The sequence below is a fragment of the Pelodiscus sinensis genome, chromosome 2, assembly GCF_052426305.1.
Source record: "Pelodiscus sinensis isolate ZL-2025 chromosome 2, ASM5242630v1, whole genome shotgun sequence".
NCBI lineage: Eukaryota > Metazoa > Chordata > Testudines > Trionychidae > Pelodiscus > Pelodiscus sinensis.
In genome coordinates this window covers 30,562,182-30,706,360 of record NC_143053.1, presented here as the reverse complement: position 1 = coordinate 30,706,360, position 144,179 = coordinate 30,562,182, and positions in this window count along the sequence as shown.

The window sequence follows — 144,179 nt, the reverse complement described above, 5'->3', positions numbered from 1 at the left end:
GAAAAAGAGCTCTCAGTAGTTAAAAAGTTTGTCTCTCAAGTATTGTGTTTGTGATATAGTTAAACATGATTGTATACTGAGGTGCTTTTAGCTAATTGCCTACCATCAGGGTTGAGGTAACAGGTCTCACAAAAATTATAGAAGTATCTTAATTACCAGGCAGGGCAGAGCTATTTATCAGAATGTGGTCAGATTGCTTTTCAAGGACAGAAAATAAAATACTTCCTGATGAAAACAAAGAAAGAAAAATTGCATATCATTGTTAGAGGAAAATAGCCTGGCACAAATAGTATTACAATATATGATAGTGTACGGCTGGATACAATTATTTGCCTTATAATAGCACTTAGAAGATTACCTGAACTTAAGAGCAGCCATACTGGGTCAGACCAAAAGTCCATCCAGCCCAGTACTCTGTCTACTGACAGTGGCCAATGCCAGGTGTCCCAGAGGGAGTGAACTGAACAGGTACTGATCAAACGATCTCTCTTCTGCCATCCATCTCCACCCTCTGACAAACAGAAGCTAGGGACACCATTCCTTACCCCTACTGGCTAATAGCCATTAATGGACTTAACCTCCATGAATTTATCTAGTTCTCTTTTAAACCCTCTTATAGTCCTAGCCTTCACAACCTCCTCAGGCGGAGATCCACAGACCAAGTATGCACTGTGTGAAGAACTTCCTTTTATTTGTTTTAAACCTGCTGCCCGTTAGTTTCACTTGGTGGCCCCTACTTCTTGTATTATGGAACAAGTAAATAACTTTTCCTTATTCGCTTTCTCCACACCACTCATGATTTTATATACCTCTATCATATCCCCCCTTAGTCTCCTCTTTTCCAAGCTGAAAAGTCCTAGTCTCTTTAATCTCGCCTCCTGGTTGGGACCAGTTCCAAACCCCTAATCATTTTAGTTGCCCTTCTCTGAACCTTTTCTAATGCCAGTATATCTTTTTTGAGATGAGGAGACCACATCTGTAATCAGGAGACCACATCTGTAATCAGTTGGCCTCTGAAATCAGAGGCCAACTTTGCTGGTCATTTTGTAATACAAATATTATGAAAAGTCCTGCCCCAAAATGCTTACAGCCTGAAAAGAGAAGACAGATAGGAATGGGTGTGTGAGAGAAAGCATTGATATCCTTGTTTGACAGACCAGGAACTGAAGTACTGAGAGAGAAATTACCTTGTTGTAATAACTGCATCAACACCTGTGTAACCTCTCAGTAGAGGTGCTGACACTGAAATTGCAGAAGTATCTCAGACAGCTGCTCCTCCATTTTAAAAACTTCATTCACAGATACAATTTAGAGCTAAACTAAAACTAAACATGATACTTTATTTTAGGTTAGTATTATAACCTCTCCCATAATATATTAAGAGTATAATTTTTTTTTATGCTCGCACTAACTCAAGAGGGCTTTTTTTTTTAATGTTAGCGATGTGCAGAAAGGTTACTCTGGCACAATTTTTTCACTAGCTTTTACTGGGTTCTGGGTTATATTGGAATTGTATAAATAGATGACTTTACCATCACTTTTTAAATAATCACTTTTTATGAAAAATCACTCTATTCATAAAAATAATTGCTTTTTCTGATGAGAATGGAGCCATACTAACTCCCCAGAGGTAATAGGCCAAATATAGATGTGATATATAAAGAATTTTAAATTATACTTCCTTACAATAATGAAGATTGCCTTACATTCATTTAAACTCCCTTCAGCAGAAGGCTAAATGATACAGAGTAATAGCAATACAATGTGGAGAGCAACCTACAAGATTAAAGCAACACCAAGTGCATAGGTGCAGAAGGGGTATGGAATGTGAAGTGCTTTGTATCTGCTCCCAAGCATGCCAGGGTAATTGAGTAGGTGAAACAAGAGATAGAACTAGCACAGGGTTAGTCATCTCTGCAACTGGAGGGAGGTAACTAGGAAACATATTGTCAGGTATCAGAGGGGTAGCCGTGTTAGTCTGAATCTGAAAAAGTGACAAGGAGTCCTGTGGCACCCTATAGATTTATTGGAGCATAAGCTTTCATGGGAAAAGACCCACTTGCATGCATGCATCTGACAAAGTGGGTCTTTTCCCACAAAAGCTTATGCTCCAATAAATCTGTTAGTCTATAAGGTGCCACAGGACTCCTCGTCGCTTTAGAAAACATATTGTAACTCTCTAGATAACAGTCTGCTTCCTGGTCTGCTCTCAAAGAAGCACAGCTATGGGTGCTTCATGCACATCATCATTTTTACAAACTTGTCCTTTATGGCTGCCTTTCCTAAAAGTTATGACATGTTTCAGAGGCGTAGCCATGTTAGTCTGTAAGGGTGTGTCCTCACAGCACAGTTATTTCAAAATCACTGATGTTATTTTGAAATAATTTGGAAATAACAGACAGCTTATTCTGACTTCTGTAAACCTCATTCCATGAGGAATAACGCCTTTTCTGAAACTGCTATTTTGAAATAGCTGTAGTGTGAACACTCCACTGCTGCTATTTCAAAATAGCTCCTCCCCCGGGGCCATTGAAAGTAATTACTCCCTAGTGCTTCCTGGGGCTCTAGATCAAGGTAGTGTGTCCAAATTAGGGGAGCCCGCCACGGACTAATTTCCAGGCAGTGTAGATGCACTATTTTGAAATAAGCTATTTCAGAGTATTTCTTCCAGAATAGCTTATTCCAAAATAAGTGTGCAGTTTAGACATACCCTAACTGAAAAAAGAAACGAATAGTTCTGCAGCACCTTGGAGACCAACAAAAATGTAGATGGTATCATGAGCTTTTGTGGGGTTCATCTGAAGGAGTGGGTTGTGCCCACAAAAGCTCATGACACTATTATTACAGCATTCCTTATATAGCCTCTCAGTATTATATATTTTGCTGAATCTCTGATACTCTTTACACTGAATAGCACACATAATCATACATAATTGTAAAGGGAAAACTGTAAAATACTCAATGGCTACCATCATATTTAACCAGATATTTTAAAATGATTTACTGGAATTTTTAAAAACTAAACAGTATGCCTAGTGAAATATTTCTCAACTACAAGCAAATACTGTATCGGAAATAAATTATATTGGAATTTAATTTTTAATAAAATAATTACTTTATATAAATTGTCATTTATCTTTGCTGCCATGTTTATAGGCAGCAAAAATTTTAGCTCAGTACTGGATTTCCAATGACTCCAACAGATAGTTTGCAGGGCTTCGGCTTCCTTGACCACGGGGTGCTCTTCCAGGAAGGACTGCTTGGCAGAGATGGAGTTCACCTTTCCAGGAGCGGGAAGGCCTTGTTTGGACACAGACTGGCTAACCTTGTGAGGAGGGCTTTAAACTAGGTTCGACGGGGACAGGTGAGCAAAGCCTACAGGTAAGTGCTGAATGTGCGGGACTGGGAGATGGGTTGGAAGTGGGGGGGACTACAGCCTATAATGGCAAGGAGAAAGGAGGGTCAGGGCACAACAGGGAGGCAAGATCAAATCAATATCTTAGATGCCTATATACAAATGCGAGAAGTATGGGTAATAAGCAGAAAGAACTGGAATTGCTAACAAATAAATACAACTATGATATCATTGGTATTACAGAAACCTGGTGGGATGGGACGCACGATTGGAATGTTGGTATGGAAGGGTACAGCTTGCTCAGGAAGGACAGACAGGGAAAATAGGGAGGAGGGGTTGCCTTGTATATTAAGAATGTACACACTTGGACTGAAGTGGAGATGAACGTAGGAGATAGCTGCGTAGAGAGTCTTTGGGTCAAGCTAAAAGGGGTAAAAAATGAGGGTGATGTCATGCTAGGAGTCTACTACAGGCCACCTAGCCAGGTGGAAGAGGTGGATGAGGCCTTTTTTAAACAATTAACAAAACTATCCAAAGCCCAAGTTTGGTGGTGATGGGGGACTTCAACTATCCAGACATATGTTGGGAAACTAACACAGCGGGGCACAGGCTATCCAATAAGTTTCTGGACTGCATTGGAGACAATTTTTTGTTTCAGAAGGTTGAAAAAGCTACCAGAGGAGAAGCTGTTCTGGATTTGATTTTAACAAATAGGGAGGAACTAGTTGAGAACTTGAAAGTGGAAGACACTATCGGGGACAGTGATCATGAAATAATAGAGTTCATGATCTTAAGGAAAGGTAGAAGGGAGACCAGCACAATTGAGGTAATGGATTTCAGGAAGGCAGATTTTGATAAGCTCAGAGAACTTGTAGGTAAGGTCCCATGGGAAGCAAGACTGAAGGGAAAAACAACTGAGGAGAGTTGGAAGTATTTCAAAGGGACGTTGTTAAGGGCCCAAAAGCAAACAATTCCGCTGTGTAGGAAAAATAGAAAATACGGCAAAAGACCAGCTTGGCTTAACAAGGAGATCTTGCATGATCTCAAAATAAAAAAGGAGTCCTATAAAAAATGGAAACTAGTACAAATAACAAAGGAGGAATATAGGCAAGCAACACGGGACTGCAGGGGCAAGATTAGAAAGGCAAAGGCACAAAATGAGATCAAACTAGCTACAGGCATAAAGGAAAACAAGAAGACCTTTTATAAATACATTAGAAGCAAGAGGAAGACCAAGGACAGGGTAGGCCCACTGCTCAGTGAGGAGGGAGAAGCAGTAACAGGAAACTTGGAAATGGCGGAGATGCTCAATGACTTCTTTGTTTCGGTCTTCACTGAGAAGTCTGGAGGTGTGCCTAACGTAGTGAATACAAGCAGAGAGAGGGTAAGTTTAGAAGATAGGATACACAAAGAACAAGTTAAAAATCACTTAGGAAAGTTAGATGTCAGCAAGTCACCAGGTCCTGATGAAATGCATCCCAGGATACTCAAGGAGCTGATAGAGGAGGTATCTGAGCCTTTAGCTATGATCTTTGAAAAATCATGGAAGACAGGGGAGATTCCAGAAGACTGGAAAAGGGCAAATATTGTGCCCATCTATAAAAAGGGGAATAAGAACAACCCAGGAAACTACAGACCGGTCAGTTTAACCTCTGTCCCAGGGAAGATAATGGAGCAGGTAATTAAGGAAATCATATGCAAACACTTGAAAGGTAATAAAGTGATAGGGAATAGCCAGCATGGGTTTGTGAAGAACAAGTCATGCCAAACTAATCTGATAGCTTTCTTTGATAGGATAATGAGCCTTGTGGATAAGGGAGAACTGGTGGATGTCATATACCTAGACTTTAGTAAGGCATTTGATACGGTCTCGCATGATATTCTTATTGATAAACTAGGCAAATATAACTTAGATAGGGCCACGATAAGGTGGGTGCATAATTGTCTGGATAACCGTAGTCAGAGAGTTGTTGTTAACGGTGCTAAATCCTGCTGGAAAGGGATAACAAGTAGAGTTCCGCAAGGGTCTGTTTTGGGACCTGTACTGTTCAATATCTTCATCAATGATGTAGATATTGGGATAGAGAGTACGCTTATTAAGTTTGCAGATGATACCAAACTGGGTGGGGTTGCAACTTCTTTGGAGGATAGGGACATAATTCAAAATGACCTTAGCAAGTTAGAGAAATGGTCAGAGGTAAACAGGATAAGTTTAATAAAGAGAAAGGCAAAGTGCTCCACTTAGGAAGGAACAATCAGTTCCATACATACAAGATGGGAAGCGACTGTCTAGGAAGGAGCATGGCGGAAAGGGATCTAGGGGTCATAGAGGACCACAAGTTGAATATGAGTCAACATTGTGATGCTGCTGCAAAAAAAGCAAATATGATTCTAGGTTGTATCAACAGGTGTGTTGTAAGCAAAACTCGTGAAGTCATTCTGCCGCTCTACTCTGCACTAGTTAGGCCTCAGCTGGAGTACTGTGTCCAGTTCTGGGTGCCACATTTCAAGAAAGATGTGGAGAAATTAGAAAGGGTACAGGGAAGAGTGACAAGAATGATTAAAGGTCTAGAGAACATGACCTATGAAGCCAGGCTTCATGAACTGGGCTTGTTTAGTTTGGAAAAAAGAAGATTAAGGGGGGACATGATAGCGGTTTTCAAATATCTAAAAGGGTGTCACAAGGAGGAAGGCGAAAATTTGTTCCTCTTGGTTTCTGAGGACAGGACAAGGAGTAATGGGCTTAAAGTGCAGCAAGGGAGGTTTAGATTGGACATTAGGAAAAAATTCCTAACTGTCAGGGTGGTCAAATATTGGAATAAATTGCCAAAGGAGGTGGTGGAATCTCCCTCTCTGGAGATATTTAAGAACAGGTTAGATAGACATCTGTCAGGGATGGTGTAGACAGAGCTTGGTCCTGTCTTGAGGGTGGGGGGCTGGACTCGATGACCTCTCGAGGTGCCTTTCAGTCCTATGATTCTATGATTCTATGATCAGCAATCTTCTGAAAACACCATCCTGGCCAGCATGGATGTAGAAGCTCTTTACACCAACATTCCACATGATGATGGACTACAAGCTATCAGGAACACTGTCCCCAATGATACCACAGCACACCTTGGTGGCTGAGCTCTGTGACTTTGTCCTCATCCACAACTATTTCCAATTTGGGGTCAATTTATGCCTTTAAGTCAGCAGCACTGTTATGGGAACCTGAATGGATATCACAGTGTTTCCTCGGGTCTCATCCTTCCTCTTCTTATGCTGCATTGATGACATTTTCATCATATGGACCTACAGGAAGGAGACCCAACCATCAACCTTAGCCTAGACCAGTCCACACAACAGATCCACAAGAGATCCACTTCCTTGCTATAATTAAATGATGGCCATGTTTAAACCACCCTATACAGGATATCTACTGACTTCTGTTCTTACCTTCATACCTCTAGATTCCATCCAGGACACATCAATTGTTTACACACGATGGTTTACACAAACGATTGCTTACATATAATTGATTGTTTATAGCCAGGCCATAAGATCCAACTGGATTTGCTCCAATTGAACAGACAGAGATAAACACCTACAAGATCTTTATCAGGCATTTAAAAAACTTAAATACCCACCTGGGGAAGTGAAGAAACAGATTGACAGAGCCAGACAAGTACTCAGGAATCAGGTTCTTCAAGATAGGTCTAACAAGGAAAAAAAATAGAACACTTCTAGTCTGCATCTATGGCCCTCAGTTTAAACTCCTTCAGCACATCATTGACAATCTATAACCTATCCTGGAAAATGATCCCTCACTCTCATAGCCTGGGGAAACAAGCCAAACCTTGCCTATAGAAAACCCCGTAGCCTGAAGCAAATTCTTTCCAGCAGCCACACATCACATCTCAGACATATTTACCTAGGAACCAACCCCTGCTATAAACCTCTTTGCCTACTCTGTCCACACATCTATATAAGTGATATCATCACAGGACCTAAGCACATAAGCCAAAACATCAGGGACCCATACAACTGCTCATCCTCTAATATGACATATGCCATCAAGTGCCAGCAATGCCCCCCTGCCATGTACATTGGCCAAACTGGACAATCTCTATGACAAAGGATAAATGGATACAAATCAGATATCAGAAATGGTAATACATGTAAACCTGTAGGGGAACGTTTTATCTTTCCTGGTCACTCAATCATGGATTTAAAATAGCCATTCTTCTACTAAGGAATTTCACAAGCCAACTACAGAAAGAGTGCAGAAGTGACCTTCATATGCAAATTTGACACTGTTTCCCTGGGCTTGAACAAAGACATTAACTGAATGTCCCATTATAAAACTAGTCTTCCATTCATTTAACACCTTATTCACATCAAAAGTTAAGTATGGCACACTTCCATCCCACTCAGTTAGCCTTATTAGCACCAACATTACAACTGACAGGTTTTTTTCCTCTATCCCTTCTTTTTCGGTTATAAATTCTGGGTATCAGAGGATCACAGCTCTCGTTGGCCATGAATCGCCATTCATGGCTAATGTGAGCAGTGGGAAGTGGCCCACAATGGTTCCCACCACTTGCATTGGCTGCGAACGGTGATTCTCAGCTAGCCAGAGGTGCAATCCTCGGATACCTGCAAAGGTCCAGATAAAAATAGCAGCGGCAGCAGGGTCTAACCCTGCTGGTTGCCATTTTTTATTGCCCACCTCCGCCTATTCAGGCTAACAGTCTAGTTCTTTTCTGAATCCTGTTATAGCCGTGATCTTAGCAACATGCACATAGAAAGAGGTTTTACTGATTATTTATTGAGTAACTAGTTGCCTGAAATTGTCAGTTGTAGAGTAATTTGGAATGTATATTTAGAGTTAATGATAATATTTTAAAACTTGTAAATTCACTACATATAATTTACTCAGCATAATTTTACTTAAAGAATTTTTCTCCACTGAAGTCAATGGCAATACTTCTATTGTCTTCTGTAGGGCCTGCATTTCAGTCCTCATTCATAGCACGAACCTGAAAATGAAAAGGTTGGATTAGAAATGCTGTTCCTTACAAACTTCCAAATTAAAAGTAAGTATGTTTTTAATGTCTGGAACTGATGATGTGTTGGGGCCAAAAATACACAAGCAGAAGAGAAAACAGGCATCTAACTAATAAAATATTGGCAATGTTTTATTGTTCATATGAGATAGTTCTCCCTGGGTAGTCCCTGGCAGTTGCCATCAGCTATTGTTCCCTTTTAAAATACTTTATCTCAGTGGGATCCATGAGAAGATAAATTTAAATTGGTAGATAACAGTTTGCTTTTTCAGATAAAAGCTTGGTGAACAAAAGGTAGAGTGGCCAAGTAGATCAAGATTGGCATTCTGAGTGTATGTGTGGGTTCTCTAAGGTAAATGAGGCATTATGATGAAATTCAATAGCACAGAGGTAGGCCGGTGACCCACCATCTCATACTGTGCAAATTGGAGAAAATAGATATTTCTAATGAAATTATTTGATTAGTGAAGCCATGTCCTGAAAGAGAATAGAGTTCAAGGAGAGCTTTCTGAGGCTATTCAATTTATGAATATTCTTCATCACAGAAGATTCCATTTTATACACTAATGCAAACTAAACTAAAAGTATTCTTTTTATTTCTATACTACTCTTTTAAAAAATGTTGTGAAGGAATGTAATGCTCAGGAAAGTGTAGAACTAGTTGCAATTCTTAATTACTATTAAGTGGGAACAGGAGTTTGATCCAAGAGGTGAATATGACTGATCTTCCCAGTAACGGTGTCCATATTGGAACTGAATTTAATATTGTGAAGGGGGAAGGAAAATATCAAGGAAAACGACCACACTATCATTTAAACTCAAAAGGGGAATTACACAAAAATGCAGAGATTAATTAAAAGGAAATTAAAAGAAATAATCACAACAGTGAAATTCCTACACGCTGCACGAAAACTTTTTCAGGACACTTTATTAGAAGCTCACACAACATAAACGAACAAACAGTAAGAAGACTAAAAAGTTCTACTATGACTAAACAATATATAGAAAGAGGTGATTAGAAACAAAAAAAAATCTCTGAACAATTGGAAGTCAAACCTTCTGAGTAAAATAGAAAGAAGCTTTCTAAATAGAAAGAACTAGGGGTTGTCAAATGAAATGAATAAGCACCAGGTTAAAACAAACAAAAGGGAGTATTTTTTTACACAACGTACAGTCAATCTGTGGAACTCTTTGCCAGAGGATGTTTTGAAGGTAAAGATTATTACAGGGTTAAAAAAAAAATAGCTAGATAAATTCATAGAGGATAGGTCCAAAATGGCACTTAGCCAGGAAGGGCAGGAATGGTGTCCCTAGCCTCCGTGTGCCAGAAACTGGGAATGAATCATAGGGAATGGATCACTTGATGATTGATTATCTGTTCTGTTCATTCCCTCTGCAGCATGAAGATTTGGCCTCTGTCAGAATAGAGGATACTGAGCTAGATGGCCCTTTGGTCTGACCCAGTATGGCTGTTCTTATATTCTTATCTTCTGGAAAGTGAAGAGGAAAAATATGATTAAGCAGACCAAAAAATAATTTAAACAGCACCGGCAAAAGACAAAAACCAAGAGCAATTAAAAAAAAAGTAAATCAAAAGCCTGACAAGCAATTAGTGGAGCCTCTAGGTGATAAAGGTGCTCAAGACAGTTACATCCAAAACAAACTGAGAAAAATTACAAAAGTGTCTCACTACACTGGGTGACTAATAGGGCAGATGAAATTTAATGTTGATAAATGCAAAGTAATGCACATTGGAAAACACACAATCCCATCTATATAAACAAAAAAATTGAGTGTAAATTAGCTCTTCTCACTCAAGAAGGAGCTCTTGAAGTCATAGTGGATAGTTCTGTAAAAACATATGATTAATGTGCAGTGGCAGTGAAAAAAGCTAAAAAAATATTAAGAACAATTAAGAAAGGGATCTATAATAAGTCAGAAAATATAATACCACTATTTAAATCCATGAGATGCCCACTCCTTTCAATACTGCATGCAGTTCTGGTTGCCCTATCTAACAAAAAAATCTGAAAAAAAGGAAAAGTCACAGAAATGCTCAGGGAAACAGACTAGCTTCCATATGAGGAGAGGATAAAAAAACAGGGACTGGTCAGCTCAAGAAAGAGGCGGTGTGAGTGCATGCATATGTGTGTGTGTAATATGATAGAGGTCTATCAAATCATGTATGGTGTAAAAAAAGTGAAAAAGGAAGTGTTGTTTCACCCTTAACATAACCTATGAACAAGTGCTTACCCACTGAAATTAACAGGCAATAGATTTAAAACCAACATAATGAAAATACTTTCTCATACAATGCATTATCAACCTGCAGATCTCATTGTTAGGTGGTGTTGTGAAGGCCTGAAAGTATAACTGGGTTCAAAAATGAGTGAGATGGGTCAGGAGTGTAACTCCATGCTCCAGGTCTGTGTCTACATTGGCACCCTTTTCCGGAAAAGGGATGCTAATGAGACCAGTCGGAATTGCAAATGCCGCGGGGGATTTAAATATCCCCGCGACATTTGCATGAACATGGCTGCTGCTTTTTTCCGGCTTGGGGTTTTGCCGGAGAAAAGCGCCAGTCTAGACGGGATCTTGCGGAAAATAAACCCTTTTCCGGAAGTTCCCTTATTCCTACTTTCACCCGGAAAAGGGTGCCAATGTAGACACAGCCCAGGTGTCCATAAACATCTGACTACTAAAAGCTAGGACTGGAGGCCAAGGGCCAGATCACTTGATAAGTTGACCTATTATATTCACTCTCTCAAGCATCTGGCACTAGCTACTGTCAGAAGACAGTGACTAAATTGGACCATTGGTTTGACCCAGCATGGCTATTTTTATGTTCCTATGTACAAGATCCAAACCATCTACCCTACGTATCTGACAATACATCTCAAACCTGAACTGCAGTGGTATCTCCATTTCAACTATTATTCACACTCATAATATGCTTTCAATCCTATTATCCATTCTAAGCCATTGAGTCGGCAAACAGATGCACTCACATGTACTCTTACATGTAACTAGGACTTTGCATATCAGTGGATCTCTATGACAATGTGGGATATACACTGATGCTAATGTGAATTGGGCAGTGCTTAATTTGTGTCAGAGCTTTCCAGGGCTGAGCTCTAGCACCTCTAGGCTTGGCAGTTCATAGCTCAGGCATCTCTAGGCTTCCTGCATCAGCTATGAATATAAAAAAATTATTTGAGATCAGACACCTAATTGCTTGAGCTTCAACTCCTCTTTCATTCCAAATTAAGCACTGTGAATGGGGCATACATGTGTTGTATTAGGCAAAAATCCAAGTGGCTCTGAGTGGTTACTCAGTCCTAAGAATATAGTTCATTTCAGTACTAGTTGTATGATTATTTCTAAATGGGCAGTGATTTTAATTGTACATGGGAAAAATGAGGATGATGGAAGACCATTTCACTGTTTCACTTCACTGATAAAATGAAATCTGAACTGTTGTTTGTAAAGGTGAAAAGCTAATGTATAGCTGACCCTTCCCATATCTTTGGCCATTATCTTAATCTAGGACTAATATCTAGAGCTGGGTACATAAAAAAGCTCAGCATTTATTATTTATATTTAATGGAGGACAGAGTTTGCCTAGGCTAACCCCGACCTCCAGCCTTGCAACTATACTTCTCTCAGGACACATTGCACTGATTCACCTCCTCGTCCCTCCTGAAGATCAAATTGATCCAAAGCTCATTGAAGTCAATGAAAAGCTCATGCTTACTTCAAGGGGTTTTGGATCAGGCCCTATGCTTATTATTAGTCCCTTCATTTTAAAATAGGCACCAGAACTGGGTCCAAGATTTTCTGTGTACTGTGCATGTTGTGCATTGGCGGGCACTCAAACTAAAAATTAAAAAATTGACTACTGCTGTGTCCTTACACCTTCACTTCACATGTCTGGTTTGGGTCTCCCACAAGAAAAAGAATCTACTCTGAAAACATTTTCTGTGCCATTAAAAGGAAGGTAGGAAGAGAACAGGTCAACTACATAGATGCAATATTAATAAAATTATGATATATATTGCATCCTCTTAGACAGCTCTGACAGATTTGATGAGAGGATGAAATAAATCACTCAAGGAGAGCCATCAAGTGCCAGCAGTTTTAGGATGCTCCCTGTGAGATGTGATCAATTATTTCATCTTCTGGGTGTTATACTATTTTAAAAAAAAGTGAAGTAGTACTAAGAAGGGACAAATCAGCAGCATTTTATAAAAGTTAATTTAATAGGAATTTAGTAGACAACAGTAAACCTTCCAGAAATATTTTGGTTGATTTTGTTAGAGGGATATTTCCAATTACATTGTATAGGAGGTTTTCAAAATGGTGGCTATATTCCTTCTCCCCCAAATGGCTTTATCTACTGTCCTGACTGATGCCAGTACAGTAGTTGCAAACTTCTTTCATTCCAACTCAGGGGACTTTTGGTCCTATGCAATGTGGAACTGAATCAAGCTGGGTATCCGCAGAAAGTCATATGGGAAGATGGCTAGCTCTTTAAAAAGACAGCTGAAAGAATATATAGTAGATCTCATTGCGGCTATACTTGTTTCTTCCTTTACTATTTATTCATTTCCAGACTGGTCAAAGGACAGGAAGCTAGCCTGATTACCTTATCTTTGAGCTAAAATTGTCACTTTGGGCTGTGATAACACATAAATTAATACCATCCCACATTCCCATCAACATGGAGATTAATTTCAGAGTAATACTAATGCTCATTTTCTAACTTGACTTGGGTCTAGCACTAGTAGAACAATACTATTTTTTTTCTTGAGAATGTTTTAAAAATAATGTTTTACCAAAATTTGCTGGAAAACTGTTCATGTTTTTTCATAAAAAATGAATCTTCAAACTTTTGAATAATATTTTTGGTAAACAAAATCAGTTTTCTGTACAAAATATCAGTTTTGGTTTTCCAGTCAAAAGACTTATTAATATAGAGCAAAATGAAAGATGTCCACAAAAATCATTTTTACATCAGGGGAAATACTTTGATGAAAAAAAAATTCACAGCCAGGGCTAGCCACTATTCATTAGGTGCAGTGGAGTTGTGGGGAATGACGTAGAACCCCCACTGACTTAGAGGAGCAGTTTGCCTCTTTCTGTTCTGCTGGTAATTCACTTTTGTGCCACACTAATGTGAAGCTGGGGTTGAGGAGCAACTCCATCTTCTTCCCCTTCTCCTAGGCGCACCACAATCCCTTCTCTGCATGCCAGGATAGAGAGAGCCTGCAGTCCCTGCACTCCTTGAGAACATACTGAAATTCTGCCTGCTCCTTTGCATAGGCAGCAGAAGTATCTAGGAGGAAATGCTTTGTGCCCTTCCCAGTTGGCTGATCCCCATGCTTCACTATAAACCAAAAGTAGGGAGCAGCAGTGGACATAGTGAGAAAGGCTGAGGTTTGGCTTGATATAGGAGTTCCTATAGGATTATGTTTTAGACATAGGTAAGGGCTAGAAGGAAACTGGCATATGTGACGGAATCTGATATCCAAAATATTTGCTTCCATTATATATGGATTCATAATTGTTACATTGGGGTTAAAATGTCTCTTACTGTTTCCCATTAAATATAAAACAAAACTGTAGTTCATTAAGATTTTCAGAAACCTTTCCCCGTGTTTAATAAACCTTTTCAGGTGGAGTACTTACTCTTCATGTTTTTATTAAGTAGAAAGGTGCTATCAGAATTAATAGGATTTTTGCAACACTGATTTCAATGTCACTTTGGGTAGTAAGAGCATTACTGCATCATATTTTTCAGGAAGAGAACAACTAAATGTCTACGGCTATGTTTTATGTGGTGCAAACATCATTCTTTGTGCAGTTTTCAAAGCTGTGCAATAAAACTAATATCCAAATTATGGAAAAGATACTACATTCCATTGAAATGAACAGGATTACCACTAAGGTTGATGATGACACTTTGCTGAATAGCAGTCTTATGCTGAAATAGTGTGTAAATATGTCATGCCATAGCAAAGAAAGATAATACAAGGTAAGACTAATGTCTTTGCTGGTGTGACTTAGGTGATGATAGTTGCTTTCTGAAAGCAATTACACTGAAGCCTTAAAGGGTATTAGTAGATCAAATTCAGTCCCAAAATGTAGGGATTGTTGTTATAAGTATTGATAAAATCTAGGACCAATAGAATATTTAAAAAAATAATTTAATAAGCATTATCGCAGGGTGCTTGAATCACACATATAATGCTAATACATGGGAAACTGAATGAGAAGCCATTTAGGAATTGACTGAAGAATGAAAAAAAGACCATGCTTCTAGGACCCTACCTGCAGGGTCTATAAGGCTGCATATTTCTGTTTTCTTCATCCTGTCTCCCAAACTCCTTCTCTCTTGTTTCATTTTTCCCCCTTCTTTTAATTTAAATTGTTAGCTTTCAGAGGAAGGATGAACAGGAATGGTGTCCCTAACCTCTGTTTGTCAGAGACTGGAAATGGATGACAGGAGAGGGATCACTTGATGATTACCTCTTATGTTCACTCCCTCTGGGGCATCTGGCATTGGCCACTGTCAGAAGATAGGATACTGGGCTAGATGGTCCTTGGGTCTGACCCATATGGCCATTCTTATGTTCTCTCACAGTATGTTGAACAGAAGCCAGTGAAATGGGTTTGGGGTGATTCGGATCTCTGTATACTGTTATAATAGTAATAATAATCAGGAACAAGGTTTATAATGAGAAAGCAATAACAGCAAATAGTACATACACACAGGCTGTGTCTACATTGGCACCCCTTTCCGGAAAAGGGATGCTAATGTAGACTTCGGAATTGCAAATTCTGCGGGGGATTTAAATATCCCCCGCGGCATTTGCATTTACATGGCTGCCGCTTTTTTCCGGCTTGGGGAAAAGCCGGAGAAAAGCGCCAGTCTAGACGTGATTCTTCGGAAAATAAAGCCTTTTCTGGAGGATCTCTTATTCCTACTTGAAAGGAATAAGAGATCCTCCAGAAAAGGCTTTATTTTCCGGAGAATCACGTCTAGACTGGCGCTTTTCTCAGGCTTTTCCCCAAGCCGGAAAAAAGCGGCAGCCATGTAAATGCAAATGCCGCGGGGGATATTTAAATCCCCCGCAGAATTTGCAATTCTGAAGTCTACATTAGCATCCCTTTTCCGGAAAGGGGTGCCAATGTAGACACAGCCACAGTAAAAAAAATGTTCAAGAACATCTAGACTGAGACTAGGGGAAAACGTCAACCTACTCCAGCTATGAGAATAGTGTAGCTGGGTAGCTGGAGCTGATAAACCTTAGGTTGAATTTCTGTGGTGTCTCCACTGCAGGAGGTTAATGGGAGAAACTTTCTCGTTGACTTCCCTTAGTCCTCATGACCTGGTGGGGTGCTGGGTTTGATGGGGGTGCCATCAGTGGGCTAAGTTACTGAGTCCTTACTAGCCCTTATTTATGTCATCATGAATCATTTGGCAAACATCAAGTAATGAATAAATTCAGGAACACTGCAATATATTCATGGACAGTTCATGGACAGAAATAGAGGTGAAATGTGAATATTCATTAGGAATTATTCCAACAGCTTTAATTCTAATGTTTTTATTTAAAACCCTAGTTTGGACCAGTTCCTCATTTATTATTCAAAAGCTTAGTGCAGATGAGTAGAATAATAATTATAAAAAATGCTGTTTGCTTTCCCATATGATACTGGTTTGCTGGATCTGTCCCCAGTGCGAATTAGGGCAATATGAGGGCTGCTGTAAGTTGTGCCAGCTGTCAATGGATCACAGAACCTATTCTAGTAGCTAGAGATGACTGGGGAGTATAGGACCAGTGGCCAAGGTATTAGCAGAGGTACCACTATGGCAATTCTGAACAGCATGAGAATTTTTCTGTTCAAGGAAATCATCCAGTGGCCAGCTAAACTAGCTTTAGGGCTACTTTGTTCCACCAAAGCAACCTCACTGCAGGGCAGAATCTGGCCTTATATTGCAATTTTCTCAATAGACATGATCAGGAATTTCTTGCAGCACAGCTTGTAATGATAATAATGGTTCTGTATTTGGGTTCAGCAGAGAGAACTGTGTTCCTGGGCAGCTACTTCCACTCTAATCTGACTAAGCACTTCTAGGTGTAGTTAGTCATCCATGGTATTACATTGTTTTGGCATTCAAATCCTTATAGAAGTCTCAGTGGCTAAATCTTACTGTTTAATTCATCAATTAATGTATGCCCATAGCCAAGGCTCACACATCATGATGAATGCTTTTATTTGCACTTCTTCTTCCCTCAAACTGAATTCAAACATTTATAATGGTTTCTGTGAGAGGCTGCTAAGAACAAAATGCCAATTCACAAAATCACTAATGTTTCATATCACAAGCTGTTTGTAGATTTAGGAAGTGTGGATTAATTTATTTCTCTTTGTAAAACATAATGCAGCCTTTCCCAATAAATACAGTGGTTTTTGAAGATCAATTTCTGTTTATATAGGGAATTGTTCTTTTTACTACATGTACATGTTTAATTTCTAGTGTAAACATGAGATCTAAGGTAAAATTTTCAAAACAATCTAAATGATTTAAAGGCACAAACCCCCTTTTAAAAAATGACATAGGAGTCACTGAAATACACTATCAGAAGGAAATCTTTTTGATTTTTCCCTACCCATCAAGCAATAGTTCTGTGTCATCTGGATTGTATTTTGACATAGTATCAAACAGGAATAGATCCCAAAATACTTAACACCTTGCTCTGTATTCCTCCAAAGGCATATGTCTTTTAGAGTAGCTAGAACTGAGGCATAACATTAATATATTCCTGCAATTGAGTGATTTTCCCCCCTGTTCTATATGGAAATGCTATTCATACCAGTAACTAGAACTAGAGCTCATCTTTTAAAGAGACATCCCATCTTGTTTTAATGGTGGATTTGTCACATCCTTTGATAATCTGTAAATTACCTTATCTCTTAAAAAATAGCATCTTGCACTCATTGATTTTATCTGATTTACTTCTGGACCCAAAATATGTATTTTTCCCTGCTACCAAATATGGCCTGCCTACTTCAGCTGAAACAAAATAAGTTTTGGCACTGTTCTCTTGTTAAATTAGCACTGTTAAAGATTTAATAAATCATCTGTAAGAACTCCAGAATAAGAAGAAAATATACACAAACAATATTTATCAATGATTAGTTCATTTGTTATTTAGTAACATAATTTTAACAGGGCTATTTAGTTGGAAAAATCAAACACGGGTACCAAGAAAGAATTATTTATTTGTTTCGATTTAATAAAAAAGGCTCTACAGGTGATCCTGGCACTTATAGGCTGGTAATTCTAATTTCAGGACAAAACTGGGCAAAGTGTTTGAAACTATTGTAAAGAACAGAATTGTCAGACACATAGATGAACATAATTAGTTGGAGAAAAGTCAGCATGGTTTCTGCAAAGGGAAATCACGCCTCAGTAATCTACTAGATTTCTTTGAGGGAGTCAATAGGGATCCAGTGGATATAGTATATTTAGATATCCAGAAAGCCTTTTGACAAGGTCCGTCACCAAAGACTCCTAACCAAAGTAAGCTGTCATGTGATAACAGGGACGGTGTCCCTAGCCTCTGTTTCTCTGGAGGTGCGTGTCAGGGGAGGGATCATGTGAGGATTACCTGTTGTGTTCCCTCTCTCTGCGGCATCTGGTATTGGCCTCTGTCAGCAGAGAGAATACTGGGCTGGATGGACCGTTGGTCTGACCCAGTATGACCATTCTTATGTTCTTATGCTTTTATGGCTTGATATCTGGTTAAAAGATAGGAAACAGAGGTTAAGAATAAATGTTCAGTTTTCAGAGTTGAGAGAAGTAAATAGAAATGTCGCCCAGGGGTCTGTACTGGGACATATTCTATCCAACATATTCATAAATGACCTGGAGAAAGGGATAAACTGTGAGGTGGCAAAATTTGCAGATGATATGAAAAAACCCTGCTTTCTATGACCTTTCTGATATAGGATATGAGAGTTAAGTACAAAGCAGACTGTGAAGAGCTTCAAAAGGATCTCTAAAACTAGGTGAGTGGGCAACAAAATGGCAACTAAATTCGAAAGTTGATAAATGCAAAATAAAGTACATCAGAAAACATAATTCCAACTATATGTATAAAATGATGGGGACTAAATTAGCTACCAATCAAGAGAGAGATATTGGAGTGTACAGCAGCAGTCAAAAAAGCAAACAGAATGTTAGGAATAATTAAGAAAGAGATAGAGAATAAAATATCTTATTGCCTCTATATAAATCCATGGCATGCTTACATGTTGAATACTGCATGAAGTTGTGGTCTCCTCATCTCAAAAAAGATATCTTGGTACTGGAAAAAGTTCAGAAAATGGCAACAAAAATATTACGGGTATGGAACAGTTGCCATATGATAAGAGATTAATAATTCTGGGACTTTTCAGTTTGGAAGAGATATGATTAAGTGGGGAATATGACAGAGGTGTATAAAATCATGATGGGGTATGGAAAAAGTGAATAAAGAAGAGTATTTACTTGTTACAATAAAACAAGAACTGGGAGTCACCAAATGAAACTAATAGATAGAAAGTTCAAAATAAATAAAAGGAAGTATTTCTTCACACAACACATACCTATGGAACTCCTTGCCAGAGGATGTTGTAAAGTCCAAGACTATAAGGCTACGTCTACACTGGCACCCTTTTCTGGAAATGCTTAAAACGGAACAGTTTTCCGTTATAAGTATTTCCGGAAAAAGTGTGTTTACATTGGCAGGATGCTTTTCCGGAAAAGCACTTTTTCCGGAAAAGCATCCATGGCCAATGTAGACGCACTTTTCCGGAAAAAAGTCCTGATCGTCATTTTCGCGATCGGGGCTTTTTTGTGAAAAAGACTACTGTGCTGTCTACACTGGCCCTTTTCCGGAACAGTTTTTCCAGAAAAGGACTTTTGCCCGAACGGGAGCAGCATAGTTTTTCCGGAAAAACACTGACAATTTTACAGTAGATCGTCATTGCTTTTCCGGAAAAGCAAGCGGCCAGTGTAGACAGCTGGCAAGTTATTCCGGAAAAGCGGCTGCTTTTCCGGAATAAATGGCCCAATGTAGACACAGCCTAACAGAATTCAAAAAGAGCTAGATAATTCATGGAGGATATGTCCATCAATGGCTATTAACTAAGATGGGCAGGATTGATATCACTAGCCTCTGTTTGTCAGTATTTGGGAATAGGCAATGATGGATCACTTGAACCTGTTCTGTTCACTCCTTCTGAGGCACCTGGCATTGCTCACTGTCAAAAGACAGGATCCTGGGCTAGATGGACCTAAGTCCAACCTAGTGAGACTGTTTTTATGTTCTTATTTCTTCCCATTTTTTCTTCATTAAACTGTCCAAAAGGCTCATTGAATTTTGGTGAGGTATATTTATAATTATTTGACAGTGTACATATTCTGAAATTCTAACCAGAATATTTCTTCCATCCCATTGACTTAAAGCTAAATTTTCACAACAGCATTTATTTCCAGCGTGAAAGAATTTTCAAAATCCTTGGGTTTTATAGCTTAATAAAGGTCCGCCTTATTTTCAGTAATGGAAAAAGAAATGAAAAAAATATATTCTCAGTTGGATCATTTGATTTCAGTTGGATCATTTGATTTCAAATAGTGTAACTTTGAGATTCCTTTGGCTCAGGTTCACTTTTAAAGATTTCCAGTGCTAGCCATAATAATTGTCAGAGGTGGTTGTAGCCAGACAGGCCTCCCCTCTGTCACATCCATCTTGTTTGCCCCTCTGAGGTGCCTGCATACTGGGCAGAGAAGGAGCAATAAAAACCAGCATAGTCTTTGAAGCCTTGACAAGAGGCCTGGATATGCTGGCTCATCTGACCCTGGGTAAGCTGAAAACATAGATATGAGAGAGAGCCATCAAGTCAATAAGCTGACCTCGAGGCTGCGAGAACTGCCCTGGCTGGAACTTATATGGATACGATCACACACAGTTGTCCCTGGGAGAGGAATCTCCCACTGAGAAAAGAATGCCCAGTACTTCCAATTTAGTTATCTCTCTTACAAGTGTAAATTAAGTTCACAACTCCCTTGTAAGAACTGGCTTCACAAAGATGGACCAGTACCATTTGGCATCACAGATAAGAGAGAGAAACAAGTGACCCCATGGGTATAAAGAAGGGTCCAGCAGCACACTCACTTTGAGTGCCAATCCACCCTTTTCCTGCTGGTCGTGTTAGGTGCATTGCCTCTCGAGGTTCCACGGGGACGCCCACCTCGTATTTCGTCTTTCTGAGGAATTGAGGGACCGATCCTGGCCTGACACACTGGGACCGAGCTACGCAGAAGGGGGTAAAAATTGTACCCGTATGTGTCCTTTTGTTTTAGTGCATGCATAGAATAGAGCTCTTTAAAGATTAAGCTGTCACTTGGTACCATTATTTTCTATCTTCCTTCTTCCTTTGTAACCATTTTAAGGTCTGTATTTGCTAGTAGTTAAGAAATAGAGCAATAGCCATTGTAACCATATGATTTATAAGCCTCTTTAATAAACCTATAACTGTTTAAGCCTTCAACCTGACTCCTTCAGTTGCTGTAACAGAAGCAAGCACAATTTTAAAAGAACTCCAGCTGGTCATAAGGGACAGATATAGGAAGAGCTGGGCATTTGGATTGTGTCACTTCCAGAGGACAGATCCGTAGGGGCATCCCTAGGCTGCCCGCTGCGAAGGGATCATGTATCCTAGCAGTCAAAGTCTGAGGTGTAATAAGCTCTCCCTGTAAACTCTGGGGTGTCTGTCAGCCTGTTGGCTGCCCGCTGTAAAGAGACCCCAGTCCTAGTGGTCAAAAACATGGACGTTAAACTTTTCGGGGCACCCGTCAGCCTTCCCTAGGCTGCCCGCTGCGACGGGATCTTGTGTCCCAGCAGTTGAAGACTCGGGTGTAACACATACACACACACACACACACTGCCCTGACCATCGGCTGACAGTGGTCCAGTTTGACTTAAGGATGCCTTTGCCTTTTCTAACAAATGTGGAGACTGGAGATAATTTGTGGATAGGTAACAGATATATGAACTATAGTGAGAGAGACTGTAGATTAGAATTATGACAATTCTCTTACTTGAACTCTTAAGCTAATGGCATTTTGCAGAGAAAAAATGCTGCACCTTTGATTATGAGGAAAGAAAGTGTTAGTTACAGTTTAAGGATTGGCCAATATGAGTTGATAGAAGAACCATTTCAAAATAGATTAATATTTATTTGCATTACGATCACCTCATCCCATTTCAGCTGTTTTCATTTATATTAATTAATGAACAAATTGTCATTGTAGATTTCAAGGGGATCCACTTAATTGTCTGATTGGCCTTGTTCTGGATAAGGCTTAATGAAAAACAACTACATGCAGCCATTCCTGGAAGAGGAGCACAACAGTTAAAGTAAATAAGAAAAGTAACTATGGGCAGAACTTGGTAGCAATCTATTCATTGCAGAGAAAAAAGGCATTTCACTGTGTCTTGGAAGTGGTATAATAATAAAGAACTTTTATCTGGTAACATTAGGTGTTAGAAACATTACATTATGTTATCTGCATTTCCTTCAGGTTTTCATTCCTAAATGCTGCCACAAATGATATAGTGGTTTACAACATGATCTACTTGGATGAAACATAATAGGCTCTTTCATCTACTGCCTTCTTCATCCTAGTCAACAAAAGTGTAGCCAATAATTTTCCCATGATTCATAGCAGTACAATGCCTCTCCCATTCATACACTGAACAAGATCACTTTTTTTGAAATACCACAATGCTTCCATTTTTTCCCAGCCTACTTGCATTTTCTCTCACCCAGACAATGTTAGAGTATTTTTATATTCTCTTTTAGAATTTCCCCTCCTGCCTTTATTACCTCTGATTGAATTCTGTCAACTTCAGGAACTTTCCTCTATTTGAAACATAATTTCATTGGTGTTATTGGCCTTCATTCCATTTCTATTTTATCGCTGACATTTTTCTCAAATCTGTGCATGACAATTGGCTCTGGACAGTTTAATAAGGAACTGAAATACTCTTTGTATCATCTGCTTGTTCTTCATGTGTTTTCAACATCTCTGTCCATAAGAGTCCCTGAGAAACATCATTTGTGGATGGTATGGTCTTCTTGAGAGGTCTTTCACCATTCTAAAAATCTGCATAACATCTTCCTTCTCTTTTTCTCCTGCCTCATCAACCTTCTTCTGAACATAGGCTACTATCTCTTGCCTTCATCTCTATGGGTATGTCTACACGACAGCACTAATTTGAACTAACTTAGTTCGAATTAGTTAATTCAAACTAAGCTAATTCGAATTAGTGCATCTAGACCTAAAAACTAATTTGAATTAGCGTTTTGCTAATTTGAAAGAGCATGTCCACACTGAGTGGACCCTGAACCGAAGTTAAGACTGGCCGGAACCAGTGCTGGCAGGGCATCTGGTTAGGACTTAGAGTGTGGAGATGCTGCCTCAGGCTAGCCAAGGGCTGTGCTTAAAGGGACCCGACCCCCACCCCAGACAGACAGTTCTCAGGGGTCACCACTCACTTGTCTACCTCGATGAGGGACAGCAAAGCAGTCCTGTCTTGGAATGCCCTGAGTGCCCACACTCGGCACATCACAGCACTCTGCCATCAGCCCAGCTGCACTTGCCGCAGGCTGCCATCCGGCAGGGGGGAGGGTCAATCAGGGGCTGTCAGGATCCAGGAGGCCCTGCAGGAGAGCTTCCACCCCGAGGAGCCCGCAGAGCCACCCCAGTCCTCCCCATCGGGGGCTCGTGCCCCATTCCTCCCTCACCTCCTTCCACTTACCCCTCCCTAGCCCCCCTTCCTGATGTAAAAAATAAAGGACACATGTGTTCAAAAATAGAAACTCTCTTTATTTAACAAAACTGGGGAGGCGGGGGGATTAACCTCTGGGGAGACTGGGAAAAGGAAGTGGGAGAGGGGAAGAGGGAGGGTGGGAGAGGGGAGGAGGAAACCTGGGAGGAGGGAGCTGGAAGGGGGAAGCCAGGGGAAGAAGGAGGAGGGGACGTATAAAACGATGGTAAGCCATATCTTCAGTACTGTGGTCTCCTCACCTCTAAAAAGATATTTTGGCCTTGGAAAGGGTTCAGAAAAGGGCAACTCCAATGATTAGGGGTTTGGAACAGGTCCCTATGAAGGGAGGCTAAAGAGACTGGGACTTTTCAGCTTAGAAAAGAAGAGACTGAGGGGAAATATGATAGAGGTATATAAAAACATGAGTGGTGTGGAGAGAGTGAATACAGAAAAAGTTCTTCATTAGTTACCATAATAGAAGGACTAGAGGACACCAAATGAAATTAATGGGCAGCAGGTTTAAAACTAATAAGCGAAAGTTCTTCTTCACATAGCACATAGTCAACCTGTGGAACTCCTTGCCAGAGGAGGCTGTGAAGGCTAGAACTATAACAGAGTTTAAAGAGAAGTGAGATAAAGTCATGGAGGTTGGGTCCATGGAGTGCTATTAGCCAGGGGGTAGGAACTGTGTCCCTGGCCTCTGTTTGTGGAAGGCTGGAGATGGATGGCACGAGACAAATCACTTGGTCATTGTCTTCGGTCCATCCCCTTTAGGGTACCTGGTGTTGGCCACTGTTGGCAGACAGGCTACTGGGCTAGATGGACCTTTGGTCTGACCCAGTATGGCCATTCTTATGTTCTAAGCTCAGGGCTTAGGGTCGGGGGCCTCATTGGACCAACTTGATTTTCATGCAAACCTGTTCCTGGGTTTGCATTTGGCCTCTCGTGGCCAGGATGGCAGCCATGTGGCTGTAGACAGCCATGTTCCTGTGGCTAGTGTGGAGATTGTGGACTTTGGAGGCTTCCCCCCAAACCTCGATGAGGTCCATGATCTCCGCACTAGACCAGGAGGGCGCTTGCCTCTTGCGGCCCCGGGCAGGCTCCTGGGAGCCCCCGCCTGGTCCTGGGAAGATGGGGAGGGCTGGGTTGCAGCGGGTGGCTGGCTCATCCCGTGCCAGGTGCTGGGTCTGCTGGCTTGGTGCTGGCAGGCTTGCAACTGGCACAAGCACTGTAGCCAGACTGTAGCACTTTAAGGGCTCCGGGGCTGGGAGGGGGGCAGAAAAGTTTTCCTGGTTTGGCCCAGAGTGGCCACCAGGGCAACCTGGGAAGGGCTAGCCTCCAACTAGTTCGAATTAAGTGGCTACACAGCCCTTGATTCAAACTACTTAATTTGAACTGGGCATTAGTCCTTGTAGAATGAGGTTTACCTAGTTTGAATTAAGCACTCCGCCAGTTTGAATTAAGTTCGAACTAGCAGTTTGCATGTATAGATGCTATGAAAGTTAATTTGAACTAACGGCTGTTAGTTCGAATTAACTTTGTAGTGTAGACATACCCTTACTTACTTTGAATGGGTACGTCTACACTACAACGTTAATTCGAACTAACTTAGTTCGAATTAGTTAATTCGAACTAAGCTAATTCGAACTAACGGATCTAGACTAAAAAACTAGTTCGAATTAGCGTTTTGCTAATTCGAACTAGCGCGTCCACACTGATTGGACGCAGGGGGGCATTTAAGGGCAGCTGAAACCGGTTCTGGCAGGGCATCAGGTCAGTAGTTGCTTTGTGTGGCTGCTGTCTGAGGCTATCTGAGGCTCGTGCTTAAAGGGACCCCACTGGACAGCCGGTTCTCAGCTTTTCCTGCTTGCTTGCCAACCTCGCCGAGGGACAGCAAAGCGTCGGTCTCTGTGCCCGTCTGTGTTGGTGCTTCCCTTCGGGGGGGACCGCCGCAGGTGGCAACATGGAGCCACGGCTCGCCCTGCACCTTCTGGTGCACTTTCTGGACTTGCTGCTGCAAGCCTGCCACCAATGGCTCGAGGCTACCTGGCACCACCTGGGGAACGTCAGCCCCCTGCCTCTCGGCCTGGCCACCCTGGGGGCCATGGAGGAGCCGCGGCGGCACCCCGGCACCGGCGTGCCCCGCCGCGTCTGGCGTCTGGACACCAGCAGCGACTGGTGGGACCGCATCGTCCTGGAGCGCTGGGACGACCGACAGTGGACCCAGAACTTCAGGATGAGGAGGGACACCTTCCTGGAGCTCTGCGAGTGGCTCGCCCCTGCCCTGCAAAGAAGGGACACTCGCATGAGACCCGCCATCCCCCTCCAGAAGCGGGTGGCCGTCGCCCTCTGGAAGCTCTCCACGCCGGACAGCTACCGATCCGTTGGGAACCAGTTCGGCGTGGGGAGATCCACCGTCGGAGCGGTGCTCATGTAGGTACGGCGCTCGTCGGCCACCGAGCCGGGGGGGAGGGAGGCTGCGAGGATGGGATGGGCCGCCCCAGGGACAAAGGTGGGGGCGGGAGGAGGCGAAAGCGCCCCGCACCGGAGGGGTCGGGCTGTCCCGGCTGTACTACACGCCGCCAGGGGGGTTGCTTCTGGGAGTGGGGCGCGGAGCACTGCCAGGGCACGCACGCTCCCAGCCACCCGGGCGCCCCACTGATTGGCGCTTTGCTGTGTCTCTCTCCGCAGGTGGTCAAGGCCATCAACCGGGTGCTGCTCCGCAGGGTGGTCCGCCTCGCCGACCCGGACGCCATCATCCGGGGATTCGGCGCCCTCGGCTTCCCGAACTGCGGGGGGGCCATCGACGGGACGCACATCCCCATCTGTGCCTCGGAACACCAGGCGCCCCGGTACGTCAACAGAAAGGGGTACTTCTCTGTTATCCTGCAGGCCATGTGTGACCACCGGGGACAGTTCACGGACATTAATGTGGGCTGGTCCGGCAAAGCACACGACGCACGGGTGTACCGCAACTCCTCCGTGTGCCAGCGGCTGCAGGACGGGACCTTCTTCCCCGACCGCCACATCAGGGTCGGGGACGTGGACATGCCCGTGTGCCTGGTGGGGGATGCTGCCTACCCACTGCAGCCCTGGCTCATGAAGCCCTACACGGGGCACCTCAATCCCTCCCGCCAGGCCTTCAATGCCAGGCTGACCAGGGCCCGCATCGTGGTGGACGGGGTCTTCGGGCGACTGAAAGCCCGCTTTCGATGCCTCCTCACCCATCTGGACCTGGCTGATCACAACATCCCTCCCGTGGTGGCGACATGTTGTGTGCTCCACAATTTGTGTGAGCGGAAGGGGGAGGCTTTCCTGCCAGCCTGGATAGCTGAGGCTGACCGCATGGCTGGACACTACGGTCAGCCCCGCACCGCCACCGTACAGGAAGCCCAGCGAGGGGCCATCCGGATCCGGGAAGCCCTGCGGGAGAGCTTCCAGGTGGAGGAGGAGGAGGACTGACCTTTCCCTTGCATGCCCCACCGGGGCCTTCTTCCACCCTACCCCCCCCTTCCCCTTTCCCCTCCCTACCTACTGTCAAATAAAGACACCTGTTTTTCAAACAAAAACGTCTGTTTATTTCACAGAACTGGGGTGGGGGGATGGAGGTGGGAGAAGGGAGGGGGAAACCTGGGATGAGGGAGCTGGAAGGGGAGGGGAGGGAAGGGAGGAAGGGAAAGGAAAGCTCAGGGGTGGGAGTCCGGCTGCCTCTCCCGTCTCGCCACACTGCGGGTCCGGGGGCGTCGGTGGGGAATGGTTGTGGAGGGGGGGGGGCAGAGTGGACAGGGGGTGTGGAGGAAGCAGGAGCGGAAGCAGGAGTGGGAGCAGGGGGAGCAAGAGGGGGAGCAAAAGGGGGAGCAAGAGGGGGAGGAGGAAATGGAAAGCGGTCCAGCAGGCTCTGGAGGTGGCCTCGCAGTGCACGGCCCTGCTCCTCCAGGGCCTCCAGACTCCTCTGGCGCAGCCTGAGGTCCTCCTGGACCCAGTGGTCCTGGAGACGGAGCTGTCGGTCCAGGAACCGGAGGTGCCGCCTCTGGTAGTCCTCCTGGTTCCTGGCTGTCCTGCTTGCCCGGGCGTGGGCGGCTGCTGCAGGCGGTGTGGTGCGCCCTGCAGGCCCAGGTGCTGCAGCTGTGGGGCAAGAAGACCAGCGGTCAATTTCCCCAGGGGCCCAGGTGTGTGAAACCCAGCTCCCCTCTGCAAGGCCAGGGCCCCTGCAGGATCCCCAGCTGCTGCTCCGTGGTGGGCAAGGCCCAGGCGCACGGTCCCGGGGCTCCCTCTCGCCCCAGCCCCCCGTACACATAAGGGGAACACGAGGGTACTCACAGGTGGACGCCTCCCCGGCCTCTGACGATGCAGGCGAGCGGGTCTGTGGCGTGCCTCGGGGGGTCCCGGGTCCTGGGCAGGCTGGCGGCAGGCTCCTGGCTCTCAGAGCCCTCTTCCTCCTCCTCCGTGTCCAGGAGCGGTCCCTCTGCCCCGGGGTCAATCACGTCCCAGGGGGCAGGGACGGCATGAGGCCCCAGGATGCGGTCCAGGGCATGGAAGTGGGGGCAGGCCTCCGGGTCGGCCCCTGGCAGGCAAGCCCGGGAGTAGGACTGCCGCAAGTCCTTAATTTTGCAGTGCACCTGCTTCCGGCTGCGCTGGTGGCCCCTGGCGGCCAGGCTGGCAGCCATGCGTCCGTAGACGGCCACATTCTGGTGGCTAGTGCGGAGATCGTGGACATTGGAGGCTTCCCCCCAAACCTCGATGAGGTCCACGATCTCCGCACTTGACCAGGCGGGCGCCCGCCTTTTGCGCCCCCAGGCAGGCTCCTGGGAGCCGCCAGGCTGGTCCTGGGGAGCAGTGGAGGGTTGGGAGCCCTCGGATGGCTGGCTCATGGTGTGGCAGGTGCAGGCTGTGCAGGCACGGGTGCTTGCAGCCTTGCAACTGGCACAAAGTGAGTAGCCAGCCCATGGCCCTTTAAGGGCTCCGGGGCCGGGAGGGGGGCAATAGAGTTTCCCTGGTGTTGGCCAGAGTGGCCACCAGGGATACCTGGGAAGCCTTAGCCTCCCACTAGTTCGAATTAAGGGTCTACACAGCCCTGAATTCGAACTAGCTAGTTCGAACTAGGCGTTAGTCCTCGTAAAATGAGGTTTACCTAGTTCGAACTAAGCGCTCCGTTAGTTCGAATTAAGTTCGAACTAACGGAGCGCTAGTGTAGTGCCTATGAAAGTTAGTTCGAACTAACGTCCGTTAGTTCGAACTAACTTTGTAGTGTAGACATACCCAATCTTAGGCTTGAATCAGGACAAAAAGTAATGAGAAGTCTTGTGGCACCTTATAGATTTATTGGTACATAAGCTTTTGTGGGCAAAGACCCACTTCGTCAGATGCATGTAATGGAAATTCCAGAGAGAGGTATAAATATATAAGCATAAGAAAATAGTTCCAGTCAAGAGTAAGGTTAGAGATAAGGTCAATTCAGTCAGGGAGGATGAGACCCACTTCTAGCAGCTGATGTAGAGGTGTGAACACCAAAAGAAGAGAAACTGCTTTTGTAGTTGGCTAGCCATTCACAGTCATTGTTTAATCCTAAATTGATAGTGTCAAATTTGCAGATGAATTGTAGCTCTGCAGTTTCTCTTTGAAGTCTGTTTTTAAAGGTTTTTAAATCTGCTACCATGTGTCCAGGAAGATTTAAGTGTTCTCTACAGATTTTTTGCATATTACCATTCCTGATATCTGATTTGTGTCCGTTTATTCTTTTATGTAGGGACTGTCCTGTTTGACCGATGCATATGGCAGAGGGGTATTGTTGTCACATGATGGCATATATTACATTGGTAGATGTGCAGGTGAATGAGCCAGTGATGGTGTGGCTGATGTGGTTAGGTCCTGTGATGATGTCACTGGTGTAAATATGTGGGCAGAATTGGCACTGAGGTTTGTTGCAGGGATTGGTTCCTAAGTTACAGTTACTGTGGTGTGGTGTATAGTTGATGGTGAAAATTTGCTTCAGGTTGGCAGGTTGTGGGCAAGGACTGGCCTGACTCCCAAAGTCTGTGAGAGTGAGAGATCATTGTCCAGGATAGGTTGTAGATCACTGATGATGTGTTGGAGAGGTTTTAGCTGGGGACTGTAGGTAATGACCAGTGGTATTCTGTTATTTTCTTGGTTGGGTCTGTCTTGTAGCAGGAGGCTTCTGGGTACACGTCTGGCTCTGTGATTCTGTTTCCTCACTTTCTCAGGTGGGTATTGTAGTTTCAAGAATGCTTGGTGAAGATCTTGTAGGTGTTTGTCTCTGTCTGAGGGGTTGGAGCAAATGCGGTTGCACCTTAGTTCTTGGCTGTAGACAATAGATCACGTGGTGTGACCAGGATGGAAGCTGGAGGCATGTAGGTAGGCATAGTGGTCAGTAGATTTTTGGTATAGGGTGGTGTTTATGTGACCATCACTTATTTGCACTGTAGTGTCCAGGAAGTGGATCTCTTGTGTAGACTGATCCAGGCTGAGGTTGATGGTGGGATGGAAACTGTTGAAATCAGTGAAATTCTTCCAGAGCCTCCTTCCCATGGGTCCAGATGATGAATATGTCATCAATGTAGTATAAATAGAGGAGGGGTACTAGTGGACGAGAGCTGAGGAAGTGTTGTTCCAGGTCAGTCATAAAAATGTTAACATATCATAGGGCCATGCAGGTGCCCATAGCGGTACCACTGGTTTAGTGGCATGAATTGTCCCCAAATCTGAAATAGTTGTGTGTGAAGTTAAAGTCACAGAGCTCGGCCACCAGTTTTGCTGTGGCACCATCAGGGATATGGTTCCTGGCAGCTTGTATTCCATCTACGTGTGGGATATTAGTGAAGAGAGCCTCTACATCCATGGTGGATAGGATGGTGTTTTCTGGAAGATCACCAATGCATTATAGAACAAAAAGTGAAATTCTTGGAATGTTTTGCAAAAATGAAACATTGGAATGTGTTGTTTCAACTTTAGCAAAACATTCTGTTTCAAACTTAATAAAATATATAATTTGTAACACAAAATAACATACATGTTCAAGAAATAAAGAAGGCGCAAAACATGTTTGACCTTATTAAAATAACATAATTTCCAATAGAAAATTTTGATGAAATATTTTGGTTTCATGAAGCACACATTTCCCACAGAAAGGCTACGTCTACACTGGCACCCTTTTCCGGAAATGCTTAAAACGGAACAGTTTTCCGTTATAAGTATTTCCGGAAAAAGCATGTCTACATTGGCAGGATGCTTTTCCGGAAAAGCACTTTTTCCGGAAAAGCGTCTGTGGCCAATGTAGACGCGCTTTTCCGCAAAAAAGCCCTGATCGTCATTTTCGCGATCGGGGTTTTTTTGTGGAAAAGACTACTGTGCTGTCTACACTGGCCCTTTTCCGGAACAGTTTTTCTGGAAAAGGACTTTTGCCCGAACGGGAGCAGCATAGTTTTTCCGGAAAAACAATGACGATTTTACATTAGATCGTCATTGCTTTTCCGGAAAAGCAAGCGGCCAGTGTAGACAGCTGGCAAGTTATTCTGGAAAAGCAGCCGCTTTTCCGGAATAAGTGGCCAGTGTAGACACAGCCAAAAATGTTCTAACAGAAAATTCTTGACCAGCTTTATTTTGCATGTTAATCATATTTTCTTGAGAAACCTTGCAACCTGGTAAGTGTATTAAACCCAAGAAAAATTCATTTTTCTTAGGAACAAAACTTATTTCCATAATATGCAATTCCCCAAGAGTGTGCATGCTTAATATCTTAATTGTCACATTGCATTGTGCTAGGTTACATCAACACACACTGCATGATTTTGTACTGTCTCACATTATGTTACATGTCTGAGTTAATTATGATTAAAATGGTCAAATAGGATGAGCTGGAATTATTTAACCAAAGATCATCAATCAGGAATAAGTACAGCATTATACAGAATCCGAAAAGAATAAGAATGGCCGTACTGAGTCAGAGCAAAGGTCCATCTTGTCCAGTATCCTGCATTCCAACAGTGGCCAATGCCAGGTGCTCCAAAAGTACTGACCAGAACAGGTAATCATCAAATAATCCGTCCCTTGTTGCCTATTCTTCCCAGCTTCTGACAATCAAATATATTGAAAGGATTAAAAGGGTTAATATTTACTAACAGATAATAACAGTGTTTGCTTTCAATTTGTCCACTTTTAATAGTATAATGTAGAGTAGTAGGTGGACAAGAAATACGGTAAGGTGTTTTCTTTGTAGCTTTCTCTGATTTTTTTGTCACTTTCTTTGATACTGACTTTCAATGGGACACAATTAGGCAGCTCAATAGCAGGAGAGTCAATGCTAAGCAGTGAACTATGAACAGGACTAAGGAGAAACACAGTATGCTACTGCATTATCTGAAGGAACCTTTAATCTATTTATTCTCTACAAGAGCTTTTTTTCTATAGAATATTTGAAGGTGTAAGAGGAAAACGGTGGAGTTCTGCCTTGTTCAATGCACAATTTTCATAACTGCTTCACTGAGGCCATTTTTCCACTTGTTGGAGGATTGACTGTCTGGCAATCAGTTCTCCAATGTTCAATTTAGCAGGTCTAGTAACAACCTGCTAAACTGAATGGTAAGAGTGCCCCCATTGGTGCCGATATTCTTTGCTGATGCAGGGAGTAAGCAAAGTTGATGGGAACATTTCTCCCATTGATCTCCCATTGTGAAATCACCCCAGAAAACCAGTGCAAGGCATGTATGTCAATTCCATCTATGCAATTAATGTAACTGGTGTTAAGTATCTTGCATTGATTTTCTCTGCCAGTGTAGATCTGGCCTGAACCAGGCACGTGCTTAATGATTATGATTCCCTGGTGGCACTTATTTCAGAGAACATGAATCTTTGGCCCTGGAGAGGGACAGAACTTTCTGGTGCTTTCTAGTAAATAATTTCAGGGTCTAGCATTTTTTGTTTGTCATTTAAATATTATATATTTAAATAAATAATATTAATTAAATATTGACTTTAAAATGTTAGCATCATTCAGATTGAGACAAACCTCTAGTGATCATGCCACTGAAATGGTGGCCACAACTGGTGGTGGCACCAGCAGATCATGTTTATGTGTCTCTTTGTGCTCCATCCAGGGCTTCTATGGATCTGGAGCAGTGTGGCGGGGTCTTCCCCGCCCCATTCCCTTCTCCCCGAGATTAAAGCAGTGGCAACAGACCCGGAGGCCTAGTCCGGCCTCCGCAACAGGCCCAGAGGCCTAGTCCACAGTCACAGCAGGCCCTAAGGCCTAGTCCATGCCCTGAGGGGTTGGGGTAGGGGGGTCCGGGCCCTCCCTCTCCACCGGACCCCAACCCAGGGCCCTAATGGTGGTGGGAGGTTCCCACCACTGGCTCAGCGGAGGGGGGGGGGGGGTCCTCCCTAAAACGCGCTGAGCCCACTGGGGTTTTCCCTGCCCCTTGCCCTGGGTTGCTTCCTACCTGAGCCTTGTGGCCGACGGAGGTCCCACCTAGCGATGCTGGGCTGGCGGCGGCAATGTCAGCTGGTCCCATCTCTGGGGCAGCAGCGCAGGGGATGTCCACTGTAGTGGGGCGGGTGGGCCCCCGGAGTCGGCGTTGAGGGCCTGCTCACCCCGGGGATGGTAGCAGCAATAGCGGCGGTCTCTCCAGCTCTGAATCTGGTGGCAGGTCCGGCGGCGGGCCTGCAGCTTGAGCCGGAGCTCCTTTCTCCCTGGCAGTCTGCCCCAACTGAGCAGCCTGGCAGCCTTTTATAGTGAGGCTGCACTTCGAGCATGCCCAGTAGGGCTGTGGGGGAGGGGCATGCTCTACCCAATAAAAGGGCTCCTCTCCCTCCTGCTCAGTGTGGGGGCAGGTTAGCCCTGTCACAAGCAACCAGATCAATGTACAACATCCCATCCAGTCTGGCCTGGTTTGCAGAGGTAATGCTGCATTAGGAACAGTTTCAAATGGGAATCTACCTTATGCCCATGGCTGTGTTTCTTATCATCATGGATTGGCATATAGTGGTATCAATGGAACAAGCATCCAGAAGGAAGAAGGAGGCGTGGTTACTAGTAATGACAGAATGCTATTTCGGTGGTTCCAATGATCCCTGATCTGAGTGCATAGCCCCTTTTCCATTAGGAACTTATGGAGATAAAGTTTGGGGAGTGAATGATCAGCATATGGTTCGGTGGGCAATGACATGGGCTTCATTGAGGCTGTGCAGGCATTATTGGCACTCATTACTCATAGAAAAGGAGCCTGGGCATGAAGCATAGTTTTTGAAGTCAATTTGCTGGGGCAAGACGGGAGGTCTCCTTAAAGGGGGAAGTCCAAAAGCAAACCTAACAAACAACAACACTAATGCACAACAACAACAACAACAAAAACAGAAAAAATACAATCTACAACTGTATTTAAGAAGGAAAAATGGAGAACTAACTCTTAGCTGTGAATGCAGATGAACAGGGTTTCCAACTCCGGCCATGTGTTTGTCAGAGGAAACTGGAGTGAGGTCAACCTGGAAGACCTCCTATAGCCTCATTTGCATAGCCTCAATCCAATCCACATGAGGATTATACACGTGCAGGTCAATGGACACTGCTACAAAATTGTTCTGGCTCCTACATATGGTATGTGTAACCAAACTGGAATCCATATAGAGACCATCATCTAAAGAAGAAACAAAGTTTCTCATAGATTTTCAGGTGGGTCTGCAAATGAAGATTCACACAGTCATCTTCTAATATGTGACTTTCCTCTTTTTATAAAATTTCAAGTCCGATAATGAAAACAATGCCATGAGATCCTGATTATTAGTCTCACAGCATGAATAAACACAGCTGAAACCATAAACAAAGAATTTGCAAGCAACCTACAGTTGTTCACAAAAAAGTTTCTGCAAACTCTATTAATTGTAGAAGCAAGCATGTGTGAAAATAGCTTAAAAGTGTTGGACTACAGGTTGGACCTCCTTGGTCGGGCATCATCAGAACCTGACCAGTCCGGAAAAGAGAATTTGCCAGATCAGGGGAAGTCTTCCACCAGTCCCCACACCCATACTACCAGCAGGCTGCCCCAACAGACTCCCTGCCTTGCCCTCCCTGCCCCAAAATGGTTGGACTGCTTGCCCAGCTTCTGCCAGCACCCTGAGCAGCATGGGCTCTGCCACTCCTAGGGGCTGCCACAGAGCTCCAGTCCTAGCCCCCTGCTTCAGGAGGCTGCTGCGGGGGCTCTGGCCTCACATTTCTGGAGGCCGTTAGGGGACTCTGGCCTTGCGCTTCCGCAGAGCTGCCAGTGGACTCCAGCCACGGCTCCAGGGTGCTGTGGGCTGCCGTGGGGCTCCAGTCCCAGCTCCATGCTCCCAGGAACTCTGGCCTCATGCTCCTGAGGATTGTCAGGAGACTCTGGCCTCATGCTTCTGCAGGGCTACCAGGGGATTTCAGCCCAGTTCCATGCTACTGCAGTCTCCACGGGCTCCAGCCCCATTCCTGCACTGCCTGCAGCTGAATGCCAATCCTGTTTTCCCCAGCCCCTGCTGTCCCTCCTGCCCTTAGGCTCCTGGGCTCTCTGATCCAGGAGCAGGGTCAACACCAGCACCAGAGAGTGCCGATTTTAAGAAGTGTCGGGGACTCGAACCCGGACGGCCTCTGTTCGTTGTCTGACCGCAAAGAGACAGGCAACACCAGCAAGATCCAATCACAAGCTCTTTATTGAATGGTGCACACAACAATAGAGAGCGGCCCGTCTCCAAAGAGAACCAGCCCCGATTTCATTTACAGGTAAGCTTATATAGACAGTTCCGTCGCGTCATAGACTATTCACCCAAGCAACCAACCCCCCTTTATCAGTTAGAAACCTCTAATACCCATGCATACCTGGCCAACTATACATCATGGCCTTAAGCAATTCATAATGCATCAGCAATTTCTTATCAGCCCAAAAGACAGGTACTGGGCAATAAGGAGACAGTTCGTTATGGCCAAAGGAGAACAGAAACAGGGAGTTTGGAACAAATGGGGAGAGCAGAAACAGGGAGGCTCCTTATCAGTTCTCAAAACAAACTGTTCCTCATCACAGCAGGTACAAAAATGCAGCTTCTTGCTTATCTCATTTTGCCAACTTGAGCAAGCGTGTAGGGTGCATCCCTGCTTGAACTTATCTCCAGTTCTGTCCAGGGACTACCCAGAAACCTTTGTTACATTTGCTTTAGCATAACTGCACTAGGCCTATTTTTTCTAGGGCCTAACAGTAGTACAACACTTATTCATGGGATTGGTCAAGTGGCTGAGGGCCTCATTTCTGTCATCAAGAGCATGTAACAAACATTTCATATTATGAATTTTAAATGATATAAATATGAAAATGATTTCTTCAGCACTGCTTATGATGACAGAATACTGTAAACTGTTTCACTTGAATAATTTCTGTATGTTACAGATGAGTAACCTCTACTGAAACCAATGTTTGTAATATTTTTATCTGACTAGCTGAATGACTGGGGTGGCAGAAATGTAGTCTCTAGATATAATTTTACCTGACATTTGTGCTTTGTTTTAACATCACCCTTGTGGAGACCAGCTCTCGGTCTGCCAGGCAGATATTTTTAAAATTAAACTGAAGTGACTGACTTCCTCACAGATGGCTGCAGGCTGCATTTTCACCCTAATACTTCAGGAGTGAGAAGCAGAGCACTTACAGAACAAGGTGGGGGATTGATTACAATGGAAAATCAGTTGCCAGGCCTTCATTTTCACATGGACCTTTTTTAATAGTGGAAACGGCTTATGTGAGATTCAAGATTTAACACTTCTATAGTCTATCTAACACAAATCCCCAGAGTGGATGAAACTTTTAAATCTTTTTAACATCTACTAGTAAGGCCACTCTGTTCTTCCACTGTATTTTGTAACAGGAGCTGAACTGCTGCTTGCTATCAGCCAGCTAAAAGGAGGGGTGGGTGTGCCCACTACAATTGTTTAGCTTTGCAAGGTAATTAACTGTTAACTGTTGATATCTAAATACAGCTCAGGAGAGAATACGAGGTGTGGCTATGTAAATCCCATTCAGTCAGGGCTGATGGAGGATCAGTGTTGGAATGGAATGTGAAGAATTGTAAATAATTTGGGACTGTTGTGGGGGTCACTAATGGGAACTGTAAAACATGCCACCAGTGCTTGCAGGAAAGACACCACCATCATGATAAGAGGTCTGGGAGGAACAACCCTCCCAGCTTTCAGAGTTGAGTGAACTGAGCTGGGAGGAAGTGTTAAAGGGCTTGAGTCAGCTTGCTTCACACCTGTCAGGTGTGAGCTGTAAGACTGGCCCAACCTGCCCCTTTCCCCCCTTTGTTTTAAGGACAAACCTAAAGCAGACTCCCTGGGGAGTCTTTTCTTTTGCTAGTCTAGTGGAAGCTGGATTCATTTGCCAGTCCAGCCGATGGCTAAAGAGTTGAAATCACTGAGAGCTGAAATCAGTGGTTTGGCTGAGAGCCAGACCAATTACAGCCAGTGAATTGGCGGCGACCAGCAGAGTAGTTGGTGGCGTAATGTGGCCGGTAGGAGCAGCGGCAGGTGAGGAGTGGTGAGGAGCAGCGACCAGCAGTGTGGCATGGAGCGGTGGCAGGCGAGGAGCAGCATGGCATGGAGCGGTGGCAGGCGAGGAGTGGCAACCAGCGACGGCAGCAGGCGAGGAGCTGAGGCAGGCGACCAGCGAAACGTCCTGTCACGTAGGACGAGACAGCTGGTGGAGTGTGGCGGAGTGTCGTAAGTTTCTTCCTATTTATTCCCCCAGCCCCATTTCTACCCAGGTTGGGAGGTGAAACTTTGGGTGAACTTTGGGACTCTGGGAGGCATGGACCAGGGACAGAGACTTTTTGGGTGTCGGACTCTTTGGACTTCAGGTGATTCTTGGCTAGCGGGGTGGGGCTTAGCTCATGTTTGGGTTATGAACTCCGTTTGTAGTATTTTCCCAAGTTAATGCCATATGACTTCTCTCTCTGTTTCATTAAATGTTTCTTTCCTACACTAAGACTCAGTGCTTGCAAGTGGGGAAGCATTGCCTCTCAGAGGCACCCAGGGGTGTGTGAATTTCCCAGATTACTGGGTGGGAGCTCAAGCCAGTTCTGAGTGAGATGGATCCCAAGATATTGAACCCAACCCTGGTTACTTCCAGGCCTACCCGGCAGAAGGGTTACATGTTTGTGAGGTGGAAACCAAATAGCTATCAGTTCAACTAGTAATAGCTAATGAACAACACTTGCATTATTTGTATGATTTAAATGAAGGAAGGTAGGAGATAGATTGGTTGAATGTCAATTCATTTATGATCAGATACATAGTCTAGATTTCTTCCTCTTTCACTCGTATAACTTTATGATGAGTTTAGAATTTCGATGAATTTATGATCCTCCTTTATGATGAGTTTAGAATTAACCCCAAACCTAAAGAACTCCTAAGGCAATGTTTTTATTGGAGCACATCTTCAGCTAGGCTGTGTCTACATTTGCACCCCTTTCCGGAAAAGGGATGCTAATGAGACCAGTCGGAATTGCAAATGCCGTGGGGAATTTAAATATCCCCTGTGGCATTTGCATGAACATGGCTGCCACTTTTTTCCGGCTCGGGGTTTTGCTGGAGAAAAGCGCCAGTCTAGACGGGATCTTGCAGAAAATAAGCCCTTTTCTGGAAGATCCCTTATTCCTACTTGAAAGAGATTGAAAGTAGGAATAAGGGATCTTCCAGAAAATGGCTTATTTTCCGCAAAATCCCGTCTAGACTAGTGCTTTTCTCTGGCAAAACCCCGAGCCGGAAAAAAGCAGCAGCCATGTTCATGCAAATGCCGTGGGGGATATTTAAATCCCCCGCGGCATTTGCAATTCTGAGTGGTCTCATTAGCATCCCTTTTCCGGAAAGGGGTGCCAATGTAGACACAGCCCTAGTGTATATTGGCATAGCTCCGTTGACATCAATGAAGCCATGACAACTTTCATCAGCTGAAAATCTGATCCATTGACTTTCATGGTTTTGCTTCAGAGCTTGATTCTATAGTCAGTAGTTCACAGGTATAATCCACAGCGGTTCCATTTAGGGGATATTAATTGTCAGATCAGTGCTTAAATACACATTGTTCTGAAATACCATAACTGCTTACTTGGTTTTTGAAGACCCCAAACAGTATGTACACCCGCCACCATTTTCTCTTCACATCAAAGCAACCCTGAAAAGACACAGTAGGTAAAGATGTACAAGGTCAAAATAACTGGTTTAATGGATAAATGAGGTGTCCAGTTCTGTATATGCAGCAGTACAATTTGTTTCTTTGCAACACTTCCTCCAGCAATATATCAAACTGTTATAGATTAGGTCGTCTTTATGCTATGGAGTATCAAATATTTAAAAAAACACTTTTGTTCGTAAATCATCAGTGTTCAGGTCATATTTACTTAGGTCCCAATATACCTTAAGTTGTGTTGGCTATTATGGGTTACCTTGTTCTTTGATTGCTACTAAGGAAGAGTGATGGAGAAAAGTTGAAGTATGGCTTTATCTTACCTAAGATTTGTTCATTTAAGGAAGGTAAAACAGGATATCATTTTGAACTTCAGTTTTCAACTTGGAGGTATAAATATTAGCAGTTTATATTTTTAGACACACAAGGTGCATGAGTTAATATTCATTGTACTTAGTTCTGTTAATGAGAGAGGCTAGCTTTTGAGATTAGACAGAGCTCTTGTTTAGGTCTGGAAAACTGTACAATATCCTCAGACTAGCATAATTACAATGCTGTATATAGTTTTAAATAACATTTTAGCTATCTCTGAACATCCTTGCTTTATTCAGAATTACAACCATCTGTGCCTGAGCGCTCCAAAAAAGGTGTCTTGAAGTATTGTTGTCCTGAATAATAGCAGGAAGTATTGGAAATCTCATTAGATTATACAATTCCCAGAATAATTCCCAGATCAAGGAGATTAGAATAAATTCAAAGAAGTCTCTCTTCCAGCTGGAAATGTGGATAAACTTTTGGATCTGGATTCTCCATTGTCATATACGATGTTCACTTGTAGCTATATATCTTTTCAAAGCATGCAAAATGCTGTCAGATCATGAACATTTACATCTCAGCAGTGTTTTCCTCCTACTTCATCAAGGCAGCAGGAAATGAGGCCTCTGGAGTTTTGATGAAACTATAAGAAAGAAAATCAATTTAGACAATTAGAAAATGAGGAAGATCTTATTTAAAGGACTATTTATAATGAGCAGAGAAGAGATTACTAGGGAAATGTGAACATATACAAATTAGATGTCCTGAATTATATGTCCCTGGGATATTTCAGAGGACCGAGAAAATATATACATCACTTTTTTTGTTTTGAATTATTGGAAAATTGGAGAGGTGCTGATAAGGGACAAAAAAAAAAAAAGCATGACAAGATAGAGCGATCAGAAAAATTACAAAAATTAGTGCTCAGATATAGGGCTCAAAGGTCACAATGCTCGAAAGGAACTCTGGGAAGGAATTCTACCTTAAGGAAGTATAATCCTCTGCAAGCACCAGGGTGCAAGAGAGAATTTTCACTGCTCCACGCCTTAAGGAGTAGAAGTACATTTCCCTTCAACTCCTGCCCCTAGTACAGTGCTGCAGGTTGATATGTAGTGGAAGAGAGCCTATGTCTGTCTCCTCCTATCTGCTTCAGATTGTTTTGCTGCTTGAAGTACTAAAAGAGAGGAATCCATGTTCTAGGAGATCTACAAATGGCATCTATGACTGCCTGCCTGCTGAAATGGTGTTTTAGAGAGAGAAGAATTATCAGCCACATGCAGAACACTGAAGCTATCAGATACATTCTAGCTTCTAGAAAATAATGGAGCCATGTTCAACTGTGATAAAATGGAGACACTGCCGGCAAGCACTGCAGGTGTGAAAGAAAGTCTTAAAATAAATAATTACAAAATTAGTGGATAGATACAACATGTTTGAATTGCAAGACAGCATTGTTTTTCAATGTCTCACATAATGTTTCTCAGAATTAATTCTGGCTGGGTTGTATAAATATGCCATAATATGGAATAAAAACAGATTGAATGATCATAGAAATGTGTCTAAGTGGGGATCAGCAGGTAGTAGGTTACTGCATGATCCATGCTCACCTCCTGCAATGACAACTTTATTAATAATAGAGGAGAGAAAATTAAAATATGCAGATTGAACTGAAATGAGAAGAGTTTCATATAGCTGTGGGAACAGATGTCCGGACTACAGAGTTTTGTTGGAAAAATGGCCATTTTTCCAACAAAACTTGAGTTATGTCCACACTGCAAGTGTATTTTTTTGACAGTAAATCAAAAGAACAGAGGGCTTTTTGCGCAATTGATAATCCTCATTCTCTGAGGAAGAAGCCTTTTTGCGAAAGTTCTCTTTAGCAAAAAGGCATGTGTGGATGGGGAAGAGGGAGTTTTTTCAGAAGAGGGAAGAGGAAAAAGCACAGGTGTCCTGGTGGCCATTCTGTCCATAACAGTCACAGCTTATATGCGAGATAGCATCCAGGCAGTCTGGACGCTATCTTTTGAAAAAACACATTAATTTTTCGATGCACTTTTGCAATGTGGAAACTCTCTTGTGCAAGAAGTTTTTTCAGAAGATCCCTTCTGAAAAATGCTTCTTGTGCAAGAAGCCTGCAGTCTAGACGTAGCCAGAGAAACATTAAGAAATCAAATACTGACATTAGAACCAGGGGCACAAATGTGAATCATAGCAAAGAAGGACTGAAAAGGACCTCAATAGGCCATCTAGTCAGGTTCTCTGCATATAAGGCAGCTATCATCTTTGAAAATTCATGGAAATCTGGAGAGATACCAGAAGACTGGAAAAGGGCAAATATAGTGCCTATCTATAAAAAGGGAAATAAGAATAAGGCAGGAAACAATAGACCAGTCACTTTAACTTCTGTGCCAGGAAAGATAACAGAGCAAATAATTAAGGATTTCATCTGCAAATATCTGGAAGAAATTAAGGTGACAAGCAACAGCCAGCATGGATTTGCAAGGAACAAATCATGTCAAACCAATCTGTTAGCTTTCTTTGATAGAATAACAAGTCTTGTGGACAAAGGGAAGTGGTAGACACGGTATACCTCAACTTTAGTAGAGCACTTGATATGGTTTCATATGACCTTCTTATCAATAAACTAAGGAAATAAACCCTAGACGGGGGAACTATAAGGTGGGTGCATAACTGGTGGGATAACCAGTTTCAGAGATCAGAGGGGTAGCCATGTTAGTCTGAATCTGCATCTGATGAAGTGGGTCTTTGCCCACGAAAGCTTATGCTCCAACACTTCAGTTAGTCTATAAGATGCCACAGGACTCCTTGCCACTTTTGCAGTTTCAGAGAGTAGCTATTAATGGTTCACAGACATTCTGGCATAACAAGCGGGGTTCCACAGGGGTCTGTTTTGGACCAGTTCTCATCTTCATCCAACTACTTTAGATACTGCCATAGAGAGTACATTTACAAAGTTTGCAGATCCTACCAAGCTGGGAGGAGATACAATTGAACAAACAGGAAACATTTCTTAATAGAAAGATCTATTATCCTGGGAAATAATCTTATGAGGGAAGTGATAAAAACTATAATTCTGGGAAAATTTAAATGAAATTGGATAAAAAAATTCTAACATTCTCAGCCTCCAAAACAGCTTCACAGAAGTGGATTATAAAGCTTACCAGGTACATGACCCATGGTTAGATGAGGATCTGAATTACACAGATGTTCTGTTAAAATCACTAAGTTACACCAGTGTAAAAAATTAGATCAGAATTGGTTCCCATGAGCTTATGATTTGAACCAAAGTGAACTTCTAAACATTTTCTAAGTTATTCTCAAAACAAGCATGCAAGAATGATACATGTACAAAAGAGAATATACACATTTACCAGATTGCAACTTTAAAAATGGTGTTACGTGAAGCATTTTGCCTAAAGCATCTTCAAGTTATGCATATTCATATTCATAAGGCAATTTTCATAAAGTATGAGGGGTCCCATGACAACCACTAGTACTTTTCATTCATAGACATGAAAGTGCTTTACAAAGCAAGGTAAATAGTCTTGCTTGCCTCATTTTACAGATGTGTCCAAGTTCACACTGTGGTCAAATATCAAAATCAGGAATAGCAAGCATTAGGTCTCCTTCACTTAGTGTAAATTGTCACAGTTCTACTGAAGTGAGTGGTGATAATTTATACCAGCTATGGATCTGCCTCCATTTCTCCCAGTCCTGTCACCATATCCACTAGACCACACTGCCTCTGAAGCATTGTAATCCCTCAGGCTCTATGACCATGGAAAAGCTCACATTATTGCTGCCTGTGCAATATTTGTTCTACGGATAGAGAACCTTAGTCTCCAGAGCTGTCAATTCAATACCCTAAACAAGCAATGGAATTCCCATCAACCCTCTTTATGTTTCTTAACTTCAAAGGACACATTTTTACTTTATTTCATCCTGCCTTTTTCTATATACCTACTGTGACAAAAATATTTATAGCAGCTACCTGGGCCAGTGGTGCTGATGTGAATGTCTGTCTCTGGTGGCTGTGGAACCAGTTTACCATCTTCAGAAATAAATTGTGGAGCTGCACAACAGCCTGGATAACACGGATACTCACTCTAATTGGCACCGTTAGACATTCAAAGTATATTTCTCTTTTGCAAATATCCTATTTTCCCACTGTAATGAATGGTAAAACCTTTGTTATTTAAGAAGGCAGATGTTAGTTTGTCATGAAAAATAGTCAGCAAGTTGTCTGACACTTGACTGCTGCCTGGCATGATAGAGACAATGCTGGTTTTCTTGCTCAACGCAATTAGAGTATGAGGCTGATCTCTCCTCATTATTTCACCTTCTGCAACATGAAAACATATCTGGAGACCTTTAATTTTCAGCCCCCGGCTCTTTGATAAGACACAGGAAGGCTTACAAAAGTCATTTTTAAAATAAAGTATTGAATTCCTGTTTAGCATGACAGGTCAAAAATCATTTAAAGGGAAACACTAATAGTGTCTGTTGTAATGCCCAGTGCTTCAACTGGAATGAAAGAGGTACAGGAGTCGAGCTCTTAGATATGTGATTCAAACAAATTTATTACTTTCATAACTGATATGGCAAGCCCAGAGGTGCCAATATAACCAACACACCTAGTGGGTGTGGTTCACAGTCCCATGTAGTGGCACTTAGACCACTTACAGCAAGAGATAAGAACAAGTGAGCTCTACAGCCTAAGCTGAGAGCCAGCTGGCTTTATAGCTCAAGTTGAGGAGGCTCTTATTCTGGTTCCAGGTTCAAATCCACCCAGTTGTGATTACACCAAGCCTAAAGATGATGGTGCTCACCTAGGCAAGCCTCAGCACAAGTTAAGCCCTGCCCATGATGTTCTCCTATAATTTCTGAGAGCTACTCCATTGTGTAAATGTTGTTTGTAAATTTGCGTGAAATTAATAATAGATGTGGACAAAGATATGGAAAAGGGTAGACAAAATTCTCTCTCCCAGCTAATCACCCCATAAAGCATAATATTAGATTACTCGGCACTGAAATACACTTTGGTACACACACCCCAGAGAATGATCTGGATTCAGCATACGGAACAGAAATTGTTACTGTATAAGATTTACAAAGAAGCAAATGTAGATATCTACAAATTAGAAATATCAGCCTCTTCTTCTTTTTACAATCAGACCTTTCAGATTATCATTATTCACAGCAAATCCTAAAATGAATTGAGCTACTGAAGAAGAATTACTCTCTGACAGCACCTCATCAACAGCAACTTGCTGACAGTTTTCTGGATATTCATCCACAGGGAATGAATTACCTTACCCTTGATGTGACTGGCATTCTGCCATATGCTCTCCAAATGGGATTGAAAAGCAAGACGAATAAGTACACTGATTTCCAGTCTTAATAATATAGATGGCACTCTGTTCTGACCTGGTTATTCCCAACGGCTAGTAGTCAGGCCAAGCACAAAAGAAGTGCAAGCTGCCAGTTATGAGAGAAGACATGACTCAGTGAGGCAAATAGATGTGAGCCAGATGGTTCAAGGGATTGGCAAATGGGGTCTTTCAGATTTGAAATGAATCAATAGCCACCATATGTGATTACTACATGATGGTAGTTCTCAGACACATGAGAATACCACTGGTAGGTTCAAACTACTACTCCTTATTGGACAAGTATCCCTTTGCAACATCAAAAAACCAGTGACAGAATTAGCACTAACTGGTTCTCTTGCAGGCAGTCTTAACAGTGAAGTGAAAGATGAGGTGATTCTGGAAAGCCACCCGATGACTCCCAACTAGTCAAGCATGGTTCATCAAGGTCAATTTAGAGGTAAGCTAGCAGGAGGATGTATGGATGTTAACTTCTATCCCTGCTGTGAGTAAACAGAAAACTTCAATTTCCAGCACTAACAGCATGTTAGTGACATTTAACACTGCCAAAAGTGTGGGGGGAGGGAGAATGGGAAGTTTGATTATTGACAAACTATATATACTCTTTTTTTGTATCAAGGAATAAGACAGCTACATAAAATCTTCTTGCAGGAGGAAGTTCAGGAATTCCTTAAGCATTCCCCGTAAGTTTTCCATTTTTTAATACAAACAGCCCATGGCCTATAATAGTAGTGCTGGCTTATAGCGTATGAATCAATCTCTGCCATCAATGTTAAAAAATGACTTCTGTTAGACTGAAAAACAACAAGAACAACTCTCCAGGAGAATTAATCTGTCAGGTGCTCATATTTCCAAAAGACCAGACTAAAACTGACCCAGAAACAAGAAAAGTTTGTTGTCTCCTTCCTGGTGACATTTGTAACTTATATAAAAATGCCATCTTGATAATTCCACTGGAGAGTTACTATTCATGTTAGTGACCATTGAATGGAGTGTTTATCAACTCTACTTCCAGACCAAAGGATCTGCTGTATCTGAAGGCTGGGAGAAAGAACCTGTGACCAATTTATGTCACATACACCAACACCCAAAAGGACAAACAAAACAAACCCACAATTGTGCATGCAATGTCACTTTCCTGCTGTATTATTCCCTGACTGTGAGTATAACAGAGAATCTGGTGATGGTTTATCATGTATTTCTCAATGGTACAGTAGCAAGAATACTAGAAATACAACCTTGTTTTTTTATTATTCAGGTTATGTCTACACTACACTGCTCTTCCAGAAAAAGCTATGCAAATTGCAAACTGCAATTTGCATAGCTTTTTCCACTTCTTTTTTCGGTAGAGACTTTTTCAACACTTGGCCTGTCTACACTTGGCCAAATGTCAGAAAAAAAACCTTTTTCAGAAGATACCTGAAAAAGAATGTCTGCTCTTCTGAAAAATGTTTTGGAAAACAGACATGTTCCCTGGATGTGGCAGAGTTTTTCCGGGATATCAGAGTATTCTGGAAAAATTCTGTACTGTAGACATAGCCTCAATCTTAAATATTATTTCTGTTATTCCAGAACGTGAAATCATATTTTTCACCTTGCAACAAAATTTAGAAACAAGTCTCCATTATATGAATGCTCATTTGTTCTCTTCAATTGTTACTAAATAATAAATTGATTGCCATAGTTATTCTTTAGGACCACTACAGACAATTGAAATTTCTTTCATCTATCCACAATTAAGTTTGGACTATGCATGTAGGTTGCTATGTTAATTTACTAATCCCACTCTGAAACCTGAATAGTTTAATTTAAGGTCCCCTTTTTGCTTTTAATTGTTAGCTAGATCATGACATTTGGTGACATTATTAATCTAGAATTAATGGACAAAAACATTTTTGAGAAATTGTATTATCATTTCTGGAAAGCATTCTGTTAGCTGAACATATAACTAGTACATGGCTGAAGATATTTTATTTCTAAAGTGAACTGAATGTACTTCACCAGAAGATGCCAGTCTTGATCCATAAAAATTAAGATTCTAGTAACCATATTTCAGCAAATTCTATTATAAGGATTTAAGTGAAAACTAAAAGCATAGAGTTCTTGTGTCAAGAAAAAAAGGCAATTAATGAACTCTGAAGGCAGAACACAAAAACTCGAGAACAAGCATAGGACCATAACAAAAACTGGAAATAAGATTAATCACTCCTTGCTGATTTTCCTATTGATGTAATAGAATTGTTCGGCTAAAGGAAGAGGCAGGAAATGGTGGTATATAGGTGACACTTACTGAAGTTATTTTTCTTCTTATCTTGCCTTCACTTCTGCTTCCCCCTCACCCCCCACCCCTGCTTTTTTAATGGATGTGGAATAAAAGCATATGGCACTCTACAAGCTAAGGAAATACACTTGTGTACTGAATCAAAATAGCGTTGAGTTCTTGAACCAGTCACTATACAGCTGTATTCAACTGTCCATTGTGATACCTGTGTAAAATGACTTTTCTTCCTCCTAGTAAGGTATAGAGCATACCTTATTTTTGTGTCAAGCTGAAGGATACGCTCAGCACTATGTGTTCTGTAACAATCTCGATGGGCCTGTCTAGTTGAAAACCCATTTTCAACTACACAGGCCCAATAATGTATGCTTATGAGTGCCTGTTTTCTAGTCAAAACATAATAGTGATTTTGTCAGAATGATTTGAAAACAACAACAACAACAACAACAACAACAACAACAACAACCTTTTTTTCTCAAAATGTGGTCCCTTTGCATAATACCTTGGCTATAAATATTGTACATGCAAAACATTGGGGTACAGGCTTGGGGCGATCATATGCTCTATGCCACTGGCCCTTCTGGTCTTTCATTCTGCTCACCATGCTGTTTGTGAGTGAGAGATCTCCTCATGGACCTCTCTTCTCTTCATAGTATTTATCATTCTGTGGAGCACCAGGAAGGTCTCCATTATAGTTTGAGAACTATTGAGCTTCAATATGCATACAAGTGTGTAAGGTACTAGTGCTAACCACCAGGTACTCAGGTATCCTGCTGATAAGTGTAGCATATCTAGTTACCTGGAATTGTTTGTTTGGGACACTCTCGTGGAGGGTGTCATTGAATGTGAGTAGGAGTGTAATAAAATGCTGAGAGTTGCAGGCAGCAGTATTAGCTTCATGATGATATTATTCTAGTACCTAGATTATCCCAGCTATCACAAGTAATTTAACTAATTTTAAAACATTTTAATATTCCTTAAGGAACAGGACAAATTTTCACTAGGAAATGAAGAGATGATTGGAAGTACAGTACATACATCCTATTTTCTCAGAAACACCTGGTATGCTAGAAGAAAATGAATCTAATGAACTGTACTGTAGCACTTTTGTGCAACTTGAAAGGCTGTGAAAATAGGAGTTGATAAAAAAGGAACGTCTTTATTATTTGGGCAGAGGAAAGTTAATCCAAAGACAGTGGCTATATTGATGCTGAAAGCAAACCATTATCTCTAAAGATTCTGTGAAACCTTTGCCTAGGCACTTTGTGTAATCAAATAACTAACTCCCGCCCCAGATGAATGAGCATGAAGCACTGCGTAACCTGGATCAGATCAAGTGAGAATTTTAACGGACACATTCAAAGAGCTGCTGGTGGCACTTTGCTCTGGGAGTCAGTGCTGAACTAATTGCCTCATCCAGGTATTCAGGGATGCTGCACTGCTGGTGGTCTATTTTTCAAATGAGATATAGAACCAAATTCCTGATCACTTGAGGGTTTGAAAGGTCCTAAGGCAATTTTTGTAAGAACGGGGATGGCAATCCAAATCCCTAAACAAATTCCATCTTGGCTTCGGTGGGTTTTTTTGGCTCCATAGTTTCCCTCTGTAGATTCAACTATACACAGTATCCTTTAAGGCTTAATCAAAGTTTGTAAAGAACCTTCTAATTCAAAGCAAGTAGGAGCTCTACAAGGCAGACAGTTATATATCAACTTCAGTGGGACAATGCAGGAAGTAAGGTACTGGTAAATGAGTGGCAGACCAAGCCCTTTATCCTACACCACTGAAAGGCTGAAATTCTGGTACTTGAAAGTAATTGTGTTTCTCCGGGTTTATCCTGGTTGAACTGAGAGTAGTACTTCCGTTAAATTTTGAGTCATCTTTGGGTGTAAGCCCATTTAGCTAAAGCACCATCAGGGTTTACATGGTCTTAAGAGTGGGTAATGCCAGACCTTCTCCTTCTGCATGGAACTGAAGAGCTGCCATTGTATTTTCCTGGCCTGAAGTGGAATAAGTTGAGCAGAATCCAGGCACGTTCCCTGTTTCAAGAGGAACCCACAGCCGCATTTTGAAGAGGTAACAAATACCTTTACCATCCCTCTTTCGTCAACTTTTTTGCTAAGCTCATGTAAACCATGTGATCTCATCTGTTCACATCTCTGTGTTGGGACCAGAACTGGGGCACAAGCCTTTGCATCCTGCAGCACTGATTTAAATATGTGGAGCACAGGTTTACTGTTTTCTTTCTTTTTTATGCAGGTTCACAAACTGAGTCAGAATATGACCTGCCAGTTTATATATGCACAAATGTAAATGTGAACAACACTAACACAAGACAGAAAGTGAAGATGAATACCGCAACCTACAAGAACTCAAATAATCCGTTTTTAAGGTGCTTACAGGCTCAGTAAAAGTTTTTACTCTTTTCCTTCACTCTTAATTGCCCCAAACTCCATTTCACTGCAACAAGCAAGCAGATGGCTCTGCACTCTTCTTCTCATATTTATCATGTTCAATATTTTCATGTTTATATGCCTTACTGAAACATTTTTGCCTGTCTTAATTATTGCTATCATTTGTTTCCCTTTAAAACTCTACAGCTTACTATATGTTTACACGTTAGCTTTGTTTTCAACTATCATCCTGAAGTCAATAGTTCTTTATACATCTAGTTTTGTATTTGTTATTTTGGTGTCTCTGTGGCCTCATATGTCATATTCTCTAATGTGATAAGGCCATTTTACACCACATTTCCTTGTAAACTGAATCTATAGCTTGTGTAACTGACCAGTGAATATTATCCATAGGCAAAGCTGATAAACAGGGGGCATAGCTCTTGCTTAGAGGCTTTGTGCCAGTGATAAGGATTCATGATTGCAGGATAGTGAGTGTGTGCTAGTATACCCCTCACTCTGATACTCACCATTTTTGGCCATTTATGACCATATGCAAGAGACATAACATAAAGCATTCGTCCTAGTGATTTAATCTGCTGCAGAGAAATCAGCCTTGCACAGGATTAGGGGAGTTTGAAAGATGAGATCTAAACCAGTTTTTCACATCATCCTGGCCAGATAGATATTTACAATTTTTGAGAAAAGTGACATCGTTCTCAACTACCAGACTACGTTTGTCGATGAAGCAATGCAGCACTTAATGGACAATTGCAAAGTGATGCTGCCCTTGGGTGAAGTGAGAGATGAAAAGCTAATGACACTCACCATCTGCTCAATGTTCTGGCTGGACTTCTGGAAACTGCTCTTTTAGCCTAAGAGTCCATAAAACTCGAGTCCCATCATTTGGTGTTAATTGAATGTCTGAGGGTGTGTCTAGACTACAGGGTTTTTTCGAAAAAAGTGGCCTTTTTTTGAAAAAACTTCCCCTGCATCTAGACTGCTGCCGTGTTCTTTTGAAATTAAATCGAAAGAATGTGGTGGGCTTTTCGTCTGTGGTAAACCTCATTTTACTGGGAAGAACGCCTTTTTTCGAAAGTCCTCCTTTGAAAAAAGGCATTCTTGAATGCAAACAGAGCTTTTTCGAAAGAGAGCATCTAGACTGCCTGGGTGCTCTCTTTCGAAAAAGCGGCTTGCTTTTTCAAAACAAGTAGTTGCAGTCTAGATGCTCTCTTTCAAAAAAGCCTCTTTTGAAAGAGGCTTGTAGTCTAGACGTAGCCAGAGAAACAATACTCCACCAGTTGAAATTGATAGTAGTATAGACATGCCTGCACAAAATTAAATGCTAGGTCCTCACATAGTAACTTCCACTACTAGCAATTCACATATCTTTGCTAGAGCTCTGTGCAAGTCAGTCATATCATAGGATACACCCCCACATTTTACTAAAATAAAGATAATAGTGGCTGGAGATTTTATCTGTATTTCAACTCCCAGATTTTATGGACTGCTAACTGCTCCCAAAATCTCTCTCATAGCATTGATGTCATTGGACCTGATTCTTTCAACTTCATATCCCTCAGGTTCCTTCAGACACAAAATGTTTATGGATTCAGCCTGCTAACTGTGTGCCTGATACAAAAGAGAAGAAGAAAAGCTGATCATTGCTCATCTGTATACTGTGTGGGTGGGGTGGGGAAACTGCAGAGACAAAAACCTGAGGGGGAATAAGAAACTCATCTCTTCTTACACATCTGAACTCTAAACACAGAATGCTGAGCATGACTGCGCATTATCCTACTGACTAACATATATATCACTGTCGGTTCATGGCTATTGCACAGCAAACAATAGGGCTTCACACAAGAAAAATAAAATGACAGATTCTGCTATTGCTACAGCCTTAAGCCTGACTAGTTGTTAATGTGGTAATCAGTGCAAAGGATAACATTCTTCTCTTCTGTTGGGGCACATTTTAACCTGGCAGAGAAGTCAACATTTAGGTTCTCATAAACCTTAGATCCTATTCCGTAGAGTTCCATACAAATACCAATTTACAAGGTGGAAGCCTGCATGGTTTTCTTGTTGCAGACTCTCTAATACAAGATGATCTGCTTTCCTGTCCCAATAATAAACAGGTGTTCACTGTTTCTCTGGATTGCATTCATTTTGGGACATTAGAAAAGGCAAATACATTAGATTAGGTTTGGGGATATAGCTAGAGGGCAGATAAATATTTGACTTAGTAGTTATAGAATTGCTATGGACACTAGGAGATACCCTGTAACCATCTACTAGCAGAACTGACTATCATGCTCTGAAACTGGAAGGGACCCTGCTATGCCTACCCATAAATCACTGCATTACACTGAGTGGATTACACTATGGTGGGGCCCCTAGGCTAGAGCAAGTGGGGGCACTGCTTTAATCCTTCTGTCTGTGCCTCCTCTTGCTCTCACAGCAATCCAGCCGGAGAAACAGGGTTGAGGACCACAAGCTTCCCTTGCTACCTAGCAAGAGAGCGAGGGGGGCAGAGTTGATTGAACTCCGTGCCCCAAAAGTACTCCTTAGCAGGTGCACAAGGCAGTTGGAGAAGTGGGCTCTGGGTGTGGGCAACCCATTTTTCTAGGGCCCCCAATTGGCTAGAGCCTCTGGCCATGGGCCTTGTTGTCCCAGTGGCTAATCCATCACTGGCAGTGTACTGCATGGTTTCATTCAGGTGAAATGGCGTGAACACTGCCGGTTTTAGTTACATTGCTATAACTACACTGATATAAATTACCATGTGCATCAACAAAGCCGTAATTATTTTTTGATCTTCCTAATTCTTACTGCTTGTTTGTCTCACACTGACACTGTTTTATGTGTTTGTATCTTAAAATAAATTTGGTGTGGCATCCCAGGTGTGTGATGTGTGGAGCAATAGTGAATGGCTGTGGCTTGCATGGCCTAAATTGCACCTGCTAGCATAGTTGTGCCTCTGACATGAATAAATCAGCAGCAACTAGTTTAGGGCCTTGGGACCTCTCTGCTCTTTTTAAAAATGGTAATTAAATGCCCAGCCATGTAACCGTGCCCACACTTTGTCTACTTTCAGTCCCTAGAGCAGTCAGGGCTCTTGGGTATGACTAAACATTACGGCTACGACTTGACTGGCATGATTTTCCGGAAATGCTTTTAACGGAAAAGTTTTCCGTTAAAGGCGTTTTCGGAAAAGAGCGTCTAGATTGACACGGACGCTTTTCTGCAAAAGCACTTTTCGCAGAAAAGCGTCCGTGGCCAATCTAGACGCGCTTTTGCACAAAAAAGCCCCGATCGCCATTTTCACGATTGGGGCTTTTTTGCACAAAACAAATCTCAGCTGTCTACACTGGCCCTTTTGCACAAAAGTTTTGCACAAAAGGGACTTTTGCCCAAACGGGAGCAGCATAGTATTTCTGCAAAAAGCACTGATTTCTTACAGTAGGAAGTCAGTGCTTTTGCGGAAATGCAAGCGGCCAGTGAAGACAGCTGGCAAGTTTTTCCGGAAAAGCGGTTGATTTTCCGGAAAAACTGGCCAGTCTAGACACAGCCTACTTGTGGAAAACCCTGGGCATCTGAAATTGCAATGTGTCTGTCTGACAGTGTTCAAAAGGAAGCTCTAGATTGTAAAGGCTTATGACCATTTCATCCATATTAATGGAAGAGGGGACTCAGTTAATACAGAAATGTTATACCTCTTTTTAAAAGCATATACAATATTTGACACGATTGCTTTAATACTTGCACATTTGTAGACTTGTTTTTTATCTAGCTTTTGTGTTCTATAGTATTTGCTCATTTGTACAAAGATTTAGACAAACTTTAGATTTAAATACTGTGCTATATGGAAATGAGGTAGCAGGATGAAAATTTTCTCTTTAGGATTCTAATATAACAGTCAGGTTTCAACTCTGTATTCCTTGTACATTCATCTTTCCTATCTAAGCCAATCAGAGAGTGGAAAGCATAAGAAATGCAGGACTGGCTTCTAAGTAATGCTTAGCTGCAAAACCAAGCAGTAGAGAGCCCTGAAAATGAAGGTCAATTACAGCACTGCTTTCTCATTCTTTAAGTGAGTATGTTTTCTTACTTTTTTTTCTTGGAAGATTTTATGCACAGAACCTAGGTAATGGGCAAGTGCAGTTTGTATGCGTGGCGTGTTGTGTTGTCTCTAATGTGACTCATTATTCTACTGTACAGAGTAAAGAAATCAAAACTAGGTTGATATTTTTAAAGCTAATGAGCCACTGATTAGTATCTGATTAGCTACAGTTAACAAAGTGTGTTCCTTTCCAATGATTTATGGCATTAAATTAATATAATCCAGAATTCCTTCTCATGCAGAAGGTGAGCCTTTTTGTTATCTTAATAAGGGTTTACAATTGATGTGCATATGGATTCACAATTAAGCTTTACTGATGCCACTGCTAGTTTTTTCCCGCTGATACCATGTAAGACTGATACCATGCAGAGCTTAGATAGAAGTGGATTTCTTGGATCAGAGGGTGAAATCCATTCCCTCACCATAAGACCTAAATAGCTGGGTTGTATATGAGTGGAATGGAGAAGAACTAGAGGGTGAAACCCGTCTCTCAAGCCAACCCCAGTGAGAGGAGTGCTTCCCATGTACCTGCTATTCCAGCAGCTGAAGCCGTCCCCCATTCACACCAGCTTTGAATGGCCATTGGTGGAAAAGGGTCAGCATAAACTCTGATGATCATCAGCTTCTTTCATCCTGGCCTGTACCCGATCCACCCACATCATTGCTGTTGGCCAATGCAGGGCTGTCACAGAGACCTGCAGGCATCTCTGCATTGTTCTTCCATTTGTCTCCTGTCACGCACTGTCCAAAGTGTTGATTATGTAGCTTGGAAAGCCTCCCTTTGGCTCTCCACATTATGGAGTTACCCTCTTACCAAAGGCTACAGTTACTGGATATTTAACCCTAACTTGTCATTACATTATTTATGGGTTACCTCAGTAATTATTCTATATTGAACGCTATAGAGTGAAATTCCATATATATGTTCCGACTACAAGTTAGGAATCATCTGGGAATTTTTTTTAAATGTAAGGGTTTGTGGGAAGGTAGGGATATTCTCAAAGCAGGAGAATAAATTTATAATCACACATTCACATTTTTGGACTCACATTGTAATGCTGATATGAGTTGTGTTTTTCAACTTTCTCAGCTGATTTGCATATGGTATTAATTTGTCAGAATTTTTAAATCCATGTATTGTGAGGAAAATGACACATTATTGATGAAAAAAAATTATTATTGATTTACTTTTGTACTTCTGTGCCAAACTTCTCTACTGCTTATACTTAAAAATGATTTAAGAAAATACATTCCCTTCAAACCTGCTCAGCCCAAATGGACATGACACAGGAAAATATACTCTTGAGAGCAATATAACATTAAAACATCAGATTCAACAGTGTAGAATTATTCAAAATATGCCTTCTCTAAGAATTTCTAGAGTGGTATGGATAATAAATCATGGTGTTTTTCATATAGCACTTGACAGAGGTTGGGTATAATGGGATGTCCTGTACCAGATATAACACTGAACAATCTGCAGCTTCTGTTGAACACCAAAAGGTGTTTTTCCCTCAAGGATCCCAAGTGCTGCCAACTCTTACAGTTTTATCACTAGCCATTTATGGTATTTTTTCTCAAATCTCCAGCTCCTGAAGCCATTTGAATATGTGAGAATCTGAAGCTTTTCTTAAAAAAAGACATCCATCCTTCATGATTGTGGAAAAGAGATTGAAAATGGGTCTCGTAGTGCACAGAAACTTGAAGATAAGAAGATCCAAACATTTTTCTTTTTAAGATCTCATGATTTCTGAAAGCTTGGAAGTGGCAATACTGTGAGTTATTATTGCCCTCATTCTCACTGAAATCAGTGGCAATCATCACTTTGCTTTATCTAAAAGATGCATTTTCTAGGAAAAGCTAGCTGAAGGACACACATTATTATCTGTTAAATGGACACTGTCCCCTGCACCACCATACATTCTACAAGAAAAAAATAAAAATAGAAAACCAAGAACAAACCTCCTCTGAATCCAAACAATATTGATGCCCTTTCAGATCTGTTAGTGAAATTTCAGCATATTGTGCTTCTACTTAACATATTCTTTATTCCCTATGGAATAAAACGCAACCTTTTACAATATTTAACTCACGATCATCACTCTGCTTAACAAAGAACACTCAAAATTGAATCTATGGTTTTGTGTAATAAATGTATTTCTGTTGTCAGTTATTGTGACGAGAGAAATACATTTATTATCAAAGAATAGAGTTTCAAATGAACTGAAAATAGTGAAAACAAATGGTTACATATAGAATCAAACACTTGTTAGAGCCTAAACTTAACTCATAAAATATTCCCTATCTCCTACAGAGTAGCTTATCCTAAGTTGTTTACCCACAATTGCCAGGAAGGATGTCCGCAATATCACTTTCATAGGATCACACACACTGGCAGCTTTTTGTTACAGATTGAAGGATGCCAAAACATATATTCCCCTTGCCACACTGATGTTAGACCTTTGATCTTCACCTTTGGTTTTCCTGCTCCAGCTGTTTACTTCCTGTTAATTTCCTCCTGAAATCTCCACAAGCTCTTCATTAGCATTTGACTCAGTAGGCTAATAGTCTAATTGTATTGTAAAGACCATAATGTTTATCTCAAGGCATGCTACCTTTCAGTCATCTGCCTTTATCTATAAAGCCCAAAGAGCATACTTTTAAGCATATGCACACAACTCCTCACACATTTTCCATACATAACATCTTGCAATGATTGTGATGACCAATGTGGCACAGACTTTCAGTAGACACCATGCATGACATTCTTTTGGTGCACCCTAGGGATACTCGTGCCCCTGTGAGCTCTGCCAGTTTGGCTTGCTAAAAAGAATTGGTAAGGGTTACTAATACTGCTCTTTTTGGTAGAAGCACTTTGTATTACAGCCAAAATAATTATTTGAAAAACCGCGTACTTCATATTTTAATCAGACTGTACACAAATAATTGTACTTATCTAGGCACATTTCTATACTTTTCCAAATTAATAAATTTTAAAAAAGTGTTTCCTTCACTGAAAATTGGAAACAAGATGAGATGCTGTAGTTTGAATTAAGGAAAGACTCAGAGGGCAACATCAATCCCTACTGAAACTTTACTGGCTCAGGAATATATCTCAGATTGTTTTTAACTCAGACTAAATTGTTGTTGTTTTGTCCTCATAGATAACACCATCAAACAGAATCAGATCACAGGCCTTGAGCCTGCAAAGAATTGCTTTGAAGACAAGATAATTACTTCAGATTAGTCCAAATGTGAATAGAACTAGGATTTGGGCCTATAATTCTGAGGGTGATTCCAAGCAAATGTTTGGTAAATTTCTCCAGCCAAATTCAGCACTTGTTGAATTGTGTCCACTTATATACCAAGGACAAATGTGCCACCTTGAGTGAAGAGGCTAGTAAATCTCTTGGTTTGTCTCAGAATTCTGTGAAAGGCCATATTCTGCTCCAATTTATATCCTATGAGAAGCCAGTGAAACAGATTCTGGCCTCAGTTTCATAGGTGTATATTCCAAATAACTCAACTGAATTAAAAAATGAACTTTTGATAGACTCAGAAACATCCTAGTTACATTCTCCAAAAAGTTGCCAAGAATCCATAGCTGCTCTTATCTACAGTTTTTATTCATAAGTGAAACAGAACTGTAAAGTTAAACTGTAGATCTTGAAACACTCCAAGGGGTACTAAGCCCTGGTCAACATTAGGACTTTATTCTAAAATAACCCACCTTAGGTCAAATTTATAAACAATGTCCACACTAGCAAGCCTGTTATTTCAAAATAACGGGCTGCTTATTTCAAAATCTGTACTCCTGCTTTCCTTGGGAATAACACTAATTTTAAAATAGTTATTTTGAAATACCAGTAGTGTGGACACTCCAGTGCTGCTATTTCAAAATAACTACTCCCCAGACTAATTTGAACAAATTACTCCCCAGTGCTCCCTGGGGCTCTAAGTCAAGATAGCATGTCCACATTAAGGGATCCTGCCTTGGACTAATTTGAGGCTTCCCTGTAGTGGGGACACACTATTTCAATTTTGTCAAACTGGGAGTTATTAAGTCGAATGTAGATATTTTGAAATAATTTCCTAGTGTGGACATGCCCTAAGATATTAAGCTCAACTTCATTAGATACATTAATGATCAGGCATTTGGTAAAAGCAATAGAACTTGTTTTACTAATATTTCCCATACAAACAAGTTGCCAGAGTTCCTGGAAACAGTTCAGAAGAGAACCTCTTGGGGGAAAATGTAAAATGTCTAATTCGGGGGAGAAAAAAAAGGAAATGTTATTGAATGCTTCCTGGCAAGCTTATTGGTTTCTGTTTTGTGCCTTATAAATTTAATTGATGTAATCTCATTTAAAGCGTAGAGTTTTACAAGGAATAAAAATATCTTATTGCATACGGTGATTCTTTATTCACTAGCTAATAACCCGTCATACAACGGGATTTTTCGGGACTCTCCTCCATGTCCATCTCTCTCTCTCTCTCTCTCTCTCTCTCCTTCTCCTCCTCCTGCCTCCCCCCCTCTCAGCTCTTCTCCACCTCTTGCCTCTCTCTCCGTCTCTCTTTCTCTTCTCCCCCTCTGCCTCTCACTCTCCCTTTCTCTTCTCCTTCCCCTCCTGCTTCTTGTCTGTTTGGGCTCCGTGCTCCCCGTGTGGGGGCAAGCAGCGCAAGCGGCTGTTTGGGCTCCACGCTCCACATGCAGCATGGGGAGCACAGCGCCTAAACGTCCACTTGCACTGCTTGCTCCCACATGGCGGCCCAGCGGAGCGGCACAGAACTCAGCTGTGTGCCATGGCGAGAGGCAAAGGGGGGCAAGGAAGTGACGTTACAGAGTCACAGACATTGGGCTACTATATATATGATTATATGAAATTAAATAATGGGGGGTACGTCTACACTACAGCGCTAGTTCGAACTAACTTAGTTCGAATTAGTTAATTCGAACTAAGCTAATTCGAACTAACGCATCTAGAACTAAAAACTAGTTCGAACTAGCGTTTTGCTAGTTCGAACTAGCACGTCCACACTGATTGGACACAGGGGGGCATTTAAGGGCAGCTGAAACCGGTTCTGGCAGGGCATCAGGTCAGTAGTTGCTTTGTGTGGCTGCTGTCTGAGGCTATCTGAGGCTCGTGCTTAAAGGGACCCCTCTGGACAGCCGGTTCTCAGCTTTTCCTGCTTGCTTGCCAACCTCGCCGAGGGACAGCAAAGCGTCGGTCTCTGTGCCCGTCTGTGTCGGTGCTTCCCTTCGGGGACGCCGCCGCAGGTGGCAACATGGAGCCACGGCTCGTCTTGCACCTTCTGGTGCACGTTCTGGACTTGCTGCTGCAAGCCTGCCAGCAGTGGCTCGAGGCTGCCTGGCACCACCTGGGGAACGTCAGCCCCCTGCCTCTCCGCCTGGCCGCCCTGGGGGCCGTGGAGGAGCCGCGGCGGCGCCCCGGCACCGGCGTGCCCCGCCGCGTCTGGCGTCTGGACACCAGCAGCGACTGGTGGGACCGCATTGTCCTGGAGCGCTGGGACGACCGACAGTGGACCCAGAACTTTAGGATGAGGAGGGACACCTTCCTGGAGCTCTGCGAGTGGCTTGCCCCTGCCCTGTAAAGAAGGGACACTCACATGAGACCCGCCATCCCCCTCCAGAAGCGGGTGGCCATCGCCCTATGGAAGCTCTCCACGCCGGACAGCTACCGATCCGTCGGGAACCAGTTCGGCGTGGGGAGATCCACCATCGGAGCGGTGCTCATGCAGGTAAGGCACTCGTCGGCCACCAAGCCGGGGGGGAGGGAGGCTCCGAGGAGGGGATGGGCTGCCCCAGGGACAAAGGGGGGCGGGAGGAGGCGAAAGCGCCCCGCACGGGAGGGGTCGGGCTGTCCCGGCCGTACTACACGCTGCCAGGGGGGTTGCTTCCGGGAGTGGGGCGCGGGGCACTGCCAGGGCACGCACGCTCCCAGCCACCCGGGCGCCCCACTGATTGGCGCTTTGCTGTGTCTCTCTCCGCAGGTGGTCAAGGCCATCAACCGGGTGCTGCTCCGCAGGGTGGTCTGCCTCGCCGACCCGGACGCCGTCATCCGGGGATTCGGCGCCCTCGGCTTCCCGAACTGCGGGGGGGGGCCATCGACGGGGCGCACATCCCCATCCGTGCCCCAGAACACCAGGCGTCCCGGTACGTCAACAGAAAGGGGTACTTTTCTGTGATCCTGCAGGCCGTGTGTGACCACCGGGGACAGTTCATGGACATTAATGTGGGCTGGTCCGGCAAAGCACACGACGCATGGGTGTACCGCAACTCCTCCGTGTGCCAGCGGCTGCAGGACGGGACCTTCTTCCCCGACCGCCACATCAGGGTCGGGGACGTGGACATGCCCGTGTGCCTGGTGGGGGATGCTGCCTACCCACTGCAGCCCTGGCTCATGAAGTCCTACACGGGGCACCTCAATCCCTCCCACCAGGCCTTCAATGCCAGGCTGACCAGGGCCCGCATCGTGGTGGAGGGGGCCTTCGGAGGACTGAAAGCCCGCTTTCGATGCCTCCTCACCCGTCTGGACCTGGCCGAGCACAACATCCCTCCCGTGGTGGCGGTATGTTGTGTGCTCCACAATTTGTGTGAGCGGAAGGGGGAGGCTTTCCTGCCAGCCTGGATGGCTGAGGCTGACCGCATGGCTGGACACTACTGTCAGCCCCGCACCGCCGCCGTCCGGGAAGCCCAGCGGGGGGCCGTCCGGATCCGGGAAGCCCTGCGGGAGAGCTTCCAGGTGGAGGAGGAGGAGGACTGACCTCTCCCTTGCATGCCCCACTGGGGCCTTCTTCCACCCTACCCCCCCCTCCTTCCCCTTTCCCCTCCCTACCTACTGTCAAATAAAGACACCTGTTTTTCAAACAAAAATGTCTGTTTATTTCACAAAACTGGGGTGGGGGGGAGGGAGGAATGAAGGTGGGAGAAGGGAGCTGGAAGGGGAGGGGAGGGAAGGGAGGAAGGGAAAGGAAAGCTCAGGGGTGGGAGTCCGGCTGCCTCTCCCGTCTCGCCACACTGCGGGTCCGGGGGCGTTGGTGGGGAATGGTTGTGGAGGGTGGGGCAGGAGGGACGGGGGGTGTGGAGGAAGCAGGAGCGGAAGCAGGAGTGGGAGCAGGGGGAGCAGGGGGAGCAAGAGGGGGAGCAAGAGGGGGAGCAGGGGGAGGAGGAAATGGGAAGCGGTCCAGCAGGCTCTGGAGATGGCCTCGCAGAGCATGGCCCTGCTCCTCCAGGGCCTCCAGACTCCTCCGGCACAGCCTGAGGTCCTCCTGGACCCAGTGGTCCTGGACACGGAGCTGTCGATCCAGGAACCAGAGGTGCCGCCTCTGGTAGTCCTCCTGGTTCCTGGCTGTCCTGCTTGCCCGGGCGCGGGCGGCTGCTGCAGGCGGGGTGGTGCACCCTGCAGGCCCAGGTGCTGCAGCTGTGGTGCAAGAAGACCAGCGGTCAATTACCCCAGGGGCCCAGGTGTGTGAAACCCAGCTCCCCTCTGCAAGGCCAGGGCCCCTGCAGGATCCCCAGCTGCTGCTCCGTGGTGGGCAAGGCCCAGGCGCACGGTCCCGGGGCTCCCTCTCGCCCCAGCCCCCCGTACACATAAGGGGAACACGAGGGTACTCACAGGTGGACGCCTCCCCGGCCTCTGACGATGCAGGCGAGCGGCTCTGTGGCGTGCCTCGGGGGTCCCGGGTCCTGGGCAGGCTGGCGGCAGGCTCCTGGCTCTCAGAGCCCTCTTCCTCCTCCTCTGTGTCCAGGAGCGGTCCCTCTGCCCCGGGGTCAATCACGTCCCGGGGGGCAGGGATGGCATGAGGCCCCAGGATGCGGTCCAGGGCATGGAAGTGGGGGCAGGCTTCCGGGTCAGCCCCTGGCAGGTAAGCCCGGGAGTAGGACTGCCGCAAGTCCTTAATTTTGCAGCACACCTGCTCCCGGCTGCGCTAGTGGCCCCTGGCGGCCAGGCTGGCAGCCATGCGTCCATAGACGGCCGCGTATCGGTAGCTAGTGCGGAGATCGTGGACATTGGAGGCTTCCCCCCAAACTTCGATGAGGTCCACGATCTCCGCACTTGACCAGGCGGGCGCCCGCCTTTTGCGCCCCCGGGCAGGCTCCTGGGAGCCGCCAGGCTGGTCCTCGGGAGCAGTGGAGGGCTGGGAGCCCTCGGATGGCTGGCTCATCCTGTGGCAGGTGCAGCCTGTGCAGGCACGGGTGCTTGCAGCCTTGCAACTGGCACAAAGTGAGTAGCCAGCCCGTGGCCCTTTAAGGGCTCTGGGGCCGGGAGGGGGGCAATAGAGTTTCCCTGGTGTTGGCCAGAGTGGCCACCAGGGAAACCTGGGAAGCCTTAGCCTCCCACTAGTTCGAATTAAGGGTCTACACAGCCCTGAATTTGAACTAGGTAGTTCGAACTAGGCGTTAGTCCTCGTAAAATGAGGTTTACCTAGTTCGAACTAAGCGCTCTGTTAGTTCGAATTAAGTTCGAACTAACGGAGCGCTAGTGTAGCGCCTAGGAAAGTTAGTTCGAACTAACGTCCGTTAGTTCGAACTAACTTTTCAGTGTAGACATACCCGGGGAGTTTAGTGAAAATACTGGGATAAAAATATTACTCTTTTATTAAATGATTTGTTCTTAGCAAGACATTGTATTGATTGGGACATTCTCTCGTTCCCACGGAATGATTTTATTGCTTCTCACCTTATGAGGCAAAGCAATATTTACACTAGTACTTGCCCTGGCAACGCTTTTGTCCTTCAGAAGGAGATTAACCACTTGTGACTGACAAAAGATTTGTCACTGAATTGCCAGTGTAGACAAAGCCTAAAACTATTGGGAATTTGTGGTCCTGGTTTCTTAAGTCTTTTTCCCAGGTGAAGAACAAACACCAAGATTTTACTTATGTTGCAGAAAACTTCCCAAACTCTTGTCTCTTGGAGAGATGACAACAAGAGAAAGAATCCTAGTTTTAAAAAAGCCATTGCACATTTTTAAGACTGTCATACTTGTTTCTTGCAGACAATTTCTTTTATCTTGTAGGAATAACAAATATCATGTCACTTTGCACTGAGGATGGCTTAGAGCTAGTCTTCTTTTTCTTGATAAAGTCTTTTTTTTAAGCTGCGAGGACATTTTGATTTCTTCAAGTTTTGATTACATGTTTTATTTATTATTTCCATTTTGTGCAAGAATTCTCTCTCCTCCCAAGCAAATTCCAATTGGTTGAGAACCTCAGTAGGATTTACCAGATAAAGAAAGCGTTGAACTTTGGGATCACACATTTTGTTTTTTAAAAAGTCAGTTCTCAAAAATGGGGAAAAATGACAGAAACTTTCATGGAAAACTTCAAGAATAAAAGTCAATTATTTTGAAAACTAGCTGAATGAAATAGTTTATGAAAATTTCAAAATATTTCAATCATTTAAAAATTGTACTGATCATCTGTAGTCAATACTTATATAAATAAAGAAAAAGAGATAGCTGGAATAGTGAAGATAATCTGTTTGCTTTTTGCTTTCGGCTGACAACTAAACAGATGGTATGTAATAGTCTACAGGTGGTACTGTAACAGGTAGCATTGAAAACCATGTAGGCAAGCCAAAATGTGCATAATTTAATCCCTCAAACACAGACAGAAAACAAATCAATAGGAGAAGTTTATCCCTCTTCACTTTTCCCAAGACCCTGGGCAGGGCAAGTAGACAGAATGTAGAGAGTTCCCTGCTCAGTGTAGGATGCCTTGTAAGTAGCAGGGTGTCTTTGGCTTTGCTAAAAGCTCAGCAGATGTCTGCTGAAAAATCTCCAAACTAATTTTTCTGTTCAACTGATGGAGTCCAAGTCACTGTTGGCACAAGTTGCTGAATAGAGAGGCAGCATTTTTCACTAATACGATTTTGAAAAAAATATTTTGAGCATGATTTCTACAAGCCAGTTTTGCAATACATTTCAGTTCACTTGCATTAAATAAGTTGAAAGACTACAGTATGACAAATTGGTAAAGCTTTTATGCCTTCTGTCCTCTGGGCTAGATAACTGATCTTAATATTTTTTTGCTTGTTGGTAAGTACCCATCCTGCGGCTATTTTAAAGTTCATGTTCAGCGTATATATTATTGAACCCCCTCTACTGTCAACACCAGCTGTGACATGTAGCTTCCAGTATAATGAACAGTTCCTAGTTCCCTCTTTTTCCCCCAGAAGGTTTAAGATTAAATGTAAAGATACTCCAAGCACATTCAAGCAGCTCTCTAAAAATGAAATCTGCAGCTGCTTGGCTGCCTGATAGCTTAGCTCAGCCCATGTATAAAATAATCTCTCACAGCTGAATTTTGCTAACATTGGAACCTACCTTACAATCGGCCCATCAAAGATAGGCTATGTGACCATAATGTTAGTGAACTAAGTCTTAACTCTCTTAAAGATGGAGTTTCATAACTTTTAGTTTCTCCCAATAATGGTGACTATTCTTCACTCCATTTTCCAGCCCAAAATCATTGTTAAGGTGAAGTTAACATTACAGTTACATATCTGTGTGTCAGTGCACGTAACCTTGCAAGAATTTTAAAGTAAAAGTTAAAATAACCTCAAAGGTTAGATTGTGGCCAGGAAAAGTAGCCAAATTATCTTAATTCTGCTCACATAGAGACGCCAGTCCCTGATCTTCTGATCATGAAGTATTTAAAGTATGCTCTATAAAACATTTGTTCCAGAATTAGTTACCCAAATACTTGCAATGGGGGAAAGTGCATGTTCTATAGCTCCACTCCAACTCACCTCTTCTCTCATGTGGCTTTCCAGATGTAGGGAAAGCTGGTAACCAGTGTTATTAAGATATTTGATAGCAGCTTCCATGGAGAAAGCATGATCCATATGCAACATCTCTTCTGTTTGTGGATCTCAGGGGTATAATTCCTAATTTTTGTATCCTATTCCCTACCTCATTTGAGCCTGGAATTAGCAAAATACTTAAGCATATGCTTGACTTCCACACAAGATAGCAACCATCAACTACCTCAGGGGGCTTCCAAACAGGATGGAGAGAGGCTATTCTCAGTGGTGGCAGATGACTGAACATGGTCTCAAGTTGCAGTAGGGGAGGCCTAGGTTGGATATTAAGAAAAACTATTTCACTAAGATGGTGGTGAAAGACTGGAATGGGTAGCCTAGAGAGGTGGTGGACTCTATCATTGGAGGTATTTAAGGCCAGGCTAGACAAAGCCCTTGATGGAATGACTTAATTGGAGTTGGTCCTGCTTTGAACAGGTGTAGGACAAGATGATGTTCTGAGATCTCTTCCACACCTAATCTTCTATGATTACGTGTTTTGTTGAATAGGGGTGAATTGGGACCTTGATGTGGGTGATTTTACATTAAGGTGCTTTTCCATATGGTTTAATCTGAACAAGGATCCCTAAAGAAATTTCAGAGCTCAGAAAAGACAGCTCACAAATACTATTATTTTAGTTACTTGGAACAAATAGTTCCACAGATCTATTATTTTGTACTAATTGCAAGAGGGAGAATATGTTCTGTAAATACACAGTGTCCTAACCTACAGAACTTGGCTTGTCGTAACAAAAATAACAGTCTTGTATTATGTATTGTGATTTTGTTACATTCCTTGCCAAAAAGGGCAAATATAAACAACTAGTTAATTATCTTATGTGTTAGGCTACTGTTTGGTTGAATAACTATTTTGATTTTAATTAAGTGGTCTACTCAGCAAACCCTGGAAAGTCTTAAGCATTCAAGTAACCCCATTGATTTGCATTATTTTTTCAGGATCAAGTTTGTTGAACAGAAGACAGTGAAAATTTATATAATGATTTAATGGAAGGAAAATATATAAAAATAATCTGACACCCTACTGGTATCTCAGTACAAGAGGCCAAAGGGGCTGGTTGGTGTCTAGAAGTGAGTTTCAGCTGGCCTGATGGGTTGAGTGTACCCTAACTCACTAACATCATAGCCATTGTCTAAAATGTGTCATGTATGATACCAATAACAAGCTAATATTCTGATAGTATTATTATGTGGTGTGTCTATAGAGGGCAATTTCAAAATTGCAATCATATTGGAAATTAAGTTATCAAAGTATGTCTGCCAGGTAGCGCTGAAGTTATGATCACTAACCATCAGGGCAATAACTGCTCAACATGTCAGGGGGAGGAGATTGCAGGAAACAGATCAGTTTACATTCACATGAACATCAGCAGGTGAAGAAGCCAGCATGAAACTTCCTTCCCTAGTTACTTTTTCATCTTTCCCACAGCTTGTTTGAACTTCACTTTGGGGTTAATCTTCAGAAGAATCCATTGCAAAGATTCACTGGACTATAAAGAGAGGAGGAGAAACCCCCAAAATATGTTTTACTTATGACAATGAAAGAACCAAGAACTATCGATTTTGTGGAAGGGTCAGACTAAAGGAGTACATCAGCCATCTTGCTAGGATTGGTAAGGAACTTACCTTGATCAAAGGCTTCCACTTGTTGTGTTAAGCCTTAGCCTCTAAAATTGTTTTTCACTTTTATTTGCTGGAAACAATTTCTTACACTATTCTTTTACTGGAATTTAAAATCCTCTTTCCTTTTGGCTAGAAACTTGTTTTACTTTTCATCTACCAAGCAGTGCTTTGTTTGAATCAACGTGATTGCTAATTCCAGTTAGAGTGATACATTTTCTTAGAGAGGTTTAAATACTTCACAGCAGATGGCTTGGGAGAAATCTGGGATTAGGAGTGTATTGGGCTCATTCCTGCATAAGGCAACATAGTGACAAGAGACTACAGTGGGACTGTTATGTTGTATGTAGGTAGGCTGACAGGGTCAGAGTGCTGAACTAGGGCTGCATAACATATAGACACTCAGGATACTGCATGTATGTCTGCTGGCTGTCAATGGCAGCAGGTCATTCAATATAGCCAGGGTTACAGAGCAGGTGATGTCACAGTTTCTCAAAGGTCTGGATTGCATCCAAGAACATGACAACATGTGATTATATAAGTAGGAAATAAAGGCCCCCTTCTATGAAATCTCTCTTGAAACTATACTCACATTCTGAAGATATAAAATCAGTTGGCAAGATGAGCTATCAAAGTTTACAGTCTTTGTTTACAGAGCATTCTCTTTTAAGTTTAAATATCATCCATATCCTATTAACTTATGTCTTGAAGCAAAATGAACTAAAATGTAGATTCAAAAAACAATAATTAATATGCCATGTATCCTGCCATTATAAAGGTTTTTTTTCATGCCTACTGTTTTTATAGCAACCAGAAAAAATGTGAAACACATGTTTTCTTTCCTTCTTTCTTGTTAAAGAACCAAACTATTATTAAAGGTGATCACAGATCAAGCAGTTTATACAATTACAGACTTTCAAATTAATAGCAAAGCAAGCATATTAAAATACAATTGATCTTTCCAGTAAATTCTTAGTGGCTTTTCTAGTCAGTGATTTTCATCAAGAAGAAAGAAAAAGTCAAAGATGAATGAACAGATAAACCATAAGTGACAAACTGGTCTCTGCAGTAAGAAATCAGAAAACAAGTCCTATATAAAAGCACCATTTCTTTTCATAGGATATGACCCAAAATTTAACATATAAAACAGTTGTACAGAATAGTGGCTGCAATTTTTCCCCCTTGAATTTCACCCTCTTCCACCTCAGTCTTTCGCAGGTGTTGAGGATGCTTCTGACATGTTAAAGATGTGAAACAACAAAGACAAAGAAAATGAAAAGTTCCATCAGAACTCCAGCAGTCAGATCAAGAGCTATAATTTCATCCTTACCTCACTCTATTGTGTCAGACCCTGTTACACACAAAGTAAGTTTGACATTTAGGTCACAAAGTTAAAATTGCTGAGACTTTGAAACAACAAATACGTTGGACAGTCTTGTAGGGTGTTGTCACCAGCCTCACTAAAAAGGATTGGCGATATGGAACTAACTGCATGCAATGCCAGAATCTGTGGGACAATCAGGAATCATGGATTAAGAATGTAGCAAACTTTGGTGTTTTTTTAATTAGATATTTTTGAGTCATGCCAATGCAAAAGGAATACTCTATTATCTTCAAATTATGGCTACCCTAAGTTGGGAGCATGGGGGAACAGGATGGAGAAGGAACACAGTGAGTTTATGAGGTAGTGCATCTGTGCAAAGGTTTCCCACCTGGCCAAATGGGAGGGATACGGCTCCAGTTAACTGAGCTCAGTGAGGTTGTCGCTCCACTGCTGGTGTCCATGAATCTCTGTTCTCAGTTCCAACTCAGTGGGTTGGTTGGGGAATTCAGGCCCAAACACTCCATTGGGTTCCAACTTAGGGTGCTCAACACAACAAGGAGAGTCAGGGTTTGCTGATACTGGCAGTGCCCCGAGCTCCTTCCTACTTTCTATCCACCCTTTGGAGGTTCTTCAGTCTATTGGCTCATTTGCCCTTTCCTGGAGCATTGTTCCTGGAAGACATTCTAGCAGTCTGCTACAAGTTTTTTTGTCCTCCTGTCCACACAGTTCTCAGTTAGCCCCCTGCTGCTCTGCTTCCCAGCTCTTTTATCCTCACAGCCAGGCAATCAGCAGTGGTTGGCAGTGCCTGCAGTAATTCTTTGGTTACTGGATTAGCTTAGGCTACCTGTACCCCCCATAGAGCCTCTTACCATACAAAGGCAAGAAGCAGGCATGATGGTTTCACGTGCATTCCATGAACATTTAAGATGGCTGCTAGTGCTGAGACTGATGAACAATTTCCCAGATGGATTCAGAACTGGAACTGGAAACAAAGTACATTACATTCGCACAAAGATAGTAGCACCTCTGGCTTATGCAGGTGTGATATTTTTGGGACAGTTGCCATCCCCACATCACTGGTGCTTTGGTACCTCCAGTGTCTCAAATAGGTTTTTTTTTAAACTTCTGTTAATGTTTCCAAAGCTAAATTGTTAATTGCCACATTCCAACTCAGAGCAGGCTAAATACTGAAGTTTCTATCTCAGGGGGCAAGACCAGAGGGCTCAGTTGTACATTTTCTCTGGCTTTTGATCTAGATACCCTTCACTGCAGTATCTGAGTAACCAGAAGGCATAATCCTACACTGCCAGCTGTGGGGAAGTGTGCTGCGAAATTGGCAGCTCAAGAAGGCATTATGCCTCTTAAACGTTTGTGGAGTGTAAGCAGTGAGCTGTGATTTACATGTAAAAAGCACCCTGCTGCACTGCAAAGCTTACCTGGTCAGTGCAGAGGAAGCAGAGCCTCTGTATCCTTCTTGCATCTTTATGCCTTCTTTGGGTGGCTGTGTTTTTAACCTGGAGCAGTCATTGTGCTCAGGGAATTGTGCAACTGTATCTTGATTGTAAAGATGCCTCCTGTCCACGTTGCTATTGTTAACAGCCTACTGGTCAGAACTAGTGTGTGTATATTTATTCACATTGAGAAGCAACTTCCCAGCTGTAGTGTAGGCATTCTGTAAGGTCCAGGAATCAATATTTGACACTCTAGTATCTAGTTGAGAAATCATCCATTTCAATCCTCAAGCCAATACAATGGTGAACTAGTCTAATCACCAGACAAGATGTCAGAATTTGCTGTGTCTAGCCACAACAGTTGGTTATCAAGCTTCTTTTTCTTCAGCAAAGGAGATTCTATGACTTTCCTTGGAAGTTGGTTCCATTGTCCTACTGTTCTTACAGTTTGAAAGTTTGTCCTGAAATGTAATCTGAACCTGCTAGGCTGCTGTTTATACCCATTGCCTGTTGCCCTGCTTTCTGTGGCAAAAAAGAATTATTTTCTCTGTTTTTATGGCAACCTTTCAAGTATTTGAAGATCAGTATCATGTGCCCCTTTATCTCATCTTTTCCAAACTAAACATACCCAATTCCTTCATCCTTTGTTCACATGGCTTGCATTGTGTCCCTTTGAACATCCTTGTCACTCACCTCTGGATCCTACATCCTTTTTATATAGTGGTCACCAAAGTTGGACATGGTGATTGTTCAAATGCAAACAGCTGCATGCTAAAGTTTTAACATGCGCTCTGGAAAAAGCTCACCAGATCTGGCTGAGAGAGCAGGTCGGAGAAGTGTGTGTGCACAAACAGGGAAAGGTCACTTAAAAATCACCTTTGTATGCTCCTGATCTAGTATTACCTATGTACACAGGTGGTCTTTTTACCAACAGTTTGATCACCTTGAGGAGTCCTCTAGGCTATATACCCACTGGAAATAGCCAGGAATTAGGTTGATCTAACCCTTCTGTGGGCAACCTTGCAGACAGGCAGTACCAGTATGTCACATTTAAACACATAATCCTGCCTTGCCCTGATGATCATGCTGACCCCAGGATCTGGCCCACATACTGAGTCTAGTATTCTGTCAGTGTACTTTAACAAATGGTGACATTTGGCAGTATGTTGGCAGTCCATACGTGGCACTTTCAGTTAGTGTTTCTGTCTAAATGTCTGTCACAAATGGGCATTTTTTTCAAGCAGTTTTACACCATTTGAAGTAATTGTGCAGCCATCAAGGTCAGTCAAGCAAGAGCTAACTGCAGTAAATCCTAAAGCAGTGTTTATAACCAAAACACTGCACACAGATTAGGAAGTTTATACATTGAAAAATTGTTTCCTTGTAAAACTTTCTCAATAAAAATTCTAGTAAAGTTGCTAGAATGATATATTTTTAATTAAACCAGCATCTTTGCAAAAGTTAAAAGGCAGTGTTCAGAGAATATTTCTATTTCAAAGCTCTGAAATATGTAGGACACAAAACACTCATCACTTATCTCCTTTGCAAACAATGATTCATGCTGTAAAATTCTCTGAAAAGGAGTTAGAAGAGATAATTCATAACATTCATAATATTCTATTACAGCAACTACTGAAGGGAGCTTAAAATGACTTTGTCTCTTGTGTTCATGACACAATATTTGTTTGTTTTTCAGTTCTTTATAATGTACCCTTAAAACCTGGTATTATAGAGTATTGTGTACTCTTTGTACAGTTCCAAGAAGATGAAATACATAGTCTAGGTCAGGGTGGGGAGCCTGCAGCCCCTGACTTGCCTGGATCTAGCCCCCAAGGTTTGGGGCTCCCCCCCAGCACTGGGGAGCCTGGCCTGATGCTCCAGTCCCCCTTCCCCCTGTTATCCCTCTGTGGGGCTGGAGCACACAAAATCTACTTGTTTGGGAGTCAGTGGTTCCCGACTCAGAAAAGGTTCCCCAACCCATGGTCTAGGTTGATTTTTATAGCAAAATAGAATATTAGACAATATATAAGTATCAAAATGTATGCTGTGAGAACATATAATCTTAGTGTCGGATTTTCAAAGTTATAAATACCTGATGTGTTCAGAAATTAGATATTTGCAGGCACAGAAATACAGCTTTATAAACTGAGCCTGACTCTTGTGTGATTATGTGCAAATATGATTTGTATTCATATATCTGGTATTTGTTTGCATAAACAGTGTGCAAATGTGTGTGGTATCACCAATTCCTAACTTCACAAATATAACCCTTCACTTCAAATTTACAATAGAGAAATTTGAGGATACAGTAACCAATAGCAAAAGTACCCGCAATTATGCAATAGGCACTATGTACCAGTGAAATAAAACAGATTTCTTTGCGGATGACATTTCTATTGCAATAGCTAGTGATGAAAAATACTTACAGTACTAGGACAAGTCCATTCTCTTTTTGAGACAAGGTACAGGAAACAAACCTGAAGTCCTTAATCAGGTTGAGAGTGATGAGTCTATTATCTGAATAATGACTTCAGGACTAAATAGCTAATTTAAAGACTGCAGCATGAAGCTATAGTTATGGTTTAAAACATGGAAAATGGATTTTTGTAGACTCAAAAATAAAGAGAAGATGGGACACTACTAGGTAACAAAGAGCACCCTTAAAGGAGAAGGTTTGTAGAAATACCTCTTCTAATGAAAGTTTGCCCATACACCAACAGACACCACAATGATCAGCCAGTATACTAAGGGCCCAAACACATAGGCCACTTCTGCTGAAATAATTTATGTTAGAAATGTATGGTTAACCACCCAAGTTATCACAGGGCACTATTATTTTTCACATCCACACACACATATAAAATGCACAGGAAACTTTAAAGAAAAATAACTTATGTTAGGAGGAGCAAAATGATAAAAAGACTTTCTTGGGAATGAACGACAGTTGGTGTGCATGTGTGTGGGGAGACAATTGTAAAAGAGAAAGAAGTGGAAGATTCATATGATGGAAATGTCTCCTAGTCTGTTTCATACAAACAACATTAGTCTTTGTTATGTATTCAAAACAGAGTGAAAAAGTATGTTTTGGTTTGAGAAGCAAATATGAGCTAATCTCTGTGGATGCACAGATGAAGAGCACAGGGTATATTTTTAAATTGTTAGGCTATTTGCTGTTTCAGGATTTCACATCTGATCTCTTTAGAGATTTGCATGACACCACATTTCAAAAGTTACCATTGGCCCTAAAAGTTGTTTATATTTGTTTCAGTCTAATTTAAACTGTAGAGCCCTAGAGGTCACCCAGTTGTAATTGTCTATAAAAGTTAACATAATGTATTCTGCCTGCTGTGAAATGACTAACTTACACATAAATGAACTCCATTACACACATTTCCATTGTCAAAGTCAACTGCTTCTGGCAGTGCCATTCCCCAGAAGCTGTTGATCAAAAGATAATGAGAACTGACAGGCAATATCACAAGCATTCTATGGTAAACAGAATGTTAGGCGAGGATTTAAGCGAATGGTGCTGAGAGCATGTTCCTGTAGTAGTGAAGTCTAGCAAAAGGCGCAGTTTTCTGACACTTGCTTACACATTGTTATGACTAAACCTGTACATAAAAATACAGTGGAAATAAACAGACACTATGAAGGACACAGGCAAGAGAATGCTGAGGAATGGAAACATCACATTTTCTAGTGATACTGTTAATACCAGCTAGATTTTAATTTTAGGAACAGGGCTAAGAATGGATACATAATGGTTTCATGGCAGACCTGGATGATATTGTGCTGGAGCTCAGTTTCTCTGGTGCACCCCTGTTGTATTGTGGGAAATAAGTTGATACAGAGCTAAAAAAGTTATGGTATATTCCCTCTATTAGTCCAGCCACCACTATTACCTTGTGCCTAAGGGTACAAAGCCATGGTTCTGCTCATTTTCCCCTGCCCTTTTATTGAAATGGAGAACATATGAAATGTAGGCTATTTTCTTCTCAAGTATCTGGACTGTAAAAATCAGAGCAGGCCCTACTGTCCCTTAATTTCCTGTGTAGGTGTATTATACCAAGACACAGTCTAGCCTGACAAAATGTGTCCTATTCCCCCTCTAGCTCTGGTCCACATAAAGGTTGACAACTTGCCACTGCTATCAATTATTCCATTAGCTAAAGTGGTGGAGGCTGGTGCACCGGTTCTAAACATTCCCATTCTGCTGAAGAACTACATGGGTGCCAGTAGGAAATGGTGCACACACAAAAAAAACTATATTAAAAGAAACATTAAGTAGAATTGCTTAGGGATTTTTAACAAAGTGTTGATGTTTTTTGTGCTGGAAAATGTTAATTCATTATTTCCATTGATCAAGAACAGGATGAAATTTCTTTTCAAAACCAGTCTGACTGAGAAAAAGAGAAAAAACACTATCAAATATAATAGACTAGTGCTTAGGCCATTCACCTGAGAGCTGGGAGATACTCATTCAGTTCCTGGATGTCTCCCCACCTCCAATTCTCATGAAAAACATTAGAAGGTCTAATTTTTGTTTCAATGGGAATGAAATGAAGTGTTGAAACCTCTACATTTTTCACAAAACTAAAATCTTGTTATGAAGCAAGCTCTGTAAAGTCAAGCACTCAAAAGTTTGGAATTGTCAGAGTTAAGGCTGACTGTGCAACCTTGATTTGTCCTCTCCCCCTTGTGCATATCCTTCATGATACAATCTTTAATTGCAAGATCACATACCATATTTCCTTTGTCTCATTCAAGACGCAAAGTGGATGGCACTCAATTAATGAAAAATTATTCAATAATTATTTTCTTCTCACTGGTTAATGTGAGACACCAAGCCCTATTTAGTGCTCACTACTCAGACTTTGTTCTAAAGACAGAATAGTTAATTTCCACATAGGCTTTCCTTGGCATTAATCATTATAGTATTTGAGTGCTTCACAAATATTAAATGTCCATGTGCGTTAAAGAGTTAATATTACCTCCATTTCACAAGAGAGGAAATGGAGGCACAGAAAGATTAAGGTGAAACTTATCTGTAGTTTTGGGTTCCCAATTTGAGAGTTCCAAGACTGGATTATTCAGAGTGTTTATCATTATAAAACATTTGATATGGTCACAAAGCACATTTCCCATTGGCTTCAGCTGAAATTGTGAACACTCAGCATGTCTGCTAATCTGACCTCAAGCTATCAGTCAGAAAATGAGGAACATCTAGTTACTGACCACCTATGAAAAGTTTGATATTAAATGAGTGCCTGGTGCGACACAGGAAATCAGTGGTAGAGGTGAATACAGAATCCAGTTCTTCAGGACTTATTCAACTGTCTTAATGATGAGACCATCTGTCTCATTCATTACCCACTTTTCACTTTTTGCAACAAGTGATACCGGGTTCCTTTAGACACCATCCTCCTTGGTAAAAACCCTAATTTATCCTCAGACAAGGTCCATCCAATAAATTTAAGGAGTCACGCATCCTGAGGAAAAAAAGGTATGTAACTTAAAGACTGTATCATTATGTATATACAGTAACTCCTCACTTCACATTGTCTGATCAATATAGTTTCATTTTTACATTGCTTATCTAATAGAGAACATGCTTGTTTAAAGTTTTGTAATGCTGCCTTATAACACCATTTGGCTGCCTGCTTTGTCCTCTGCTTGTAGGATTTTCTGGAAAAGCAGCCTGTCCTTGTGGGGGTTGGAACCAGGGTGGGCTGGTAGCCTGCCATCTGCTCCCCTAAGTTCCCTGTAAGGTATACAGCTGGGCAGCTGGAGTTCAGTTGCCTCACCCTGCCCACTGCCATGCTTTTTTCCTACTCCATACCTTAGAGCTGCTCTCAGGAGCCTCCTGCATGATGTGTGAAGGAAATGGAGAGAGGGGGACTTAAAGTAGCATTTTTCAGGAACATTACTGAGCAAAGAATAGAAGAAACTGCATGACGTATTTAAAAATGCCATTTAGTCAGGATATAAAATAGCAAATAGAGCTACGCAAAACAGTTACAAGTAAAATGGAACACCAGGGTTGTGTCTAGACTGGCAAGTTTTTCCGCAAAAGCACGTGCTTTTGCAGAAAAACTTGCCAGCTGTCTATGTTGGCCGCTTGAACTTCCGCAAGAACACTGACGATCTGATGTAAGAAATCAGTGCTTCCTGCGGAAATACTATGCTACTCCCATTCGGACAAAAGTCCGTTTTGCGCAAAGCTTTTGCGCAAAAGGGCCAGTGTAGAAAGCTCAGATTTGTTTTGTGCAAAAAAGCCCTGATGGTGAAAATGGTGATTGGGGCTTTTTTGCGCAAAAGCGCGTCTAGATTGGCACGGACGCATTTCCGCAAAAAGTGTTTTTACGGAAAAGCATCCATGCCAATCTAGACGCTCTTTTCCGCAACTGCTTTTAATGGAAAACTTTTCCATTAAAAGCATTTGCGGAAAATCATGCCAGTCTACACGTAGCCCAGGAGTATACTCTTTTCTGATCAATAGCTCTACTGTGGCTATATGACATTATGAGAATTTTTCCATGTAAAGGAGATCTTTATCTAAACTGTGGGTAGAATTTGTTCCACTTTGACTCCTGATGGAAATGTTCAGACAGCTTCTCCTATGTATTTACATGATGGATTGTTTAAGACGGTACACATAGTTTAAATTACCTAATGTTGACTCTAGCTCCCCAATGGGTACTCTCTGTGGCATGTATTCAAGAAGGCTGCATGAGGAGTAACGGTAGTTCGAATTATGATCTTTAATTCGAACTACCTACTCCATGCTGCGTGTAGCTGCGGGCACGGAGTTCGGACTAAGGGGGATTTAAAAATGGCGGCACCCGGGAACATGCAAATGAAGCCCGGGATATTTAAATCCCGGGCTTCATTTGCAACTCCGCTTGCCCTAATTACCCTACCTAGCTCGAACTAACGAGCTAGTGTAGACGTACCCTAAGAGAGACAGTTGAGCTTCTTCTAATGAACTAACAAGAATATGTAGTTTCTGTTCATTATTCCATTTTATAATATCAATATTTATTATACAAACTGCAAACTTACTACTGTACCTAGGAGCAGTCTTGTTATTCATTTTTAAGGCTCCATTTGTCTCCCATTGACTGTTTTACAAGAACACAGACAGCAGAGGCTGAGAAAGATCAGAGAGACTTGTGCTCCTCAAGGCTATTACCTTGTTCACACTGTCTGATTTATAAACCCAGGGAAACTATTCCATTTTCCACTGTTTGAAATTATTTCATATTTATTCATTTTGCTCTGGAATATGGTATTCTACAAGCAGCTGCCCTCCAAAAATCCTTTGTAGTGTATCTTTGTTCTATTAATAGAACTGTAAAGCTCAATTCTGTGAACGCCGGTGCATGTGACTTTGCTACTGAATAGGAGTACTCCTGTGAATAACTTCAGTCAGATGTATCACTGTTTCAGAATCAGGCCCCTAGAGTCTGCTAACTGTTTGAAGCCTAACTCATTAATGTAAATTTAGATGACTGCCTTATTTAATTCCTCCCAGTGACTACACAACCTGGGAAATATTGGATTTCAATCCATCTGACATTATAATTAAGCCTCACATTTAGTTTGCACTTGCAAAACTGTCACATGGCATCTTCAAAAAAAGTAACAGATTTCAAGGCCAGAAAGGACCACTGTGATCATCTTGCATAACACAGGACATTGAACTTCCCCAATATAATTCTAAAACATAAACTTTAGAAAAAATTCTATCCTGATTGAAAATAATTCTTGAGATGGGGAATTCACCATGACCCTGGTACATTGTTCCAATGGTTAATTAACCGCACTGCTAACACTTTAAACTTTATCTTCACTCTGAGCTTGTGTAGCTTCAATTTTTAAGCAATGGATCATATTATAGCTTTCTCTGGTAGACTGAAGTGCCTATGGTTGAGTATTTATTCCTCATGCAGATCCTTAAAGACTGTAATCCAGTCACCCCTTCATATTCTTTGTGTTAAAGTAAATAGATTGAGCTCTTTGGATCTACCGCTGTAAGGGAACTTTTCTAATCCTTTAATCATTCTTGTGGCTCTTCTCTGAACTCTCTCAGGGTATGTCTACACTACAAAGCTAGTTCGAACTAACGGACGTTAGTTCGAACTAACTTTCATAGGCGCTACACTAGCGCTCCGTTAGTTCGAACTTAACAGAGCGCTTAGTTCGAACTAGGTAAACCTCATTTTACGAGGATTAAGCCTAGTTCGAACTTACTAGTTCGAACTAAGGGCTGTGTAGCCCTTTAGTTCGAACTAGTGGGAGGCTAGCCCTTCCCAGGTTCCCCCTGGTGGCCTCTCTGGGCACAGCCAGGAAAACTCTTCTCCTCTCCCCCAGCTCCGGGCCCTTAAAGGGGTAGACTCTGGCCAGACGGCACTGGAGTCAGCCAGCCCTGCCAGCAATCTCTGCCCCTGAGCCAGTGGCCCCACAATGAGCCAGGTAGCCAGTGGCAGCGAGCCGTCCCCTGCCCAGTCCCCAAGCACCCAGGGGCCAGCCAGGGGCCGTAGATGGTGCACGGCCCCCTGGTCTAGTGCAGAGGTCATGGACCTCATTGAGGTTTGGGGGCAGGCCCCCAATGTCCAGGATCTCCGCACTAGGAGGAGGAATGCGGCCGTCTATGGCCGCATAGCAGCCGCCATGGCCAGCAGGGGACACAGGCGCACCCAGGAGCAGGTGCGAATTAAGGTGAAACAGCTGCGGCAGGAGTATGCCAGGGCCACAAGGGGTGGCGCCGCTGCAGGGGCTGCCACCTGCCCCTACTTCGCTGCCCTCCACCAACTCTTGGGGGGCAGGGCAGTCCGTGCCAGCCCGGGGGACATCGAGCCGGGACCAGAGGGCCCTGACCTGGGCGCACTGGAGGGGCCACCGCCAGCTGTTCCAGCAGGGTCGTCCAGGGAGACTGTACTGGGTAAGTAGTTTGAATTAAGTAGTTTGGGGGGAGGGGGGAGGTGGGAGGGAGACCAGAGACCGCGCGCGTGGGCCATGCCTTCCACGGATCACGCAGACACCTGTGCACGTGCAAGCACGTGCCATGCCACCCTTGGGCAGGTGGCTCCAGCTGCGTGACACCCAGGGGCCATTGCCCAATAGGCACATGCTTGTGCAAAGAGACGTGACATGCTCCCGACCCTGGGGCAGGACCCAGCAGGATGCTTTCCCTTCACATGTCCCCTCTACACGGAGGCAGGGGACATCTCCCCTTCCCCCCTGGCCACACTATACATGGCACAGGGACATGGGTGCGGTCTTGGGGCAGCTCCCAGTCCTGGGGAGAGCCAGACATCCTGACCATGGCCTCTGTACAAGCACAGCGGCTGTGACGGTGCAGGACATGGTCACCCTCACTTTGTGGAGTTGGGGAGGAGGCTGGGCATCATCCTCTGCGTCCCCAGGGAGAACTGACCACTTCTCTTCTTTCTCTACAGCTGCACCAGCTGCTCGTGCAGGGCGCACCACCCTGCCCGGGACATGCTCCCACACCCGCGGCCTGCTCCGGACCGCCAGCACGGAGCAGGAGTACCGTGACCAGCACCTGGGGGCCCTGCGAGCCGTGCACCGCACACTACTGGCCTGGATGAGGGAAGACCTGCAGGTCCGCCACAAGCTGCTGGCTGAGCTCCGAGGGCTGAGCACCAACCTGCAGCTCCTGCTGCAGAGCATTGTGCCCCGTGCTGGTCCTGCGCCTGCTGCCCCCCCAACTGCTGTCCCTCCTTCCACTCCTGCTCCCCCTCCCACCTTTCCCTCCTCAACCCCCACAACCTCTTCCTCAATGTCCACACCCCCCACCTCAACCTCCGCACCCTCCACTCCATCCCCCAGGGGACGCCGAGGCCCCCTCCCTCGCCGTGCTGGGAGGCGGTTGGCCCGGCGAGACCCCCACCCCTGATCCTTCAGTTTCCCCACCCCCTCCTTTCCCTTGCTTCCCCCTTTCAGCTCCCTCCTCCCAGTTTTCCCCTTCCCCTCTCCCAGCCTCTCTCTTCCCCTCTCCCACCTCCTTTTCCCAGTTTCCCCGAGTTTTGTTAAATAAACAGAGTTTCTATTTTTGAACACACGTGTCCTTTATTTTGTACATCAAGAAGAGGGGCTAGGGAAGGGTAAGTGGAAGGAGGTGAGGGAGGACTGGGGCACGAGCCCCCGATGGGGAGGACTGGGCTGGCTCTGTGGGCTTCTGGGGGTGGAAGCTCTCCTGCAGCCCCCCAATTGCCCCCTCTCCCCAGATGGCAGCCTGCGGCAAGTGCAGCCGGGCTGATGGCCGAGTGCTGTGATGTGCCCAGTGTGGGTAGTCCGGGCACTCCAAGCCAGGACTGCTTTGCAAGCGGGGCACCCCTGAGAACTGTCTGTCCGGGGTGGGGGTCAGGTCCCTTTAAGCGCAGCCCTGGGCTAGCCTGAGGCAGCATCTCCACGCTCTAAGTCCTCCTCTGATGCCCTGCCGGCACTGCTTCCGGCCATCCTTAAGCCCAGTGCAGGGTCCACTGTGTGTGGACATGCTAGTTCGAATTAGCAAAACGCTAATTCGAACTAGTTTTTTAGTCTAGATCCGTTAGTTCGAATTAGCTTAGTTCGAATTAACTAAGTTAGTTCGAATTAACGTTGTAGTGTAGACGTACCCTCATGTATCAACATCCTTCTTGAATAATGGACACCACAGCTGGACACAATATTCCATCAGCAGGTGTACTAGTACCAAATATAGAGATAGGATAACCTCTCTCCTCTTACTAAAGATTCTTCTGTTTATGCAGCCAAGGATTGCTTTTGCCACAACTGGTGTCCAATTTTGGCAAGAGTGTCACACTGGGAATTCATGTTCAGCTGATTATCCTCCACAACTTCCCTATCTTTTTTTCAGAGTCACTGTAATGCTTCAATTACATAGCAGACTCTAAATCAGCCCTTCCTACAAGTATGGTGAGATTCTTTATTTTTAAATGTATATATTTAGACATATTAAAATACATATTATTTGAACGATCCCAGCTTATCAGGTGATCCAGAGCACTCTATATCTGTGGTCTGTTCTCTTCATTATTCATCACTCCCTTGGTTTTGATATTACATGCAACTTTGTCAGTGATTATTTTTGTCTTTTCTTTTCAGGTTATCATTAAAAATATTAAATAATGTTGTCCAAAGAACTAATCCCTTAGCCATGATTCCTCATTTACTATACCCTTTTCAGGCCTATACGTAAACTAGCTTTTAATCCATTTTATGTGTACTCATAAAAAACATATCTTTACCAGACTGTTTGCCTGATGGTTTGGTAAATTTGCTCAGGGGTTTTACAATATCCACATTCTATTGACAAAGTAATGAATCAGTTACTAAAAGAAGTATATTCCTGAGTTACAAAGTCTTTCCCTGTGTCATTCATGGGTGACTCTGGGAGCATTCCTGCAATTTAGCTGGGTGTAGGGGCACCACAAGTTGTCTGGAGTGATAACTACACCTGGAGGGGTTTGCTGCTGGTTACTAGCTAGATACTGTAAGAGACAGTCCAGGCTGGAGAGAGTTCAAAAGGCATAAGGGTCCAACAGTCCCAGTCTGAATCCTAGGGGTATCCCATCACTAATACCCTATGACTGGAGAATTGCTAATATATTATCTATTTTTAATAAAGGGAAAAATGTGATCTGAATAAAGGGAAGTCTATAGTGGGTGATATTGAAAGAGAATTCTGCAAGGACTTGTCATATTCGTTAGTGATCTGGCACAAAACATCAGGAGGTCAGATAAGATGATCAAAAATGATTCCTTCTGGTCTTAAAGTCTGAGGACATTTACAATTTTTTTAGAAAGGTAAATTAACCAATTTGTAGTCCATTTAATATGGACTACCTTGAATTGTATTGTACTATTAAATAAAAACAAAATATCACAAGTGATTAAATAAAAAAAATTGTTTTAAATCCAAGGGATATGCATTTCTCTGCATTTTACTAATTTGATTTCAACTCTCAGCAAGATTTATTCTCTACACAATTGGCTCTGGCTTATCTAAGCCTACCTTATACGTTGTGTAGCCATTATCACCAAACCAAAGTAAGAGTGGAATGAGTGTTCAGTGCAGCCATATCAGAATTCCAGGGACAGTATTTGACCATCACTTTACACAGGATGAGATGACAAAGCAAGGTTGTGACGAATCAAGCTGATGAATTCAAGTACCTCACCTATGACTTGAACATGAGTCCTCTCCTATCATTGAACTCTAGCATTAAAATGATCCACTTTTAGAAGGCCATTTTTTGGCTAGTTAAATTAAGATTAATTTCTGCAAATTTGGGGCCTAACCAGATTTAAATTTAAGATTCTTCTCATGGCATTTTTAATGATTAAGAAGTAACTATGTTCTCCTTTCCAGGATTCCCTCTCAATGACAGTTCTATTACCCAAGGATGCATGAACTATTATAGAGAGAATACCTGTTACATATGCACAGACTGCATGGTTTCTACACTACCTACATTTGCAGTAGCTGATGCTTTGTAAAGTTATTTGAGATATATTAAGCAAGAGTGTTATAAGATCAAACTACATTCCATACCAATTCTCTCTTAAAAGTAACATATAATACTTAATATTAAAGAGGCTTAGGCTCCGTCTACACTGCAGGCTTCTTACACAAAAGCTGTTTGCATAAAAGGTCAAGACTGCCATGTACTTTTGCGCAAGAGATGTGCTTTTGCACAAGAGCAGCCATGGCAGTGTGAATGCTCTCTTGCATAAGAAAGCTCTGATGGCCATTTTAGAGCTTTTTTAAGCTCTGATGGCTGCTTCGCCTTTGCAGTGGCCTGCCTCTTCCTGTGCAAGAAACCCCTGTTGCCTGTCCACACTGCCTTCTTGTACAAGAGCTCTTGTGCAAGAGGGCTTATTCCTCATGGGGAGAGGAATAACTCTTGAGCAAGAAGGCCTCTGTTCTGACGCTTTACTGTAAATTTACTTGTGCAAGAACACGCGTGCAATGTAGACGCTCTACAAGCTTTTTCACAAGAATGGCCGTTCTTGAGCAAAAAGCCTGCAGTGTAGACGTAGCCTTGATGTTTTAATATTTTTGTAAGCGGGGTCAGGGTAAACTCTATCCTGACATCTGGTGGTGAACTGTGGCAAGTGGTACAAAGAGACTTCAGGGGCTGAGCCCAATTTGCATAGACACGCCCACCCTGTCTAGTATGTGCTCACAGCAGCCCAAATGGTCACTTTGGCCACTGTGGGATCCCCAGTCTCTCTGTTATTGAGGCAGGGGGGATAAAAGTGTTGTTACCCTGATTATGCTAGCACTTGCTAGACAAGGGGCATGGGTTCCAAACCCAGTCAAATTGAGAGAGGCTGGGGATAGGTCTTTGTACCTGGTGGTGGGGCCCTGTCTGAGGGCCCATACAACACCTATCGCACCCCTTCTCTCTCCAATGTAGAATATTAGAGTTAATTTGGATTCTGTTAGGAGTCTAGTTGTGAGCTGTGGAGTTAACTTCACTGTGGGCCAGTGGAGCACTAGTGCTAAGGCTCCTCTGTTATGAGCTGAAATCACTGTGTGCTGAGGGGAGCCTGGCGCTGTGCTGCGGAACAAGAGCTGCAATCACTGTTGCTGAGGGGAGCCTGGTGCTAAGCTGCTGGGCTACTAGCAGAGCAGCTTGCAAAGGACAACCAGCAAGCGCAGGCGGACAGCAGAGCGGTTTGCCGGGGCGACCGGTGGTTGCAAGCGGACAGCAGATGCAGCTGGTGGGGGCGACCTGCGGGTGCGGGCGGACAGCGGAGCGGCTGATGGGGACGACCTGTGGCTGGTAGGAGCAGCAGCAGACAGCCAGCAGAGCAGCAGCAGGAGCAACCAGCTGGCAGCCAGGGGCATGGACCGAGACGGCTGGCGGAGCCGGACAGTGGAGGCAGCTCACTGGACGACAGGTGGAGTGTGCCGGAGTGACTTGCATCGACAGCGGCGGCAGAACCCCACGGAGAGGTGGAGCCATCAGCGGAGCCACCAGCGGGCCACAAAAGGTGTATCAATCCCCGCCCCTCCAGGTTGGGATGGTCAAACCCTGCTGGGTGAACTTTTGAACCCTGGGGCGGCACTGACCCGGGGCAGAGACTTTTGGGGTGTTGGACTTTTGGGACTTTGGGGGGATTTATGGCTGGGGGGAGGGCCTTTGCTCATGTTTGGTCTGTAAATCCGAGTTCTGGTGTTTCCCCAATTTAATGCTGATGTCGGTTACCTCATGTTATTAAAGATTTGCTACTCTATTGACGCTCTGTGTTTGCGAAAGGGGAAGAATTGCCTCTTTTGAGGCACCCAGAGGTGTATGTAAGATTTCCCAGGTCACTGGGTGGGGGCTCGAGCCAGTGTTGAATTACCTTGTTGGGAGGAGACCCCTAGATACAGAACCCGGCCCTTGCTGCTATTTGCTCGGCCTGGCAGAAGGGTTACATTTTAATTTTGTAAATGAATTTATTGAGCATGAAACAGAGATCCATTTTGCTAGCTGTGGGAAGGTAAAGGTGGAACTTACACAAGCTTTTTAACACACTTCCTATTACAATAATTTGTAAAGCTTGCAAAGTTAAGCAAGAAGTATATGCATATGGTAATGATAATAAACCAGTACTCGGTATTTTAAAATCTAAGAATGCCTCTGATTGCTCTTGTAGGTAGCCTAGAGCATTTAGAAATGTGGGAGAACAACAGAATATTCCACCTAGAAAAAGACATAAACACTTTGGGGAAAGGAGGTAATGTATTTATAAAGATATTGAACAATAAGAAGAAAAATACTATGGTAATACTGAAATCTAGGGATGCTAGTGGACAGCAAATTAGATATGGATTTAAAAATCAGTGAGGTACTCTACCATGAAAGCCAATGCAATGGTTAGGCAGAAGAATCTTTCCATAGAGTAGGTAAACTATAGTCCTTCCAAAAGACCTTTCTATTACTGACCATGTGATATTAAGTTTTCTTCTAGGTTTGCCATTACAAGGAATACATAAAACTGAAAGGAGCTCAGAGAAGTGGCTCAGCATGGCAACTCTGATACTGATGGCTGCTTCACCTTTGCAGTGGCCCGCCTCTTCCTGTGATTTGACCAACCTGCTAGGTCACTTCAAATCTTTCCTTTTCCTGAAAGAAAAAACAAAGGGAATTAACATACATAAACTAAGTTACTGTGAGATAGAAGGGAATGACTACCTCTCAGGGTGTGCCAGGCCTTCCCTTCCCTCCCTGAGGACCCCATGCTGACAGTAGTTGTGTGGGAAGCTCCTACCTTCATTTTCCCCTTGTCTCAGGAAACAAAGTTCCGTTCTTTTCCCTGGTCTGATCACAAGTGAACTATCCTATTCATCTTTTAAGCAGCTCCTCCTCCAGCCTGTGACTGCCTTGCACGTGGGATGGGAGAAAACTGGCTAAAGTCAACATAGTTCATCAACCTCTTCTTGCAGTATGGGGTTTGTATACCCCATCACAGTTACCTTGCATCTCCTGTGAGAAGAAGGGAGGGCCAGAGTTAATTAAGAATCAAGCTCAGCTGAGTAAGGGTTGGGTGGGTACCAACAAGCCGGGACACTGAAAGGACCTCACTGTTGCTGCTCCCTCCACCCTCCCGAAAATCCACCCTTGCCCCCTTCCCCTGCCTCTCACGTACTGCAGCCCCCCTTACTTACTCCTTCCCCTCCCTTCCAGAACTTTTGAGGCACCATGAATGTGTGCCCCATCCCTGCTTTACCCCTTCTCTTCCACAGCTTAAAGTCTATGGAATCAGATGATTCACAGCACTTCAAAAGTTCTGGGAAGGAGAAGGAGGAGCATCATCTCCCCACTCCTCTTACTTCTTCCCAGCACTTTTGGAGCACTGTGAATCAGCTGATTTTCAGCATTTAAGCTCTAGGAGGGAGAGTGAAGAGTGTGAATCAGGGGATTCATGGTGCTCCAAAAGCTCTGGGTGAGGGGAGTAGGTATGTGTGGGGATCCAGTTGCCCAGTGGGTGAGAGGTTTCAAGGAAGGGGGCAGAGAGAGGGTGTGAGGGTGGAAGGTGTAATCCCAATGGGCCACATGCAGCCCACAAGCTGGATTTCAGTCTTGAGGCCCTTTGAGACAAAGCAAGGCCACTCATGTCCACTCACTTGTCTACTGCAGAGGGACCAGGGAACCGGAGGGGGAATCTGATACTGGGAGAGCTACTTTCCCAGATCCACACCTGATGAGGGGCACTTGAGGTGCCTGGGAACTCTTACATGGTGACAATGGATCTGTGTTTAGATCCTCCCCAGCTGTTATTCCACAGTCTTTTCTTTCAGTTGTATTTGTAAGGTATTTCAGATTTAGTTTCTTTGTGGGTTTCACTTTATATTATCCCCAAAGACAAATAAGCCAACATTTGAAACTGATGCTATAGACTGCTATTGGGTGCTGGAAATGGGGAAATGGGGAGTGATAAATGACATGATGGGTACAAGGCTTAGTCATAATTCCATTCAAGTGAAGAGTGTTTAAATACAGATCTTGCTGTTAGCACAACTTTTCCTGGCTAGCGTAAACAGGATCTAACACTTTTCATAGGCTAAATATATTTCTGTAAACTATTTCAAAGCCCTGTTAGAGTCAATTCTCAGTGAGTGTAGGTAGAAGTGTCTAAAATATGCCAATATTCAATATGCCAACAAAAGCTGCTAGAATTTAAAAAAGAGAAAACAATGAAGGAAGGGTGTTTTTTCTCCAGATTTGGTTTATTTTGCCAAAATATATTTTAAGACTACTGATTGCCTCTTATTTTCATATAAACACTTTTGAAAATATCCCAGACTTCTAGCTGTCTCTTCTCTTTGCAACAATAGAGTTACTTCAATCTTTCAGTTTCTCTGTGAAAATCTGAGTTAACTTTCTGGTGATCTACATAAAAGCTAGCTGACACAGAGAGAGCTGCTGGCACTTTTAATTAGAAGGTAATTTGAATGTCACTAAAGGGAAAGGTAATAGCTCAATAAAGCCTGACAAAAATTAAGTAGGAAAGGTAGACAACTGGCCTTGATTACAGCCTAGACTTGTCACTAAACATTAGCAAAATCCTTACAGGTAGGTATTTTTTAAATTATTTGAGACATCTATTACAAATATTGAATTAGATTTCCTCAGTATTTTAATCAGAAAAAACATTTTATAGAATAATAGGATATTTCTTACTTATTAATAGTAGGATATTTCTTACACCTATCCTACCTCAGGATCTCTTAATGTAATCCCATATATCCATGCAGAGTACCCACCCACTACAATGAAACAATTAATTTTAATAGCTGTCTACATTAGTGCATCATTTTGCAGACTTTGGGCCTGTATAATTAAACTTGTCACTTACTCTGACTCTTAAATATCATCAGCTGTATACAGCTTCAATCACATCATCTGTTATAATGGATGAGTTTATTTTCCTAGCAGACATCAGGAAATCAATCTAAATCTGTAATGTTAATTTCATATTGCTTCAGACGGAATTACAGAATGAACAACACTTAAAAGGGACAGCTGTATTAGATATGTTTTGGACCTTGTGGGATAAATAGTGCAACCTAGTAATTGTGAATAACAGTGGACCTCTAAGAACACATTAAATATGTACTTTGTTCGGATGGCATTGTCATTGTTTCACAGATCAGTGGAAGTCACACTGCAGGACCTTAGGAATAGGCTTAACTGTAGAGCTGCCATTAGCAAGACTTGCCCATCTCCTGTAGAGTTCACCGCATACAAGTCACACAGATATCATGTGAAGAAGGCGATAAAAAAGGAAAAAAACAGATTCCAGTTTTCACACAATTGTCAGTAGTGTAGAAATGAGAGGGGTTGTTTTTCTTTTTTGACTAACAGTCTATGGAAAGCAATCAGGCAGCAAACGCAGCAGGTGCATTGTGGGCCACCATCAAATCTGGAACTCCAGCTGCATCTGAAAAACAACAGATATTTTCTGTGTAATCAAACAGGCAGAAATATGCAGGTATTGAATTATTCACTGCTGGCTTCAATTATGTTGGGAGAGTTGGAATGATTTATTTTTCAGCTGCTCTCTGGACGCAAATATATGTTTAAAATTATTTGACAAGTAGAATTCTTTGACAGGATGGGCTGTATTATTTTGAACTGCAACTTTGGTAAGCTGGAAATGTAGCTTACAGGAAATAGCTGGCACTTGCTTCTAGCAACAGTATCAGAAAAGTCTTCACTGCCTGGCCACAAAGGACCAGAACCTCTTCTTGCTGGTGCAACTATAAGAATAGTCCTGAAATGTTAGTTGAATTTTTCCACAGACAAGTGAAACAAGTTGGGTTTTGTGAATCTTTAGAAGTGCCATTTAGGGGAGACTGCAGTTCCCTCCCTCCCACCCAATTTCATACAGGAAGTGTGCTCCCAGGTAGAGCTCCTAACTACAGCATTGGTGTTAGTGTGGAATATGAGTTCTGCAGAGGAGAGATTACCTGAGGCAGAGAGTCAGTATTTTGTTTACAGAGATGGTGATTGAGATAAGACAAAAAAATTAGGTTTTGATTCAGTGATGTACTCCCAGAGCTCAACAGCCCATGGGAAAGGCTGGCAAAGGTGGCTTTACACTATGTTGCTTCCTTTGGGATGCAGTCTTCCTCTTAATCTGCAGTTGCCTTGTAGCTGATGTGCCCCCTATGATGGAGTTTGAGAGGGCATCCCTCTGCAGGGGTGAGGTGGTATTGAAGACATGGGCACATCTAGACTTGTTTTCACTTTCGAAAGAAGATATGCAAATTTGTGCCAAATTTGCATATCTTCTTCCGGTTGCTTTTTCGAAAGAGGTTTTTTCAAAAAAGAATGTAGTCTAGACGCGATTCTTTCGAGAAAACCTCTTTTTTGAAAGAACTGTTCATCCTAAAAAAATGAGGTTTACACGGTTCTTTCAAAAAAGGGTTTTTTTCCGAAAGAACCGTGTCTAGACTACTTTCTTTTTTGAAAGAACCTCTTTCGAAAAAGCAACCGGAAGAAGATATGCAAATTTGCACCAATTGCACTTCTTTCAAAAGTGAAAGCAAACCTAGACAGGCCCTGAAGAAATACAGCCAACCCCTCTGAGCCAAGGTTATGTTCAGAAAAGAGGGAATTTTGATGGGCATCGGTAAAAAGAAGGGGCTTAAACCTGGGGAAGTGACAGCAGTGGTATAGAGAAGTTATCCCTTTCCCTAGTGTACTTTTGTGGTCCCATCACCATAGTGTCTGAGCATTTCACAATGTCTCACCTACTTCTCCTGAATAAGATGGCTCAGATATTTAAGTATGAAGTCTACGGTTAATAAGCACATTAATGTCTATGAGAGGAGGTGCTGATGTCAACAGAAGTTAGAATATAAGAATGGCCAAACCAAGGGTCCATCTAGCCCAGTATCATGTCTTCTGACAGAAGCCAACTTTTTTTTGAAAGAACCGTGTCTAGACTACTTTCTTTTTTGAAAGAGCAAACTGCTTATATGAACACACTTACTCTGCTTAAATGTCCAGCAAAGTGATGTTGCTGAGAGTTATCAAATTCAGCTGGTGCTGGGTTTCAAGTTACTTTAGTACTGAATGAAGGGGGTATTGAAATGTTATCAATGTTGTTGTCTTTATTGTATGAATAAAAGGGAGCAGAACTGTACTTAAAATGTGCCTAATGAGGGGGGGGTGTCACTTTTTGGTGGGTCTGAGGAAGACATGCTAAATCGATAGGTGAGCACATTCCCATTGATTTGTATATTCCACCTCCCTGAAAAGCATAAGGGAAGTCAACAGGAGATGCTCTCCCACTGACACAGCACACAGTAGCCACTGCAGTAAGTGGCTCTAACAATGTCAACTTCATTCACATTATTCATATTACAGCAGTTGTCTAAATTAGATTGATTCATTTTGGTAGTGTAATCAGCTCTGAGAGAGCAAGAATGTTCTTGTGCGCTGTGCGTGTATGTGTTTGTTCATTCATTCTTCTCCTCACTTGCAGTTGAAGGGAGAAAAAATGAGAGCTGTATCCACTTGGGATGTATTCTGGCTATGCGTTGGTCTTTCTATATTAAGTATAAGGGGCAGGGATTATTTGTAATGTTCCACTCAGGCATTGTCGGAAGATGCATGTTCCCCATATAATTGAAATATCAAAGCTCAAGAGAACTGAAGAATAACACTTGTAAGATTTTAAGTATATCTTATGTTATCAATCATGGACAGAAGATGTATTCAGTGCTACTGCAACCACAGAGGTGCCAGCAGAGTTTGGGTTAGGGATTATCATCAGCAAAGTGAAAATAAGATAGAGGATATGCCTTCCTCCTCTTTCAGTAACCCATTTTTACAAGTGACAACTATATTTCCTTTTAGGTTCCAGAACTATAAATTTTGGGTAATATCTGAAAATCTAATCTATGTTCTAATTACTTTATATCCCACATAACACAAAGACTTGGGTGTTTAGACTATAGATGGAATTTAATTAATGATTCTTGAGGCTAAATACAATTTTCTATACTCTTCTGTAACTTACTGATTCTTCAGTGTAGGAGTGGTTTAAAAAACAACCTTGTACAATCTTTTTTTTTTTTCTCAGTTCATTGACTAAGGAGAGGCACAGGTACACAATACAGTCACCAGAACATTTTTAGGGACTTTTTTGAACTTATGTTTTTTCCATGTATGCTTACTACTGTGACTTCACAATTTTAAAGGGGTATGGCCAAATGTATCCTTTTTTATCCTACATTTTCTGAACATTACAATGCTGCACAAATGCAGATTCAACCTCAATTTTTGGCACTTAAGTAGAATTCTTATTTTCATTTAGAAGGTTCTCATTTGGAGAGTGATGCCTTTTTCATCTTAAGAGCTCTTCTTTGAATACAATGAAGATTTTATTACTAAAAAGTGTTCAGAGAGGTTGACTGTGACCTTTCACATAGAACAAGGGAGCTTGAATTGGGTCATTAGCTTCAGTTCTTATTCACCCCAGGACTAAGGATTTTACATTTAACGTTCTTTTTTAAAAAAATCGTAAAGTGGTTGCTCAGCATGATACAACTTTGAAGATTTGGTATTTGATTAGCTTGTTCATATGCCTGCTGTGACATTCCCTAACTACATGTGTCTATTTATGTGAGTTAATGCTGTTAAAGCCAGGAATGACTGCAGGTTACACTCAGAAACTTAAAAAAAAATTGTCAAACTTTTTTATAAAATAACTTTTCCACTTACACTATTGTCCCTGACCCTCTCGCTCTGTCTATTCTCCCTAAGAGAGGATTGTTTTTGTGCTTACTGACAGGCCTGATGCTAGATATTTAATAAAATTGGTGTAAACTCTGATTTTAGGTTTCCATAAAAAATTAAATGTAAATTACAGACTCAATGAAGATTACTTTAATCTTCAAAGCTGTCCATTGAAGACAATAAAGTCACTATGGACTGATGAGCCCAATCTTAGAGTTGTTACTTCATTATGGGCCAATCATATTTAGAGGATTAGCTACTCCTTTGATCTCTCATTAGTCTCTCTAGAGTGCCCTCCTACCCAAGGATTTAAGTCTCAAGTCTTTACTTCTCTGACATAGAATCTTATGTTTGTCACTCTCATATGAGATCCCCTGGCAATCCCCTGTCTACCACCCATGATTTCTTTGCAAGTCCAGCTGGGTTTTGAATCTACAACAGCTGTCCCCCTAAGGAAATGCAGGTACTTACACCAGTATTTTCAAAAGAAGGTAGTATTCATTGATCCCTAAACAACAAACATTTCCTGCAACTACAGGTAACAAAATGTCTGTCTTCGTTTCAGTTTAACATTTCCCTCAAAGTTCAGGAGAGATCAATTTATTGAAGGTATTCCTCATTGGTACTTCTGAGGACCATGAATAAGTAGATAAGGTCTCAAAAGCTATCCAAAAACAGCATTGCTGTCTGCTCCCCTGCAGGTATTCTCTTATCTCTCCCCTGTGCTCCAAGGGTGTGTCTAAACTACATGGCTCCATCGACGGAGCCATGTAGATGAGGAAGGATGACAAAGCAAAATGAAGCGGCGATTTAAATAATCGCCGCTTCATTTAAATCAAAATGGCCTCCGTGCTGTGCTGATCAGCTGTTTGTCAGCACACAGGATCTGCCGATGAAGGGTTCTGTGGTCAGCAGATTCCCTTCTAGACTGCCGTGCTGTGCCAACAAGCAGCTGATCGGCACAGAGCGGCGGCCATTTTGATTTAAATGAAGCAGTGATTATTTAAATTGCCGCTTCATTTCCCTTTTTCGAGTAAACTGATCTACATGGTTCCGTCGACAGAGCCATGTAGTTTAGACGTACTCCAAGGGTTTTCTTTTTAAAGACAGGCAGAGTTTATTCTCTGTAGCCACTAGTTGGGAGTCATACACCACTTGCCAAATTTATCTGGTGAGCATATCTGCTGACCACTGAAGAGTCCAGTTATTTTTTCTGAGTGTTGGTAAATGGCTGATTATTGGAAGCTTTTGTCATCTTTTCTCAGGGAAGTATGAGTGAAGCACTCATAATAGTAAAAAAATAATACACATTTCCACATACTTCACAAAACGAACAAAAAAGATATATTAGAGAACAGTGCAGGATTGTTTGATAACTCATCCCCCTCCTTTCTCTTTTGTCTTCTTCTCGTGTATTGCTGTCACATCCTGACAATAACAAATTGGTAGCATAGATTATCTTTGCCCATGCCTCTCAGCCAAAACTGGGACTGTTTGAATGTTCCAGGAACTGCTTGCTGTACCGTAAATTAAAGGTTACAGTTGTATTGCATCCTCAAGCATACATACATGAAGTTACCCATGCAACAATAATCTTAACAAAAATAAAATGTATTGAAACTAGAAAGAAACTGGATCAAAAAAGTTTCTTTATATATAAACTTGTATTTTTCATAAACTAAACTAGCTAATCTGATCTTTGTTAGAGATAAAAATGTCAGTGAATAACTTACATCCCCCTTCTAAGAGATGGTCCATTGAGAGAGAAAATCCTTAATAATAATTAATGGTTGCTTTTTAAAGATTTAAGCCTAACTTACCAGCTTTTAACATACCTGGGCTGAGTATTTCAGATTTTGGTCAAGCCTTCTACCAAGTTAATTTGGCCAAGACACATGAATTATGAATGTGGCTCTGGAACCTCAGTTACAACTCGATTTAAAATGTTTTGTTAAATGTAGATAAAATTAGGGCTGTCAAGTGATTAAAATGATCGTGATAAGTCACACGATTAATAGCACTGTTAATAATAGAACACCATTATTTAAATATTTGTATTTCAATTACAATACAGAATAAGTATTTGTACTGTAAAACTCCCAAAAGAAACAGTAGTTTTCAATTAACCTAATGCTAGTACTATAGTGCAATCTCTATCATGAAAAGTTGGAATTTACAAATGTAGGATTATGTACAAAAAACTGCATCGAAAAATAACAATATAACATTTTAGAGCCTGCAAATCTAATCAGTCCTACTTCTTATTCAGCCAATTGCTCAAACCAGCAAGTTTGTTTACATTTGCAGGACATAATGCTGACTGCTTCTTGTTTACAATATGACCTGAAAAAGAAAACAAGCACTCTCACGGCACTGTTGTAGCTTGTGTTACAAGGCATTTATGTGCTACATGCACTGCATAAGAACATAAGAATGGCCATACTGGGTCAGACCAAGGTCCATCTAGCCCAGTAGCCTGTCTGCTGACAGTGACCAGCACCAGGTGCCCCGGAGGGGGTGGACCGAAGACAATGATCAAGCAATTTGTCTCGTGCCATCCATTTCCAGCCACTAAAGGGTCATATGTTCCTTCATATTTCAATCACCATTCCAGAGGACATGCATTCATGCTGGTGAGGAGTTCTGCCTGATAACAGTCCAAAACTGTGAAGACTAATGCATGTTCATTTTCTTTATCTGAGTCAGATACCACCAGCAGAAAGTTAATTCTTTTTTGGTGGTTCAGGTTCTGTAATTTTCACATTGATATGTTGCTCTTTTAAGATTTCAGAAAGCATGGTACCAACATCATACCTCTCAGAGGCTATGTCTAGACTATGGGGAACATGTCTGCTCTTTCACTTTTTTTGCAGAAGAGCAGATGCGCTCTTTTGGAAGCCTTGTCTTACTCTTCCCACAAGGAAGAAGGGCTCTTCCGAAAGAGGGCTTTTTTCTGAAATTTGGCCCAGTGTAGACGTGCCAAATTTCAAAAAAACTTCTTCCGAAAAAAATATCTAAAAAAGGTACACAAATTGCAGAATACAATTTGCATACCTTTTTCCGATAAAGCCCTGTAGTGTAGACATAGCAAGATTCTGGAAAACCTTTCATATTCTTCACCTTTGAGTTGAATGGTGTAACTATCTTTAGAAATTTCACATTAGTGCTTTCTTCGTGGTTTGTGAAATAATTATAGGCTACGTCTAGACTGGCGTGATTTTCCTCAAATGCTTTTCACGGAAAAGTTTTTACATGAAAAGCATTTGCGGAAAAGAGCATCTAGATTGGCAAGGATACTTTTCTGCAAAGGCACTTTTTGCGGAAAAGCATCCGTGCCAATCTAGATGCGGTTTTGCGCAAGAAAGCCCCGATCACCATTTTCACCATCGGGGCTTTTTTGCGCAAAACAGTTTTTAGCTGTCTACACTGGCCCTCTTGTGCAAATACATTTGCGCAAGAGGGCTTTTTCCCGAATGGGAGCATCATAGTATTTGTGGAAGTACACTGACAATCTTACATTAGATCGTCAGTGTTCTTGAGCAAATTCAAGCAGCCAGTGTAGACAGCTGGCAAGTTTTTCTGCAAAAGTCATTGCTTTTGCAGAAAAACTTGCCAATCTAGATGCAGCCATACAGTGAAAGTTCTTATAATGAAAAACATGTGCTGGGTCATCATCCAAGACAGCTATAACATGAAATATAGAGTAGAATGTAGGTAAAACAGAGCAGGAGACATAAAATTTTCCCTAAGGAAGTTTAGTCACAAATTAAATTATCACATTATATTTTTTCACAAGTGTCATCAGCATAGAAGCTTGTTGCCTGAATGGTGGCTGAAGCATGAAGGGGCATATGAGTGTTTATCATATCTGGCATATAAATACCTTACAATGCCAACTACAAAAGTGCTATGTGGATGTCTGTTTTCACTTTCTAGTGACACTGTAAATAAGAGGTCAGCAATATCTTGATTGTTTTAATGATTGGGTGAAAAATAAGAAGGGCTATGTAAGAAAGGGATACTAACTAAGACAGAAAGTATCTTATTGCCTCTTTACAAATCCATAGTATACCCAAATCTTGAAAAATGTCTGCAATGTGGTTGCCTCATCTCAAAAAAGATGAATATGATTAGGGGCAACAAAAATAATTAGCAGTACGGAACAGCTGCCATATTAGGAGAGAATAAAAAGTTTGAGACTTTTCAGGTTAGAAAAGAGACAATTAAGGGGGGAATATGATAGATATCTATAAAATCATGACTTGTATGGAGAAAGCAAATAAGGAAGAGTTATTTACACCTTCCCACAATCACAAGAACTAGAGGTCACCAAACAAAATTAATAGTCATCAAGTTTAAATCAAACAAAAGAAAGTATTTCTTCACACAATAGAGAATCAACCAGTGGAACTGTCTGCCAGAGGATGTTGTGAAGGCCAAGATTATAACAAGATTCAAAAAAGAATTATATAAATTCATGGAGAATAAGTCTATCAATGGCTATAAGCCAGGATGGGCAGAGGTAGTGTTCCAAACCTCTTTTTTTCAGGGTTGGGAACGGGCACAGTCCTAGTTAAAATAGCTTCACATTTTTACTCGAACTAGATAAACGTGAATGCAGAAGCCTTTCTGTGTATGCTCAACAATCTGGCTACGTCTACACTGGCCCCTTTTCCGGAAGGGGCATGTAAATTTCAGCAGTCGTCGTAGGGAAATCCGCGGGGGATTTAAATATCCCCCGCGGCATTTAAATAAAAATGTCCGCCGCTTTTTTCCGGCTTTTAAAAAAGCCGGAAAAGAGCGTCTAGACTGGCCCCAATCCTCCGGAAAAAGCGCCCTTTTCCGGAGGCTCTTATTCTTACTTCAAAGTAAAAAAGCGGCGGACATTTTTATTTAAATGCCGCGGGGGATATTTAAATCCCCCGCGGATTTCCCTACGACGACTGCTGAAATTTACATGCCCCTTCCGGAAAAGGGGCCAGTGTAGACGTAGCCTCTGTGTTTATATGTGAATTTTGACAAAACAGAAGATTTTGATCATTCCATTCTTACATTCTAGGGCAAGGGTGGGCAATAATTTTTGATAGGGGAGGCGGGCTACTGCAAGAATTTGGAAAGTGGTTGAGAGTGGCACTCTTCCATGATATTAATGGAGGAGATGCGGGGGTCTGGGATCGAGGTTGGGTGCAGAAGAGACCTTGGGGTAAGGGAGGATGTTTGGGTGAAGGAGGCATTTGTGATCTGGGGCAATGGGTTGGGATGCAGGGGGTTGGATTGTGACCTAGGGCAGGGAATTGGGGTACAGGAGGGGGTACAGGGATTTGGGTTGTGAGCTAGGGCAGGAGGGGACTGTGATCTGGGGAAGGGGGCTTGGGTTCCCAATCTGGGAGGGGATATGGGTACAGGAGGGGGGGCAAAGGATTTGGGTATATGGAGTAGGGTGCAGGAATGGGGGGCAGAGGATTGGCGAAGGGAGGGACTGGGGTGTCAGAGGCTTACCAGTCAGCAGCCATTCCTGAATCAGCCTCCCTGTCTGCCAGTGTTCTCGCTAAACTGGGAGGCAGCACAGCTTCACAAGCAAGTAATCAGCCCTGCCCATTCAGCTCTGTGCACAGAGACCTGAGCCTCTGACTGGGTGGGGCTAATTAATCATCTGTGAAGCTGTGCTGCCATGCAGCTTACAGGGAACACTGTTGCTTGCTCCACCCCCACATAGGCTGCAGCCATGTGCTCTGGAGCCTTTTGTTCTTCACAGCTGACTGTTATTTAAACAGGCAGCTCCCACTGGCCAGTTTCTAGCAAGAAACTGGCAATAGGCTTGTGCTGGGGCTGGAAGCCACTCCTAAAGCTTTCCCCCTCCCCTCAGAGTTACAGTTTTTAAAGAAACACCGCCCTGCAGCCCTGTTTCTGAGCTGTTTGCAGGTGGAGCGAGGCAAGTGGGGAGCCCACCTGGGGCTCCCAACAGCATCGGTGGGTTGGATGCAGTGGTTTGGCAGGCCAGCTCCAGCCCGCAGTCTGTATTTTGTCCAGGCCTGTTCTATGGAATACAATGGCTAGCTACTATGCAAATCATTGAACTTAAGAGTCATGGTTTCCATAGAAACAAGTGACAATATGGTTGAACAATGAAGACTTTCTGTGTTACAGAAGTTACCTCAAAAAATATATGGTGATCTGAGATAAACTGAAAATCAAATCTTCTGAAGCATGTATTTTAGTGGGGAAAGGAGTTTGTTTTCCCCCAGTCTATGACTTTGTACTAACATTTTCCCCTTTCCTAGAAAGCCAGTATCAAGCAATTGTATGTAAGTATCGGTGCTCTCAAATTAAAACAAACTGGTTATATAAGAAAAAACAACAAATGGTCTGGTAGCACTTTATAGACTAACAAGACCATTTGTTGTTTTTTTCTGTACAGACTAACTCAGGGTATGTCTACACTACCCTCCTAGTTCGAACTAGGAGGGTAATGTAGGCATACCGCACTTGCAAATGTAGCCCGGGATTTGAATTTCCCGGGCTTCATTTGCATAAGCGGGGAGCCACCATTTTTTAATCCCCGCTTGTTCGAACCCCATTTAGCGCGGCTACACGGGGCTCGAACTAGGTAGTTCGGACTAGGTTCCTATTCCGAACTACCGGTACACCTCGTGGAACCTAGTCCGAACTACCTAGTTCGAGCCCCGTGTAGCCGCGCTACACGGGGTTCGAACAAGCGGGGATTTAAAAATGGCGGCTCCCCGCTTATGCAAATGAAGCCCGGGAAATTCAAATCCCAGGCTTCATTTGCAAGTGCGGTATGCCTACATTACCCCGCTAGTTCTAACTAGCGGGGTAGTGTAGACATACCCTCAGCTACCCCCTGAAGCTTCTGGTTATATAAGATAAGCCTATTAAAAAAAACATGTGACTATCTACTAGGCAATAGTAAAACACTGTCAGATGTGTAAGAGAAGGTTAAACTCCACATTTGTAAAACAGATGGCTATAATAAGAGAGGTATCTGATGGAATGACATCAGAGGTTATTTAATATCCATTAATATTTTTAATACAAACAGAGCCCTAACACAGCAGCTCCTGTCTCTCCTTTGACCTGGTGATGACTCACCCCCTTCCCCAACACTTTTTGTTTCAGTCCTAATCTTCCAGCATTTCTCTGGAAGACCACACCCACCTGCAGCCCATTTAAGAAGTAGGGGAGGTCCATCATAGTGTAACAATGTATACTTGATTTGTATTCCTCCTAGATACAATTCTTAGAAGCCAAGAAACCTGATTTTCCATGACCTTGCTCTATCATTTGCACCTGTCCAAAGTAAGCATAAAATGCTCCTACATGAGAACACCACTCACACACAGGTGCTAGTATGTTTCAAGTACTACATTTCCAAGAACAGATGTAAATAATGCAATTGATTCAGTTTTATTTACACCTTTGCACAGTGCTTGACAAATGTGAGAGTGACGGGTGAATTGATGTGGCAGTATTTTTATACTTGCTTTGTACATGTGTCAATGACCATTCAAGATGTAATCAGGCCCAAAGATTGCAGGATAAGACCCAATCTCTGCTGTGAGAATTTTGATAGAGCAGTTTGGTGCCCTTGTGAGCTATTTTAAAGTAACTAGCTTATACGTTTCAGAGGAAGTTGTATGTGTTGAAGTACGGCAGTATTAAATAAACATAGGGTTGAGCCACTGATAACTAACCACTTTCTTTTCATGAGCATCTGGCATTCCTAAGAAAAAAAGATATGGGGAATAAGAGAAAAATAGAACACTGAAAACCGTTTCTACAAAAGTGTAGCTAAAATGAACTCGGAAATAAAACCTGTATTTGAAAATAGTTATCCAATGAAGAAAACAACAAAATTTATAATATTTATATTATTCATGTAAATTATTCTATTAGGACAACAGATAGCACCTTTTTTACAGAGTTACTCTTCAGGAAATAGTAATTTGAGAGTCTAGGACAGCGGTTCTCAACCTGTGGCCTAGCAGTGTGCTAAAGGCCACAGTGCAGCATGGCAGGATCCAGGTTCCTGCCTAACTGGCTCACCAGCATAGTTCAGTGGCCATTAGTTGGCCCTGAAGAGCCTGGGGGCTGTTCCCATGGCATCAGGATCCAGAGCTGGTGTCAGGGCAGCCAGATTGTATGGGTTTGGGATCTAGGCTGCAACATCACAGGTCCAGGATTAGAGCTGCTGCCTGGCCCTATACAGCAGGGTCACTGTCACACGGTTGCCTGCCCAAAGCTCCACTTCCCGCCCCACTCTGTGGAGGGTTCTCTGGGTGGGAAACACTGGGCATAGCATTCTGGGTGCTGTAATTCTCAAGCTGCAGCTCAGGTAACATGCTGTGGACCACATATGCAGCCCACAATGATAAATAGGTTAAAAGCCACTCATCTAGTAACCTGGGGTAAGTCTACATTGTGCTGCAATTTTGGGATACTGGAGGTATCCTGAAAGAGCTACCCTGTGTGTTAGCAAGCCACCCGTTACTTTAAAATATTTTAAAATAACAGGCATGCTGTTTTGGCATCCCTGTAGCCCTGATTCTACTAAGGTTAAGGGATGTCTCAAAATAGAGTCTCAATGAAGTGGCACTTTGTTGATGTGCCAAATTTCAAAATAAGCCATTTTGAAATAGAATTGAAATAAGATTTGCAATTTGTATAGTGTAAACTGAGTATTTTATCTAGACTTTAGGGTGCTGTGGCTACTAAAGTGGCTTACTGAAGTTAATATTTTAATTTTTTGAAGTGGCTTAGAGCAAGCAGTTCATTATTTCTTAAGCTGTTAGTGATTAAAGCTAAATAATCTAATTTTTTATCCTGACATCCAGATAATATTTTTGCTTGTTCAGAAAAACAAGTGCTTTGGCATATATGCTGGCTACTTACTGAACAAGAGAGGGAAGTGAGGAGCATGTGGGGAGAATAAAACCCCATCTAGAGAGAGGAAAAGAGAAGGAAGGCCTGCCAAGAAACTCTCAAGAGTTTTATGTAGCTGAAAGCTATACAATGAAGTGGAATTCAGTAAAAACTCCTCTAAAATTCACCATCTTTGGAGAAAGATTGCAAATGCCACACAGGCAATTCATATGAATTGTAATATAATTAAAACATGTTTTCTACAATGGAACTCACCCATGATGCAAAGAACCAGTGCCAGGACATCTGCATCATTTCATCTTCACATGGAGTTTGTGGGGGAGGTGGGAAGAGGGGAAGAAAGCAACTGTGTAGCAGTGCCAGAATATTTTCTACATACTGTGAATAGGAATGGGTCTTGGGTTACCCTTACATAGGTCAGCATAAAGAGACTGTACTATCTTAGAAGGAACCATGTAATCCATGGTTTTACATGAATCCAGAGGTGCTGACAGTTCCTGCAAGTGGCAAGGAAGGGCTGAAGATGCTAATATTGACAATAAGGAACCACGCTTATTCTACTTTGCATATGGAATGCTACAGGCATTTTTTTTGTCTAGATCTGTTTCTGCCTTAAGTTTATAGTTATAAGACTGCATTCACCACTGAATATAAATATATTAAAATATACTTAAAATGGAAGCAGATTACTCATATAATCTGGAGACTGTGAAAGCCCTCACTCAGGCTGGTTGGCACCACTCAATTGGCTAAGGCTTTGGTCAACGACATCCATGGGGATAGCTGGTAGGGGAGCTTAGGCCCTCTCATTCCATCAGGCTAGGACCCTGCTTAAGGCCACCTGCCCAAGCCACTTCCTACCATCTCCCTGCATTTTCCCCAACGTCATTATCTGGGGTAAAACAACATCTGTTCACCACAAGTGAACCTTAGACCAAAGGTTTCCCCTGCAGGGATAGTCCAAACAAAAACTGAAGGGATCTTAAGTCCAGAATGCTTCTCTCTCAGGATGTCTCCTTTCCCTCAAGAAGGAGCTTTTTGGCAATTGTTTAAAAAGAGTCTCTGCCTTAACCTAAGATCATCTTTCCTGAGGCTTCCAGTAGCAGATCTGCTGTCTTCCCTGGACTACCCCCAAAATAAGCTGTTCTTCCTCCATTGATGTATTTGCTAACGGTGTGGAGGGGCAGACTGAGTCCAGAGATGTTCATTAACCATTTCTTCCTTAGTGTTTGTACACCTCATCACAGAGACTTATTTTATGTGGAAAAAAAATTGATAATATTTACAATACAGAAGGTATAGAGGCTGGAACAAAATACAAATGAATACAAGTGGGCTAATTATAAATTGGCTGGTATGAGCTTTGCTGAAGGAGAGAAGGAACCATACATGTCAAAAGGGAAATAACATATCTGACTTGGAATTGATGAAGCGTGATGTAATTTGTTTAAAAAATATATTTATCTATTTATAAGTATTTGAAAGCTGTTTGAGAGTTGGCAGTGGATTTTTTTTGTAATGAAAGAGAATAAATAGGAATGACAGTACAAGTGTAAGTAGAATTTCAAACGGCATAAAGATGCACCAAAGGAAGAATTAGTTGTAACATAATCGTTTTAATTTCTTTCTGAGCTTACTACAGCCATTCACTCAATCAACATTATTTGGGAGAGTTGTGCAGCTGTGTTTACTTTTTCATTACAATTGGATCACACTCCCTGTCTCTCCATCAGTGAAAGCCTTTTTTTTTATTAGGCACTAAGTTATTCTGTTAAATTAACATGATGTGCTTCTTGCTCTCATAAGATGGCATCATCTTCTCTAGGCATGTGTGCTATGATGGGGGTTCAAAAAGGATATTGTTATCATCCTGGCAATATTTCCCTTCCAATCAATGTCTCTCATCCATCATTTTCAAGTGCTTAGAAGCATATTTTTCACAATTTTCCTACCTATTTATGTTCAATTTTTGTATTACATGCCCTGCGGTGTGGAATGATGCTTCACAGCTTTCACATGCAGATATCACTACTGTATTCTCAATATCCAGCCATTGATACCAGTGGATTTTTGGAGAGGATTAAAAGAAAATCGTGGGTATGGGGTAAGCAAATCCAAGTTTTAGAGTACTGGAATGGAGACAGGGTTTTTGTGCTGCCATGACAGATAGGGAATCACAAAATGGATACATTTGCCTATTTGGTAAAATGACAAGCAAATAACTAAGCAATGAATAAGGTTCCACACTTATTTAAATTACAGCAGCAAAATGTGAGAGACTAGATGTGCTCATATGTATCTCCCTATATGAAACTGATCCCTGCAATATATTTTCTAGTATTTTGTCCAGTCTGAAATATTGTTAAACATACCAAATAAAGGGGCTTTGATCATATTTTTGAAGTCTGTATCACAGCTTTCTAAAATTAGGATATACTATGGCTGTGAAAGAAATAGGAGAATAGGTTGGGTTGTACAGGATGAGTGGAAAGCATAACTGATGGATGTTTGTGTGGTATATTAATTTTACAATTATTGACATTTTGATCGTGTTAGTTTTAAGTTTTGTAAGAAAGCAGATTTACCTGGCTTGGGCTTATTTTTGTATATTAGGGAACCAAAATAAAATCAATTCATGACATCTCAGAGCTTGATGAAACTTTTTTGAGACTACACTTTTCTTTTCTAGTTGCCTACAAATAATTGCCTACAAAATACAAACAATTGAAGAGCACAAACATCCTATATTGAAGAAGAATTATTCAAGGTGTTAATATGTTCCACAATAGTCATTGATTAGCTAAACTGTTCAAATACTGGATTATTTTCATATGTCCTCATTGATCAATTATTCTTCCTAGGTGATGAGAGTGGTTTCAGTATCCTCTTGTCACTGTTTTCTATCAGTTCTTCCTTGGCCTTCCTCTATTTCTCTTTCCTTCCTTGGGTACCTAATTCAATGTTTTCTTAGCATGTTTCCCATCATCCATATAGTATATAAATCCAACCACCTGGGCCTTCTTTCTTTGTTATTTTATAACATCTCCTTTGCCAGATACCTTACTCTTTCATTTGTTATGTCTTTCCATGATGTGTAATATCTCCCTCAGCCTTTTTGTTAGCTGTTGTCATTGGTCAGGACAATACTCTACAGTAGCATACTTATTTCAGGCACATCTGAGCTTTAATTTGGTGCCAAGACCTCCCTTTAACCAGATGTTCAGAAGTGGCAGGGATAAAAACAACAAGGAAAAAAACCTGCCATAACACCAGACATGAAATTGCCATAGAATCATACTTAGAAAGACCCACATTGTGGTAAAAGAACCTCGTTGAGGTTTCAGAATCAATCATTTGAAAATTAGGAAAAGTCATATTTACAGGTTTTCCTTTGTAACCTTAGTTCTGTCCTGTTTTTGTCTGTCATGTGCACTGAATGAGGCAAGAGTCCTGTGGGAAAAACAAATCTGATCATTTAATTGAGAGTGTATCATCACATCGAATTAATCATTAGGAAAGGGATGGACAAAACAATGGAAAATATCATAATTCCACTGTGTAAGTTCATGGTAAACCCACACCTCAAATACTGCACGCTATTCTGTTCACTCTCTCACAAAAGATACATTAGACTTGAGAAAGTTATGGAGAAGGAGAAAAAATGATTAAGGGTATGGAACAGTTTCCATATGATGAGAGATTAAACAGACTGGGACTTACCAACTTGCAAGAGACACGGCTAAGCAGGCATGTGGTAGAGGTCTGTAAGATCACAAATGGTGTGGAGAAAGTAAAAAAGGAAATGTTATTTACTCCTTCAAGAACCACAGGTCACCAGTGAAAATAACAAAAAACCCTCTACTTTACACAATGCACAGTCAACTTGTGGAACTCCCTGCTAGACAATGTGAAGGCCAAAAGGATAACTGAGTCCAAGAAAGAATTAGATAATAAAAGATAGTCCCATTAATGGCTACTAACCAAGATGGTCAGGGATGCAATCCCATGCTCTGCATATCTCTAGCTTCTGATTGCCAGAAGCTGGGAATGGATGATAGGGGATGTATCACTCAATGATTGCCTGTTTTTTTCCCCTTCCTCTGAAGCATCTGACATTGCCTACTGTTGGAAGAAAGGATACTGGGCTAGATGAACCATTAGTCTGACCTATGATGGCCATTCTTATGTTCCTAATTTGCATTTTATCATGCTGCCAATGTTTTTCTTTGGGAACTCAAGTGAGAAAGAGAAATGGTGATTTTTATGTTATGTTTTGCAAAACATTAATGATAATTTATGGCAGAAAGAAAAGAAGGCCTGCTGGAAACACTGAAGGTGTGAAAGGTCAAATTAATCCTAGCCTCTGTTTGCTAGCAGCTGGGAATGGATAACAGGTGGTTCTATTTTTTTCTTTCCCTCTGAAGCATCTGGCATTGGTCATTGTTGAAAGACAAGATACTGAGTTAGATGGGCCTTTGTTCTGACCTAGTGTGGCCATTCTTATGTTCTTATTATCTGTAAGGGTATGTCAACACAGCACAACCCCCACCTCCCACCAAAGAATGTCAGTGAATCTCAAAGCATGGTTCAACCAACTGAGGTGTATGGGCTTTGTGCTAGGGGGTTAAAAGTATTTGTGTATATGTTCATACTTGGGTGAATTTTGGGCTCTGAGACCTTTCCCTCTCATTGGGTTTCACACCTTGTGCTGCAGCCTGAGTGGAGACTACAGTGTTATTTTTAATCCCTCAGCATGAGCTCACATCAGTTCACTGAGACTCTGAGATGGATCACAAGTTTGAGTGTGTTATTTTGTTGTGTTTTATTTCCCCAGTGTAGATGCATCCAGTGGCATTTCTGCCTCAATGTAGTATTACTGCCCAGAGCCATCTGCAGTTCCCCATCTTCCTGGATTTCTTTTTTTACTGATTGTAAGACACAGTATGTATATATCCCCAGGCCTTTTTCTAATCAACCCCACTTATAGCAATGCACCTAACTAGGATAATCTTCATACATGTGGATTTCTCAGTTTTAAACTGGGATCAGTTTGCATAACCCCTGATGTGTATCGTCTCTAGCAGAGATCAGATTCAAGAAAAACATTACGTTCAAACATTATGTTTCCAGAAGAATATAGTACACAAAGACAGTGTTTTAGTTCTACCACGGTGGTTTTAAAATATAGATTTGATGTCCTTTTATGCGAGGCTTCAGGCTGTTTCATTACTCCCTTTCCTTAAACATTGCTGTATTACAGTTAACGTCTACAAAAAAAATTACATTTTTTTAAAAGTAGACAAACTATATGCTTCAACTCAAGGAATATTAAATTGCATTTTTCTAGTTAGTAACACTTATTCTATTTTTCAATATTCTTTAAATTTAATGTTTATGTTGATATTGCTGTAATATTTTAAACAAAACATTTTGTATGATATTTTCAAGGAACAGTGATAATCCTTCACTGAGTAGCCTTTAAGAAAAAAAAAAGACAATGTAGATCTGATGGTGTTGCTTTGACTAGATGGGGTAAGCAATCATCTCATCTTCTGCTTGCTTATGCACTAATCTGTACCAGAGGTGAATTTTTTTGTTAATGGGCTAGGGTCTTTTTTCTGCTTCTGTGTCACCCTCTTCTTTTCCAAATTATGCTCACTAAATCCATGAAAATGAATTTTGCTCTCAACTTCAACCAGGCTGTCCTGGTGGAAATCAGGCAAAATTTGGGCCTGTGTTTGGCTAGAAAAAAAAAATGGGGAGGTGATAAATTTTGAGCAGCAAATTGGTCTAAGACAGTATTTCAGATATTTTAGATGGCAATCCATATGTTTCCTATTGTATTTTGTCAAATACCATCTAATAGCTGATATTAATGCCATGCAGTAAGTGTAATAATAATTTCTACATTGACTTTTCTTCACTGCCACTTTTTCAACTGATAGGTTGAAAAGATTCAGCAGTAACAACTGGGGCTGATCAAAATATTTTTGAATTATATTAATTCCTTTCATATTTTTAAATCACGTACAAACTAATCATGGTTTTAAATAAGTTGTTTGCTAGCCAGTATTTGACTAACACCTTCTTATTGGAAAAGTAGAAAACTCAGATCCATAAAGACATCTAGACTCCTAACACCCATTGAGAGTTCAGTGTGCCCTAAATATTTTTGCTGATCTGGACCAAAATGCATCTCATTTTACACGGTTGTGCATTTATCTTACTCTTTAGAATGACATCAGGATCACACACTACCAGAAAGCTTAAAACTGCTGCTTTCTCACTAGAGTTTATCATCCACTTTCCTTTTTATATGCCTAATAGAGATCACAGAAGAAGCAGCTGCTCCCTTGAGATGCAGATTCAGCACTGAAACTCCAAGTTCAGAACTTTTGGTTGATTTCCACTCTGGATGGCTAAAGACTCCTGGAAAGCTTCTTGGTATTTGGCAAGATGCTTGCTCATCACAGTTGTTGTAGAAACTGCTACTACATGCAGGGAAGAGTCAACTTTAGGATACAGCAGATGTTTCCATCATTTCCTTCATACTGTGGGAGGGCAGGTTTACCTCTACTGCTTTTTTGAAGCAGCGCTGGAAGCAGTTTTTGCTTTGACTACACCCTAGCTGTACATCACCGGCCCATCACTCACAGGTTGTCATTCTCTCCATGCCTGACTGTGCCATGCACCAATCCTTCCTTCAAAGGGATCTTTCTGCAGCTAAAGGATACCTTTCTGGATTCATATTGTCTTCTTCCAATTTGCTTTCCTGAAATCAGATGTCCTTGTATCACTGTGATCTGGCAGTCTATTGTTTAATATAGAGAAGTCCCATAACAGGTTTTTAATTTACTCCATGCTTTCCATTCTAATTCATCTTCTCTATAAATCACAGCCTAGATAACAACTTGAGATTGGATAATGTGAAACCATCACAATTTGATTTGAAGCTTCAGGGAGCAGCCAAGTTAGTCTGTACAGGATAAACTTAAAAGCAAAAACTGGTCTAGTAGCAGTTTATAGACTAACAAAACCTATAGACGGTATCTTGAGCTTTCGTGGGCACAACCCACTTCTTCAGATGACCAGAGTCCAGTCATAAACTCCAATTATCTGAAGAAGTGGGCTGTGCCCATGAAAGCTCATGATACCATCTACATGTTTTGTTAGTCTATAAAGTGCTACCAGACCAGTTTTTGTTTTTTAAGTTTAATTTGATTTGAGGTGGTGCATAAGGACATACAAAGACAATAAACATCAGTACTGTACTGGTGAACTAAGTATACATGTTTTGTTAGTCTCTTAGGTGCTGCAAGACTATTAATTGTTTTTTTTTTAATTTTCCAGTTACAGACTAACTCAGCTACCCCTCTGAAGCTTTTAAATGTAAATGAACACAGTGTTTTGGTATCTTAATATAAAAGAAGATATCAGTACATGAGAAGAGAATTCAAAGAACGGAGAAAACCATAAATGAATCCCTATAACTCTTTCATGTAAAGCTGGTGATATATTAGAGAACAATACATGGAACTCTCCTAAATGGTAACTATGGGGAAGTGTTTCTCAAAGTGGTTCATGGATCCACTCAGGGGGTATGTCTACACTACAGCGCTAGTTCGAACTAACTTAGTTCGAATTAGTTAATTCGAACTAAGCTAATTCGAACTAACGCGTCTAGAACTAAAAACTAGTTCGAATTAGCGTTTTGCTAATTCGAACTAGCAAGTCCACATTGAGTGGACTCTGAACAGGGCTTAAGGATGGCCGGAAGCAGTGCCAGCAGGGCATAAGAGGAGGACTTAGAGCGTGGAGATGCTGTCTCAGGCTAGCCGAGGGCTGAGCTTAAAGGGTCCCGACCCCCACCCCGGACACACAGTTCTAAGGGGTGCCCTGCTTGCAAAGAAGTTCTGGCTTGGAGTGCCCGGAGTACCCACACTGGGCACATCACACCACTCAGCCATCAGCCCGGCTGCACTTGCCGCAGGCTGCCATCTGGGGAGAGGGGGCAATTGGGGGGCTGCAGGAGAGCTTCCACCCCCAGAAGCCCGCAGAGCCAGCCCAGTCCTCCCCATCGGGGGCTCGTACCCCATTCCTCCCTCACCTCCATCCACTTACCCTTCACTAGCCCCCCTTCTTATTGATGTACAAAATAAAGATAATGTTTCTTCCAACATTGACGCTGTCTTTATTGAAAAAAACTGGGGGAGACTGGGAAAAGGAGGTGGGAGAGGGGAAGAGAAAGGCTGGGAGAAGGGAGAGCAACTAACATGATTAGGGGTTGGGAACAGGTCCCATATGAAGAAAGGCTACAGAGACTGGGACTGTTCAGCTTAGAAAAGAGGAGACGGAGGGGGGACAGGATAGAGGTCTCTAAAAGCAGGGGATGGGTGGAGAGGGTGCATTCAGAAAAGTTCTTCCTGAGTTCCCATAAAGAAGGACTAGAGGACACCAAAGGAAAGGAATGGGTAGCAGGCTTGAAACTAGTAAGAGAAAGTTGTTGTTGTTCCCAAAGCAAATAGTTAACCTGTGGAACTCCTTGCTGCAGGAGGCTGTGAAGGCTACAACTAGAACAGAGTTTAAAGGGAAGTGAGATCAAGTCATGGAGGTTGGGTCCATGGAGTGGTCTTAGCCAGGGGGTAGGAGTGGTGTCCCTGCCCAAAGTTTGTGGAAGGCTGGAGAGGGATGGCGGTCCAGGGCAAGCTCCCGGGAGCCGCCAGCCTGGTCCCGGGAAGAGGGGGTGGGCTGGGGGGCATCGGGTGGGTGGCTCTGTGCTGTGCCAGGTGCAGGGTCTGCTAGCTGGGTGCTGGCAGGCTTGCACCTGGCACGGGCACCGTAGCCAGCCCGTGCCCCTTTAAGGGGTCCGGGGCCGGGAGGGGGGCATAGAGTTTCCCTGGTGTTGGCCAGAGTGGCCACCAGGGAAACCTGGGAGGGCTAGCCTCCCACTAGTTCGAATTAAGGGGCTACACACCCCTTAATTCGAACTAGCTAGTTCGAACTAGGCTTAATCCTCGTAAAATGAGGTTTACCTAGTTCGAACTAAGCGCTCCGCTAGTTCGATTCAAATTCGAACTAGCGGAGCGCTAGTGTAGCGCCTATTAAAGTTAGTTCGAACTAACGTCCGTTAGTTCGAACTAACTTTGTTGTGTAGACATACCCTGAGATACTTGCTAACTGGGCACTCTGGTTCATTTAGTTATCAGCTCAACAGCCATGGAGCTAAACGTAAGCCATGGAGCTAAACGTAAGCAAGTAGAGCTATTGTTGTTATCCATGATGTTTACCTCTATTTAAAGTACAAGGATTGCATTAGTGCAGTTCTACAGCTGACTGAAATTGGTACAAATCCTACATCCTTTCCACTGTTGTTTTTTGACCAAATATGTTGGCAGGTGTACCTAAAGCCATTAGATTGTGTCTAGACTGGCCAGTTTTTCTGGAAAATCAGCCACTTTTCCGGAAAAACTTGCCAGCTGTGTACACTGGCCGCTTGAATTTCCGCAAAAGCACTGACGATCTCATGTAAGATTCTCAGTGTTCTTGTGGAAATACTATGCTGCTCCCATTCAGGCAAAAGTCCTTTTGCGCAAAAGGGCCAGCGTAGACAGCTCAGATTCGTTTTCTGCAAAAAAGCCCTGATTGTGAAAAAGGCGATCGGGGCTTTTTTGCGGAAAAGCACGTCTAGATTGGCACGGACGCTTTTCCGCAAAAAGTGCTTTTGCAGAAAAGCGTCCGTGCCAATCTAGACGCTCTGTTCTGAAAATGCTTTTAATGGAAAACTTTTCCATTAAAAGCATTTCCGGAAAATCATGCCAGTCTAGACATAGCCTTAGTGTTTTTGGTCCCTGAGTAGATGGCTATCCCCATTTGAAAAAGTTAAATAGTAAGAAAAAATGATGAAAAGCAAGTCAGAGTCATTCTTTTATCCACACTTAAACACCTGCCATCATTACTAGCTGTATAAACCTCCATTCTCTGAACTGCCAGGTGAATCAAGGTTCTTAAACACAGTTCCTAAACTATTCAACCCATTATGTCTTCCTAGAATAAAACTTAACTCAGCAGCAATCCTTATCCTGGTTTGTTGTCATTATAGCTGGGAGGTCTCCCCCGGAATAGTGAATATGTATATTTTTGCACTCATTTCTGGGCTTCTCTGCTCAGATTAATTTAACAGCTCTGTTGTCAACTTTACACAATATACTCATGAAGTATTTCTTGTCAGTCAAAGAGATCTATATCTTAACAGAAACTTTACTGAGAATAACCATCATCTTCCAAAGATACTACTGGCTAACATCTGTTTTAACAAACATGCTTCAGTTAGGATGAATTGACGAACTTACAGATTCCCAGGGAGAATCAACATCAGGAAGGAGCAGTCAGTTTCAAAAAGAAAAAAAAATGTGCAAGTGCATCTGAAACATCATCAAAACTCCAGAAATTTTGTTGACATACCATGTTTTTAAATAAGAAGAATACAACTATCAAAACTCTCCAGGCAACTGAATCATATGTTCCAAAAATTAAGTTTACAGCTCAGATAGAAGAGCAAGAGTTGGCAGGAACCAACAGCCTTCTCCACTGATTTTTTCCCTGTATGTCTTTAAACAAGAGTTCTGGATTTAGACTTTTACTTACTATATGCTCTTATTTCACATGCATTGTAACGGGGACTGCAAGAATATTGCCACGTGTATTAAAGTCTTGTGTAGCACCTTAAGTTTAGGGGCCTACCAAACTAATGGTCTATTTTGGTCAATTTTCACCACCATAGGCTTTTTACAAATCATTGATTTCACAGTTGCAGGCATTTACAAATTCCATGGTGTTATAACCATGGGGTTCCCAATCCAAGAGAAAGTTGTGGGGGGAATGTCATAAGGATATTTTTGGGGGAGGGTTCCAGTATAGTCACTCTGAAGTCTGCTCTGCTGCTGGCAGAGGGCCCTTCAGAGCTGGACAGCAGTAGGCAATACAGACACATGAGGGTCACATGGTATGTGTGGGGCAGCATCGCTTTTTTTTTGGTGGAGATCAAGGTCAGCCTTATGAGTGAGTGACCACCCAGGGCCCTGTGGTTGGAGGATGTTGTGCTCCCCCCACAATCAGCACGAGGGCCTTTTAACCTCTGAATGCTGGGCCTGGAGCCAGAGAGGGGATGGGTTTGGAATACTGGAATCTTAGTGTGTGGGGAAGAGGGGGTCACCAGCTCTGGAACTAGGGCTGGGGACCATGCCCCCATTATTTAATGTGTGTATAGTGTATGGGGGTGGGCAACAGCACAGCCCACTCCAGATTGTAAGTTTCTACAAGTTGTAGCACGGCATCAGCAGGGCCTGCCCTTCACTGTTGATGAGCAATTAATGGTGCCCTATCAAAAATATGCCATGCTAAAAAATGGAAGGGTTTTCCCCTGGCCATAGTTCTGATGCCATTGGCTGGAGGTGCCCAGACAGGGACTCCTACCATGCATCGTGCTCCAGCTGCTAGTCCTGCCAGGTTGAGGAGGGATTCCTCTTCTGTTGCAGAGGATGTTTGCAGGGTTGGGTCAGACTCAGATCTAGGGAACCTCCCCTGGCTGCAGAAAGCTCTAAATGACTGATCCCTGTACAGAGACCCCATCCGCAGTGGCTGAGGATCATTGGACAGGAAGCAGAGAGGGGTTGCAGAGCTTCCCATGGATGTGGGAGGTTCCCAAAATGGATCCTACCTGGCCTCAGAAGCTGCCCCTGCATGAGAAGATAGGGTCCCATCCCTGCCAGGATTGTCATCCGCAGTCTGGTGTACTGTAGGCACCCCAGGTGGGATGCTTCCAACCATGCCCTGTCATGATAGTTTGCACGGAAAGACCAGATTTCACAGTTCTTGGTATGTTTTTTGTGGCCATGAATTTGTATGGCCCTACCTATGACACACATCTCTGCATCCTTCATTTAAATGCTGTTTTGTAGCTTCCTATTAGCAGTAATCTTCAGTAAATTGCAATAGAAATCACTGCAACTTTCAGAAGAATCATTTTGCCTTTATAGAAGCAGGAGAATTTGTGTTACAAAATGTTGTGCTACCCGTCATCTTTCTGAATCTCTACAGAAAAGCTAGTAGGTCATATATTTGGGATGCAGACCTGGAAAAAAATCACATTTTTAGCCCCTCATCCCTAATCTCCTCCCACAAAAAACATTCAATGTCTATAGAAAAGGAGAAAAATGAAATTGAAATTAAGCAAAGTAGTGTTCTGTATTTCTATCACTTGCAGACACAGGAGAATTTGATGTCCCTTTGCTTAAGTTAATTTTTTCTGTACTTGACCTATATCAATACTGGGGTTACCAGAAGTCCTGGAGGCTTAGTAATGACATGACAACATCAAAGGCTGATGAGCAAATGCTCTGACATAAGTACTGGAATTTTTTTCATCTTCAAACTAGTCTATTCAGGCATAAATATAAGTCCAGCTCCAGGAAGATTGGGGTAAGCAAATCCAGGGGGCTATTAGAGTTACTGTTGCAGCCACCATCTTTGGTTAGTTTTCAAGTGGGGAGGAGGAATATGTGAAGCAACAGGGGGCGTGAGAGAAAAGCAGAGAGCTAGAAGAGATCAGAAGCTGCCAGATCTCTACCGTCATTGCAGGAGGCTTTTGCAGCTGTTGGGAGCAAGGAAAGAAATTGTTTGCCTAATCATCTCTGCCTACTTCTTCCACAATTCCCAGCATAGCTTCAAGGGCAGCTATATGAGGGAGGGGGCAGTTATTTGTGCAAGGGAAAAGAGAGCCTCAACACACCTCATTAACCAGGAAAGTGGCATCCGTGTCCTAGGAATTGGAAGATAAGGAGTGGTGGACAGGCAGGAGGAATAAGAGGCAGCACTACCAAGAATTAGGAATGAACACAGGCAGTTAATGTGATTGCAGATGAATGCTTTGGATGGATGGCAACAGAATAAAAGTGGTACTAAATTAAAATTAAAAGCTTTATATGGAAGATTCTCTGACACTGTGTAGGAGTTTCCACCTCAGAGTTATAACCCTATATCCTGTGTAATAAGATATGGTAGCTCCCAAAGAAGTTGTGTGTCCAATCAGTGATGAATTTAGGATGTTCAAGGACTGTTTACAGGATGCTATCCTCAAGCAAACAATCTTCAAAATCAGGTGAAACTGCAGAGCTGGTATTCATATGTAAATGGCGCTGAATCTGGATTGGGAATGTTTTGCTCATTACAGTTGTAGCCCAAGGTCCAGTGTGTTTCAGCAGCAGCCCTGGGAACTACAAGTTGTGACTACAAACTGCAGTATGTTGGGAGAACTTCCTGGTTCCTGTCAGGGTGTGCCCTCTACCCCCAGCAGGGTCTCAGCAGGCAGTGTGCTAGAAGCAGCACACAGGCTGCCTGCTGAGAGGAGGGGATGCTGAACTGTGATCCTGTTTTGTTTTTTACAGAATAAAGCCTGTTCCGGGTGGTTTATCTGAGTGGGTCTGGTCCGATGTGCATACACACACACACATACAATACACACCACAGAGCACACCAAGCAGCCTCAGGCCTAGCTTCCCACAAGGCTTCCCCTATGCTGAATAACCTCACACTGGACTAGTGAACAGGATGGGTTGCACACTAAAAACTTAAAAAACAACAAATGGTGTGGTAGCACTTTATAGACAACAAAACATGTAGATCAGTGGTCCCCAACCTTCTGGGGCTGCCGGGTGCCTCTCCTGTGTCGCACGCCCAGGGGTGGGACTGCCCATACGCCACACACCCAGGGCCAGCACCAATCCTGTGCTGCGCGCCCAGGGGCGGGGACGCCCATACGCCGTGTGCCCAGAGCAGGAACAGCGCATGCGCTACATGCCCGGGGCCAGCACCGCTTCTGTGCCGCGTGCCCAGAGGTGGGGATGCGCATACTCCACGCGCCCCGGGCCGGCAGAGCCCATGCACTGCATGCCCGGGGTCAGGGCCACCCATGTGCTGCATGCCCGGGGCTGGCGCCTCCCCTGTGCTGTGCGCCCAGGGGCGGGGATGCGCATACGCCGCATGCCCGGGGCCAGCAGAGCCCATGCATTGCATGCCCGGGAGAAGGGCCACATGTGCTGCGCGCCCGGGGCTGGCGCCTCCCCTGTGCTGTGCTGGCGCCTCCCCTGTGCCAGCCCCGATCACTCAGTGGGTGCAGAGAAATGGCAGGCACCACGTTAGGGACCACTGATGTAGAGGGTATCATGAGCACAGCCCACTTCTTCAGATAAAGTAATTTCCCACTTTCTCACCTTCTTAACCACATCCACCTTGATAGAATTTGCTGTTATTTAACACTCCCATCTGTCTTTAAGGTGTCGCTGGACTTTGTTGCTTTTGCAGAAACAGACTCACACGGCTACCTCTGAAACCTGTCATCCTCTAGGTGTGTTATTATGCAGCACAAACTCTTATTACCATTTACATTTGAAGGCTTGGAGAATAACCTGTGTGAAAATGGGTGAGACCAATGCTTTGTTTCATGTAATAACAGGCACATACTAAAGCCCTGGTCCTGCAACTGATATACACACAGGCCTACTGACAGTAATTCCAGGCCCCAGGCCAGAACAATCAGTAGTCCCCTTGCTGCCTTCCTCAGCCAGAGCCAGAACACTCCCACCCAGAGAAGCCCTGAGTTCTCTCTCTCACAGCCAGAAGACTTCTGGCCTCATGCCTCCCCCCCCCCCCCCCCAGCACCCTGCTTCCTCTTGCCTCACCCCTTGCTTGGAGGAGCCTTGGGTCAGCCACAGCCATATCTCTTCTCTTTTCCCCAGATCAGATCTGCTCTGGGAAAAAGCTTCTCTCCAAAGACACCTTTGATATGCCCTATGCAGGTTCTGGGCTGGCTGAGTAGCAAAAATCACAAAAGGGTGCTAGTAAGGAAGGCTCACTAAGGCTATATCTACACTACAGAGTTTTATCTGCCATACTGGAGGTATCCTGGAAAAACTCTTTCGCATCCATCTCGGTAAACCTTTTTTTACGAGGAATAAGGGATGTTCTGAAAAGGGTTTTTTTTCTGACATTTGGCCCAAATGTTGGAAAAGCCTCTTCTGAAAAAAGAAGAGGAAAAGCAGATGCGGTTCACAATTTGTGTAGCATTCTCCGGAAGAGCAGTGTAGTATAGACATAGCCTAAGTAATTATAAAACCAAATAAACCAAGTAAATTATAAAACCAAATAAAACCAAGATTCCTCAATTAAAAATTTATTTTAATTGAGGAATCTTCCTTTTCATATCAGTAATAACATCTACTTTCCCTATGGTAAATATGTCTCTGATAGAGGCCCTGAACCACAATGAATTTGGGTCTCAGTGCTGAAATGGGTGAAATAGGTATTGATCAATTTATGAGAGAGATCTATATATAATCAACATTCAAACATAAACATGAAATTGATTTTATATTAAATTAGAAAACTAATGCTGTAGCCATCGGTATCAATTTCAGGAAAAAATGCCCGTTTGTCTGATAACATAGTAAATAGAAAACTGCATTACCATAGAAAAACAAACAAATCTGAACACAAATTAAGATAATCTTTTCACACAAAATGACAAGTAAATCACTAAAAAAAACAACCAACAAATTATGCACTATCATCAGAATAACTAGCTGCCTCAAAGAAATGCAGGCAATTTAAATCTGGGTGTCAGCAGAAATCATTAAATACAATTCTACCCAACAGAACAACAAAATTCAAGTAAAATGGCATCAAAATAACTTAGTCTTTACAGAGAATGTTTAACTAAAACTAGGCTACTTATAAATGGATAATTTTGCAATCACAGCCAGGAAACAAAAAGTTTTAACTTTCCACCAGTGACAGTAACAATTTCCAAAACCAATTGGTACATCTTCACAGCAACACTGCAGGGTAAGTTTTAATTATGATACTCAGGAATTTGGCTGTGAGATTTCTGTTGTTTTTAATGGGAATTAGACAGTAAAATCTCCATGATTAACCCTAAAAGCATATCTATTTGATGAATGTTCAACTTACCTATCATCCCACAGATGGCGAAAAAGTGCCTTAAGGGAAAGAGGTCTTTTAAGAAATATAGCTGACTATTTTGCTGGAAAAACTGAGAGTCTATAGAAAATTACATTTCATTTATTTGACAATAAGGATAATTTTACTATTTAAGACACTTTTTATTAAATATTTATATTTCAAGTATTACTCTATTTCACGTAGCATGATTTTCAGTTCTTCTTTGTTTGGCAATATCAATTGTATATTACCCCGCTGGAGTGGTTATTTGTAACTGATGGGAAGGGTTTCCCTGAAAAGATTCTGGCTTAAGCATAAATTGATGTTAGCTGAACAGAAATTTCTAACTATATTTTTTCCACAATATTTTACTAATAGGAACCTTAAATGAAGCAAACAAGGTTATACCTATCTTTCCAAGAATTATTAGGTCTTTTACCTGGACAGATTTACATATTTGCTGGGGTAACTCCCCTTCTGTAAATTACTGAATTTGAGCAGCTTCATCTGTACCTAATAAATGCTAGCTAGAAGCATCTTCCTGAGAAGTCTTGTAAACCATGTTTAGAATTAAGCACTTAAACCAGGGCTACTCAACTGTGGAAGCCACAGGGGACACAAAGATACTCAAAGCACATGTTGAGGGCCGCAACTTAAGTGTGGTTGCATACAGCTGGTCCCCGAGTTGTTAAAGGTCGACTTATGACTGTTCGCATTTATGATCAAAGCTGTCATAAGCATCAGACCCTGAGTTACGAACGCAATCCGCGCTTACAAACAGCGTGGTCGCGTGTAACTCTATGGGGTCCAACTTACGAACAAAACAAGTTACAACCAATTGCTTGGTCCATAACCGGTTCGTAATTCGGGGAGAGGCTGTATATGCAAAGAGCTTCTTTCACACTGATGGGCATGAATACAAAGATTAAGGCAAGACTACACAACACAAAAGCCCCATTTAAGTCAGTTCTGCTGATATTAATAAAATGCAATGTTTACCCGATTTCCACCCATATGACAGCACTTTTAATGATCAATGACAGTCCAGGAATTTTACTATTAAAATGCATATCAACAGAAGACCATTATATTGACTACTTTTTTGTTTTGACTCCCACCTGCAGGCCGTGTGTTGAGCCCTGCATAAACCCAAACCGTACCACGGGCAGCAAACAAACAGCCCTGCCTTGAACTTTAGTCATAGTCTATTTCTACTATCACCACCGGGGCAGGATTTAGCATGACTGAAGTCCCTTCCTTCCAGAGATTCAAAACAATGATACACTCCCCTATCTCCACTGAAGTACATAGAAATGCTGAGTAAGTTAAAGCTGGAGTCTCTGCTTGGCTCTCTTTCCAGCATGAGGCACTAGGATTTCATAACATTGGGTACCGCACAAGTAAGCTCAGCTGTCTTTGCTTTGAGACTAGCCTGTTTTTAATGGAGTTGAATCAATTTATTTACATAGAACTGTTAAAGTTATCCACGCTATTTTTGTTTTTTCACATTGAAGGTTTTTTGCCTTCTTTGCTTCTAAAGAACATTAACAATTGTCATAGAAATGCAGGCTATAAAAGGCAACTCTTAAAAGAGATTTTCCTTGTACTAATACTTGTTGAGGAACTTGTTTCTTTAAAAATGTATAAGGACTCTTTAAGCATTATAATTTTACTTCATTGACTCACAACTACTGAAGTATATTGCTTTAGTGACTAGATAGGTTCTTAGACATTTGGGCTATGTCTAGACTGCAAGCCTCTTTCAAAAGAGGCTGTTTCAAAAGTATCTTTCGAAAAAGCCTCTTTCGAAAGAGCGCGTCTAGACTACAATACGCGAATCGGAAAATCGATCCGCTTTTTCGAAAAAGAGCGTCCTGACTGCTGGACGCTCTTTTGAAATTAAAAGCCACCCGGAACCGCTTCTGCCAAGGCATGGGGGCAGCATTTCCTTCCAGGTGCTGCTGCCTGCCCTTTGCAGAGACGTGTGGTTAAAGGGACGCCCCTGAACACCCGTTGCTCTGCTTCTGCAGCTGCCTTTGCTGTCCCTCTAGGAGGTAAGCAAGGCATTGCAGTGCTGGTTTGGAGTGCTCAGCTTCCTGGGACACTCCAGCAGGTTTTTTGTGTGGAGGTTTTTCTGTTTTAGACCCATTTTTTTGGCATGGAACCAGAGCTGCCCCTGGGCAGGCGATGGCCCCACGCCATCATACTGCAAGTGTTGCTGCATCTGCATGACACAGTCATGAGGCTCCTTCCCCATCTGGACCCAGACCAGAGGTACGAAGGGATCGTCCGTCATGCAGCCCCACTGCGCTTGCCTCCAAACTTCTTTGTGGACAGGCGTTTTTGGAGGCTTGACACCAGCTCTGACTGGTGGGACCGGCTCGTTATGCAGCTCTGGGATGACCAAGAGTGGCTACGCAACTTCCGGATGCGAAAGACCACTTTCCAGGAGCTGTGTACCTGGCTCGCCCCTGCTCTGCAACGGCAAGACACCCACCTGTGGCCTGCTATCCCCGTGGAAAAGAGGGTCGCCATTGCCCTCTGGAAGCTGGCAACCCCCAACAGCTACCGCTCCGTGGGACACCAATTTGGAGTGGGCAGGTCTACTGTTGGATACATCCTGATGGAAGTAAGTCATTGTCTGGAGACAGTCACAGTTTGGGGTGGGGGGAAGGGAGACTGTCAGGAAGGGCAAAGTGGAGTGTGAGTGGGAGGGAGCTCCTCCACTCACCCTGAATTGTTGGGGGGGGAGTTCTGAGGAGGGGATTCCCGGGGTGTTTGAGAGGGAAGGTGGGTGGTGGGTTCTCCTCCTAAGAGATAAGGCACCCCTTCTAACATTTTGTTGTCTGTCTCGTTCTGCAGGTGGTGAGGGCCATCAATTCGGAGCTGCTGAACAGGCTCGTCTGTCTACCAGATCTGGACAGCGACATGGCCGGCTTTGCTGCCCTTGGCTTCCCGAATTGTGGAGGAGCGCTCAATAGAACACACATTCCAATCCGTGAACCGCCCCATCGAGCAGCCCAATTCATTAACAGAAAGGGCTACTTTTCTATGGTCCTCCAGGCCCTGGTCGACCATCGTGGCCAGTTTTCTGACATTTGTGTTGGGTGGTCTGGGCGGGCATATGATGCCCGCATCTTCAGGAACTCGTACCTCTACCGGAGGCTTCCGGCAGGAACATTTTTCCCACATCACAACTTTGCGGTTGGGGATGTGCACATGCCGGTGTGCATAGTGGCTGATGCCGCCTACCCCCTGATGCCGTGGCTGATGAAGCCCTACACCGGCCACCTGGATGCAAGCAAGGAGCAGTTTAATGCTCACCTTAACTGGGCTCGCAACCAGGTGGAATGTGCGTTCGGACGTTTAAAAGGCAGATTCCGGTGCTTGCTCACATGCCTAGACATGGGGGAGAGCAACATCCCTGAGGTGGTGGCCACATGTTGCGTTCTCCATAACCTGGTGGAGAGGAAAGGGGAGGCCTTCCTACCAGGGTGGGGTACAGGTGCTGATGGTCAGGAGAGGCACTTTGCCCAGCCCCGGACAGCTGCCATCCGCCAGGCTCACCGGTCTGCTGTTTGCATACGGGAGGCCCTACGGGAGCAATTCTCAATTGGAGGCCACTGACTCTACTGAGGGGCTTCTGCCTGGGGACTGGGCCCTGGCCCAAAAGAAGCTTCCCTCCACAACCCATCTCCTGACCCTGTTTGGAGAAATAATAAATACCAGGGTTTGTCTCAAAATAATAAGTTCTGTTTTATTTTTTTAAATATCACTCACTGGAAAATGTATAACTGTTGCAAACATAAAAAAGCTTTGGTTCATTTTTTATGTAGAAAATATAGTTTCATGCCAAACTATGTACAATAAACATTTTGTTGAACACTTTCCTTGTCATTTAACTGGGGTGATGGGAGTGCTTGAAACCTGGAGGGGGGAAGGGGATCAGGTTGCATGGTGCTTGCCTGATCTCAGTCTCCTGCTTGGGCCTCGTGTACGGGGTCCACCATGGCCACGGGATTGGGTGGTGCACCTGTCGGTTGGCTGGATAACAGCGGGTAGGTGTTCTTGGGACGGGGAGGCCTGGGGGAGAGGAGGGCCAGGGGGAGAGAGGGGCTGGGGAACTGGAGGGGTTGGGGGAGAGGAAGGTCCAAGGGGGGAAAGGGATGCTGCTGTGGAAGGGGGGTTTGGTGGGGCGGGGTCATGGAGTGCTGGAGGAGCAGGACTAGGCACAGGAGCAGGCAAGCCGCAGACCTCCCTGAGAGTGGCACTCAGGGACGTGCGCTGCTGGACCAGCTCCTCCATCAGCCGGTCATGCCACCGATCCTCTGTCTCCGCCCTCTCTCGCAGGATGGTGTTGAGCTCCTGCACGGCCTCCACATGCTGCCTCAGGATGTCCGCATACACACGCCTGTGTCTGCGGCTCCCATGTCCCCGAGATGGAGGTGAGGCTGGGGTGCTGCGGCCCTCTTGCACGGCTGGTCCGGCTGTGGAAGAAAAGAGGAAGACACAACCAGTCCTAAAAAACTGGACTATGTAGCACTTAAAATACTAACAAGATGGTTTATCAGGGGATGAGCTTTCGTGGCCCAGACCCACTTCCTCAGATCAGAGTAACATGGCTACATTTCTATCACAATCAGTCATGTGTGCAACAGCTGTCCAAAAGGGCATGCCCTCTCCTTGAGACAGGGGAATCAGACATTCTGAAGGTAACACTGTGTGTGACCTGGGCATCAGCCTGAGCATGACAGGTTTCCCTTGTGCATCACCCACTGTGCACCCACCTACCTCCCCCTCCCCTAGGTGTTACACAACCTCACTGCACTCACCTGCTGCTTCATCTCCGGCATCAGATGACACCTGGGAGGCCTCTGGGGTCTGTGTGACTGGCTCCAGGGTGAGGGTCGCCGTCTCCTCACTGTTCTCCTCTGGCACCATGTCCCCGTCTCCTGACTGCTCTGGGTCCTGCTCTGGCGCATCCACCACAGGGTCCGCCAAGCCTGACTGCACGAGACGCCGTGGTGTGTGTGCTTCACTACCACCACCCACGATCTGGTCCAGCTCACTATAGTAAGGGCAGGAGTGGAGGGTTACCCCAGAACAGGAGCTATGCTCCCTGGCCTTCACATACCCTTGGCGCAGCTCCTTAACTTTGGAGCGCACCTGGTCTTGGGTGCGGGGGTAGTGTCCTTTCTGGGCCAGGGACTCTGACATGCGGCCATAAATGTCCGCATTTCACCGCCGGCTTTTTAGGGCTTGTAAGGCCTCCTCCTCTCCCCAGAGCTCGAGAAGGGTCTTGAGCTCTGGTCCAGACCATGACGGTGCCCGGCGTTTGGAGCCCCTGGTTGGCTCCCCAGAAGGCTCTCTAGAAGGGCCAGGAGGGTCTTGGGGCTGGGACATGCTGCACTTCACCAGCCATGTGCTCTGGCTGCTTTGCTGCCACAAGTGGCTGTGAGGGTACCTGTCCCTTTAAGAAATGGCTGCAGACAGGAACCAGAGACATGCAAGCCATGCCCCAGATTGTCCACCAGGGCTTCTTCCTGGAGGCCATTATTTTCGAAAAAATGGCCTCCCCACGTCCACACTCACTTATTTTCGACGGATCTCCGTCGAAAAAGGTGTTCTTCCTCGTGCAATGAGGTTTACCGCCGTCGAAAGAAAAGCCACATTCTTTCGATTTAATTTCGAAAGAATGTGGCTGCAGTCTAGACGCAGGTGAAGTTTTTTCGAAAAAAGGCTACTTTTTTCGAAAAAAAACCCTGAGTCTGGACACAGCCTTAAAGATTTGCATGTTACACTGTAAACCAAGGCGTTTATTCAAAAAAACCACACTTATTAAAGAGTACTTAAGAATGTATGTAATTTAGAACATGTGAGTATGCTCATAAGTTAAATGCATAGGAAAGTTAAATACCTTGATGAATTGGGGCCTAAATCCACACCTACCACCCCCACAAAATATTCTGCAAAATGCTCATTAGTACAGTTCACAGTAAATTGCTTTTCATGGGGCCCATATTTCTCCTTTTAAAACTCCAAATGTCATGGGCTCCAATCCTACAAATGCTTATGGACACCCTTAACTCTCAGCATGGGGGTTGTCCTATTGAAATCTATGAAACTACTCAAGTGCTTGAATTTAAGCATTTGTAAGAGTGCTTCCAGAAATGAGCTGTAGACCCATATCCAGCAATGATTTCCATGTGGATGGACCAGGGTGCCTGGACAAAGGTGTACAGGCCTCAGTAGGTATGTCTGTGGGTATAGGGATCTACCAGTGCTGAACTCATTTCAGGTCCTTAAATTAGAGCAGGACCTTGCCTTAAATAAAAAGCACCTAAGTATCAAAACTTTTTGTGGTCTGCGAAATTGTAGTAAATATACAATACTGCAATAACCATTGAATTTGTGTATGAAGACACAATGCATATAGTAAAGGAATATAAGAGGTATCTTAAAACATTCTTTGATTTATTTGTGTTCCATTATCTTTAATAAGTCCAAACCACTTTTTGTTTAAAACCAAATTTGATATAGAATTTTTGCTCCACACTCATACTTTTTAAATACAAATTTAAATATCTTTGGACATGTTTTATAACCAAATAAATCCTTAAGGCTAAGGTTATAGGAGAGCTAATTTAAAGACCTTTTCAATGGATTGAGATAGAACTGATCCCCATGTTCTCTGTATTAAAAGTGAACTTCATATAGTGCATAATAATTGTAATAATTTCCGTCTAATTGTTGAATAACTTTTTTTCAAAATAACATTACTTGACATGTATAGTGAAATATTCCATTTATCCTGGTTGTCATTTATTCCCTTTTTATAGTTTTTTTAATCTTTGCCATCACAGTAAATTGCATATCCTGCATATGAACTTTGATTTGTATAGCAATTTGTTTTTGATTTGATAACTTTGGCAGTAATCCATGACACTGTGCAAGGCAGAATGTTTATTGAACCTGGTTTTATCAGCTAGCTTCTCAGTTTTTCATCTGTGTTCAAAAATTTCTTTCATATTAATTATTAGTAGTGTGTGCACTGAAATGCCATGATAAAAGAAATATAAGAGAGTAAGATGAAATTTGGAATTACAACCTAGAAGTGCTAGAGACAGAAATAACTGGAAATCATTTAAAAATGTTAAAAGACAAAGACCTGAAAGTTACTGATTCTTTTTTCCATGTTCAAAGTATTTCCATTTTCTTCCTCCTCTTTAAGCTCTAGAAGCATAGTAAATATTTGGTCTGCCTGGTACACTGTAAAGTTTGAGTAAATATGACTGGGTATGTCTACACTACAAAGTTAGTTCGAACTAACGGACGTTAGTTCGAACTAACTTTCATAGGTGCTACACTAGCGCTCCGTTAGTTCGAATTTAATTCGAACTAACGGAGCGCTTAGTTCAAACTAGGTAATCCTCATTCCATGAGGATTAAGCCTAGTTCAAATTTACTAGTTCGAATTAAGGGGTGTGTAGCCCCTTAATTCGAACTAGTGGGAGGCTAGCCCTCCCCAGGTTTCCCTGGTGGCCACTCTGGCCAACACCAGGGAAACTCGTCTGCCCCCCTCCTGGCCCCGGACCCCTTAAAGGGGCACGGGTTGGCTACGGTGCCCGTGCCAGGTGCAAGCCTGCCAGCACCCAGCCAGCAGACCCTGCACCTGGCACGGATTGAGCCAACCACCCGATGCCCCCCAGCCCTCCCCCTCTTCCCGGGACCAGGCTGGTGGCTCCTGGGAGCTTGCCTGGGACCGCAAGAGGCGGGCACCCACCTGGGCTAGTGCGGACATCGTGGACCTCGTCCACGACCTCTGCACTAGGCACAGGAAAGTGGCCATCTAGGGCAGGAGAGCTTCCAGCCTGGCCACCCAGGAGCAGGACTGCATGAAAATCAAGGTGGTCCACTGAAACCCCCAACCCTGAGCCCTGAGCTTACAGTGGCTGTACTGGGTCAGACCAAAGGTCCATCTAGCCCAGTAGCCTGTCTGCTGACAGCGGCCAACCCTAGGGACCCTGGAGGGGATGGACCGAAGACAGTGACCAAGCCATTTTTCTCGTGCCATCCCTCTCCAGCCTTCCACAAACTTTGGGCAGGGACACCACTCCTACCCCCTGGCTAATACCACTCCATGGACCCAACCTCCATGACTTGATCTCACTTCCCTTTAAACTCTGTTCTAGTTGTAGCCTTCACAGCCTCCTGCAGCAAGGAGTTCCACAGGTTGACTCTTTGCTTTGTGAAGAACAACTTTCTGTTACTAGTTTGAAGCCTGCTACCCTATGAAGCCAGGCTTCACGAACTGGGCTTGTTTAGTTTGGAAAAAAGAAGATTAAGGGGGGACATGATAGCGGTTTTCAAATATCTAAAAGGGTGTCACAAGGAGGAAGGAGAAAATTTGTTCCTCTTGGTTTCTGAGGACAGGACAAGGAGTAATGGGCTTAAAGTGCAGCAGGGGAGGTTTAGATTGGACATTAGGAAAAAATTCCTAACTGTCAGGGTGGTCAAATATTGGAATAAATTGCCAAGGGAGGTGGTGGAATCTCCCTCTCTGGAGATATTTAAGAACAGGTTAGATAGACATCTGTCAGGGATGGTGTAGACGGAGCTTGGTCCTGCCTTGAGGGCGGGGGGCTGGACTCGATGACCTCTCGAGGTCCCTTCCAGTCCTATTATTCTATGATTCTATGATATCCATTCCTTTCCTTTGGTGTCCTCTAGTCCTTCTTTATGGGAACTAATGAAGAACTTTTCTGTATGCACCCTCTCCACCCAACTCCTGCTTTTAGAGACCTCTATCTGGTCCCCCCTCCGTCTCCTCTGTTCTAAGCTGAAAAGTCACAGTCTCTGTAGCCTCTCTTCATATGGGACGTGTTCCCAACCCCTGATCATTTTAGTTGCCCTCCCCTCTCCTACCCTCTCTCTTCCCCTCTCCCACCTCCTTTTCCCAGTCTCCCCCAGTTTTGTTCAATAAAGACAGATTCCATTTTTTGACCACAATTGTCCTTTATTTTGTACATCAAGAAGAGGGGCTAGGGAAGGGTAAGTGGAAGGAGGTGAGGGAGGAATGGGGTACGCGCCCCCGATGGGGAGGACTGGGCTGGCTCTGCGGGCTTCTGGGGGTGGAAGCTCTCCTGCAGCCCCCCAATTGCCCTCTCTCCCCAGATGGCAGCCTGCGGCAAGTGCAGCCGGTCTGATGGCCAAGTGCTGTGATGTGCCGAGTGTGGGTACTCCAGGCAATCCAAGCCAGGACTGCTTTGCAAGCGGGGCACCCCTGAGAACTGTCTGTCCGGGGTGGGGGTCGGGACACTTTAAGCACAGCCCTCGGCTAGCCTGAGACAGCATCTCCACGCTCTAAGTCCTCCTCTGATGCCCTGCCGGCACTGCTTCCGGCCATCCTTAAGCCTGGTTCAGGGTCCACTTAATGTGGACATGCTAGTTTGAATTAGCAAAACGCTAATTCAAACTAGTTTTTTAGTCTGGATCCGTTAGTTCAAATTAGTTTAGTTTGAATTAACGTTGTAGTGTAGACGTACCCACTCAGACTGGTATTCTATATATACATTTGTTGCTTATTTGAGAGATTTTATTTGTCTGTCTTTGTTTTATCTGTTTGTTCAAGAACTCCTTCTGAATGGTAAGAGCTAGGACCACCAAATTCAGTACAGGCAGTCTCCAACTTACGCAGATCCGATTTACGTCAGATCCACACTTACGAACGGGGCTTTTCTTGCCCTGGAGCTCACGGGCGGCGACCCGCCGTCCGTGTCCTCCGGGGCAAGAAAAGCTTCTCCCGGTCTCCCTCGTCTGCTGGTCTCCCTGGTCTCCTCCTGAAATGAGGAGTAAGGGTAGCCTAGTTCAAACTACCTAGTTCGTGCCCCGTGTAGCCGCGCTGCACGGGGTTCGAACCAGCGGGAATTTAAAAATGGCGGCTCCTGCTTATGCAAATGAAGCCCGGGAAATTCAAATCCCGGGCTTCATTTGCAAGTGCGGTATGCCTACATTACCCTCCTAATTCGAATTAGGAGGGTAGTGTAGACATACCCTGAGAATAGTTATCCAGCCAGTTATGCATCCAACTTTTAGTAGCCCCATCTAAGTTGCATTTGCCTTGTTTGTTGATAAGAAGATTGTGTGAGACTGTATCAAATACCTTACCAAATCTAGGTATATCACGTCCACCTGTTCTCCTTTATCCACAAGACTTGTTATCCTATCCAAGAAAGCTATCAGCTTGGTTTGACATGATTTGTTCTTTACAAATCCATGCTCCCTGTTACCTATCACCTTATTTTCTTCCATATGTTTGCAGATGAATTCCTTAATTACTTGCTCCATTATCTTTCCTGGCACAGAAGTTAAACTGACTGGTTTGTAGTTTTTATATATATATATCTATATATACACACACACACACACACACACACACACACACACACACACACACACGCACACACAGGGCTCGCCAAGCCGTGGCGAACTCCGCTCGCCAGCCATGCTGTCCGGTGCTCTGTGCATGCGCAGATCATTCTGCACATGCGGAGATCGCCCGAACCCAGCTCTTCTGGGATGTAATCTACTTGCCACAGGCGAGTAGATTACATAGATTGTCGAGCCCTGTATATATATGGTCTTTATACAATAAAATGGGGAGAGATATGTGCCTGAGAATGGAATTCAGAAAATAGGTCTGAGCTTGCCAATGGGAGATTCTGAGGGGAGGGATATTTCTTAAACTCCATTCCTCTCAGGGAGTTAGGGTGCAGGTCCTCCTCCCTCCTTCCCCCTACCTCCCCCTCCATCTAGGGCAACAGCTTCTTGCAAAAACAGTATAGGCGCCTAACACCAAGAGGGGTTTGCAAGTGAGAATCTCAAGCAAAAGGAGGAACCTAAGTCCATGTTGAAGGGTGGCACCCATTTCTGCTTGGATTCCCAGTGCAAAAACCTCTCTTGGCATTAGGTGCCTACATGGTTTTTGTAAGAAAAATGTGGGAGGAGCACTTCCATTGTAACATTTAGCCTAGTGCCTAGGACACTGACCCTGATATATGAGAGATAGCCACTTCATTTCCCCCATTTACCGGAGGGACAAGAGGGATTTGACTAGTGATCTGCCACTTAGAGGTGAATGCTTCAGTCACCGGACTGTGTTGTCTGATGTGGGGCTCCCACAGTCTCTCTTGCCGGTACTGTTTCACAGCAGATAAATAATTTTAAAATTCATTGGATTAGGGGGATTAATTTCTGGGTCACCCATATCACAGTAAGATCTACCACTGTTTTTTCCACATTTTCTAGTTGTGCATTTGAGTTTTCCTTTCCTCAGTGACATACTTTCTGCTTAGCTTTACTGAATTTTATTTTGTTGATTTCAGACCAATTCTTCAGTTTATGAAGGTAGCTTTGAATCCTAATCATGTCCTCCAAAATGTCTGTAGCCTCTCTGAGCTTGGTGTCACTTGAAAATTGTATAAGTATACTCTCTGCTCTATTATCAAATTCATTGATGAAAAAACTGAATTGTACTAGATCCAAGACTGACCTCTGTGGGATCCCATTAAATAAACACTCCCAGTCTGACAACAAATCATAGATTTAAAACTCTTTAAGTAGTGCCTTTCATTCCATTGTCCCCCCCACTATAGAGTAATTTTATCCAGACAATATTTCCCTCATTTGCTTATTCAATTGTGAAGTGGAAATGTCATAAATCCGTACTAAAATCATGATATATCATGTCTTCTGCTTGCCCCATACACTATTCCAGCAATTCTATAAAAGAAGGAAATGAGTTTGGTTAGGCATGATTTGTTCTTGGAAAATCCATGCATGGGGATTATAATCCTATTGTGAAGTGGGTTCTTAAAAAAAGTCTAATAATTTGTTCTGAACCTTTAAACATATTTAAGTTAGGTTGGTAGGTCTATATTTCCATCTGTCCTCTTTGTTCTCCTTAAACAGAGGGATACCATGCTTGTCTTTCTTCAGTCCTCTGATTCCTCATCAATCTTCATGACTTCTTAAAGATAATCACAAAGGGTGAGTCTACACCACACCCTAATCTCGAAATAAGATATGCAATTTTTGCAAGGCAAATTGTGTATCTTATCTTGAATCTAGTTTGAAATAGCTTATTTTAATATTTAGCACATCTACACAGCGCTAAATTTCAAAGTAATGCACTTTATGGGGCCATCCCTTACCGCCCGTGCAATGAGGTTTACTGGGATGGTGAAACTGCGTGCCCATTATTTTGAAAAATATTTCAAAGTAATGGGTGGCTTGTGTAGACATGAAATAGCTATTTTGGGATACCACTGGTATCCCAAAATAGCTGTGCAGTGTAGACGTAGCCTAATGGTTCCATGAATGCTTCAGCTAATTCCTTAGGTATCTTTAAGGTGAATTTCATCAGGACATGCTGACTGGAATACATCTAACTTATGTGAATAATGGATATTCTATAACATGCTCTTTCCCCCATCATATATATAGTACTGTGCTGTCTACACTGGCCCTTTTGCGCAAAAGTCTTTCGGAAAAAGACTTTTGCCCGAACGGGAGCAGCATAGTATTTCCGTAAAAGCACTGACGATCTTACATGAGATCGTCGGTGCTTTTCCGGAAATTCAAGTGGCCAGTGTAGACAGCTGGCAAGTTTTTCTGCAAAAGCAGATGATTTTGCGGAAAAACTTGCCAGTCTAGACACAGCCTTTGAGTGAGTACATGCACCCACAGGGCAACTCTCTCATTGTAGCTGGCTGATAGCAAGCATTAGTTCAGCCCCTGCTTACAGAAAATACCTGTTTAGATTGTTTGTCCTTAAAGCTGGTGTAGGGCTTCTAACCAGGGCTCTTCCTCATTGAAGTCAGACCCGTAAACACTGAGCTAATAGTTATGACAGAGATGGGCCTCCTTTTCCCCCATGGCTGTTTTCTACGAACTTGCATAAGCAGCCTACTCCAATAAAGCAATCTCTGAACATTTCTACTATATTGGGCCCCTTTGCTAGCATTTCTTTGTTTGTATAAAAGAGACTTATGCCCAAATAAATCTGTTAGGGTATGTCTACACTACAGCACTAATTCGAACTAACTTAATTCGAATTAGTTAATTTGAACTAAGCTAATTCGAACTAGTGCATCTAGACTTAAAAATTAGTTCGAATTAGCGTTCTGCTAATTCGAACTAGCATGTCCACACTGAGTGGGCCCTGAACTGAGGTTAGGGATGGCTGGAAACAGTGCTGGCAGGGCATCAGATTAGGACTTAGAGCGTGGAGCTGCTGCCTCAGGCTAGCCAAGGGCTGTGCTTAAAGGGACCCGACTCCCACCTTGGACAGACAATTCTCAGGGGTTCCCCGCTTGCAAAGCAGTCCTGGCTTGGAGTGCCCTGAGTGCCCACACTCGGCACATCACAGCACTTGGCCAGCAGCCCGGCTGCACTTGCCGCAGGCTGCCATCCGTAGAGGGGTCAATCAAGGGGCTTCAGGAGAGCTTCCACCCCGAGAAGCCCACAGAGCCACCCCAGTCCTCCCCATCGGGGGCTCGTACCCCATTCCTCCCTCACCTCCTTCCACTTACTCCTCCCTAGCCCCCCTTCCTGATGTACAAAATAAAGAACATGTGTTCAAAAATAGAAACTCTCTTTATTGAACAAAACTGGGGGAGACTGGGAAAAGGAGGTGGGAGAGGGGAAGAGAGAGGGTGGGAGAGGGGAGGGCAAATAAAATGATCAGGGGTTTGGAACAGGTCCCATATGAAGGGAGGCTAAAGAGACTGGGACTTCTCAGCTTAGAAAAGAGGAGACTGAGGGGGGATAGGATAGAGGCCTATAAAAGCATGAGTGGTGTGGAGAGGGTTCATAAAGAAAAGTTCTTCATTAGTTCCCATAATAGAAAGACTAGAGGACACCAAATGAAATGAATGGGTAGCAGGCTTCAAACTAATAACAGAAAGTTCTTCTTCACAAAGCAAATAGTCAACCTGTGGAACTCCTTGCTGCAGGAGGCTGTGAAGGCTAGAACTAGAACAGAGTTTAAAGAGAAGTGAGATAAAGTGATGGAGGTTGGGTCCATGGAGTGCTCTGTCAGCCGACGGTCAGGGCTCTCTATATCTGTCCCTTAAGACTGGCTGAAGTTCTTTTAAATTGTGCTTGGTTCTGTTACAGCAACTGAAAGAGGCAGGTTAAAGCTTAAACAGTTACAGGTTTATTAAAGAAGCTTATAAATCATATGGTTGCAATGGCGATTGCTCTATTTCTTAACAACTAGCAAAATATAGATACTGCTAGCAAAATATAGATCTTAAAAATGGTTACAAAGAAGATAAAGATAGAAAAATAGAAAGAATGGTACCAAGTAACAGCTTACTCTTTCTATGTGTACACTTAAGACAGAGGACCACATCCAGGTACAATTTTTACCCCCTTCTGTGCCTCTCGACTCCAGCATGTCAGGCCAGGGCCGGTCCCTCAATTCCTAGGAAAGACAAAAATACGAGGTGGGCGTCCCCATAGAACCTCGGGAGGTCAAACACCTAACCCGACCAGCAGGTAGAGGGTAGAATGACACTCAAAGTGAGTGTGTGCTGGGCCCATCTTTTATACTTATGGGGTCACGTATTTCTCTTTCTTATCTATCATGCCAAATGGGGCTGGTCTGTCTGCTGTGAGACCAGTTCTTACAAGGGAGTTGTGAACTTAATTTACACTTGTAAGAGAGATAACTAAATTAGAATTACTGGGGATTCTTTTCTCAGTGGGAAATTCCTCTTCCAGGGACTGTGTGTGTGTTTGAATCAACATAGGTGCCAGCCGGTGGCAGTCTCGCATATCCAGATCTCTCCTCATATCTATGTTTCAGCTTCTCAGGATCAGATGAGCCAGCATAGACTATGCTGATTTTACTGCTCCTTCTCTGCCCTGTATGCTTCAGAGAGGCAAATAAGATGGATGTGATGGAGGCGGGCTGTCTGGCCACATGCTGTTAGCCAGAGGGGTAGAAATGGTGTCCCTGGCCTCAGTTTGTGGAAGGCTGGAGATGGATGGCATGAGACAAATGGCTTGGTCACTGTCTTCGGTCCATCCCCTCCAGGGTCCCTAGGGTTGGCCACTGTCGGCAGACAGGCTACTGGGCTAGATGGACCTTTGGTCTGACCCAGGACGGCCATTGTAAGCTCAGGGCTCAGAGTCGGGGGTCTCAGTGGACCACCTTGATTTTCATGCAAACCTGCTTCCGGGTGGCCAGGGTGGCAGCTATACTGCCCTAGACGGCCACTTTCCTGTGCCTAGTGCGGAGGTCGTGGATGAGGTCCACAATCTCCGCACTAGACCAGGCGGACGCCCGCCTCTTGCGGACCTGGGCAGGCTCCCGGGAGCCGCCAGCCTGGTCCCGGGAAGAGGGGGAGGGCTGGGTGGCAGCGGGTGGCTGCCTCGAGCCGTGCCAGGTGCAGGGTCTGCTGGCTGGGTGCTGGCAGGCTGCACCTGGCACGGGCACCGTAGCCAGCCCGTGCCCCTTTAAGGGCTCCAGGGCCAGGGGGGGCAGACGAGTTTCCCTGGTGGTGCCCAGAGTGGCCACCAGGGAAAGCTGGGGAGGGCTAGCCTCCCACTAGTTCGAATTAAGTCGCTACACAGCCCTTAATTCAAACTAGCTATTTTGAACTAGGCATTAGTCCTCATAAAATGAGGTTTACCTAGTTCGAACTAAGCGCTCCGCTAGTTCGAATTAAGTTCGAACTAGCGGAGCACTAGTGTAGTGCCTATCAAAGTTAATTCGAACTAACGGCTGTAGTTCGAATTAACTTTGTAGTGTAGACATACCCTTAGTTTTTCAGGTGCCATAGGACTCCTTGTTGTTTGAGAAGAAGTGAGGATATGAGATACAATTCTTAAACCCTGGATCTCTGGGCCTAATCTTTCTCCTAAGGGAGCGATATAGAGTCCCCAAGGTGGGAAAACTAATCTATATTAACTATAAGACTACAAAAAACTATATACAATAATATTTACAGATACAAGAGTATGTGACAATGCTTTGGATACAGAGGATTCTGACTTAGCCCATGCAGCGGTGAGAAAGAACAGAGGAGGTAGTTGGTCTCTCCTCCCCTTTATGTTCTCAATGCTTGAGGATCTTCAGGGCACAGGTGCAGACCAATGAACCATACCTGCAAGAGTTTCCAGTCTCAAGTGTATAGTACACATGCTAACCCACAAGAGGAATATACAAAGGGATCAGCACTTGAAGAAGAAATGAGTGTTTTAGGGGTTAAAACATGAAAGTGGTAGATTTGTATCACCCGTGTTGTGAAAAAATATCACGTTAGTAACATTTGTAAATGGCAATGCTAGCTGTATTCACAGAGCTTGCATTGTTTCATATTATGTTTGCTCAATTTGCAAGTTAAAGTACTCTATTGCTTTGATAGCATTTGTTCCAATTTAGCTTATGGCAAAACCTTATTATTTCTGCTTTCTAGTGCACTTCATCATTTGAAATCAATAACAACCCAGGATAAGAACTTGCTCTCAGTTGTCTGGCTCTTGTTGATGATAAAAAAGCAGGCAATAGTGAACGGTGAACCTTGCTATCAGGACACTCATTTTATCTGTGGGATTATTCTCCATTACTGTGAATCCCATAAGAAGCTATTCTAGTTTTCTTTTTTTAAAGTATTCTGTAGATTGACATTAAAATAATGTTTCCTAAAGAACGCTTCCTGAAAAGCAGGATGATTTTAAAATATCCACTTCATGAAATAACTAACTCCTACAGTTTGCCATTTCTAATCAAACACTTGGGGTGCATCTAGGCTGGCAAGATTTTTTTTGCGCAAAAACTTGCCAGCTGACTACACTTGGCCACTTGAATTTGTGCAAGAGCACTGACTTTGTAATGTACAAAATTGGTGCTTCTTGCGCAAATACTTTCACGCTCCCACTCGGGAAAAAGCCCTATTGCACAAGAATATTTGCGCAAGAGGGCCAGTGTAGACAGGGAAGACTTGTTTTGCACAAAAAAGCCCCGATGGCTAAAATGGCAATCGGGGCTTTCTTGCACAGAATCGCATCTAGACTGGCCACAGATGCTTTTGCGCAAAAGCATCCGTGCCAATCAAGACGCGTTTTTGTGGAAATACTTTTAATGGAAAAACTTTTCCGTTAAAAGCATTTCCGCAAAATCATGCCAGTCTAGATGCAGCCTTGGTGTATCTATAAATATCTTCCTCTCCTTCCATGTCTGCTTAGCAAATTCCTTCTGAAAGAATACTTTAGGAGACTTGACGTATAAAACCATTGCTCTTTGTTTTAGTTCTTATGCTGTTATAGTGATGTGACAGATAGCTAGATCTGATTATAATTTTGTTATAAGCTTCTGAACCTCTATTCTATTTCTATAGACTAGGCTGTGTTTCAAAAACACAGTGCTGCATTGGAGGCACAGCAGAGATGTTCAGCTCGTCCCCATGGGAGCTTGGGGGAGAGACTGTGTTTCCTTCTCTGCCTCTTGCTCTTGGTGATAGAGATGTAGCCGTGTTAGTCTGGTGTAGCTGAAACAAAATACAGGACTATGTAGCACTTTAAAGACTAACAAGATGGTTTATTAGATGATGAGCTTTCGTGGGCCAGACCCACTTCCTCCGATCAAATAATGGAAGAAAATAGTCACAACCATATATACCAAAGGATACAATTTTAAAAAAATGAACAAATATGAAAAGGACAAATCACATTACAGAACAGAAGGGGGATGTGGGGGGGGGGAGGAAGGTGAATGCCAGTGAGTTAATGATATTAGAGGTGGGGAAGGGGAAATGTCTGTGAGTTAATAGTATTAGAGGTGATAATTGGGGAAGCTATCTTGGTAATGGGTAAGATAGTTGGAGTCTTTGTTAATTCCCCTGCGAGGAGTGTCGAATTTTAGCATGAATGCCAGTTCAGAGAATTCCCTTTCAAGTGCAGATTTGAATGTCTTCTGAAGTAGGATGCAGGTTAGCAGGTCATTCAGACAGTGTCCTTTCTGGTTGAAATGACAAGCAACTGTTTTTTCTTTGTGATCCTGTCTAATGTCTAATGTTATAAAGGACTTTGATGTCGACAGGGGGAACGTCCAGACTAGCGCGCGAGCCGACAAACAGCTGATCAGCTGTTTGTCGGCTCAGCGCGGCAGCCATGTAAATGTAAATGAAGCTGCGATCATTTAAATCGCGGCTTCATTTGCCTTTGCTGAACAAACAAATCTACATGCCTCTGCCGACAGAGGAATGTAGTTTAGACATACCCTATCTGTCGACAAAACTTCTGTCGACAAAGAGCGTCTAGGCACATTCAGTTCTGTCGACAAAGCAAGCTGCTTTGTCGACAAAACCCTGTAGTCTAGACACAACCCTACATGTAATAACACCTTCTGTCGACAGAACTCTGTCGACAAAAGGTGTTATGCCTTGTAAAATGAGGTTTACCAGCATCGACAGAACTCAGCGGTAGTGTAGACGCAGGTATAGGTTTGTTGACAAAAGTCCACTTTTGTCGACAAAACTCTGTAGTCTAGACACACCCTAAGATAGAGTCTAATAGTTTCTTTTAGATTTACTTTTTAAATTTTTCAATATATTAAACTTCATAACCTGTAGTGTGTGATGGTAACCCTAAGAATTTTACTTTAAGCTACAGCATAGTAGCAACTTCCTACAAACAGATCTTAGCAAAGAAAATCTTATTCATCACCACTCCCACAGAAGGATGTGTGAAAATCTTAGCCAGGAGATGAAGGGAACTCTGAACAGATTCTAGCCTGCATAGGTATGTTTATATGAGGTATCAAGTGGACTCGGTTTTGTACTAATCCAGCTGTCAGTCTCTGAATGCTTATAAGCATTATCATGTCAGTACCTTGATAAGTCTGTATTACGTAAATTAACATTTTGAGTCCACAGTTTAGATTGCATCTTGTTAAAATCAAGTTGTTGATGATTAAAGTATCTTAAGCGGGCCACAAGCTGTGTTTCTAATATGATTCTATAATCTTCAGGTTATTAGTGCAAAATCTTAATTTGCTCCTGTTCAGATAACAGCTGATTGTATGGGAGGATATCTACACTTTTCATTCATTCTGTGCTATATCTATGGGCACGTCTACAGAGTAGTGTATTTCAGTATAACTAGCATTATTTTAAAATAACAAAGTGAGCATCTACACAGCAAGCCTGCTATTTTGAAATAATTTTGAAATAACGGGTGCCTTATTCTGGAATCCATAACTCTCATTTTACAAGGAATAACACCAATTCCGAAATAGTTATTTCAAAATAGGGCATGTGTTATTCTGTGATTACAGGCAGTCCCCGGGTTACATACAAGATAGGGACTATAGGATTGTTCTTAAGTTGAATTTGTATGTAAGTTGGAACTGGCTCCAGATTCAGCTGCTGCCATTGAAACTGACCAGGGGCTGACTACAGGAAGCCGGAGGCAGAGTTGCTCTGCCCCCAGCTTCCTGGAATCAGCCTGATCAGTTTCAACAGCTGCTGAATCTGAAGCCTGGGACAGAACAGCTGGGGCGCTGCCAGGTAGGTTCCCACAGGACCACCCTGGCAGCATCCCAGCTGCTCTACCCGAGGCGTCCCGCAACAAAAGCCTGGTCTGCTGGGGGGGGGGGGGGCGCACTAGCTGCGCCCCCTGCCCCCCCAGCAGACCAGGGAGACCCGAACAAAGCTGCCCAGGCGGCGGGACCCCACCTGGGCGGCTTTGCTCCTGTCCCCCTGGTCTGCTGGGGGGGGGGGGGTCCAGAAAAGCCGCTGGACCCCCCCCCCAGCAGACCAGGGAGACCGGGAGAAGCTTTTCTCGCCCCGGAGGACACGGGTGGCGACCCACCGCCCGTGAGCTCCGGGGCGAGAAAAGCCCCGTTCGTAAGTGCGGATCCGACATAAGTCGGATCTGCGCAAGTCGGGGACTGCCTATATTTCAAAATAAGGGGCCTCCAGGGCTTCCCACAGGTGCCCTGCTGGCCACTCTGTCCACACTCATCAGAACTCTATAGTTCCCCTTCCCTTGCAGGCTTTAAAAGTGCAGCCACAGGGGAAACAATGTGTGGCACACAGCAGGCCCACGGCTGCAGGAAGCTTCCAAGCCCCTGCCTGGGGGCGGAAGATGAAGACACTTTCATGGTCTGGTGCAGAGATCCTGGATCTCATTGAGATATGGGGTTAGGAGATGAATCTCCAGGATCTCCGCTCCAGACACAGGAATGCTGACAGTTATGGCTGGATGGCCAACAGCCTGGGGCAGAAGGGACACATTTGCACCCAGGAGCAGGTGCAGATGGATGTGAAGGAGCTGAGGCAGGCCTATACTAAGGCCAGGGAACATAGCTCCCGCTCAGGGTGGCATTCCAGACCTGACAGTATTATGACCACCTCTTTTGCATCCTGGGAGGGGGGGGGTCAGTATCTTCCCCCCAGTTGTGGACTCTGGCTGGGAGACACCTATTGTCATCCTCCTAAAGGGCAGGACTGGGGCCGAGGAGGAAGAAGAGAAGCATGAGGAGAAGCAGCCCTCAGGGTACACAATGCCTGCCAACCAGGATCTCACCCCGTCCTTGGAGCCATTACCACCCTCCCAGATGTCACCCAGGAATACACCTTTTCCACACCAAAAATGATTTTATAGACCTCTATCATATCCCCCTTTAGTCTCCTCTTTTCTAAGCTGAAATGTCCCAGTCTTTTTAATCTCTCTTCATATGGGACTTAAGACCTCAAGCAGGACCTGAAGTGGGATGTGGAAAAGGAGTTCATCACCATCCTGCCTGGCTTCCAGCGATCTCTTGACACGGACACAAAGTTGCGCCATACCACTTGGAAGGAGCTCTTGCAGCAGGCCTGAAACATATGCATGGCTTAAATGTGCATGCTGTCGACCATCAGCTGGCCGCTCCTGCCCCAGCTCCTTCCCCTTCAGCATCTCTCCCTAGCCTTCCAGTTGCCGCTGAGGGCCCACACATGTAAGTGGGACCACCCAAGGCAGGCACCATTCCCAGTCCAATTCCTGCCTCTCCTCTCCCTTTTCTCCCTTCCTGCCCCCTCCTCCCCTCTTCCAGGTCCTTTCCCCAGTAATATTTACTCCAATTAAATGAAAAATAGAGTTTATTGGCTGTTCAAAACAAAGTCTCTGCTTTATTATATCAACAGAGGAAGGTGGAGGGAAAGGGAAGGATGTGGGAGGTAAGGCACACTGGGATAATGCACAGGCCCCTTGTGGGGAGGCCCTGGGGTCCTTGGGTCAAATGCTTCCTCAGGGTCTTTTGGATGCTCACAGACTCCTGATGGGCCTGCCAGATGGCAGCAGTGCACAGTTGCTCAAAGGTCCTCTCAGCCTGTGCCCCCACCCTCTCAAAAACATCTTCCCCTTGTTCTCATATATACTGTGCAGGACACAACAGGTCACCACAACTTGGGGACATTCCACTCACTGAGGTTGAGGCAGGTGAGGAGGCAGCAGAATCCCCCTATCAGATGCCCAAAGGCCTCCTCCACCACAATGCAGGCCCTGCTGAACCTAGCATTGAAATGCTCTTTGTTTTGGTCCAGGTGTCCCATGTAGGGATTCATCAACCAGGGGACCAAAGGGTAGGCTGCTTCCCCCACTATGCACATTGTCCACATCCCTGACCCTGATGGTGTCATTAAGGAAAAAAGTGCCAGCATGCATCTTCTCATAGAGGCTGGAGTTGTGAAGAAAACAGGTATCATGTATCTTCCCTGACCACCTGATGTTGATGTTCATGAACTGGCCTCAGTGGTCCCTGAGGACCTGCAGGATCATAGAAAAGAACCCCTTGTGGTTGATGTATTTGGATGCCTGGTGGTCAGGGGCCCAGATAGGGTTGTGGGTGCCCTTAATGCCCCTCCCCACACAGTTGGGGAAGCCTTTGGTGTGAAATCTGCTAATGATGGGGTCCACATCACCCAGGATGATGAGCCGGCACAGCAGGATGGTACTGATGGCCCTCACCACCTGTAAAAGGAGACAGAGAATCACAGGGTTGCTTGGACCCTCAGGCGGGTCCCTGAGCCCAACCTGCCCCCCCCCCCATCTCGACACACCAGGACCAACCCACTACTTATCCCATCCCCCATCAGGGTTTTGTGAAGTCAGGACTGAAAGCCTTTCCAGGGAGGGAGCCTCCACCACTCCCCTCTCTTCCCTAGGGAACCCCATTCCAGCATTCACTACCCTCCTGGGACAATTGCACAAGAGTGACATACCTGTATGACCATGACCACAATGGTCCATTTCCCAATGCTGAACTGATTCCTGACAAAGTGGAAGCTGTCTGGTGTGGCAAGCTTCCTCAGAGCAATGGCGACCCACTTGTGGAGGGGGGGTAGTGGGTCTCATTTGTGTGTCCTATCATGTGAAGGCAGGGATGAGCCACTCGCAGAGCTCCAGGAAGGTGTCCTTCTGCATGGGAAAATTCTGGTGCCACTTTTGGTTGTCCCACCGCTCCATGATGAACTGGTCCCACCAGTTGGAACTGGTGTCAAGTTGCCAGAAGCAGTGGTACATGGTGTACAAGGAAGGGTGGAAGCAGTCATGCTGCATTAGCAGTGCATGGAGAGAGGAGAGGAGGTTCCTCACATTGAGCAGGAGGTCCTGTTCCTGCAGGATCACAAGGGCAGCCTGCATCAACTGCCACAGGAGATTTGGCATGGGTCTAAGATCCACTGTTCCGTGTAAGCTGAGAGCTTGGGTGGCTATCCAGGAGAGATTCAGGTGCCACACGGTTGACTGGCAGAGCACCCACAAGCAGCAGCCTGTGTTTCTATTGGTGGTGCACATCTGCACATGCTTCAGTGCACATAACAAACTTTATTCCACACATAGATGGAACACATTAGAAGGGACTTTACTAAGAGCTTTCGACTGCTTGGAGGCAGGTCTGGCTTCATGGCTAAGAGTGCTGTGGTATCCTCAGACGCATCCAGAACAGGCAGTGAAAAGGCTTTGCTGTATCTCAAGGGGGTAGGCAAAGGGGGAGAGGAGCCTGACACACAACTGTACAGGGGGGATGCCTTTAAGCTTGAGCCTCAGGCAGCAGCTCCAGAAAGCGAGTGCTGTCCTGATGCCCCGCCTTGCTTCCGGGTGACCTTAAATGAAATTTGGCATCCAGTGAGTGTAAATGCTCTATTTTGAAATAGCTCAGCACTCATTTGCTGTGTAGATACGTTATTTCAAAATAAGCGATGTCAGAGTTTCTATTCTAAAATAGCTTATTCTGAAATAAGCATGCAGTGTAGACATACCTAAGGGTATGTCTACACTACCCCGCTAGTTCGAACTAGCGGGGTAATGTAGGCATACCGCACTTGCAAATGAAGCCCGGGATTTGAATTTCCCGGGCTTCATTTGCATAAGCGGGGAGCCGCCATTTTTAAAACCCTGCTGGTTCGAACCCCGTGCAGCGCGGCTACACGGGGCATGAACTAGGTAGTTCGAACTAGGCTTCCTAGTTCGAACTACCGTTACTCCTCGTGAAATGAGGAGTAACGGTAGTTTGAACTAGGAAGCCTAGTTCCAACTACTTAGTTCGTGCCCCGTGTAGCCGCGCTGCACGGGGTTCGAACCAGCAGGTTTTTAAAAATGGCGGCTCCCCGCTTATGCAAATGAAGCCCGGGAAATTCAAATCCCGGGCTTCATTTGCAAGTGCGGTATGCCTACATTACCCCGCTAGTTCGAACTAGGAGGGTAGTGTAGACATACCCTAAGGGAAGAATCTGGGAAGTAGAAGCCAGTATGTGGATGTATGTGTCTGTTAAAACACAGAATACATTTTCTACTCCTGAAATTACAATGACAACATAACTTTTGTAATTTCATAACATTCTGTCCAGGTATGATAGTTAATATTTTTGTACTTACAAGATTCAGTATTTCTCTGCAGCAAAATATACTTCTTTCTAAAAAGAAGTGACATGACATTCTTGAATAACACTGGATCTGAAGTGTTGGTGTCTGTTAATTCTACTTTATGATATGTCTAGTAAGAAAAAATAAGCTGCTATGTAATAGAATGTCATGATGCAGCTATGATAATTTCAATAGAATCATAGAATCATAGAATAATAGGACTGGAAGGGACCTCAAGAGGTCATCGAGTCCAGCCCCCCGTCCTCAAGCCAGGACCAAGCTCCGTCTACACCATCCCTGACAGATGTCTATCTAACCTGTTCTTAAATATCTCCAGAGAGGGAGATTCCACCACCTCCCTTGGCAATTTATTCCAATATTTGACCACCCTGACAGTTAGGAATTTTTTCCTAATGTCCAATCTAAACCTCCCCTGCTGCACTTTAAGCCCATTACTCCTTGTCCTGTCCTCAGAAACCAAGAGGAACAAATTTTCTCCTTCCTCCTTGTGACACCCTTTTAGATATTTGAAAACCGCTATCATGTCCCCCCTTAATCTTCTTTTTTCCAAACTAAACAAGCCCAGTTCATAAAGCCTGGCTTCATAGGTCATGTTCTCTAAACCTTTAATCATTCTTGTCGCTCTTCTCTGTACCCTTTCCAATTTCTCCACATCTTCCTTGAAATGTGGCGCCCAGAACTGGACACAGTACTCCAGCTGAGGCCTAACTAGCGCAGAGTAGAGCGGCAGAATGACTTCACGAGTTTTGCTTACAACACACCTGTTGATACAACCTAAAATCATATTTGCTTTTTTTGCAACAGCATCACACTGTTGACTCATATTCAACTTGTGGTCCACTATGACCCCTAGATCCCTTTCCGCCATGCTCCTTCCTAGACAGTCGCTTCCCATCTTGTATGTATGGAACTGATTGTTCCTTCCTAAGTGGAGCACTTTGCATTTCTCTTTATTAAACCTCATCCTGTTTACCTCTGACCATTTCTCTAACTTGCTAAGGTCATTTTGAATTATGTCTCTATCCTCCAAAGAAGTCGCAACCCCACCCAGTTTGGTATCATCTGCAAACTTAATAAGCGTACTCTCTATCCCAATATCTACTCTCCCAATATCCCAATAAGCTGATCAAAGAATCTAACATCATGGAGTAGAAATATATCATTAGATGGGTATGTCCAGTCAAGCCTAATTGGCACAGCTTGCATTTTGAGTATTTAGCCCTTGCAACAAATTGCGAATGACCCTGATTCTCACAGACTTACGAATATGCTTAATTTTGTGCATGTAAGTAGTGCAACTGAATCCTTAGTTACATTAAGTGACCCCACTTAAATCCATTTGACTAAGGCATAAGATATGTAACATGAATAAGGGTAGAATCTAGTCCTTTGACCCTAGTCCTACAAAGACTTTTACAGTAGACTCTCAAGAACAGTCCCAATTGAATATAACAGAATCTGTCGCCAAAATTGTCTATCAGAATTTTAAATAGGAAATCCTAAATTTTGCTCTGATGGTTCATGAGTGAAAACACAAACTATGCAGAATAAATGACTTGTTGTGAATGATTTGCTCTCTTCAAGATCTGAAATTTTGTAATTTGTAAAATTTCTTAATTGAATGATATGCTTAACCTGATAGAGCAGTAATCAATCAAAAGGAGCTTGCTATCAAAAGTTAAAAGTGGATTTAGAAGTGAGAAATAATCAGAGGGGCTGTGTCTAGACTGGCCAGTTTTTCTGGAAAATCAGTCGCTTTTCCGGAAAAACTTGCCAGCTGTCTACACTGGCTGCTTGAATTTCCACAAAAGCACTGACTTCCTACTGTAAGAAATAAGTGCTTTTTGCAGAAATACTATGCTGCTCCTGTTCGGGCAAAAGTCCCTTTTGCGCAAAACTTGTGCACAAAAGGGCCAGTGTAGACAGCTCAGATTTGTTTTCCACAAAAAAGCCCCAATCGCGAAAATGGCGATCAGGGCTTTTTTTGCGGAAAAGCACGTCTAGATTGGCACAGACGCTTTTCCGCAAAAAGTGCTATTGCGGAAAAGCATCCATGCCAATCTAGACGCTCTGCTCTGAAAATGCTTTTAACGGAAAACTTTTCCGTTAAAAGCATTTCTGGAAAATCATGCCAGTCTAGACATAGCCAGGGTGAGGAATAATGATCAGGATTATTAAGGGCATTAGAAGAAAAAAAGCCAGGCTGAGCTGTAACACCAAGGCTGGAAAATTAGAATTTATTATCAGTTCCTTTATTTAGTATTTATTTATTAGCTATTTATTTATCTGTTTATTTATTTATTATCAATTTATTAGAAAAAGAATTTTGAAGATGGCCACTGGCATACAGGTTGTTGTGTTTTCATAGTGCATAAAAGCCCCAGTTATGGACCAGGATCCCATTGTGCTTTGTGTTGTATAAACAGAAGAAACAAAATTGTCCTTGCCATAAGTTAAGAGACAACATACAGATGCAGATGATGGGAGGGGTACAAGGAAACAATGAGACAGCATGTTAAGTAGTGGTTTTGGCACTCTAGTATTCTGTCTGTTGTCCAGTTTTTTGTTTTGTTTTACAAAGGACTTGAGTTATTTATTCAGGTGTGTACAGAGAGTTTCTCCTAAGTGTGCAGGACAACATGGGAGAAAACATGAAGGTGCTTGTATGAAAACTTAAGAAGCAGGCATCAGCGGTTGGCATCACAAGCTATGAGAATGCACCCCACTTGATTGCAAAATGGAATGAGAGATAATGGGTAGGATCACAATTGACTGTAGAGAGCCTTGCAAGTGAACACAAGTAGCTTATGATACAACAGCGAAAAGGGAGTCAGTAAAAAGGATGCAAAGGGAAGGCTGAAAAGGTCCAGCCTGACAACAGACTAGGAAAATAATCTGTACAGCAGCATTGTGAATGGATAAGAATGATGCCGGAATAAAGGTGGTTGCTATAAATTGAAACGTGAGAGAGGAGTAACGGTAAATTGAAACCTCCATTTCACGAGGAGTAACGGTAGTTCGAACTAGGAAGCCTAGTTCGAACTACCTAGTTCATGCCCCGTGTAGCCGCGCTGCACGGGGTTCAAACCAGCGGGGTTTTAAAAATGGCGGCTCCCCGCTTATGCAAATGAAGCCCGGGAAATTCAAATCCCGGGCTTCATTTGCAAGTGCGGCATGCCTACATTACCCCGCTAGTTCGAACTAGCGGGGTAGTGTAGACATACCCTATGTGAGCATCTACACAGCAAGCCCATTATTTCACAATAATATCGGAATAACGGGCATCTTATTATGGATTCTGTAACCCTCATTTTATGAGGAATAGTGCCTATTTTGAAATAGCAATTTCATAATAGGGTATGTGTAGATAGGGCAGCTGGAATTATTTAGAAATAAGAGATCTCCAGGCCTTCTCACAAGTGCCCTTCTGGCTACTCTGTCCACACTCATCAGAACTGTGTAATCCCCCTTCCCCTGCAGTACTAAAGGTACAGCCAGAGGAAAAAGGGCTTGTGGCTCAAGGCAGGCCCTGAGAGCCCTGAGACACAGAGCAGAAGGCTGCACAGCTTTTGCAGCTGCCATAAGTGACCCCATTGCTCCCACCGAGCCCTCCACTGCTACAAGGGAGCTGGCAGCCAGCTCCCAGGACCCTGCCTAGGGATGAAAGAAGCGTGCGCCTTCCTGGTCTGGTCTAGAGATCCTGGACCTCATTGAGGTCTGGGGAGACGAGGCAAACCTCCAGGATCTCTGCACCAGGTGCATGAATACAGATGTCTATGGCTGGATGGTTGATGGCCTGGGCAACAAGGGCCACATGCGCACCCAGGAGCAGGTGTGCTTGAAGGTCAAGGAGCTGATGCAGGGCTATCACAAGGCCAGGGAGCTCCCGCTCTTGGGCAGCACCTCAGGCCTGCTCATATTATGCCCAGCTCCACTGCATCTTAGGGGGAAGCTCAGTCCCTCTCCCTCCTTGTTGTGGACTCAGAGCTGTAGAGGTCCATCGTCGCCCTCCTGGGGGGCAGAGCCAGTGCAGAGAAGGAGGGAGAGCTGGATGAGACCAGCAGCATTTTGATGCCTGCCAGCCATGAAAGGTGATGCTCACCAGGGAGCCGCTACCTCTCACCCAAGATGTCTCCCAGGCATCATCTGAAGCTGGGGAAGTTCCCTTATGTGAATGCCATTACGCTCCCTAGACACACATGTGTGGCAGCAAGGGACAGCTATGCACTCCTCACTCGGCCTTCTCAGCCTGGGGATCATGCAGCAGCCTGTGCACATGGGTGCATGTAGAGCATCAGTCTAGGGTACCCAGCCCTAGGAGGCTGCAACAGAGGACTCATGTGCTCTTACTCACAAGGTGTCTGGAGAGGCCTGCCTTACTCCCGACACTGGTGTGCGGCACCCTCCCACCATAAGCCACCACTAGAATGAGGCAGGGGACATGGAGACACACACATATGCACACGCTCAGCAGTGCCACGCAAGGCACATAGGCATGCCCATACTCTTGGGGCAGAATACACTTTTGGGAACAGCACAGTGAGGTGGAGGACTGTCTGTGGCTCACACACACACCTTACCCCCAACACCCTGGCCCTCCATCTTCCACAGGACAGGATTATAAGTCCTCTCCTTGTGGGACACTGCCACTGCTGGACCCAGGTTGTGCATGGCACAGAGGGAAGCCCAGTTGCCCTGTGACCCCCCCCCCCCCCGCCCCCACCCAAAGGTTCCCAATCTGGCCGGCATTTTCCCATGCCTGCTTGTCCCCAGGACAGGAGGGTAGTAAGACTTCCCCCTTGGACATCTGTGCCCCTGCAGGAAAGGGCCCACTGTCTAGGCCACAGATGTCCTTGCTCGAAGCACATTGCCTTTGTCCTGACCCAAGACCTTTTGGTCTCAGCTGAAAGATGAGGGCTAGGCTTCAAGAACTCTGTCTCTCAGGATAACTGACCTCTTTGTTCTACACAGCTGGACCAGCTGTGAGAGGGGTGTGCTCTACACCTCTTGTTCCATCCTCCTTACCCCCACATGACCTGCAGGTACAGACAAACCCATGGGGACCTCTAGAGAGAGCACATGGCTTCCCTGTGAGCCCTGCAAAACTCCCTGGACGAGCAGGACCAGAGGCTGGAGGAGAACCTGCAGCTATGCTGTGACATCCGGCAGGAGCTGCTGCAGCAGGGCTAGACCTTGTGCGTCTCTTTCACCGTTGTCCTCAATTGTCTGGTGGCTGCTCCTGCTGCTGCTCCTGATCCTGATCCCACTCCTGTTCCTGCCCACCCTCCTTCTCCCCCTAGTTTCCTCATGGTCACCAAGAGCCCCATGCAAGAAATGGTGGGAACACCTGAGGCAGGCATCAGTCCTAGTCCCATTCCTGAGCCTTTCCTCTTCACTCTAGATTTTCCCAATTCTGGTAGCTATATATCAATACAAATGATCATACAAGGACTGCAGGTGAGTATTCATGGTAACTTCCTTATTTCAAAGGAGCTTTTAGTCAATTTTTTGCTCTTCTAATCACATTGTCAGGTGAGGACTGATCTGATGAAGAAGCAGAAGCTAATGTAAGAGTCATTACAATTATAGGAATTCAAATATCCCTATTTAACTTTGACATTTACCAGCTTTTAATTCAATTGGGGTACGTCTACACTACAGCGCTAATTCGAACTAACTTAGTTCGAATTAGTTAATTCGAACTAAGCTAATTCGAACTAACGTGTCTAGAACTAAAAACTAGTTCGAATTAGCATTTTGCTAATTCGAACTAGCATGTCCACATTGAGTGGACCCTGAA